The 144,179-nt window shown below is 38.1% G+C and overlaps 7 protein-coding genes and 1 long non-coding RNA gene across 9 annotated transcripts; 5 read left to right on the forward strand and 3 right to left on the reverse strand.

Annotated features, from left to right (window-relative positions):
- Positions 1–19,317: 19,317 nt before the first annotated feature.
- On the forward strand, positions 19,318–20,653 carry LOC138403866 (uncharacterized). The gene is made up of 3 exons (XM_069505966.1): positions 19,318–19,488; positions 19,918–20,071; positions 20,496–20,653. Exons 1-3 carry the CDS (start codon positions 19,318–19,320, stop codon positions 20,651–20,653), a joined length of 483 nt encoding a protein of 160 aa, XP_069362067.1.
- A 4,573-nt stretch (positions 20,654–25,226) lies between these two features.
- Positions 25,227–27,265, forward strand: LOC138403867 (uncharacterized). Its single transcript, XM_069505967.1, has 4 exons — positions 25,227–25,298; positions 25,860–25,940; positions 26,345–26,492; positions 27,096–27,265. The coding sequence occupies exons 1-4, from the start codon at positions 25,227–25,229 to the stop codon at positions 27,263–27,265; spliced, it is 471 nt and encodes a 156-aa protein (XP_069362068.1).
- Positions 27,266–65,773: 38,508 nt separating this feature from the next.
- On the reverse strand, positions 65,774–74,944 carry LOC117992348 (serine/threonine-protein kinase 40-like). Its single transcript, XM_034980027.2, has 7 exons — positions 74,297–74,944; positions 73,569–73,802; positions 72,535–72,667; positions 71,576–71,756; positions 70,895–70,988; positions 69,869–70,066; positions 65,774–69,491 (listed from the first exon to the last, which is right to left on the reverse strand). The coding sequence occupies exons 1-7, from the start codon at positions 74,774–74,776 to the stop codon at positions 68,931–68,933; spliced, it is 1,881 nt and encodes a 626-aa protein (XP_034835918.1). The 5' UTR covers positions 74,777–74,944; the 3' UTR covers positions 65,774–68,930.
- Positions 74,945–75,265: 321 nt separating this feature from the next.
- Afg3l2 (AFG3 like matrix AAA peptidase subunit 2) lies at positions 75,266–79,495 on the forward strand. Its single transcript, XM_034979914.2, is given in 4 exon segments — positions 75,266–76,600; positions 76,603–76,644; positions 76,647–76,862; positions 78,572–79,495. Coding segments are annotated over 4 exon segments (2,307 nt in total). The 5' UTR covers positions 75,266–75,411; the 3' UTR covers positions 79,432–79,495.
- A 2,910-nt stretch (positions 79,496–82,405) lies between these two features.
- Positions 82,406–86,524, reverse strand: Taf3 (TBP-associated factor 3). Its single transcript, XM_034979946.2, is given in 30 exon segments — positions 82,406–82,643; positions 82,645–82,740; positions 82,742–82,841; positions 82,843–82,943; positions 82,945–83,084; positions 83,087–83,261; positions 83,263–83,331; positions 83,333–83,656; positions 83,658–83,818; positions 83,821–83,886; positions 83,889–83,985; positions 83,987–84,182; positions 84,184–84,506; positions 84,508–84,613; positions 84,615–84,697; positions 84,699–84,749; positions 84,751–84,848; positions 84,851–84,937; positions 84,940–85,012; positions 85,015–85,263; positions 85,265–85,491; positions 85,494–85,556; positions 85,559–85,619; positions 85,621–85,663; positions 85,665–85,786; positions 85,788–85,820; positions 85,822–85,878; positions 85,880–86,017; positions 86,019–86,148; positions 86,305–86,524. Coding segments are annotated over 29 exon segments (3,495 nt in total). The 5' UTR covers positions 86,130–86,148; positions 86,305–86,524; the 3' UTR covers positions 82,406–82,598.
- A 512-nt stretch (positions 86,525–87,036) lies between these two features.
- Positions 87,037–98,062, forward strand: Tfb1 (transcription factor B1). 2 transcript variants are annotated; one of them, XM_069505904.1, is made up of 12 exons: positions 87,037–87,441; positions 89,376–89,577; positions 91,250–91,386; positions 91,814–92,015; positions 93,147–93,252; positions 93,662–93,787; positions 94,271–94,534; positions 95,347–95,445; positions 96,642–96,768; positions 96,928–97,118; positions 97,497–97,649; positions 97,844–98,062. In XM_069505904.1, the coding sequence occupies exons 1-11, from the start codon at positions 87,288–87,290 to the stop codon at positions 97,617–97,619; spliced, it is 1,731 nt and encodes a 576-aa protein (XP_069362005.1). In that variant the 5' UTR covers positions 87,037–87,287; the 3' UTR covers positions 97,620–97,649; positions 97,844–98,062. The 2 variants fall into 2 exon arrangements, with proteins under 2 accessions (XP_069362005.1, XP_034835848.1); XM_034979957.2 differs by lacking the exon at positions 97,844–98,062 and having other exon boundaries at positions 97,497–97,725.
- Positions 98,063–100,794: 2,732 nt separating this feature from the next.
- LOC138403798 (uncharacterized) lies at positions 100,795–103,992 on the forward strand. Its single transcript, XR_011237958.1, has 2 exons — positions 100,795–102,667; positions 102,720–103,992. It is a non-coding gene; the product is annotated as an uncharacterized lncRNA (long non-coding RNA).
- Positions 103,993–104,855: 863 nt separating this feature from the next.
- On the reverse strand, positions 104,856–111,845 carry Syx13 (syntaxin 13). The gene is made up of 6 exons (XM_069505689.1): positions 111,595–111,845; positions 110,622–110,858; positions 109,504–109,669; positions 108,132–108,260; positions 107,154–107,292; positions 104,856–106,051 (listed from the first exon to the last, which is right to left on the reverse strand). Exons 2-6 carry the CDS (start codon positions 110,846–110,848, stop codon positions 105,876–105,878), a joined length of 837 nt encoding a protein of 278 aa, XP_069361790.1. The 5' UTR covers positions 110,849–110,858; positions 111,595–111,845; the 3' UTR covers positions 104,856–105,875.
- Between the last annotated feature and the right edge of the window lie 32,334 nt (positions 111,846–144,179).

The following is a 144,179-nucleotide window of genomic DNA, read 5'->3' on the forward strand; positions in this document are numbered from 1 at the left end:
GACAGTAATAATTATCGATTGGATATCAAGATCTTATCATATTGGTTAGGATCAATAGCACATAAAACTATAGCAACAATTGTTTATTGTTCAATATTCGATGAATGTATAAAACCTACGTGGGTTCAATTATTTTTCTGTTTCCCTTATTTTCCCTTGGATGTTCCCATGATCCTCTTTTTCTTCATATTCTACGCTGCTCGTCAACGATTAGCTGTTTTAAGAAAATTCATTGAAAGCAGCCAATGTGAGGCTTCGTACTTTCAGAGTTTATATAAATCTCTAATTGATGCAACTGAAACAATTAAAGAAGCATTTGTTTCTATTGTAAGTGATACAGTGAAACCTGGTTAAGTGGGACCTGGATAAATGAGAAACCTCTATTATTGAGAGTTGCAATGAGGTCCCGGTTCTTTTTCATTAAATTACCTCTATTAATGGGACTTTTTGAACCTGGTTAAATGAGATTTGAATTCTAAGACTTTTTCGATGTTTACCTCTATAATTGAGACTCTGTAGCTCAATTACCTGTATAAGTGAGACAAATTAATCAGGTTTTAACACGTTTTGACATGTATGTTTACATTTCGCATCGTCTTTCGCAAATGCTTTGTTTGTCAGTACTATCTCAGGTTTTTACATAAAAACAAGGGAATATAAGTGTACAAAATGTCACACAAAACTATAAGCAATCAAGTACAAACAAACATAACCGATTAATTTAAATCATAAACTTTACCGTGTTGTTTTCTTTTTGACGCAATATATTATGTACATCTATGTACATTCATACCTACATTAAATTCATAACACCAAAAAATACGCAATTTTATTAACATTTCCACCTCTAAAAATTGAATAACGGCACATTTCGACCTCTGTAAGCGGGGACCTCTGTAAATGAGACAATTATAATTTTAAACCTGCTTAATTGGAAAACTGGATTATTGGAACCCCTCAACAATTGGTACATATGTCTTGGTCCCTTGAGATCCCAATTAACCAGGTTTCACTGTATTAATAAAAATAGTTCAGTCATTTTCAAACTATTATTTTTACTACACCATAACTTTTTTTTTCAGTTTGTCGTAAGTTTGATTGTCGAAATCCCCTGTTTTCTGGGGGTCATCTACGAAATAATAAAAGAAATCACACATGGATCAGTAAGTATACTAACCCCCAACTGATTCTGATTTAGTTAATACGTGTTTTGAATTCTCACCTTAATAATACCTATTATAAAAAATTATCATTTTTTTAATGGCTTATCACTTTCGCTACAATTTTATTAATTTTTTCCGTGAAATAGTATCCGAAATCAAAATCTACGTATTTTTTATTTTATTTTTAGGGTTCCGTACCTCAAAAGAAAAAACGGAACCCTTATAGGATCACTTTGTGGTCTGTCTGTCTGTCTGTCTGTGTCGGTCTGTCAAGAAACCTACAGGGTACTTACCGTTGACCTAGAATCATGAAATTTGGCAGGTAGGTAAGTCTTATAGCAGATATTAAGGGAAAACCGTGAATTTGTGGTAACATTACACAAAAAAAATTAAATTGTGGTCATGAATTAATAATTAGTATCTATTTTCAATTTTCGAAGTAAGACTACGTATATCAAGTGGGGTATCATATGAAAGGTCATCACCTGTGCATTCTAGAACAGATTTTTATTTATTTTTATGTATCATAGTTTTTGAATTATCGTGCAAAATGTCGAAAAAATACGACTGTACTACGGAACCCTCGTTGCGCGAGCCTGATTCGCACTTGGCCGGTTTTTTAATGGCTTATCACTTTCGCTACAATTTTATTAATTTTTTCCGTGAAATAGTATCCGAAATCAAAATCTTCGTATTTTTTATTTTATTTTTTAACTAGCTTATGCTCTTCGTGCGCGTGGAATACACAAATTTCAAACCCCTATTTCACCCTCTTAGGGATCGAATTTTCAAAAACCTCTTTCTTAGCGGATGCCTACGTCATAAAAGCTATCTGCATGCCAAATTTGAGCCCGATCCGTTCAGTAGTTTGAGCTGTGCGTTGATAGATCAATCAGTCAGTCAGTCAGTCAGTCACCTTTTTCTTTTATATATTTAGAAGTATATTAGCCATGCTAAATCAGAACTAACATACACCTTTCCCCTCCAACTAAGTGTAAAGCTTCTGCTAGGAGTAGGTACGACAAAATAGTGCAACGGGTGGGGTTTGAACCGCCGACTTTTCGGAATTCAGTCCGCTCCCCAACCGTTAAGCTATTATTGACGCTCTAAATAATTAATAAGTAATTAATTTAGTAATTGCATGACTATGTTCTATGTATATGACTATTATAAGCTGTGACAGCCTAGTGGTTAGGACGTCCGCCTTCTAATCGGAGGTCGGGGGTTCGATCCCGGGCATGCACCTCTAACTTTTCGGAGGTATGTGCGTTTTAATTAATTAAATATCATTTGCTTTAACGGTGAAGGAAAACATCGTGAGGAAACCTGCATTCCTGAGAGTTCTCCATAATGTTCTCAAAGGTGTGTGAAGTCTACTAATCCGCACATGGCCAGCGTGGTAGACTATGGCCAAAACCCTTCTCACTCTGAGAGGAGACCCGCGCTCTGTAGTGAGCCGGTGATATGTTGATCATGATGATGATGACTATGTTCACCTAATTATATCGACAATGTCCACAGAAAAACATTACTGGCTACTTGACTGAGTGCTTAGTTGTGACGTCATTATTTATTGTGATGTTCGCGCCTGCCGTGGCAGCAGGCTCTTTATTGACTGAGGTCAATAAGATTAAAATCTACTTACATGACATTCTGCTCGAAGATAAAGGTTTGTATGATCTATTTTTAGGGGTTCCGTACCTCAAAAGGAAAAACGGAACCCTTATAGGATCACTTTGTTGTCTGTCTGTCTGTTTGTCTGTCTGTCCGTCTGTCTGTCAAGAAACCTACAGGGTACTTCCCGTTGACCTAGAATCATGAAATTTGGCAGGTAGGTAGATCTTATAGCTGACATTTGGGGAAAAGTCTGAAAACCGTGAATTTAGGCTTACATCACACAAAAAAAATTAGGCAGAACATTTTGCCCTCAGTAGTACTATCAAAATTTTGAGTTAAACTTAAAAAGTAAAAATGTTTTTGTTTTGAAATAATAATAAAAAAATCATCAACTCGAAAGTGTGAGAAACAATAGTAACTAACTAGACGTATCGTTAATAGTGGGTAGGTACATATCCACTTGAACCGCGCTACCAATAAAGTGAAAAAGTTTGGAGCAAAATAAGATCTCGTGCGTAGCGATACGGCATAAACTAGCCTGCGCGCACGCGAAATTACTATTGGTTCGAGGTCTTATTCGACTTTTTTGAGTTCGAGTTTTTCCCGATTGTAAATTTACTATTTTTGACTCTAATAATTTTTTATATTTATAAATCGATTGTAATACCACGACAAAATCATTTCGCTTCGAGAAAACAACCATGTCAATTTCAGCGTGAATAATTTTGTAAACTACACTAGCGGCACGCTATGATGGCCGGTTTGACACATTACAATAGTGATGTGGAATGTCAATTTATTCTCGAACAAAAAACAATTAAGTTTTGTTTTTGTACCTGATTAAATAGGTTTAATAAAACAAAAATGTATATGTTTATTTAATTTATTTGAACGAACTGAATATTTGAACGAAAATGAATATACATACTTTATATGCACACAAGAAACATATGAATACAAAAGATACCGAAAAAGGTGCCACAAAAGGCCATAATTAATCAGATTCGTCCATACTACTATTTTCACTGTCGTCACTGCTATCATCACATACATTAATAATTATATGTTCGTTTTCTATAATATTATCTATTTTCACATCTCTTTCATAATCTTCCCTTATTAATTTAACAGTTCTATTCACAACCTTTTCCCAGTCTCCTTTAGTCACATGTTCACAAGCTTCTTCTAATAATTTTAGCATTTTTTTTGTGGTAAATGGGGGTTCTGTATTGTGTCTTGCAGCATATCCCTTAATTTGAGCCCACACCAACTCAATCGCATTATACTCACAATGGTAAGGCGGTAACCGTATAACTCTGTGCCCATGTTCTAATGCTATTTCGTCAATGACGTATCGGATCTTGGTTGGTTTGTTTTCTTTTAAAAGACGTACTAATTCCGCTTTTAACATATTCATGTTTGCATCTACGCCATTTTTACGAAGCCATGCGACGATATCAGCTTTCTTTTGGGATTGGGCAGGTGGCTTGTCAATTTGCATCGAGTGGTATGGGGCGTTGTCCATAATTATAATAGATGGTTCAGGGAGGCTACACAACATTGAGGTAAACCATTCAGTAAACTTTTCTCCATTCATGTCTTCATGATAGTCTCCAGTGGTTTTTGACGCAAAAGCCATGAGAGAACCTTCGACAAACCCGTTGATGGTTCCGGCGTGACAAATTATAAGTCGCGATCCTTTTCCTACAGGAACTTTGGAAGTAGATGCTGCTGTGTCATCGTTCCAAGAACGGCCTACAGTATGGTTAGCATTAAGCCATGTTTCATCCAAGAACACAACATTTTGCCAATTTTTGATTTCTTTCACTTGCCGTAAAAAAGTATACCTTGCCATCGCTATATCAAATCTTTCCATCAATATTTTGCGTTTGTTACATTTTTTGTATCGAAATCCAATGGTCTTCAAAATCTTCGTTAAAGAACTTTCCCCACCGAAGAATAATCCAGCTTCCTTCAGTGAATGCACCAACTTTTTTCTTGTTGGATACTCCTTCTGTAAATAGTAGCCGTAAAACATGTCTTCGGATAGCATCGGCATCAAAGCTATCGATGCCTACGACTGGTTTTGCTCGTTTTCTCTTTTTTGGTGTGTGAAGTTTATTTTCTTCTGTGCCAGTCTCGCCATATTTTTTTTTAGTTATCCGTCTAACAGTTCGTTGTCCAATATTAAGCGCATCAGCTACGCGTTCAACCACTGACGTTATAGGTAAAATTGGCCCTCCATTTTGAGCTTCACGATCGAAATAGTTACGAAGGCGTATTAGGAACTCACGTGTCTGACTATTTAGAACAGTTCTCTGCGTACGTTCGGTCATATCGACGAAATCCACAACAAAGGGCTTGAACAGAGTCCAAATTAACGAGCAAGGGTCAACAGTAATGCAGTATCAATATTTGAAATCCAAAGCCAGGTCAAAACTATATCACAATCGCATTGCACTGACAGTTTATACTTTTCGAAGCAACGTCAATTCGAAACTGCTTTGTTTTGCATTGAGCATTGACGCGAGTTTGCCGGAGGTAGTAGTTGTGCTAGCCAGCGATCCTATGTGACGATCGTATTAGATTCCATTTTTAAAAATTTATTGATATTTTTTTGCGATTTCAGAGGTTTGTCCACATAGTGAAAATTGTTCATATTCACAAGTACATTCACCCCTTAAATGGTGCAAACTGATTTTTCTACACTTGTATACATTTAAGAAATCAATTTAATAAATAAATTTTGAGTCCTAAACCTAAAACTACATTCGATAAAATTTATGAATCTCTGCACATCACTATCGTCAATAAAGTAATACAATTATTTCCTTCAAAGTCGTTATCAATTAATACGGAACTTCATGAGCGGACAAACGTCAAACCGGCCATCATAGCGTGCCGCTAGTTTAATACCTAGTTATTTACTTTTTTAGATCCACAACAAGAGCGGGATATACAAAAATTTATCAGTTACATCGATGCTCGTCCATTCAAGTTCACGGTGCTTGGACTCATTCCAATGGATGCTACTTTACCGATGATTGTTCTTAATTTATCTATTACATACATTATTATTTTATTGCAGTTAACACATTTGTATTAAAACTTTATTCTTAAATTAAATACTTAATAAAATATGGAATAGAAAAGCTTTTATCTTTCAAGATGATTTAAATTTGACTAGCGCTTGGCTGCAATCAGATCTACTGACTTGCAGTCTAAGATGCAGCGCGCTTGCCTACAAGATGCCTATTCACTCTCGACTTGAAGGTACCCATATTAAATTGGAGGGGAAAACTGATGCTGGAAGGGCGTCCCATATCCTAGCAGTCCGAATAATTTAAAAAACCAGCCAAGTACGAGTCAGGCTCGCGCAACGACGGTTCCGTAATTCAGTCGTATTTTTTCGACATTTTGCATGATAACTCAAAAACCCATAAAAATAAATAAAAATCAGTTTTAGAATACACAGGTAAAGACCTTTCATGTGATACCCCATTTGTTATCTTACTTCGAAAATTGAAAATACTAATTATTAGTTTGTGACCACAATTTTTTTTTTGTGTGATGTAACCACAAATTCACGATTTTCAGATTTTTTCCCTAATGCCAGCTATAAGACCTACCTACCTGCCAAATTTCATGATTCTAGGTCAACGGGAATTACCCTGTAGGTGTCTTGACAGACAGACAGACAGGCAACAAAGTGATCCTATAAGGGTTCCGTTTTTCTTTTTGAGGTACGGAACCCTAAAAATTATTCAATTAAACTTTTACAAGTACCTACTTTTGAATCGTCAAATGCATCTACCACTAGTTAGTTCTACGCTTATCCGTAATCAAACAGGCTGTATAGCTAACTATGCTAACTAACTATAGCTATAGAAATAATATTGAGTAGTCACGAGTCAACGGACAGGGTAACCAGCCCCAAACTCACGACCGTGTACACCACGCTTCTTAATCCTCTGTATCTGTGCCAAGAGTCAACAAACAGGGTAACCAGTCCCAAACTCACGACCGTGTACACCACGCTTCTTAATCCTCTGTATCTGTGCCAAGAGTCAACAAACAGGGTAACCAGTCCCAAACTCACGACCGTGTACACCACGCTTCTTAATCCTCTGTATCTGTGCCAAGAGTCAACAAACAGGGTAACCAGTCCCAAACTCACGACCGTGTACACCACGCTTCTTAATCCTCTGTATCTGTGCCAAGAGTCAACAAACAGGGTAACCAGTCCCAAACTCACGACCGTGTACACCACGCTTGTTAATCCTCTGTATTTGTGCCAAGAGTCAACAAACAGGGTAACCAGTCCCAAACTCACGACCGTGTACACCACGCTTCTAAATCCTCTGTATCTGTGCCAAGAGTCAACAAACAGGATAACCAGTCCAAAACTCACGACCGTGTACGCCACGCTTCTTAATCCTCTGTATCTGTGCCAAGAGTCAACAAACAGGGTAACCAGTCCCAAACTCACGACCGTGTACACCACGTTTCTTAATCCTCTGTATCTGTGCCAAGAGTCAACAAACAGGGTAACCAGTCCCAAACTCACGACCGTGTACACCACGCTTCTTAATCCTCTGTATCTGTGCCAAGAGGCAACAAACAGGGTAACCAGTCCCAAACTCACGACCGTGTACACCACGTTTCTTAATCCTCTGTATCTGTGCCAAGAGTCAACAAACAGGGTAACCAGTCCCAAACTCACGACCGTGTACACCACGCTTCTTAATCCTCTGTATCTGTGCCAAGAGTCAACAAACAGGGTAACCAGTCCCAAACTCACGACCGTGTACACCACGTTTCTTAATCCTCTGTATCTGTGCCAAGAGTCAACAAACAGGGTAACCAGTCCCAAACTCACGACCGTGTACACCACGCTTCTTAATCCTCTGTATCTGTGCCAAGAGTCAACAAACAGGGTAACCAGTCCCAAACTCACGACCGTGTACACCTTGCTTCTTAATCCTCTGTATCTGTGCCAAGAGTCAACAAACAGGGTAACCAGTCCCAAGCTCACGACCGTGTACACCACGCTTCTTAATCCTCTGTATCTGTGCCAAGCGTCAACAAACAGGGTAACCAGTCCCAATTTCATGACCACGGACAAATTACTAAATCCACTGAATCCATTACTAAATCCGCTGAATCCATTACTAAGTCCACTGAATCCATTACTAAACCCACTGAATCTATATCAAAATCCATTGTATCTTTTCAACGAGCCAACCGACAGGGTAACCAGCCCCAAATGCATGGCCACAAAATAATACCTGCACAATTTCGATGGGTCGCTGATAGCTGCATTTACCTTACTGCCTATCCTAGTATTATTCCAATAAAAATGCTAACTCTACTAATTCCTCTAAAAGCATTATTTCTAAGTCTGCTAATTCTACATAATACCCTTACAGACACATTAGCATTAATGCAATTAATGCAGTTCAAGGTGAGTAGGTACTACAATTTCGAAAATATTATTTAAATTTTTAATATTAATCACCACTATATCATCTTACAAATTAACAATTTTGACTATAAGTAAGCGTAACATGTTACCTATTCGGAACAAATAATTTGACTTTGACTTGAGTGACTTGACTTGAATACGAATTTGGCGTCCTGCAAGGTTAAGGAACCAATTTTATTAATATTCACAATAGTTCGAGAATCATTTTTTTGCAGCATCTGTTTTGCTTCAAAACTCGAATTTCTGCAAGCCAGGTACCTACTACCTACCTACTGAGATTTGTAATAAGTTATTAAGTCAATAAAAAAACTTTTGAAGAAAAGTCCGTCGTAAACTCTTTGAAGCAGGTATTCGTCATCCTTAGTATAAAGTTCTCTTACACCCGTGGGAGCCAATCAGATTTTCGTAAAGTTTGAAAAATTCATGAGCACTACTCATGGCAGTGAATATGCCATTGACACTGTGACACACTGTCTAATACATCGACGAGCTTGTATTCTAGAACATAATAATTTGCAGTAGTGCGTCAACCAACTTCAAAATGTTTGAAACTGCTGATCCAGCTTCGAGATTTCGTTCAAAATTCTTCTGGACCTGAGACATGTTCGCTAACTGTGGGTCTCATATTAAAAAAGTTAAAGTTACTCAGCGGATGATGGAGAATTTATGTTTTTTTTTTTTGAGTTTTTAGAGTGACAAACAGTCTTACAGATATAGGTACGAGCTTATATTGTAAATAAACATGATTGAAGAATGTTTTAAGCTGTTTTTTAAATAAAGAAACATGTTTGAAACAATGCTAATCCTACCAATTTGAGCTGTACGTTCTTCTGTTAGTATTGTTAGTCAGTTTTTCCTTTGATATGCATACTTGCGGCTTCTCCCGTGGGAATTATTTAATTTCCCAAGATAAGAAGTAGCCTATCCTCGGGATGCAATCTCTATACCAAACGTCAAAATCGGTTGAACGGCTGAGCAGTGAAAAGCTAACAGACAGACAGAAAGATAGACAAACACAAATGTTTTTAGTAAAATGCACATTACGTCGTGATTTATCATGATCAACCAGTGACCAGCTCACTACAGAGCACGAGTCTCCTCTCAGATTAAGGGTTTTGGCCACAATCTACCAAGTGTGGATTGGCAGATTTTACACACCTTTGAGAACTCTCAGGCATGCAAATAGCGATTTTTTTGCTTCACCATTAAAGCAAGTGATATTTTATGGGTTAAAACACAGATAAGTCCGAGAAGTTAGAGGCGCATGCGCGGGATCAAACCCTCGACCTCCCGATTAGGCGAACGTCATAACCACTAGGCTATCACGGCTTTCACTGGGACAAAATATCGACAAAAACTAACATTTAATATGTATCTACTCGTATCCGTTTAGTTAATAACAAGCATATTATGCAGCATGCATAAGCAGCTCTATTTCACCCCAGGGGTTGAATTTCCATAAAACCTTTCTTAGCGGATGCCTATGTCATAATATCTATCTGCATGCCAAATTTCAGCCTGATCCGTCCAGTAGTTTCAGCTGTGCGTTGATAGATCAGTCAGTCACCTTTTCCTTTTATATATTTAGACTAGCTTATACTCGCGAATTAGTCCGCGTGAACTACACAAATTTCAAAACCCTATTTCACCCCCTTAGGGATTGCAGTTTCAAAAATCCTTTCTTAACGGATGTCTAAGTCATAATAGCCAGCCCAGTCCATCCAGTAGTTTGTGTTGTGCGTTGATAGATCAGTCAGTCAGTCAGTCAACTTTTCAATGACTTTGTCCGCGTGGAATTAGGTTTTTAAAAATCCCGTGGGAACTTTTTGATTTTTCGGGATAAGAGGTAGCCTATGTCACTCTCCAGATCTTTATCTATACCCATGCAAAAAATCACGTCAATCCGTTGCACCGTTGCGACGTGATTGAAGGACAAACCAACAAACCAATAAGCCAACAAACAAACACACTTTCGCATTTATAATAAGGGTACTGATTGTACGTTTATACCACCAGTATGTCACGTTGCAGCTTTCAGTACCGTTCCTTCGTAGCGCCATTAAAACACGCGGGATCAGTGGAATCTCCGCCATTCGCCATTTTATATCTTGAATACATAATTTATGTCCCGACTCATCTCAAACTGGAACTAGCTCCTTTAGCTTTACATAGGATTCTTTGCTCCATGCAGAGGCGGATTATCCCTAAGGCAAACTAGGCACGTGCCTAGGGGCGCGAAGTTACGAAGGGGCGCCTGTGATCATGTAGAGTTCCATGCCTACCTAATTATCTCTACTAAGTAATATTATCTTGGAGTGACCGAAACTGCCTCTTCTTCAATATAGCAAAGTGTCATGACGTGATGTTCTTCACTCGTTCACATAAATAAATAAAATTGCCAACTACCAGCTATGCAATGAGACGATTCCTCGTACTTTCGAAGTTAGTAATTTTTTTAATATGGCTGTTAGAGGGGCGCCTGTGAGGTGCTTGCTTAGGGCGCTCTCGACATTTAATCCGCCTCTGGCTCCATGTGTTAAAAAGGGAAGTACTTTATTTTATAGGTTTCATGAAACAATTTCAAAGACGGGTAATGTATATAACCTGTATGTATGTAAGTATGTCCGTTCCTACATTTTTCATTTAACCTTAAAAATGGTTGCAAGGAAAAAAATTTTACTCCTTAGAAGAATTTTTCCAACATGATAAAAAGCGTTTTTGACATTCTATTGTTGGACATTATTAAAAAAAAAAACCGACCAAGTGCGAGTCAGGCTCGCGCAATGAGGGTTCCGTACTACAGTCGTATTTTTTCGACATTTTGCACGATAATTCAAAAACTATGATGCATAAAAATAAATAAAAATCTGTTTTAGAATGTACAGGTAAAGACCTTTCATATGATACCCCACTTGATATAGTCACTCACTTCGAAAGTTGAAAATACTAATTATTAGTTCATGACCACAATTTAATTTATTTTGTGTGATCTAACCCTAAGTTCACGGTTTTCAGATTTTTCCCCAAATGTCAGCTATAAGATCTACCTACCTGCCAAACATGATTCTAGGTCAACGGGAAGTACCCTGTAGGTTTCTTGACAAACAGACGGACAGACAGACAGACAGACAAAAAAGTGATCCTATAAGGGTTCCGTTTTTCCTTTTGAGGTACGGAACCCTAAAAAGCTTATTACAGTGCCTATATTCGCTTGGTTTTGACGTTTTATTTATTACTCGTTTTTACTAAGTTTAATTTTATGATTTGCCTGTATTTTATAAAAAAATATTTAGTCACACTCAATAATCTCAACTGTTAACTATACTTGTACGCCGCCATGGCTAATGTGCTGGACTGTTTCTTAGATTTAACATCTTATGTACCACATTATGCAAATAAAGAATTATTCTATTCTATTCTACGCCCGCTCGTAACTGCTCAACGGCATAACCGATTTTGATAAATGGTACGTGATTAGATTCGTCTTTATAGTTAATGGATGAAACGATTTGTTTATTGTCATATTAAATTAAATATCAAATAATATTCAATTTAATATGTCAATAAATAAATTGCATATGGGTTGCCTAAAAAATTTCAGTCATGTATATTATGATTAATTAATTATTAATTTTTTTAAATCATTTCACCGGTTTGCTTAATTGACAAACTCTATACCAATCGAAAGTATGAAGCCCATAGAATATGCAAACGTTTTTTTTTCCCCGGGTAGGCAGGTATAAACAGGTAAATCGATACTAGTAACTTGCACCACGTTAATGAAAAAAAGTTAAATGAAAATAAACATTATTTCATTAACCTAACGTTTGCATATTCTATGGGCTTCATTCTTTCGATTGGTATGAAATTTGTGAAATGATTTAAAAAAAAATTATTATTAATTAATCATCCTGGACTGAAATTTTTTAGGCAACCCATATGCAATATTTATTGACATATTAAATTGAATATAAAATACGTTTCATCCATTAACCAGCTCGGTGAAGGTCGTTCCATAGCGGGATCCTATACTACCGTGTATCCCCGTGCTGATTTGGAATACGTCAAGTTAGTAATCTCTATAAGATCGATGGTTCCATTATTGTAACACAAATGAGAATACAGGACCAGCATACAATTAACGGTGTCATCAAAGTTTATACAAATCAAAAAACTGAAAATTAAACATCACTTGCTTTAACGGCGGAGGAAAATACCTATCGTTTTTGATTTCATGCATAGAAATAATAAGTAGGTACTATTACCTGATGCAATAAGTATAATAAGTCCCGCAAATTGCTAATGTGCGTGGCCGCCATTTTAGTAACGTCAGTACAAGACTGTTCAAGAAACAAGAAGTTTCGAGCTGATGGTACCTATATTTTTACTTAAATCTACGCCAAATGACGTCAAAATGACGTAATTTCGATGTTAATGAGACATGGTTCCAGCGTAATAACAGTTTGCGGGACTTATATTACTTCCTAAATCCATCACATCACCCCTACTAGCCTGATATTTTACAGATATGTTCAAGACACAGACCACCACCTTTAGACGCCTAGTAGCCCAACACCCCTGCTCGCCAAGCTTAAGCACTTGCTTAGTATAAAAGTCCACGCCCGTTTGGTACCCTCATTCCGCATCATCATCACAACAAAGCATTCTCCCCTGTCCCCCGCCAACATTTTACGATTTTGTTTTCATGCAAAACCTTGTATATGCGTACTCTAGGAGTTGAATTCTCTGTGATTCAGGATCAAAACTGAGTTTCTTCACTCTGGTTCACTCTGGCTCTATTAAGGCTGATCGGTATTCGGAGGCCCGTTGAATAATTCATATAATTCCATACAGACATCGTTCGACGCGATGTCACATTATTCACAATTTGCGAGATACCTTAATTCGCGTGTGTCATGTAAATATATTTCTATGCGATTTATTCGATTTATTTTATGGTAATCAGTAGGGTGATTGTCTAAAACCTGCATCAATCATTATTACAATCTCAATGGTTCTGATTGGCTGAATTTGTGCGATTCTTGTTGCAACAATGCATTGTAGCCAATAGTGAGCGAGCGTCAACCAATCAGAGGTGATTACGATCGTGACATTGTAGCTGTCAATCTCCCGCAATCGCGCAGCTGCTTGTGTAGCCGCCATTTTAGTGACGTCAGCACTAGACTGAAGTTTCGAGCAATCACAACAATTCAGCCAATCACAACAATTAAGATTGTAATAATGATTGATGCAGGTTTTAGGCAATCGCCCTACAGTACAATTTGTTTGCTGATGGTATATTTTTATTTCGACTGACGTCAAAATGATATCATTCCGATGTTAATGAGACATGATTCCAGCGCAGTAGCAATTTTCAGGACTTATATTATGATATACCTGTTTTCATTCCGTTAATTCAATGTGATATCAATTTTTAAGCAACACTTGTTTTAATAAGCAATCAATAACTTTAATATAATTATATTTGGAACTACCTTTCTTAATTGTGTATTAGGTAGGTACTACACGGGTATCAACCCGTGACTTCGTTCATGTGGATTTAGGTTTTATTAAAAAATCCGTGGGAACTTTTTGATTTTCCGGGAGAACAAGCAGCGTATGTCCATCCCCAGGATGCAAGCTATCTATGTATTAAAATGTTAAACGGCTGGGCCGTTAAAAGCCAACAGACAGACACAGATAAACGCACTTTTGCATTTATAATATTAGTATGAAAATGATATCCATGACTTCATCCTTGTGAAGATGATTTTTAATTTGAACTCTTTGATTTTCTAGAGTAAAAAGTAGCTTATGTCACTCTCCAAGTCTTTAACTATACCTATCCATGCAAACAATAACGTCAGCCCTTTACTTTGATGTGGTGAGATTAAAGGACAAGCCTACAAACCAACAAACAAACACACTTTCGCTGTGATGTTTACATTTAAGTACATGCAATTAGATGATGCCTGGGTTTTAAAGTTTTGAAGGTAGAGGTAAAATGACAAAGTTATTCTTTCTTTATTTCTCACAAGCTTACCGGCCATAGCTTTCCTCTAGCGGAATTTCTGAAAATTCTTTCTTAGTGGGGGTCTACACTATAGAGAAAACCTACACACAAAATGTTAACTTTCGCCCCGCTACCCGCCCCGTTTCGCACGGGTAGCTTGTTTCAATTTTCGTAGGATCTTTAAATTTTTGAAAATAAAATATAACCTATGTCACTCAGGAGTAATGTAGATTTCTACTGGTGAAAGAATTGTCAAAATCGGTTCAGTAGTTCCAGAAATTGCTTTCTACAAACAAACTTACAAACGTAGTATAATATATCATATATAATAATATGTATAGTATACATGTAGTATATTATAATATTATATTATAGCTATAAAGTAATTACTTTGAGTTATAACTAAAATACAAATAAGTAATTCGTCTTCAGAAATTTTAACAAAATTTAACTAAGTACCTACCGTCAAATATGTGAAAGTTTTATGGTCTAATCACTTTAGTGTTAAGTGATTAAAACGTGATCGAAAACAATGAATTTGAGTTCTTCTAAATTATTTCAATCCAATTTTCATAATAACAAATGGTTCTTTGTAGGAGCAGCAAGTTCTATCAGTTTAGTAAATTTCTCACATATCAGAATCTTGAATAAAAACAGCATGATGATTGAAGTGAAATCTACGTCCAGAAAAAAAGATCACAAGCTGAAACCTAAACCTATTTCTAAACTCCTAAAAATATTATTCTTTTTCGCTTTAGTTTTATTTTCCATGGATTTTGGATTAATTAAATACAAATCGTTTCGAAAAAAAATTACTATAAAATTGTGTTTTTTATCAGTTGCAACATTTGTTGTAACCAGTTTCTATATCATAGCACCTTATGTAGGAGTTCAATACGTATATATTATCTATTATTCAAGATATATAATTCAGTATTATGCTCATGTGTTAATACTCCTATGCATGCCAGAGAATAAAACATTTTGTACATTCCTTGAGAATTTAAACTCTATTGACGTAAAACTTGGTGTCAACAGTAATTCTTATCGAATAGACTTCAAGCTTTTAACCTATTATGTTGCGACGATCATGTACAAAGCTGTAGCCAATATCATTTATTGTTCAGGCTCACAATTTTACGACGAATGTATAAAACCTGCTTGGTTTGCCAATATATATTCCATACCATTCTCTGCGATTGATTTTCCCCTTGTTGTGCTTTTCTTCATATTCTACTCTGCCCGTAGTCGATTAGCTGTTTTAAGAAAAGTTATCGAAAGAAGAAATTGTGAACCAATATACATTCAACATGTATATAAATCTCTTATTGATTCAACTGAAAATGTTAAAAAGACATTCGATTCTACGGTAACTACCTAATCTATATACATATATAAAAGGAAAAGGTGACTGACTGACTGATCTATTAACTCACAGCTCAAACCACTGAACGGATTGGGCTGCAAATTTCAGCATGCAGATAGCTATTATGACGTAGACATCCGCTAAAAAGGATTTTTGAACCCCTAAGGGCGTAAAATAGGGGTATGAAATTTGTATAGTCTAGAAATTATTTAATTCGTGTAGGTTATAATATTTGTGTAGGTTTTGATATAAAATCTCACTTAAAAGAATAATGAGTAAGTTTTTTTTTCAGTTTATCGTAACACTATTTTTTGAAGTTCCTACTTTAATGGTAGTTATTTATCAAATAATAAAAGAGATCACAATTCAATTGGTAAGTTCAAATACAAACAATTTTAAATTGTGGCTTTTCTTAACAATTAATGTTTTGAAGATTGGGTCATTTTTCTTTAGGACACTAACCTAAACCTACGGCTAAATTGTCTGCATTGTAACCTTTCATTTGTGTTTCTGTGGTGCAATAAAGTATATACATACATACATACATACATCCCACATTCAGGCGACCTCCTCTATGGCGGGTGCAGCGGTCATCAGCGCCGAACACGCCAAGAGGCGCAAATATGAAAACCTTGATGGGAGCTTCATATTATTCGTGCATTTTGGTGTGGAGACCTTGGGGTCGTGGGGCCCGGGCGCTCGAGCTCTTTTTAAGGATATTTCGAAAAGGGTTATCGAGTCAACCGGGGACCCGAGAGCTGGCAGCTACCTTGGTCAAAGAAATAGTTGGGGCATCCAAAGGGGTAATGATGCCAGCATATTGGGTACAATGCCTCACCGCGGTGGTCAATTTAATTTATTTTAGTTTTAATTTAATTTTGTTTTATTATACTTTTAATTTAGATTTAAGTTTTTATATTATAATTGTGTATCCCTTTTAAATCTAAAAGCATAAATAAAAAGCTTATAATGGGGCTGATTCTTTGGTACATAATCTCTAAACTAAAATAAATTAACGGGTCTAAATCTAGTGCTATCCTTTTCCGCAAGCAACATTATGAAAGGGATAGCAATAGATTTAGACGTGCCATTTTAGTTTAGTTTAAAGATTGTGTACAAAAGAATCGGCCCCATTGTTAATATTATTTATTTTTATGTTTACAGAAAAATCCCGTCGGGTATTCCACGGAAATTTTGACGGTTTTCTCTTCATGCGTCACAATTTTTGCGCCAGCAGTGATAGCCGGTTCTATATCGAGTGAAATTAATAATATTAAAATTAATTTACATAACATGATTCTTGAAACAAACGGTTTGTATAAATTACCACTCAATCAACTTTACTCTTGATTTGCTATGAAATCATTGAATAATGTTCGCCCCTACTTTTTTTTTCTATGTAGGTATATTGTCAGAAAAATTTCATTCAGTTCAGATCAGTCAGTCAGTCAGTCACCTTTTCTTTTTATATATATAGATTTACGGTTGTAACTGTGGCGTCACCCGGGTCACAGCTGAAAATCAGCGACCTGCATCTTATGTGTGCTAACGCATATTATGCACGACATTATGCTGAGCTGTACAGTGTACACCCACTTGGGGTGATGTCACAGATGAAAAGTTACATTTGTACTTTGTTTTTATCTGTGATACCAACAACAAATAAATGCATTTTCTTTCTTTCTTATTTTATACTTACTTATTTACTTATGACATATTTTTCAGATCCACAAAAAGTGCAAGAAATTCAGAAATTGATCAGTTATATTGAAGCTCGCCCATTTAAGTTCAGAGTGCTCGGAATCATTCCCATGGATGCTACTTTTCCAATGACTGTTCTCAATTTATATATCACATACATCATTGTTTTATTGCAACTGACACACTTGTATTAAAATCACTATAATTGGCATGATTAGGTGTTTTCTTTAATAAACCATCTATAGTACGCGACATGTTGAGATGGCAATCGGGGTATGAGGCGGGGGGACGCCCCGCACACCTGCACGTCACCCGCGCTCGCCCACACTGGGTTAGCGCGGGGGCTGTGCAGATGTGCGGGGCGTTCCCTCCTCGATTGCTGTCTGGATCTGTCGCGTACTATAAGTATTTTAATCGGCTTTGCAGCTTCACGATTAGGGTCCCAACGCATTTGAGATGCGCTGCGCGACGCGACGCGGCATATTATAGTTTATATGAGGTCGTATGGTGACTGTCGCGTCGCGCAGCGCAGCGCAAATGCGTCTGGACCTTAAAATGGTGCTAAGTAATACCTGCACAAATCTGATCCTAAACTTCAGTAGAACTATAACAATAAATGATTCATAATATATTTACTCTAATATTATAAATGCGAAAGTGTGCCTGTCTGTTTGTCTATCTGCTACGTTTTCACGGCTGAAAGGAAATGAAGTTGGCCCCATACAAGCTTGGGCCCAGCGCTGAAGAAAGATCGAAATAATACCTTAATTTTCTACTTATGCACAAAACACAAATTTTTGGAGGACCTGGCATTTTGTTTTTATTAAATAAAAACAAAATGCCAGGTCCTGCAAAAATTTTTTACGGACTATGACTTTCATAAATTTTATGAAAGTCATAGTCCGTAAAAAATGACAGTTAACCCAACTCAGTTGGCGCCAGTGGCGCATGGCCATTTTAACCATAGAGATATAAAGAGTTGCCCATGATTTGCCCTAATGTCCTATAGAAAATAGCAGATCTGAAACTACCTCAAGCTTATCAAAATTTTCATAAGTGTGTAAGTGACAACACTACATCTAAAATGTATAAAAGAAAATAGTGACTGACTGACTGATCTATCAACGCACAGTTCAAACTACTGGACGGATCAGGCTGAAATTTTACATGCAGATAGCTATTATGACGTAGGCATCCGTTAAGAAAGGATTTTTGAAAATTCAACCGCTAAGGGGGTGAAATAGGGGTTTGAAATTTGTGTAGTCCACGCGGACGAAGTCGCGAGCATAAGGTGGTAAATAATAAATTCTTAGAAATATTAAGGCACTTAGCTGATTACAAAAGTATCGAACGCTTTACTTAGTTACCTTCTGTAATACTAAAGTTACTGTCGAATAGTACATTGGTGTAAGAAGATACGAAGTGGTCGTATAAAAGCAAAAATATAATGATTGAAGTTCAATCTATAGACATGAAGAAAAATTACCCAATACATAAACCAATTTCAAAACTACTCAAAGCAATACTCATTGTAGCTTTATTTTTGTTTTCAATGGATTTTGGGCTCGTCAAAGGCAAATCATTTGCTCAAAAAATTACTATTAAAATAACTTCTTTTGCAATTACATCAGTACTTGGAATCATTTCCTTCACAAGGGCTTTATATGCGTATAACACATTGTCAAATATAATTTGGTATTCAAGATATGGCATAGAAGCTTATTCTTCGATTATCATCTTAATATTTACGCCGGAGAATAAAACATTTTGTTCATTTATAAGCAAGTTGCATTCTATTGATACAAAGATCGGGGTAGATAGTAACTCCTTTCGATTAGATGTAAAGATTTTAGTATACCTAGTCACATCGATTACATTCAAATGGGTTTTAAATTTTATGTATTGTATCAATATCAATGAATGTTTCAATTATATTTGGACAGAATTAATATTGTTCATTCCATACTTGTCAATGGATGTCCCTCTTATTTTTTTTTTCTTCATATTCTATGCCGTTAGGTGCCGATTGATTGCTTTAAGAAAATTTATTGAAAATAGAGACTGTGAGCCGAAATATATTCAGTCTTTATATAAATCATCAATAGATTCAACTGAAACTATTAAAAAAGCTTTCGATCCAATTGTAAGTAGTCGTGAAATAGCAAAAGTAAATTAATTTGTTTAAATTTAATTTGGAAGGAGGAAGAAAACAATTACCTTTTATATTAATTCTTTTTACTAATTTACCTAATGCGGGCGTAGAAGGCCGCATCGACAAAACTCGGTGGAGTCAACTGGTTACTAGATAGGCGAGTCGAGATGCTCGCAGATATAACAAGCACTTCATTATTCATTAATCACTTCATTTTCAGTTTTACGTAACAACATTTGCTGACGTCCCTTGTATCGTGGTAATAATTTATCAAATTATAAAAGAAATTACAGTTGCGTCCTCGGTAAGTTGATAAAAATGATAACATTTAGCGAAACCCGTGTTTTCCCTTCATTCAATTTATTTTATTTTATTAGATTCTTTTCTCGGCTAATATTTCCAATTTTATTGCATTTACAGGCTTTAAACAATCTCACGGGACATGCAACTGAGAGTGCCATGTTATTATCATCATTAATGGTGATTTTCGCACCTGCGATAGCAGCGGGCACATTGTCGAATGAAGTTAATAAAATCAAAGTACATTTTCATAATGTGCTTCTTGAAGAAAAAGGTTTGTATGACAGGTTTGCATCACTTTTTCATTCACTGCAGATTGAACAGAATACACCTACTTACCCTATTAAATTATTTTAATAGGGAAATTAATTTTCTGCTAGCACCTAAATTCCCCTGGCCCACTACTAAGAACAGGTAGAGAATTCTTAGGTCTTAGAATGAGGAGGGCTTAGAATATAGTCCACCATAATGGAGTGAAGACATAGAACAAGTGCGTATTGGCAAACTTCACACCTTTGAGAACTCTCAGACAGAAGGTTTCTTCACAATAGCTTATATGACATTAAATTGCTTAAAACACACATAACTCGGAAAAGTTAGAGGATCAATCCTTGGATATACTGAATGAGAACCACTAGGCTGTCGCCGCATCAAACTAAATTGTTATCATTGATATATTTTTTTAGATCTACAGAAAGAGAAAGATATTCAAAAATTGATCAGTTACATCGAAGCTCGTCCATTCAAGTTCACAGTGCTAGGAGTCATCCCATTGGATGCTACGTTACCGATGATTGTTCTCAACCTATGTGTAACATACATCATTGTTGTATTACAATTAACTCATTTGTATTAAAACTTCAAAGGTTTTATGGAGAGTTATTTTTTTAGCGTTTAAACTACCGTGAGTGATTTCTATACTAAATAATATCTGTCCCGGCTTTACTCACCGCGGCACGTGCGCGAACGGACTCCCTTGAAAAAGTACCCCGTATGGGTTCGAAACTAGTCGGGCTAACGTCGACTACACACATGAGTAAAGCCGGAACAGATATTATTTAGAGTTATTTTTTATTTTTAGACCTATACAGAGTCAGAGAACTGTTTACAAGTTATAACGTAGGCAAACGCATTGAGGGTCAAACCTCTGTGGTTTTTTACAATGCGATGCTACCTATTTTATGTACTTTTTTCTCTTGTATGTTAATAATAAAAAAATAAAAAAATACTAATCTTGTAAGGCACGATGGAGCCTTCAGCGCATGCTGAACAGCAGAATGCTTGAGCAATTCTCATAGATAAATTGATAATGAACTAAATCATAAATAAAATAGAGTTCGAAATAGAGTAGAGTCAAGTAGAATAGATTTAATAGTAAAGAGCGTGTAAGAGAAACTCAACAAAAAATAATCTCTTACAAGGAATCACCATAAACTGGTAACGCCACCTGTCATCTGCGTAAAGTACAGAAAGCCTTGGTGGGGTTGAGTATTGGATTTTATAATAATAATTATGGTTCCGAAAAATTGTTTAATTTACCAGTACACAAATTTAAAGTATCGTGTTATTATTACGCACTTATTAAGTCTAGCTTTTTATGATTTGAAAAGAGCAACTGCGCCTCTTCTGAGTAGAATCTGCATTTCAAACCGGTGATAGAGTCCCAGAAGTATCATAAGAGACACTAGACCTCTTACAATTTATATGAAATAAATAAGTTTTGTTTTAAATTGCGGTTCCAATGGAATTTGCTTACGCATTTTGTTTCTCAGTATACGCTAACCCAGTGAAGCACGATTGCCTAGATAATTTTTAAAAACTTAATTTAGATAAACATTCAAATTTAATCATTTCGGAAACATTCTAGACGCATTAGTGAATTAATTTCATGTTCAATAACAGTGTCATCTGAAATGGTAAGTAAACATTGACAAAATTAATAGAAAGCGCTTAACTGATTACAAACCAATATTTATTTGACTTTAAATTAAAATGTCGAGTGGCGACGAAGATGGCAACAGTAGGTAATTTAACTTCGGAAACTATTAATTCTCAAAGTGTAATAGACGATTTGCTCCCAGAAACTTCTAAATACAGATAGGTAGGTAACTATTTAAGCATATTATGAAGATTTTGAATTTATTTTCACACTTTGCGAGACGCAATGAAATGTGTGTATCCATAGATAGACGCAAAAACAGAGTAACACATATTTTCGCATGTATATTTGCATAGATACTCGTATATGATTGATAAGATTTTGAAAAAATATAATTACAGTTCATATTTTTAGTGTAGTATCCAAGAGTCATTAATTTAGATGAACATTCAACTTTTACAATTTCTAAACCCATAAATGCACAAACACTAAATTCTTAAAAGTATTAAAGTACTTAGCTGATTATAAACCTGTCGAACGTTTGACTCAGTTACGTTCTGCAATACTAAAGCTACTGTCGTTTGAAAGCACAACAATGACTCGAGTTCAGATACAGGAAAATTATCTAAAACCTAAACCAATATCAAAACTTCTCAAAGCAATACTCACTGTAACTTTATTTTTGTTTTCAATGGATTTTGGACTCATCAAATCCAAATCATTTGCCCAAAAAATAACTATTAAAATAACTTCTTTTGCAATCACATCAGTGTTTGGAATCACTTTCTTCTTAAGTACTTTATATGTATATAACACATTGCAAAATATAATTTGGTATTCAAGATATATTATAGAAGTGTATTCTTCTATTGTCATTTTAATATTTACGCCGGAGAATAAAACATTTTGTTCATTTATGAGCAAGTTACATTCTATTGATACAAAGATTGGAGTAGACAGTAACTCTTTTCGTTTAGATATTAAGATTTTGATATACTTTGTCACATCGATGATTTACAAATGGGTTTTAAGTGTTATGTATTGTACGGATTTCAATGAATGTTTCAAGCCTATTTGGTTGCAATTACTATTTTTCACCCCATACTTATCAATGGATATTCCTCTTATTATTTTTTTCTTCATATTCTACGCCGTTCGGTGCCGATTGATAGCTTTAAGAAAATTTATTGAAAATGGACATATTGAGCCGAAATATATTCAATGTTTATATAAATCCTTAATAGATTCAACTGAAACTATTAAAAAAGCTTTCGATCCAATAGTAAGTAGCCGTTAAATAGCAAAAGTAATGAATTATATTTGTTTAATTTTAAACAATAACTAGCTAGTTACTGGTTCGCCATCAGTTTGAAAGGAGGAAAGAAACAATAACCATTAATATTTATAATGTGGCGTAGAAGGCGGCGTCGACAAAACTCGGAAATATATCGAACGTTTAATTATGCATTTATTACTTTATTTTCAGTTTTACGTAACAATATTTGCCGACGTTCCTTGCATCGTGGTAATAATTTATCAAATTATAAAAGAAATTACAGTTTCATCGTCAGTAAGTTCATTACATTTAGCGATGACCGTGTTTTATCTTTACTCAATTTATTTCATTTTATTGTATTCATTTCCCAGCTAATATTTTCAATTATATTTATAGGCTTTTAAAAATCTTGTGGGATATGCAACTGAGAGTGTCATGTTATTATCATCATTAATGGTGATTTTCGCACCTGCGGTAGCAGCGGGCACATTGTTGAATGAAGTTAACAAAATCAAAATTTATTTTCATAATGTCCTTCTTGAAGAAAAAGGTTTGTATTACAGGTTTGGATCACTCTTTCATTCACTGCAGATTGTGCAGAAGATGATTACTCCATCAAATTATTTATTCAAAGTACTAGATACTATTTTAGGTACTTACAATCTCTGGCTAACTACTGAGAACGGGTGGAGGATTTTTGTCTTGGATGAGGAAGGCTTAGAACATAGTCCACCATGCTGGAGTGAAGACATAGACCAAGTGCGGATCGGTAAACTTTACACTTTTGAGAACCATAATACGGAGATCTCTCATGCCAACAAGGTTTCTTCACAATATCATAAGTGACATTAAATTGCTTAAAACACACATAACTCTGAAAAGTAAGAGGTCCATGCCCGGGATCAATCCTTGGATCAACCGAATCTGAACCACTAGTGACTATGCTATCACCGTTTCAAACTAAATAGTTATCCTTGATTTTTTCAGATCTACAGAAAGAGAAAGACATTCAAAAATTGATCAGTTACATCGAAGCTCGTCCATTCAAGTTCACAATACTCGGAGTCATCCCATTGGATGCTACTTTACCGATGATTATTCTTAACCTATGTGTGACATACATCATTGTTGTATTACAATTAACTCATTTGTATTAAAACTTTAAAGTTTTTTTGGCTTTTTTATTAATTTTTAGATCCTTGCCTGCTGTCAGAGAAAATTACAAGTAATAACTAATCTCTGCTGCTTTTAAGGCATGGTGTAGCCCTCAGTGCAAGCTGAACAGCAGAATACTTGAGCATGTTTATTGATAAATTGATAGTGAACTTAATCACAACTAAAATCGAGTTCAAAATAGCTTGCAAAGAATCTCTTACTAGACACTAACATAAACTGGTTACACCGCTATGATGTGACGTCTGCATTATTTACAGAAATCTATTGTGGGGCTATGTCAAATACTTATCAAATAGTTTATAATAATATGGTTCTGAAATAATTTTTAAATTTGCAATTACACAAAACATCGCGTAAAAAGTGAAAAATGACACTTGTTAAGTCGAGGCTAATATTATACAATTGATGAATTCCTTAGTGAAAAAGTTTTGTGCAAGCAACCAACTGATCTTTTAGTTGGCCATTAGATTAAATGGTGTAATATATTGTTACAATTAACTTTTTATGATTTGAAAAGAGCGATTGCCTCTTCCGAGTACAATCTGCATCTCAAACTAGTGATAGAGTTCCAGACGTGATGTATCATAAAAAACACTTTAGATCACCTACAATTAATATGAAGTAATATGAAATAAATACATTTTATTTTGAATTTTGGTTCCAATGGAATTTGTTTACGCATTTTGTTTCTCAGTATACGCTGACTCGGTGAAGCGTGCTTGCCCAGATACCTACCTGGAGCTTTCACTAAAATAAAAACTTAATTTAGATAAGCAATCAACTTTTATCATTTCGGAAATGTTCTAGAAGCATTAGTGACGAACCAATTATTTTCATGTTCAATAACAGTGTCATCTGAAATGGTAAGTAAACATTCACAAAATTAGTAGGAAGCACTTAACTGATTGCAAAACTATCGATTTTATGTTATATCATGTAGGATTTTTGAAATTATCGAAAACAAACAAAATAATATCTTAGTGACAACTGACCAACGTAGCGTACTTTTGATGATTAGAATATTTTGTCGTTAGAAATTTTAACTCAGTTACATTTTGTCATTCAAAAGGTGTTGACGTACTTATGTAAAAGAGCATAATGGTTAAAATAAAATCTGAACTTGTAAACGAAGATTATCCAAAACCTAAACCAATTTCGAAACTTCTCAAGGCAATACTTACTGTAGCTTTACTTTTATTTTCAATGGATTTTGGATTGATCCAATATAAATCATTAAAACAAAAAATAGCTATTAAAATAGCTTCTCTTACAGTAATAACGCTATTCGCAGTCAGTTTTCTCGTACAATTTATTTTTTTGTATAAATTGAGGAATTATGTGTGGTACATTAGATACATCATTGAAATTTACGCTCATGTTCTCATACTATTGGTGACACCAGAGGCTAAAACATTTTGTTCATTTCTAAACCGCTTGCATTACATCGATGCTAAGATAGGCGTCGATAGTGATTCTTTTCGATTGGATGTAAAGATTTTGAGTTACTGTGTTGCATCAATAACATACAAAACGGTTGCAACCATTATTTACTGTACAGATTTCAATGAATGTTTGAGACCTATTTGGATTCAAGTATTATATTTTGTACCTTACTTGTCTATGGATGTCCCCTTTATTTTTCTTTTCTTCATATTCTACGCCACTCGGTGCCGATTGATCGTTTTACGAAAACTCATTGAAAAGAGAGGCTGTGAGCCAATACATTTTCAGTATCTGTATAAATCTTTAATTGATTCAACTGAAACAGTCAAAAAAACGTTTGATCCTATAGTAAGTAGTTCTGCAACAAACGTTATATGTTTATCGATTTATCGAATTTCAAACAACAATCATTATTGATTTCTTAACTATTTAACTATTATGTATTTATTATTATCACTCGGTTTCAGTTTTACGTAACACTATTCATTGACGTTCCTTGTCTTATGGGAGTAATTTATGTGATTATAAAAGAGATTACAGTCGGTTCGGTAAGATGATCTTTTATTAATACATATTATAACATTAGGTACTTACTATAGTTAATTTAAAAATCAAAAAATTAGCCACTTTTATTTCATAGTGTCACAGTTATACATAGGTACTACAGTTAATTTTAAAATTCAAAAAAATCTATTGTTATTTTAACAGTATTCACTTCTATCGACAGTTCCCACTAACTGCCAATTTTGTGTTCTAATTAAATTCAATTACAGAAAGGTCTGTCGGGTTATGCATCAGAGAGTGCTGTGGTGTTATCTACGCTTATTGTAATATTTGCACCTGTAGTAGCAGCTGGTACATTATCCAACGAAGTCAACCAAATCAAAGTCTGTCTTCATAATATGATTCTAGAAGAAAACGGTTTGTATAATTCCGGGACTTTTTTATTTTTATACGTACTATAAACAAGTGGTGGTTTAAGTGTCTTAAACAAGAAAGCAAGTTATTGTCGCATTGTGATCCAGTACCAAACTATGTTTAAGATTTCAAGCTTGTAACTCACCGAGAAGTTAGTTAAAATCGATTAAGTAGAAGGTTTTATTATTATTCATGTTTATTAACTCGCTCGTTCAAAACAACATACTAAGGACAATAACTAGTGCGCCCTGGTTTACACGCAACGATGAATTGCACCAGTACCTGGAAATGCCAACTGTTTCCGAGGAAATAAACAAGTACTCCAAAAAACACAAAGTTTGCCTTGCCAAGCATCCAAACCCACTCGCCAACTCACTTCTAGCTGCCCCTAGAGTAAAAAGACTGAAACGAGCTGATGTGCTCGATATCTGATGGACGTGGGAGCAGTGGCCAATGGCTCCCTCGTTTCTCAATACCAAATTCAGCACAAAAAAATCTGCTTATAGTCCCCCGACTGATTGCAGATAATGACAAGGAAAAAAAAAAAACATGCGTTAATAGTTAAAAATGAAGATTTGATTAAAAATAAACTATTGTTATTTTCAGATCCACAGAAAGAGCAACAAATTCAAAAGTTGATTAATTACATGGATGCACGTCCATTTAAGTTCAACGTGCTTGGAGTAGTTCCAATGGATGCCTCTTTACCGATGTCTGTTTTGAATCTGTATATCACATACGTCATTGTTTTATTGCAACTGACTCATTTGTATTAAAATCACTATTTTCATAACTTGAGATGTTTTTTTTTTAAATAAACTATATAAGTATCTCAATACTTGCCTAATACGTGATGTCGTGCTATTACATACTAAAACACAAATCTGATCCTAAACTTCAGCTTAAATATAATAATAAATAATTCATAATATATCCATACTAATATTATAAATGCGAAAGTGTACCTCTCTGTTTGACTATCTGCAGCTATGTTATGCCCTGCATCCCAGGGACAGTCTACTTTTTGTCACGGAAAATCAAAGAGTCCTCTCAGGATTTTTAAAAAAATACTTGAAATAAAATTCTAACACTGATACTGTCTGACAAGGTACCATTTTATCTATCAGTATTAAAATGGTATTAAATGATACATAAGGCTGGCCTTACACAGACGGAATGTCTCTCTGAATTCATAATCTGAATTCATATTATAATTTACAAAGCCCGGAATTCCTTACAATGTCAGTATGCTCCACACACATTCTGATTTTTTCAGATTATGAATTTCTCAGATCGATCTGTATGTGTGACATACATCATTGTTGTATTACAATTAACTCATTTGTATTAAAACTTTAAAGTTTTTATGTTTTTTTTTTTAATTTTTAGATCCTTAGCTGCTGTCAGAGATAATTACAAGTAATAACTAATCTCTGCTGCTTTTAAGACATGGTGTAGCCCTCAGCGCAATATGAACAGCAGAATGCTTGAGCATTTTTATTGATAAATTGATAGTGAACTTAATCACAACTAAAATCGAGTTCAAAATAGCTTGCTAAAAAATCCACAAAGAATCTCTTACTAGACACCAACATAAACTGGTAACACCGCTATGATGTGACGTCTGCATAAATTACAGAAATCCTTTGTGAGGCTAAGTATTTGAGTTTATAAAATACTAGCTGACCCTGCGAACTTCGTTTCGCCTAACAGTCGATTCAAATTTTTTAATTTTTTTAAAAATATCAATTCACTATCAGAAATTCTAAAATCCCCACGATTTAGGACTTCAGTACTTTGCAGCATCAGGATTGAGGAGTTAGGATCCGAAGTTCAGTGATGTAGCCTATGCTTGGTACCTAAAATAATTTTGCATCATCCGCAGTTCCTGAAACATTATAGTTTAGGAGTGCTGTACCCTACATGATCAGGGTTGAGGAGTTGAGACTTGAAGTCTGAGAATAAAGTCGTTGCTTGGTACCTACAATATGAATTCACTATGAACACTTCCTGAATCTTGATAACCCAGGCGGGCAGTAACCCTGCAGCATCAGGATTAAGGAGTTGAATCCAGAATTTTTTATGTGACCACGACGTAAACTTTTTTTGTTGATTTAAAAAAAAATTTGCAAATCGGGCCAGAAACCTCGAAAAAATCATGTAGAAAAAAGAACCACCTCCTTTTTGACAGTCGGTTAAAAACCGATGACCTTGAAATATTTACGGAACAATTTTTAAAATATCCCCCGTCTAACAAAAAAAGAATGAATGAAATCGGACTACGCGTTAATGAATTACAACTCAGTATACATTTTAACTTTCGTCCCCTCTCCTACGGGAACCATGCTGAATTTCGGGATAAAAAGTATCCTATATTCTTCCTCATAGTATGACCTCAAATCGTACCAAGTTTCATTGGAATCCATTCAGTAGTTTCAGCGTGATGCGCGGCCGTGATACAGACAGACAGACAGACAGACAGACAGACAGACAGACAGACAGACAGACAAAAATGAAAAAAATTACAGTTTTGGGTTCAGTATCGATTATAGAGTGCCCTCGAAAAAAAATTTTCAAAATATCTTCAATGTACAGAATTTGACCTGTTACAGTTTTATTATAAGTATTGATGATTGATGATGATTGATGATTATTATGGTTCTGAAATAATTTTTAGATTTGCAATTACACAAAACATCGTGTAAAAAGTGAAAAATGACACTTATTAAGTCGAGGCTATTATTATACAATTGATGAATTCCTTAGTGACAAAGTTTTGTGCAAGCAACCAACTGAGCTTTCAGTTGGCCATAAGATTAAATGGTGTAATGTATTGTTACAATTAACTTTTTATGATTTGAAAAGAGCGATTGCCTCTTCCGAGTACAATCTGCATCTCAAATTAGTGATAGAGTTCCAGACGTGATGTATCATAAAAGATACTAGATCACCTACAATGAAATAAATAAATATTTTGAATTTTAGTTCCAAAGGAATTTGCTTACGCATTTTGTTTCTCAGTATACGCTGACTCGGTGAAGCGTGCTTGCCTAGATACCTACCTGGAGCTTTCACTAAAATAAAAACTTAATTTAGATAAGCATTCAACTTTTATCTTTTCGAAAACATTCTAGAAGCCATTAGTGACAAATCAATTAATTTCATGTTCAATAACAGTATCATCTGAAATGGTAAGTGAACATTCACAAAATTAATAGGAAGCACTTAACTGATTGCAAAACTATCGATTTTATGTTATATCATGTAGGATTTTAAAATTATTGAAAACAAACAAAATAATATCTTAGTGACAACTGACCAACAACGTAGCGTACTTTGATGATTAGAATATCTTGTCGTTAGAAATTTTAACCCAGTTACATTTTGTCATTCAAACGGTGTTGACGTATAAAAGACCATAATGGTTAAAATAATAAATAAATCTGAACTCAAAAAGGAAGATTATCCAAAACCTAAACCAATATCGAAACTTCTCAAGGCAATACTTACTGCAGCTTTACTTGTATTTTCAATGGATTTTGGATTGATCAAATACAAATCATTAAAACAAAAAATAATTATTAAAGTAGCTTCTCTTACAGCAATAACGCTATTCGGAGTCAGTTTCCTCGTAAAGTCTCTTTTATTGTATAAAACGGAAAATTTTGTGTGGTATACTAGATACATCATTGAAATTTACTCTCATGTTCTCATATTAATCGTGACACCAGAGGGTAAAACATTTTGTTCATTTTTAAACCACTTGCATTCTATAGATGCAAAGATAGGTGTAGATAGTGATTCTTTTCGATTGGATGTAAAGATTTTGACTTACTGTGTTGCATCAATAACGTACAAAATGGTTGCAACCATTATTTACTGTACAGATTTCAATGAATGTATGAGACCTATTTGGATTCAAATATTATATTTTGTACCTGCCTCGTCTATGGATGTCCCGCTTATTTTTCTTTTCTTCATATTCTACGCTACTCGGAGCCGATTGATCGTTTTACGAAAACTCATTGAAAAGAGAGGCTGTGAGCCAATACTTTTTCAGTATCTGTATAAATCTTTAATCGATTCAACTGAAACAGTCAAAAAAACGTTTGATCCTATAGTAAGTCGTTCTGCAACAAAAGTTATATGTTTATCGATTTATCGAATTGCAAACAATAATCATTATTAATCAGTTAACTATTTAACTATTATTTATTATTATCACTCTGTTTCAGTTTTATGTTACACTATTCATTGACGTTCCTTGTCTTATGGGAGTAATTTATGTGATTATAAAAGAGATTACAGTCGGTTCGGTAAGATGATCTTTAATTAATATACATTTATAACATTAGGTACTTACTACAGTTAATTTAAAAATCCAAAAATTAGCCACTTTTATTTCAATGTCACAGTTATACTTAGGTACTTTACTTAATTTAAAAATCCAAAAATTAGCCATTGTTATTTTAACAGTATTCACTTCTATCGACAGTTCCCACTAACTGCCAATTTTGTGTTCTAATTACAGAAAGGTCTTTCGGGTTATGCATCAGAGAGTGCTGTGGTGTTATCTACGCTTATTGTTATATTCGCGCCTGCAGTAGCAGCTGGTACATTATCCAACGAAGTCAACCAAATCAAAGTTTGTCTTCATAACATGATTCTAGAAGAAAACGGTTTGTATGATTTCTGATTGTTTTTGAAAATGTACCTACGGTGGTTAAAGACGCTAGATACGCGTTGTCGTTGGCATAGAGCGACAACAGAATGTCTTCTTCCCCCTCGCGCCAATCTTCGGCGAGGGTAGGGATGACACGGGGACAGGCAGCTGCCTTGTGGTACTCCTGCCCGTATCGGGCGCGGCTGGGAGTTCGCACCTTCAACAGACACTCGGAAGGACCTGCCCTCCAGAAACGATGCTACCAGCCGCACAATCGCGGGTGGTAGGTTGGTCGATAGGAGTTTCGCCAGGAGGCCGGCATGCCACACACGGTCGAAGGCCTTCTTGATATCGAGGGAGGGAGGGAAACCCCAACGGTGCAGTATCCTCTGTTCTTTTCACTGGCGATGAAGTTTAGTCCTCTCGCTAGCTAGAATGTCGTTGAGTGCTTGCTGCGAAAGCCGAACTGTTCAGCCCGCAGGCGTACGTGCGGGGCGAACCCTTCGCAGCAATAGACGCTCGAACAGCTTAGCTTATATTATTTCAAGCGTCTACCTATTTCCGTTATCAATATCGAGCAAAAACGAGCAAAAGAATCACTTTCATTGTATGGGAGCCCCCTTAAATATTTATTTTATTCTGTTTATTAGTATTTGTTGTTATAGCGGCAACATCGGAGTTTTACGCCCTTTAACTGTACTAACTGTCAAGTTCGTCCTCTTTTCTTCATCCGTCATCGCCTGACTGTATAATCGTCCAAGATGAACTATTATTGATTTTTCAGATCCACAGAAGGAGCAAGATATTCAAAAGTTGATCAATTACATCGATGCTCGTCCGTTTAAGTTCAATGTGCTTGGAGTAGTTCCAATGGATGCCTCTTTACCTATGTCTGTTCTTAGTCTGTATATCACATACGTCATTGTTTTATTGCAACTGACACACTTGTATTAAAATTCTACAAATAAATGTTTTAACAGTGCGCCTAGTAGGTATAAGATTTTACATCTCACCAACGTTGCTAGAATTCGAGAGTCGAAACACAATAAATGTCAAAGTAAAATATACCTAAAATACCTTGAGTTGAAGTCAAAAATTCAATCCCACTGATTTTAATTTTGCAACGTTTCCGCTTGGAGCGTTGCCTGTAGATGTGTAGACAACTTGAACTTTAAAACAAGACAGTTAAGATCCACTTTACTATAACGTGGAAGTCTTTCGACACTCGAATACTATCAACGTTAGTGAGACATAAAATCTCGTACGAAGCGAATTATTACAATAATGACGGAATTGAGGCTTTATTTTTTTATGATTTATGTACAGCATGCGGTAGAAAATAATGAACCTCGACCTTTGGAAAGAGATAGCGGTTTCGTAGAGCATTGTCTTTGTAGTTGAGACCCACAAAACGTCACATAGGTATCAGTTATTTTCTTCATTTTATTTTCTGCCGCGTACTGTAAGGCCTTTGATTATGACAAGCACATAGTTATTATTATTATTCTTGTGATAAATAAGGATTTTTGCTTTAAATTGGGTCACTTCAATGCGAAGAAGAAAATTTGAATTTGATAAATATTATTACTTTATCATAAACTAGGATAAAAATAATGACGTACGCTGATAAAAATATTAAAATCCAACAAAGATTTACAAAGTTACAGGCATTTTAATTTTGGAGTGGGAGGGTCTTCTATCCTTTTCTCGCAAAACGAAAATTTGTATGACACCGCACGAAGCTACTAAGACATTAGTAAGGTGTGACGTCAAAATTCTATATCGCTATCTCTGTCTAATCAGAAATATTTAAATGCTTATAACTTTTTTGTTATTTGATCGATTTAATTAGTTTTTTTCAGTTTACGTCATTACTTATATCCTAGTTTATAATAAAGTACTTAATAAAAAAATTGGAGTCAAATACCCAATTGTTCAAAAATGATAATATAACTTAGGAATATAAACCTGATCCTAGATGAGCTCATAACTTAAGCGATCGCCCAAACTTCCTAAATAGGATGGACGATAAAATTTCCAAAGAACAATAACTCAAATTGTATAAACAAATAAAATAACGTAAGTCGCCATTAAAATATTTTATCTGTTATGAATATAATCCAGGTTTTATGGGCCATCTTAAATTTGAACAGTTTTAAGGGAAACATAAAGAAGGCATAAAATCGGGAGCAGCCCTCAGGAAGGATTATCTTTCGCCCCTACCTTTTTTTATTATTTTTAAGGGGTGCTACTTCAAAACCCTTTTGCTTGTAAAGTGAGATCTGGGTTATTAATCGAATTAAGTGCGAATTTAGGAGAAAGCTCGCAAATTAACATAGATGCTGTACAAATGGATGTCTCACACTCGGCTTTACTCACATGTTTAGTTGACGTTAGTGTAACTAGCCACGGCCGAAGTCTCCCACCAGACCAGACCAGAAATTTAGAAATTATAAAATTCCAAACCCCTGCCAGGAATCGAACCCGGGACCTGCCACTAATAAGACCACAGTGCTTACCACTGCGCCAGGGAGGTCGTCAAAACATCAAAAACATTCCAGAGGACTAAAATACAAATTTTCTTTAACAACACTCCAGGAACTGAACAATTGGATATTTGACTCCAATTTTTTTATTACTTTATTATAAACTAGGATAAAAATAATGACGTAAACTGGAAAAACTAATTAAACCGATCAAATAACAAAAAAGTTATAAGCATTTAAATATTTGTGATTAGACAGAGATAGCGATATAGAATTTTGACGTCACACCTTACTAATGCCATAGTAGCTTCGTGCGGTTTCATACAAATTTTCCTTTTGCGAGAAAGGGATAGAAGACCCTCCCACTCCAAAATTAAAATGCCTGTAACATTGTAAATCTTTGTTGGATTTTAATATTTTTTCCAGCGTAGGTACGTCATTATTTTTATCCTAGTCTAAATATATGTATAAAAGGAAAAGGTGACTGACTGACTGATCTATCAACGCACAGCTCAAACTACTGGCCGGATCAGGCTGAAATTTGGCATGCAGATAGCTATAATGACGTAAGCATCCACTAAGAAAGGATTTTTGAAAATTCTACCCCTGAGGGGGTGAAATAGGGTTTTGAAATTTGTGTAGTCCACGCGGACGAAGCCGCGGGGATAAGCTTGTTTATAATAAAGTAATAATATTTATCTAATTCAAAAGTAGGAAAATACCCAATTATGGTCCATGCATCAAAGTTTGCGTCCCACAGGCGACAACCAGATGAATTCCGCACCATCCATCATCTTTGTACCGTCCCCAGAGTCCAGCGGTTCAAAAGTTAAATTGACTGCACTTTATAGTCTCCCATAATACGTACTTGTTAATATCGCTCTTATTGCGTTAATAATAGTGATGAAAATCGAAAAACATTATTCTTATTTTGCAACTCTGCACAGTACAGTACCTACGGGTTCCTTAATATAAAGGCGACAAATCGAAAAGTTTATTATTAAGACACACTTGAAATTAAATTTGGTACTTATACAAATTGAAGAATATTCACTTGAGACTTCAGAATCATGTTGATATTCTAGCAAAAGACGAAAATAAAAATAACAAATATTGGCACGAAAACAGTTAACTTTGCAGCTCGTCGCTTAAAGGCTTCCTAAATAAGACGTCCTAAATGCTATCAATGATACTTTGCCCAAAAAGCAATTTATAAGCAAATTCGCGGCCAAAGACATTTTTTATTTAAGAGCCCTGGCCCACTCCCCGTCTATTTCCATACAGACATACTAGCAGTTTGGTTCGCATTTAAGTTTTGAATTTTAACCAAAAAACTGAAAGAAATTTTGTAGAAACGTAGAAACAATTATCCGTTTCTATTTCAAACCCCTATTTCACCCCCTTAGGAGTTTAATTTCCAAAAATCCTTGCCTGCGACTTCGTGTGCGTGGATTTAGGTTTTAAAATCCCATGAGAACTCTTTGGTTTTCCGAGATAAAAAGTAGCCTATGTCCTTCTCCGGGAGGCAAGCTAACGCTGTACCAAATTTTGTCAAAATCGATTTAACTGTTGGGCTGTGAAAATCTAGCAGATAGACAGACAGACAGACACACTTTGACATTTATAATATTAAGTATGTATTACTTTAAATTACACGAAACGAATAATACACCTATCGTATAAATAAATGTCATGCAATAACTTTAAATTAGCTCAATTAGGTGCATTTAGCGATCGGTACAGTCGCGACAAACAATTATTAATACGAAATTAGTCAACGTTAAATTCTACGTACGCAATAAATTAATATCGAGTCTACAAATAATACCACTAGACAAGACCGCAACGTCGATTTGGTGAACATGGCGCTACGAAAGCTTACAAACTGTAGGATATTTCATTCTATACTTACTCTAACCATAGAAATAAGTTAGTAACTAAGTATAGCGTTTTCTCTGTTATATAATCCTCTACAAATGATAGAGTTAACATTGAGCCTTAACTATTTTGAGACCCCAACCAAACTAAATATGTTTTCAAATGATAACCGGTGTACTAAGGTTAGCATAATTAGTTTTAATCCTATTGTGGTGTATAGAATTATAAAATATGAAGTTGGTAAGTTTGAAAGGGGCGTCTTAGCCTGCCAAACTATGTTAAATTTATAATTTTTGTGTTTATCCTAGGTTACTAGGACAGAAACTATGTATATATTTTTATTGTTCATTATTAATTAATAAAGACATTTTTCAAACAAACAAACAAACAAAAAACTGTAGGATATTTCATTCTATACTTACTCTAACTACAGAAATAAGTTAGTTTAGCGTTTCCTCTGTTATGTAATCCCATACAAACGACAGAGTCAAAAATTTCATTGGGCGTTAACCATTTTGAGTCACCGACCAATCACAAACGAAACTACAGTACGCGGCCGAAAGTAATGTACATCGAGCTTTAGAAGGAAACAGCAGATTTGTAGAGCATTATCCCAGCAACAAAACGTCATATATAAGTATGAGTGACAGAGACAGCGCTCTACAAAGCCGAAATGTCGTTCTAAAGGCCGATGTACATTATTTTTTGCCGCGTACTGTACGTGATTGCATGCAGTAGAGTTTAAAAAAAATAAAACAACAGCACCTAGAAAGCTGTAGGGCAATATCGTAAAACCTGCATCAATCATTATTACAATCTCAATTGTTGTGATTGGCTGTATTTGTGCTATTCTTGTTGCAACAATGCATTGTAGCGAGCGTCAACCAATCAGAGGTGATTGCAATCGTGACCTTGTAGCTGTCATTCTACCGCAATCGAGCAGCTAAAGCCCATGAAAAACAAAATTACCAGCCTCCTCCATCACATTGGACCTCTGATCGGATATTAATAAAGAGCTTAAAATCGACACTGATATATCGACAAGCGATTCGTACACAAATCTCCGAATGGGTTCACCGGCTCTGACTTGCATACGATCTGACAAAATATAAGCAAAAATATGGTCTCCTGCATTCGCTTTTGTGTCACTTCGTAATTAATATTCGTAATTATATTCGTATTAATAAAATCGTGTAACCATCTACATCATCGTAATCACGATCAACCCATTACTTAGCACGGATCTCATCTCAAATGAGTCTCTCAAAAGGTTTAAGCCATAGTCTGCCACGCTGGCCTAGCCTATCATCATCATCAACCGATAGATGTCCACACGCCACGGTGTTGCGCCGCCTGAATCCAGCGGCTCCCTGCGACTCATCTGATGTCATCCGTCCACCTATTGGGGGGTCTTCCAACGCTGCGTTTCCGGTGTGAGGTCGCTATTCCACCACCTTGGGACCCCAACATCTATCGGTCCTCGCCCATACATCTTTAAAACCATTATGGACACCATGGACCTCCCGGATAGGAGGCCGACGTCTTAACTACTTATCATCGCTTCGTCACATCTACCTCATGATGTATTAATATTAACTGTAAGCACAGTACATGTACACGTGAACATCACAGTGGGTAACTAATGAAGTGTAGTCGTAAATCACAACTCCCATATATTAGCATAGTCCACAATTGACAGCGGACACCGCACATTTATCACTCACTGTCCGAGCATGCACTGCAGTGTGTCCTAACACCTTACTGTTAGTATTTAAATTAACCAGCAACACTTAAATTAAATAAGACACCAAGTGTTGCTGGGTTTCATGTATGATGTATGATTAAAAGCTCATGAAAACAAAACCATTTTTTTAACGCTGGAAAATGCATTTACGCATCCCCCCTCCTGGAAGCCAGCCAGCTAACCAGCCAGCCAACCAACTGGAGGGAACGTATGTGGACTCACCGGCCGAGAGGCGACCGGAATACCCACTAAAACCCAGCGGCACTCCTGCGCGTCGCCTGGCGACTGGGTCACGGGAACGCCGAAGCAAACCACCGCGACCCAGTCAGCGACATCCGCCGAGGCGGACCCTCCATCGGGGACCCCGCTCACGAGGTCCCCACACCGCACGTCCGAGGCGCACCGACGAAGCGCGTGCGCCTCCCGACCCGGGGACCCAACGGGCGACAACTGCAGGCTCCGCGCACGTCGCCCGCGTCCCATCCTCCGCTTCGTCCACTGTGCCCTCTGCTAGTCAGAGGGACACGCGGAGAAACATCCCCCCTGCCAGGTCATTAGCCATGGCCAACAATATCGCCGAAGATAGATTATTATCCATGTTACCGGGGTGCACCAGCCCGAATACTGCTCTTCCCCTTGGATGCCTGATGTATCCAAAAGGCACCAGCAGCACCCAGGCACACTGGGAGGTTACCTGGCTGGCACCCCGATGAAAACAAAACCAGAGTCAACTATATAACTTAACTCTATTAAATAGGTACTCCCTAATATATTCTTAAAAACACGCCGTTTTCTTTGTCGCTAGCAAGTCTAATAAAATTAAATTAGCCAATTAAATACTTACAGGAATTGTTTGTTATGTTACAAAAAAAATCTTGTCAACCACTATTCAAATGCCTGTTTCTATAATAACAACCAGAAATGGTTTAAACATCATACAAAAAATGACCCGAAGATTCCTTCACTAAAGCATCCATCCAATTTGTTGGCGTTACGTAGATACGCGTACAATTGTATTCGTATTCGTATTCAAACATCGCTATTTACATAAGATACCCTATTTGCTTTCTATTTTCGTGAAATGATCTTTTCAATTGAAGGAAAGTGAATTGATAACGCACCTATGCTGAAATAAATTTGGATGGAATTGGGTCTTATTGCAAGTGAAATAGAGGTTATAATATTAAAGATTCAGTTAGTGCTTAAGGTAAGGGTGTTATTCAATTGGGATGCGATGGCGATAGAAAATTCAGTGAAAGAAGAAAAGAAAAGAAATTTAATATACTTCAAAAAATTACTGTAAAACAAACTTTACACTTCATTCAGTCATTTAAAATTATTCTTCAAAATCTTTATTTAAGTTTTTAAAGTTTTCAGTATGAAACGTTAAAGTTACGTCCATTTGTTAACTAATCAATTAAGTATTGATTCCAAAATTAGATGTAGATTCCAAGATAAGATGTTCACGAAGCTGGCCTTGCAATTTTGTAGTTATTTTTAAAATACTAGTTACAAAAAAATAACTTCAAAGCTGTCCACCAAACCAGACTAAAGAAAAACTACCTTCGATAATTTCGATAGTATTTTAATCGATTACATAATATTTACTTCATCAACATTACTACAAAGCTACGGCATTATAATAATAACACTATTTAATTTCTAAATGACAAGGTGCTTGGTTAACTTAGTAATTTTTATGCCATTTTTAACTAGTATTATCTAGATTCTGTGGCATATTTTGTACTCTTATTTTATTACTGTATTGTACCATGCCGAAAGTCAGATACTTTCGTAGCGTTTTTATAAGTCTAAATCGAAAAAATAAATAAATTCAAATACAAATACAAATGGCATAGCTCTTTTCTCATTGGAGCTGCATCCTTATAAACCCGTGGCATGATAGGCGTAGGTTATTAAAATACAAATATTTTTATTTGTGATACTTCTACCGTACCGAATGTTTGGATTTACTTTGGTCGTCTAGTTAAGTTTTCCCTTTGAACACTCTACCTTTGGGTTTTATCGATGTTGATTTTGCTACTACCAATCCTTTTCTAATAGTTTGCCAAATAAAATGGGGTTTTTCCTCTATTGATGATATTACTAGTACCAATCAGATATCTTCCTCAGGGAAAATATATTTTGAAATTGTTTTGGTTTTTTCTCTATAACTGATTCGTTTTTGGGAGTTGGTCTTCCAAGCATTGCATTGATTTCTTGGACTAACAGATCGATGTCATTAGCCATATTATATAGGAGTTTGACTGGTTTGATTTTAGTTTGCTTTTATTCTTTGGCATTGACTTATTATTTGGTTTACTAATTCTGTGCTAATCCATATCCATATTAATCCATACTAAGTAATATGGGTTGTGATTGTGTTAACACTAAAATATTGGTAATAAGTATAAACTATAATCTCTATCCCTATCGACAAAATGTCAAACAAACGTTTATAACGTGAACAAATTTGCATAGAAATGGCAATATATACCGTCGGAAATAGCCGGTGGAAAAATTTAAAAATGAATATTTACTGGTCACTTGCAATAACCTTCCGCTGCCGTGGTACAATGGACCATTGGGCTGCAAGCTGTTTATTGGTCTGTGGTACAAACTACATAGTGACAGCGGGCTTGAATCCTTAAGAATTTGAATGATTCTTTTCCGAGACGGTCAAGCGACTTGACGTCAATCACGTAGTTTTGTTTTGCTTGATCAAGCTGCTTGACGGTCGCATCAACTCGTTTACGCGTACAAATTTTAAAACTACCTACATTATGTTCATAATATGTACATACCTACCTAGAATATTAGACTACCAACGACAGAGGAATGTGCAGTGCTCAGACATAAGCCACCAAGCGCTTACGAGCACGAAGAAACCAATATTGTAGTTTTTGTGGAAATAAATTTAAAAAAAAAGCAGCTTGATCAATCATGCGGCTCGCTGCAACTCGTATTATGTCCGTCGACAAATTAGTGTGTTAGTAAACAAATACAAAATTCTAAAGCAAAATTGTACGTGGTTTTTAGTTAGGTTTTAGTTTGATCCTTAGAAACATCCATTTTTGTTCCCCAATGCTACTTCAGCTTCGCAACCAATTGAGTTACAAGTATGTGGGTTACTTTGGTTCTTCTACAGATCCCTCATTTCTGATTTGATAACGTAGAGCAACTCCAAACACAGCTCTCTCCATCGCCCGCTAAGTGACTCTAACATAGAATCTGCTATCACTTGTCCCTTAACCCGTCTTCCTCCACATCGCCGGTACGCACTAACTGTACATCAAACGGACATTCGTGCGGACCGCGTCGCATACTAGTTGTTAATTTTGCACGAAACGCCTCCACGCTACTGGTTTATTCCTACGGCTATGGCCTCCGAGGGGGTGATTTAGACCCGGAGCTTGACAATGGAAGACTCCGTCCCGAATTTAAGGGTTAAATGTGGTGACAGCAAGCGTATTTCAGAACGTCCGTTTCGTGTAATTGTTTTGATGATTAAATGGACTTGGACTTACCTATTGCTATAGTGAATTGTTTAAAGCCTTAATTTTGAAATGGAATCCAATACCTACGACTGCATTACGCACACGTGGTCATGGCAACATCACACAGAGATCTTAAATAATCTATGGTGGTGGTGTAATATGTACGAATTGTCAGTTTAAACGTAGCATGTTCATATTAGCTGTAACATAAAAATGCAACTCCTCAATATATCGAAGTAGGTTGCCTGCACATCGGATTGAATGAGAGGTGATGCAAAATTATGTAGGTTACGTAGTTAGGCAATACGATTAAGACAATAGTATGTAAGATTACTTTATTGGTATTGTTAGTCCATAAGCAGGAGTAGATCATAAGCCGGCTCTCAATAAACATCTTTCACCCTTGCCGCATTTAATTATTACCATACTGCCACAACATATCTCAGTGGTGCTTATTACTTGCTTTTCCTGCATTAGTAGTAACGGGAGGGCAGGAGGCAGCCTAGCTCATGTTGCATCATCATCATCATCATCATCAACCGATAAACGTCCACTGCTAGACATAGGTCTTTTGTAGGGACTTCCACATGCCACGGTCTTGCGCGCCTGTATTGCATAATTATAGCGAAATGGGTTTATTTTTGGAGTTAGCCGCTTTTTAGGAAAAGAACGGCAGCGAAATACTCTGTGCTCTACCTCGGTACCTCGCTCATTCATAATATTTGTAAACCAGCCTAACGTATGCGTATAAGTGTCGTGTTCATTCGTTTCACAAAACTCCCATTAAGAAACTTTGCTTCAGAAACATTTGTGTTTTAATATAAGTCCAAATTAAATACCTACATATTTTCATTAATACAAATATGAAGAGCCATAAACTATGGACACGCAATAGCAATCAAGCGAGTGGTCATACAGACCGGCGGCAGCTGCAGTGACGGGTTAATTTCGTATGCTAATACACGGGATGTGTCGCCTATTAAAATATTGGACATTACTATTGTAGATACTCACTATTATCTCACGCCTGGCCAGAGATAGGTGTACATCAGTGGCGTGCAGCTTATAGAGGCATAAACGCACTGCTTACCCTCATTGTAATAAATCAATGCTTATTTTTCATTATAACCTGCCGTAAAATAAGTTCATACCTAAATGCATACCCTGGCTTAAACTCCTGTGCACGCCACTGGTGTACATGGAGTAAAATGGAGGAGGCTTTTACCGCCACTGGCGGCCCTTACTTAAGTAAAAAAGTGCAATATATAACTTTTATTGTAGAGATTAGATTATTTAAATTGTTTAGTGTAAATATTAAGTAAGTTGGGAAGAGTAAAAATAAGAATATCTAGTTAAATAAACTATAGATAAAAATGTAAAATTAATTAGTAAGGGATAAAAATAAAGCCTTTTATTTTTATTTATTTATTTATCTCACGCCTGCAATACTATAAAGTTTTTAATTTTTTCGCAGCAACCATCACGAGTATAAAATGCGTATAAAATCATGATATATAGCCGTGATCAATAATTTGCTGAAAAAAGTTTAACCTAACTGACCTAACCTAGGACGAATTCCAACATAAGGTCTGTAAACGGAAATAAAAATTCTACCAAAATCAAACAGCTAGACCAGAAGTGAATTATTTTCAGGATTTCCGCCACTAATTTTGAAAATCTGTGAATCTGTATTCTATACAATGCACCAAAAGCTTAATTTGCTGTAATCCGCTGAAATAGGTCGAATCTGTATGATTTAAACACACAAATCCTAAAACACACTCGACGCACGTTTCACCCCGACACCGGAGCATCCTCAGGAGCTGTAGACCTTACAATTACTTTGCAATTGTGCGTTGTAAGGTCTACATCTCCTGAGGATCCCCTGAGGTGTGTTTTAGGATTTGTGTGTTTAAATCTATATTGTGTTATAGCAGTTTTTTCTTCAAAAAAGTCTTCTATTTACGATACTTACGCTAACTAACTACGCTACTTGAATCTGGAAAATGGTCTCAATGGTCTTCTAATTTGAAATGCGGTCCGTTAGAGGCGATACTCATTTCCCTAGAATCGAATGAACTAGTTTTTATGCAAGCATTTTGTTAGACTTCAAACTCTGAAACTAACAGTACTATACAGTACACGGCAGAAAGTAATGTACATCGACCTTTAGAAAGAGATAGCGGTTTTGTAGAGCACTGTCTCTCTCGTTGAAACCGACAAAACGTCACATAGATAGGTATGAGTGACAGGGACAACGCTCTACAAAGCAGAAATCTTGTTCCGAAAGTCGATGTACCTACATTATTTTCTGCCGCGTATTCTACCATAGTAGTGGTAAACACCTACATGTGTATTTATAAACGGACAACACATTTTTACATTTGTTTCACGAGGACTCTCATTTCCATGATTTCGAATGGAAATTGTATTTTTTTAATAAATTTACATCAATATGGATGCACTCAGCACTGGTGCAAAATTGTGTGATATTTTAAAGTAACAATTCTGTTTCGTGTGAACTGCACAAATTTCAAACCCCTATTTTACCCCCCTAGGCGATGAATTTTCAATAATCCTTTCTTAGCGGATGTCTACGTCATAGCTATCTGCAAGCCAAATTTCAGCCCGATCCGTCCAGTAGTTTGAGCTGTGCGTCGATAGATCAGTCAGTCAGCTTTTCCTTTTATAAATACAGACTTTAATTTAATTCTTGATGACACAAGTATCATAGTGTTGAGTGGGGGTAACAATTTACAAGTTACTGTATTAGAGGTTAATGAATAAGTGCGGAGTTTTCCTGAGGGATAAGATATACAGAATACCAATATCACTGGCATACCCAAACCATTAGGAAGCTGAAGTGGCAGTGGGTAGGCCATGCTTGTCAAATGGGCGATGGCCGTTGCAGCCGGAAAGTCCTAGAGTGGAGACCGTGAATAAGCAAGCGTAGTGTGGGATGCCCTCCAGCACGATGGACTGACGATATAAAGAGGCTGGCGGGAAGTGGCTGGATGAGGAAGGCTGAGGACCAGGAGTAGTGGCGCTTATTAGAGAAGGATTATACCTATGTCCAACAATGGACGTCTACAGACTGATTATGATAAAGTTTAATTAACTAAAAAACTAAAAAAGCGGTAATAGCCAAGTGATTAAAATGTCTGCCTTCTTTTCGGGAGCTCGGGGGTTCGCTCTCGAGCACGCATCTCTAACTTTTCACAGTTTCAGCGATTTAAGCAATTAAATATTACTTATTATATCGGTGAAGGAAACCAGCATGCCTGAGAGTTCTCCATAATGTTCTCAAAGGTGTGTAGGTAAAGTCTGCCAATCCTTGGGCCAGTATGGCAGTTTATGGCCTGAGCCTTCACATTCGGACACGAGACCTGTGCTCAGTAGTAGGCTGGTAATTGATGGTGGATGGTGATGATGCCTCAAAAACTTTATTTGTAACACAGATAAAACAACTTTTTTTAATTAGGTAAAAAGCCTCACTTTGATTAAATATCTTAAAATTCCGCACCATTATCCAAGAACAAAGACTCTCTCCATTAATCTACAATCTCGACAACAATACTCGTTAACTCGTTTCATAGTTGGTATCATTAATCATGCCTTATAAAATAAAACGATTCGGACTTTGATCGGAATATCGCATTAGGAAAGCTTCCAAAATCGTCTACTGACTTTGTTGATGCGAATCTGTGTTATCTTGAAATTTTAAGATCCTTTCCTCATTTTCAATTATCTATACTACTTACTTACATATAATAAAACTATGTTTTATGACTAATACTAGCTGATGCGACTAGCGACTTCGTACGCGTTGATATAGGCGCGTATTTGTATGGTTAATCCAGAAATAGCGAGTGGCATTCTACAAAACACTGTTTCTCGGCTAATACAATGTAGCTAAAAGCATTGACAAATCCAGTGCAATGCATCAGGATCGGGATAGACCGGGACACAGTAATTACGCGTCAAACAAAGGGACGTATGTAAATATACGCGATATTACGTTATAGACAGACGTATGTGAAAATTATACCAGACCACTAGCTGGAGTTACACCAGTTGATGACAAAGAATTTGATCCTTGATTAAAATGTTCCGCCACTAAATTTTTGAGATGTCCTTTTTTAAAATTTTCTTCAACCGAACAATAAGGAAGATACGTAAAAAGTAACATGAAATCTTTTGGTAAGAAAATTTGAGTCTGTCCGCCCGTCCGTCCGCCCATCCGTCCATCTGTCAGCGGGCTGTATCACTTAAAACATACAGAGACAGACGTAGACAGTTGAAATTTTCACAGAATATGTATATTTCTGTTGGCGCTATAACAACAAACAATAAAAATTTCAAAATGGCCGCCATGAAAGTTTGAAAATTAAAAGGTGTTATTTCTTGTACGATGGCACGAAACCCTTCGTGTGCAAGTGTGACTCGCACTTGAGCGGTTTTTTTTAAATATCGGGTATCGAATACATCGACAGTACCTCCAAACCACTGTCAGGGCTGGTCATTAAACAGGGATTTGAAGGGTCGAATGGACCGAAATAAAGTTAGTCTCGGCACTATTGAGGAGGTATAGTGCCCAGGTGATTAACAGCGCTTTAGGGTTGATAATCTTCCCTCACGAGACACCGGGTAACGGTTTATTGCCTCACTTAAACAGAGTTTCTAATGGATAACATCAAATTAGAGTAGGATCCGGATTAACTACTTCATTACTTCATAATATTATACAGGGTGTAACCAGAACGCTTGCGAAAATGTTATTGTTATACTACCTAAACACAATCCAATGCCAATAACCATTTGACTCATTTTGTAGTTTTAGTGATGTACTATTTTTCAAACCCGCAATGTATAGCGTGCAAAACTCGGGTCAATGCCTACTTACGCATCGTTCGTTGAGCTCTATCGTAAACTTTTACAAAATTATAGGATTTTTTTATATATATTATTCACTGTTTTTGGTGGTATCATATCAGTAATCATCAGTACCTATTATCACCTGTATCAACAATACTTAAATATAATATTGTAGGTACTTTAACGTACTCGTAGCTACGTGCTACGTGCGTAGTTGAAATATGCCTTATCGTTCACTAAGAAGAAATACTTATCCCACCGCTGCCACCATGTTGTGTTAATGAAACGCGTATCGGATGACAACTCACTTTATTGTTGAATACCCACAACACCTACATTTATTTTTATTGTTAGATAGGTACTATATTGATCACGCTAAGTTAGTCCTGACTTACTAAATGCCTAACATTAGGCTCCAGCTATACAGAATCACCGACGATATATCTCAACTAATCTGTTCCCTTCAAACGCCTCTCGTCCTATCGCGCTACGCCACCTTTAGGTTCATAAATCATCATTTGAAGCTCTGAGCTTCACTTCATGTAAGCATAATATCTTGATTTAACTTCAAACTCAAACTATAAGTACTAAACTATAGGGACGTTATTATATTTTTCTGAAAGACTTGCCAATCCCTGCGACTTCGTCCGCGTGGACTATACAAATTTCAAACCCCTATTTAACCCCCTTAGGGATTGCATATTCTTTGTGCAATGAATATTTTGTCTTACTACGAAACCGTTCGTACCGTACGTTCAAATAAATACTTTTTATTCTTTTTACGATACCAATTAACATGTGCTACGTCACCAGTCTCGTACTTATAATTTTTTTCTGACTACGTAGGTACCTATACTACCTACCTAACCAGCAAAACTACAATCGGGTCAACAGAATTCTGCAAACAATTTTACGTTCAGAGTTAAATTAATTTATTTGTTCAGAGAATGTATTAGCGAGCAGGATTTGCCAGTGTGTGTTTGTCTTTGTTCCCGTTCTTTTAATTTGAGATGGATTTATTACCAAAAAGTATTTGTATTTTCGGAGCAGTGCGAGCAAGTTTAAACTGATTTATTATCGCTTTTCACTAATGGAACATCGCGTGAATTGGAACGGAATTTAATCTTGGAAATACAAACTCTATTTTCGTTTTAGCAACTTACTTGTTGCAAAAAAAAATCTTGTTCTATTCGTTTCATTTCCTATAGATATTCACAATTTTATCCGTCCAGGTTAGATCGTCTAAACAGTAGTAGTTACACCTATACAATCTAAATTCAATCCATACTATCATTATACATGGGACAGCGTGTCTGTCTGTCAGTTACCTTTTCCTGATCCATCCACTCAATCGATTTTGACAACATTTGGTAGGTACTTCAGAAAGTGTGTTTTTTGATTTTCTTTTTCTAAAATGCAGCGATGTGAGTGTTCTCGCTCGTGCGCTCTTTAGCGTCTTAGCTCGGGTTGATGATCGTGTACTTACGATATACTTACCTACTAGAACTCCACTCAAATATCAAAAACGTCCCATACAGATAACAATTTCACGGTCAACTAGACGCAGATTCTTTTATAACGGGAGGCCCTTTCTGTGATTTTCGTGTTCATCTCCAACAATAATTGTTAACTTGCTAAGCGATGTGGTAAATTGATTGAGAGAAATCTAAGGATAATAATCCTTAAATACCTATGGTATAGGACATAGGTAATACTGATATAAACTGGGGAGCTAGTCAGGTTACTGAACCACAGAGTAAGATGACTAATCTATAAACGCACAGCTCAAACTACTGGACGGATCTGAAACCCGCGGGTTCTCATGCGTTGTGATATAGGTTTTAAAAAAATCCTGAGGGAATTTGATTTTCCCGGATAAAAAGAAACCTATGTCCATATCCGGCACGCAACTATCTCTGGTCAAAATTGGTTAAGCAGATGGGCTATGAAAAGGCAGTGGCGTGCAGGTCATAGAGGCATAAATGCACTGCTTACCCCAGTTGAATTGCTCAATGCATATTTTTCATAATGACCTGCCAGTAAACAGGCTCTTACTTAACTAGTGCCTACCCTGGCTTCAAACCATGTGCACGCCACTGTGAAAAGGTAACATACACAGACACACTTTCGCATTATAATGTGTATCACTACCTATATTATAAATGTGAAAGTGTATTAGTTTGTTGGTTTGTCCTTCAATCACGTCGCAACGGAGCAACGGATTGACGTGATTTTTTCATAGGTATAGTTAAAGACCTGTAAAGTGACATAGGCTATTTTTTATCCCAGAAAATCAAAAAGTTCCCACAGGATTAGTATAAACCTAAATCCACGCGGACGAAGTCGCGGGCATCAGCTAGTGGATTACAATAATATTAGTATGGATATTTACTTAAACTCTGCTGTGCAGAATCGCACATAGGTATATTTATAATTAATTAATTAAGGTAATCATAGTTCGTACAAAATAAGAACTCACTCGTCATCTTTACTTTATGTGTCACAACCAACTATCATGTCAAAAGTACGGTTCGCCTTTAAAATAGGGACTAAAATCGTACTTATAACATGACAATTGACACATAAAGTTAAAATGGCGAGAGAGATTTCATTTTGTACGCATTATATAGTCCGTAAAAAATGACTCCTCACGCGCCATTTTAACTCTATGGGTCAACTATCATGTCAAAAGTACGGTTCGCCTTTAAAATAGGGACTAAAATCGTACTTTTGACATGACAATTGACACAAAGTTAAAATGGCGAATGAGATCTCACCTACCATTATTCCAATCACAACAGTGTGCATCATAGTAATGGACAAGAACGGAAATCGGGCGTAGGGATATGTATTGTCACCTGTGCAACTTGATTATGGCTGCGAGGCATTTGAACGTAGACAGTTGCTAGTTTAATTAACCAGTATTGGCTAGCTTAAGGGAGTGGGTACTTTGATTACATCCATCCACACTTAATATTATAAATGCGAAAGTGTCTGTCTGTGTGTCTGCTAGCCTTTCACGGCCCATCCATTCAACCAATTTTGGTGAAAATCGGTACAGAGATAGCTTGCATCCCGGGGAAGGACATAGGCTACTTTCCCAGAATGAAAGAGTTCCCACGGGATTTTAAAAAACCTAAATCCACGCGGATGAAGTCGCGGACATCATCTAGTGGCATCATTTAGTGACCTTTATGTCAGAGGCGGTGAAAGTAAGAGATTGTAAGCTCTATTTTTAAAAACATTTAGGAAAATTTCTGCGTTCCAGAAATTACTCAGGGTTATGAGGCGATTAGCGTCCCAAAAGATACATTTCGGATGATCAAAGAATTGAGTTTTGGCCTCAAAAACCACAATTTGTTTATTTATTATTCAATATTATAAAAATTAAAGATATTCTTTAGTGAATTACGAGAGCCAAAACTCGATTGGCACAATTTGGCTCGATACAAAAAATCGCGAAGTTTCCCCAAAATACGCAATTTTTACATCTTGAGACCCCAACGTCTATCGGTTTTACGAACTATGTGCCCTGCCCATGGCCACTTCAGCTTCGCAACCCGTTGAGCTATGTCAGTTACTCTAGTTCTACTACGGATCTCCTCATTTCTGATTGGGTCACGTAGAGAAACTCCAAGCATAGCTCTCTTCATCGCCCGCTGAGTGACTCTGAGCTTTCTTATGAGGCCCATAGTTAGCGACCATGTCTCGGATCCATATGTCATCACTGGCAACACGCACTGTTCGAAGACTTCGGTCTTCAAGCACTGAGGAATTTCGGACAAGAAGACATCTCGAAGCTTCCTGAAACGCTGCCCAACCGAGTTAGATTCGGCGGCTGACTTCTTCCTCGAAATTGGACCTACCCAACTGGATTGTGTACATAGCCCATAGTCAAAGGCAATTCAGGCCACAAAGGTAATTAAACTAGCAGCTCTAGTCATACGCCGCGGGGCATAATCACGTACAAAGTCCGTCAATCTAGTCAATTCCTAACAATGGACATTGAAGTTAGTATCAGTAGAACGACCCAAATGTAGCAGTGGCCATACCATTTGAATGATTTATCTGCATAACTTGGCATTATAATTGAATTTTTAATTAAACATGTTTTGTCATTGACTATTTGTCAAATCGTAAAATAATGAGACCTGGTGATGTATGTGGTTCAGTTGTGACTTGTGTCAAGTGAATGAGTCAATGAACCAGTTCCTGCTTCTTTATATATATGCCAGTCCCATCGCTACAAATTAAATTAAAATCAAACTACTTAGTTAAACCTAAAACTAACAATTTGAGAGATTCACAAAAAAAATATGTACTCTCATTGCCGGCTTCTCATGTTGAGAGGAGACCCGTGCTCTGTAGTGAGCACGGCAACGGACTGATGATGATGATGATGAATCATAGAGTTTCAACGGGATTTTAAAAACCTAAATCCAAGTAAAAGAAGTTTTAGTTTTTTACAGGGTTTAGTTTATAATATCGTATAATATTTCAAAATCAAAAATGTTCATGAAACAAAAGATAATTCAAAACTTTACTCAACCTCGAGCCTCGGGCTTGCGCTATGAAATCGAGAAACGGTTTAGCCCGATAACTCGGTGTTTCAGCCAGCAATGTTGCCGCTAGATATCTTTGTTCTGTAATCCTAGATATCCTTACTACGAGCTTTCATTATTGCAACTCGACGCGAAGACAGGTTATCGGCCTACCTACTCGATAGAGTATCGCCCTAGATAATTTTGAGCCTCAATAGCTCAACAGGTAAAGTAGTGGACTGAAAACCGAAAGGTCGACGGTTCAAACCACGCCCGTTGCACTATTGTCGTACCCACTTCTAGCACAAACTTGACGCTTAGTTGGAGAGGAAAGGGATATAATAGTCATTTAACATGGCTAATATTCTTTTTTTATAGTTTTTATAGAGCGTTGTTTCTGTCACGCATACCTATATGACGTTTTGTCGGTCTCAACGACAGAGACAATGCTCTACAAATCCGCTTTCTCCTTCTAAAGGTCGATGTACATTATTCTCTGCCGCGTACTATACCTACCTTTAGGGTGAAAATCTTAAAACACTAGGTACCTGTTATAAACAAATAGTCTAAACGCTAAGAAATACTATTAACTAGCTTATTCTCGCGACTTCGTCCGCATGGACTACATAAATTTCAACCCCCTATTTTACTCCCTTAGGGGTTGAATTTTCAAAAATCCCTTCTTAGCGGATACCTACGTCAGGATAGCTATCTGCACGCCAAATTTCAGCCCAATGCGTCCAGTAGTTTGAGCTGTGCGTTGATAGATCAGTCAATTGTCAGTCAGTCACCTTTTCCTTTTATATACCTATTTAGAAGGGCACTTTAAACTTTGGTTGAAAAATGACTCATTCTCAGATTTCAAAAAAATTGTTACATTGAAAGCCAGAAGAACAAAAAACTCACATTGAGCCGCAAAGTTTATTTGAGCACCTCAAAGTAAGTTAGTTAAAAATTAATTGATTAATTTAAGCAAGTTTCGGCGAAAAGTTTTTTTAAGCAACACAAAGTACCTACCTATCTAAAACTAATTTCTGGTTTTCTATTTTATTTTATTCATATTGCACTTATTTCTCTTTTATTTATGAATGAAATTTTAAATAATTCCTACATTTATCAAAATTATTCAAGTCTGAATTTAAAAAATGTTGTTTTTATTAGCTTGAAATTTATTTAAACTCATAGTAGTTCCTCGCAAGCCAGCTGCAGGCGAGGTATGCATTATGTATAACTTTTTATAAGACGCTCCAGAAAATGCAATTCGAAACAAAGTATCAAGTTTAATGTGATCTCAGATTAAAAATGGCGAGAAAACACTGACTCGGAAGCGTATAAAATGATTTACTTCCTTCTACTGCATTAATGTATTACCTATTTTATACTTTGCTTTTGTTTTTCAGACAAAGATCATGAAGAGACGATACCGTAAGAAATGAATCGGGTATCTTGGTTCCTACTATTAAAATACAGTAACAAAAACATTACACTAATATTATAGAGGCGAGAGCTTGTGTATGTCTGCGTGTGTAAGTTTATTACTCTTTCACGCAAAAACTATTGGACGGATTTGGCTTAAATTTAGAATAGAGATAGATTATACCCTAGATTAACACATAGGCTACTTTTTATCCCGGCAAATCATAGAGTTTCCATGGTGTTTTAAAAAACTTATATCCACGCGAACAACAGTTCAAACAGAACAAAAGTCGCGGGCATCCACGGTTTTTTTCTGTTTCGTGCGGACATTAGTCAAAAAAACATGAATTTTGGTTTTTCAAAAGGTTATTTCGATTTCTTTTTTTTCGTTCAATCCTCCGACATGACAATCGTGATCTTATTGCTACAACTAGCTTATGCTCGCGACTTCGTCCGCGTGGACTACACAAATTTCAAACTCCTGTTTCACCCCCTTAGGAGTTGAATTTTCAAAAATCTTTATTTTTTAGCAGATGCCTACGTCATTAGCTATCTGCATGCCAAATTTCAGCCCGATCTATCCAGTAGTTTGAGCTGTGCGTTAATAGATCAGTCAGCAGTCAGTCACCTTTTCTGTTATATTATATTTAGATAAACCGTCTGGTTGTGTGAAGAATCTTCTGAGTGTAGATTGAGTTCAAGTCATTTTTCCATTAACTCACGTCATGCTATCGGATCTTTCAGTCAAATATTACGTTTTTTCTTCAGCTGGAGGACTGCTGAAGCATTCGGTTGCCTTAATTCACGAGGCTATAGTACGTTAGTACTATTACATATTCTGTGGCTATAGTTTGAACTGCAACTTGAATTTTATACATACCTATTCCCATCTACTATTACATTACTGTTAAAATAAATTCACATCAAGTCTCTAGCATTCTGAAATACGTACTTGTTCCAAATTAATTCGACAGGTACTGGCAAAACAACAACATTGTAAATGTATCCAAGCTCCACCCGCTAGGGTAGAGCAATAAAAATTCACAAAGAACAACAGAAGCTCTAATTAAAGTATAATCCCGTTCTTTATAATTGCATCCATTAGCTAATAAGTCTTACAACAATTTTGCTCTGGAGCGAGATATTTTATTACGTCCTAAATTAAAATCCGCTAGAGGTAATCCGTCAACAAACGCCCGCAAACAAGATGGTAGGAAAAGGATGAACAAAATGGCGGACTCAGGTGCAATTTTAAATGCGGAATTTTTAAAAACGGTTTACGTTTTCTTTCAGTTTTATTGTTGAATAGGAGAAAGGATTTAGCGCTGGTAAATATGTAAACAAGTTGTAGATACCTAGGTAGGAACCCACTTGGTTATTTATTAGATGCCCGCGATTTTCATTTAGTCCAACTGGATTTTGGCTTGATAATAATCCCGTGGGAACAATTTGATTAGTTTATCTACACCCATGCTTTAAATCCTCTAACAGAAACAGTTAGCTTTCTGCCAAAATAAATGAGCGATTCAAGTTTTGGACAGCATGCCGCCAGATATTTTAAACGCTGCAAAGGAAACTTCCAACAAACTAGTTTATCCCTGCGACATCGTCCGCGTGGACTACACAAAATTCTAACCCCTATTTTACCCCTTTATGGGTTAAAAAAAAGCCTTTCTTAGCGCATGTCTTCATCATAATATCTATGCATGCCAAATTTCAGCCTTCGTCCGCGTGGAAAACCCCCGTTTAACCCACTTAGGGGTGGAATTTCGGAAAATCCTTTCATATCTCTAAGACCAGCGGTTTAGGCTGTGCGTTGATATAATATAAGTCAGTCAGTCAACACTTTGAAGTTTCTATATACCTACAGATTATATAGATATCTACTAAAGTTACGATATCTTTATTTTAGAAATAAATACGTTTCTACCGAGGATTAACTATAAACTATAAAAGCTATCGAGTGTTCCAATCGTAAAGCGGGAATTTCGCGCTCGCTCGCACATCGCGATCTATTCATGAGGTTTTATGACCTTTATGACAGTTAAACTGAAGGAACGGTAAACTCTTGTTCTAGCCTTTTATTGATCTTGAACTATGGCTATGATATCCTGGTGGTTAGATGGATATTCTATTTGATATTATACCTGAAAAATTAATTTGAGGCTTTGACAGTTTTTGTATAAGAAATCTGTCAAAACGTCGAATTTATCCCTCAGACAAAGGTTATTTGATGATTGAACAATCGCCAGTGGTGTAGCTACCTAGGGGCTAGGCGGGGCAGTGCCCCGGAGCCCTCAAGCTCAAGGGGCCCTCGAATCCTTGCTAGAAAATTTCGATGAAACTAAACTTTTGAAAATTACTCCGATTTTCAAAATAAATGTGACAGGTTGCAACCCTCTGTAGTGAGCCGGTGATGGGTTGATCATGATGATAGTCAAATACCCAATTGCTCGCGGATGATTAAATTTCCAATATTTAAAAGCGATATAAACTGCATCGGCACTAAAACAATCATAAAAACCGATTCCGATCGTAAATTTAAAAATTCCCGCCCGATTGGACTAGGTAGGTACGTGCCTTATTCTTTTGTATTCAAGGGAGCTTTATGGGTCCCGTGTAGAAGCTATCGTCTTGTTTATTTTATACTTTTCTTTAAAAATACCTAAGCAAAAAGTTGTCTAAGAAAACTTCGAAAAAGAAACCTTAAAAGAACTGGAAAATAAATTGTTTTAAAATACCTATTTAACAAGGTAGGTATCATTCGTGGGGGTAAACCAAAATTTTCTTTCGAATCATTTTTCATGTTCAGGTGGTCTAAAAAAAATTTTTTTGTATGCCTTTTGTCTTTAGGCATTGAGACAGAAACTGGCAAGTTTTTATATTATATAGCTCCATTAGTTTCTACCATAAATAAACAATATCTAAGCCTCTTCCAAGCCAATCAGATTGAACAAAACCTTTCAATAAGGATGATGCCCCGCGGATATGTCTGTCGGTGCCGCATAAACGCAATCACGCGGATTATTTTTTATTTACCGTGTATTAGATATCTATATGGCGATCCTTATGGGTGCGCTGTTATTCGGATTCCATCGTTAGGGCGCCATAGACGGGACTTGTTATAGAATGTAATTTGTTACGTAGTGCATGTTTTCTAGTTGATTCCCCCGACGTCGTACGCGTGGATTTAAGTTTTAAAAATCCCCTGGGAACTCCTTAATTTGCCGGGATAAAAAGTAGCTTATGTCACTCTCCAGGTCTTCATCTATACCCATGCAAAAAATCACATTAATCCGTTGCACCGTTGCGACGTGATTGAAGGACAAACCAACAAACAAACACACTTTCGCATTTATAATAAAGCTACTGATTTACCGTGTATTAGATATCTATATGGATCCTATGGGTGCGCTGTTATTCGTATTCCATCGTTAGGGTGCTTCCGCGTCCCAATAGACGGGACTTGTTGTAGAATGTAATTTGTTACGTACTTAGTGCATATTTTAATTCTTCTTGATTAATAACTGGGTAGGGGTAGAATTGCATTGTAATACGTTATTATATACTAGCAAATGCCCACGACTTCGTACGCGTTCAGATCTCTAACTATGCTCATGCAAAAAATTACGTCAAATTACGATCTGAAGAGTGAGTGGCATATGCTACTTTTTATCCCGGGAAATCCAAGAGTTCCCACGGGATTTTTGAAAATCTAAATCCACCCGTACGAAGTCGCGGGCATCAACTAATAGGATAATAATAAATGCATTTTTTTTTATTTATTCAGATACAAGTTAGCCCTTGACTGCAATCTCACCTGATGGTAAGTGACGATGCTGTCTAAGGTGGGAGCGGGCTAACCTGGAAGGAGTATGGCAGTTTTTATTTAACCCATACGCCTTTGGTTTCTACACGGCATCGTACCGAAACGCTAAATCGCTTGGCGGCACGGCTTTGCCGGTAGGGTGGTAAATAGCCACGGCCGAGGCCTCCCACCAGACCAGACCAGAAATTTAGAAATTATAAAATTCCAAATCCCTGCCAGGAATCGAACCCGGGACCTCCTACTAATAAGACCACCGCGCTTACCACTGCGCCAGGGAGGTCGTCAAAGCTTTGCGCAACAATTTACGTTCTATCGCCGAGCCCGGGTTATTTGGGCACGTATTAGCATTTTAGGCGGCGCCCAAGGCGACAGATCCGCTTCATACACTCGGCTTTTGTCAGCAAAATCGTTCCATGCACAGGGCGAGCCGCGTTCTCTTCCTTTTTTATTACCTTTGTTTTTCTATCAGAAAAAATCTGTGGTGGATATCCAGAGGCGTCTTTACCTATGGTGCAGTGTGTGTGCAGGGCGCTCGGCGCCCCCTTGGACCCGGCGCACACGGACGCCGGGTCCAAGGGGGCGCCGAGCGCCCTCTAATGCGACACCTCCAAATATGCGTCCAAGCCGGCGCTCTCAAAGACCCTGCGCTCGTGTTATGGCCGACGCCGTCATCATTTAAAATTGCACCATTTGCATCCGAATTTCCATTTGAAAATATAACTGTTAGTATTCCATTTTGACCCTGCTCCTACTAGACTAGAGGGCGCCAGGGTACTGGTTGCACACGGGCGCCACAAGGGCTAGAGACGCCTCTGTGGATATCTCCTGTGTGATATTAACAAGGGTTACATTAAATAGGGTTATATGAAATAATCCTAATCAGCTCAAACTACAGGACAGATCGGGCCGAAATTGGACATGCATGATAGCTATTATAACGCAGACATCCGCTAAGAAAGGATTTATTTTTAATTCAACCCCAAGGGGGTAAAATAGGGGTTTGAAATTTGTGTAGTCCACGCGGGCGAAGTTGCGGGGAAAAGCTAGTACTATATAAAATTTGCTGAAAATTGTGATAGCCTAGTGTTTAGGACGTCCGCCTTCTAATTGGAGGTCGGGGGTTCGATCCCGGGCACGAACCCCTAACTTTTCGGAGTTATGTGCGTTTTAAGTACCTACTTACCTAATTGAATATCACTTGCTTTAACGGTGAAGAAAAATATCGTGAGGAAACCTGTATGACTAAGAGTTCTCCATAATGTTCTCTAAGGTGTGTGAAGTCTACCAATCCGCACATGGCCAGCATTATAGCCTATGGCCAAAACCCTTCTCACTCTGAGAGGAGACCCGTGCTCTGTAGTGACCGGACGATGGGTTGATCATGATGATGATATAAAAATAAAGGAACACCCTCTACACATTTCGCGTATGAAAGATTACGCCTCGAAGCTCGCGCAAGGCGGAGCAAAATGGCAAATATATCATTTGATGTCATCAAGCCATAAATTATTTACGCTGTTTTTATTCTACCTGCTTTCGAGCATTACGTGCACCGTGGAGCCGAATCTGAATGCAACGTCGTCAAATTCTGCTTCCAAATAAATAAAACCGGCCAAGTGCGAGTCAGGCTCGCGCACCGAGAGTTCCGTACTACAAGTCGTATTTTTTCAACATCTTGCACGATAATTCAAAAACTATGATGCATAAAAATAAATAAAAATCTGTTTTAGAATGCACAGGTAAAGCCCTTTCATATGATACCCCACTTGATATAGTTATCTTACTTCGAAAATTGAAAACACTAATTATTAGTTCATGACCACAGTTAAATTTTTTTGTGTGATGTAACCCTAAATTCACGGTTTTCAGATTTTTCCCCTTATGTCTGCTATAAGACCTACCTACCTGCCAAATTTCATGATTCTAGGTCAACGGGAAGTACCCTGTAGGTTTCTTGACAGACATACAGAAAGACAGACAACAAAGTGATCCTATAAGGGTTCCTTTTTCCTTTTGAGATACGGAACCCTAAAAAGCGGCCAAGGACACTCGCAACTCGAAGGGTTCCGTACCATCGTACTTGTAGAGAGCGAACCAGCGAGGGCCAGACCTTCGTTATTTGATAAAAGCTGAAAGTTTCTCTGCGTATTGTCCCCAACACAGAAAGGAGTGATCAGCCAATATGAAGTTTGGGACATGATTTACAGGTAAGTACAAAGGCGTAAAAAATCTAACGTCAAAGTATAAAGTCTACATTTTTATATTTTCTTCGGGATAGTATTAGAATTTAGAAATCACGTCATGCATTGCCCAAACACTTAGTATGGTGGCAACCCCCCGCCAGACATCCTTAAACTTTAACAATTTAAGGGCGTCTGGCAAGTGGCAGGGGGTTTCTTTCTTCTTTCAGCTTTTATAAAATAACGAAGATCTATTAGACCTGGCATTATCCTTTCATGATTCCAGATCATCGGGAAGTACCCTACAGGTTTTTCTTCACAGACACGACAAACAAATAGACAGGCAACGAAGTGATAATAAAAGCGTGTCTTGTCTAAAAAGAGAGAAAAATGATAATTTTGATATGGCAGAAAATAAAAATACCAGTGAAAAATGTGAAAAATATTGGCACGGTGAAAATGAAAAAATGTACCTACCTAATTTGAAAGGATGCAGTTTTTGAAATATCGGCTGTCATTTGTTTGGCGCAAATACGTAGTGTTGTACTGTACGCGATGAGAAAAACAACATGGAGTGATGTTGGGTGTTGGATGAGGTATACAGACCACCACCTATAGACACCTAATAGCCGGACACCCCCGATAGCCAAGCTTAGGCAGTTGCTTATAGCATAAAAGTCGGCCCACGCCCATTTGGTACCCTCATTCCGCACATTGACTACGTGACTTTTGAGTCCACCAATCATAACAAAGCATTCTCCCCTGTCGGTCCCCCCCCCCCTCCCCAACAATTTACGATTTTGGTTTTCATGCAAAACCTTGTATATGCGTACTCTTGACGTTGAATTATCTGTGGGTATAACAGACCCTACGGGATACCAGTGTGCTTGAGTTTTGCAGATCCCTTTCAGATACCTTCGAGGGGAAGAGCAGCGCTTGGGCCGGTGTACTCCGGTAGCATGGTTATCAATTTTTCTTCATGGAATATTATTCTTCTTCTCAATTGTGTGTCCGAGTGGTCGTGGCTACGGATTCTTCAGCGCTGCTCGTGCGATCTCCCTCCAGCGATTTATGTTGGTGGCATTATGTGCACACGCGGATACAGGTGTGTTTGTTGCAGGCCTAATCAAGCCGGTTGTCCAACACCACGCACGGCCAGGTCATCTACACAAGAGCAACAAAGGGGGCGTCCACAAATTACGTCGAGTCAAATCTCATCTAATCTTACGTTGGAGAGAGGGGGGGTCTCGGCAAATATCACGCCATTTTTTCTGATTGAATTAAAAAATAACTATACTATTTTGGTTCAGTTAATTTTGAATCCAGATTGTACAAGCTTAAGATTTAATCTTAAGCGTAATCGTAATACGATTAAGATCATTCACTAATTCGTTCGAAAGAAAATAATTTCATAGTCTTAACTAGTCGTACCTAAATAAAAGCACGAAGCAAATTTTTTCCTCTTTTTACAATAACAATCCAACGCGTTTACGTAAGAAACCCACATATTGAAAAATCTCACGTGAGATTGGGGGATGGGGGAGGGGGTTGAATAAAATCAAATCACGACATCTCACCAGCGGGGGAGGGAGGGACAGAAAATTCAAAAAAACACCTCACGTAATAATTTATGGACGCCCCCAAAGGTTGACGACCCGTATGTCGCTTGGAATGATGTCTTAAAATAAACAAAAACCCTGTCTTCCTTTATTGAACCATATTTAAATAACAACATTAAATAATAAGTCCGTCCACCTAGTTATGGAACGCCCACGTGGACGTGTGCCCTCTTGTACCAAGAGGTGTTCGATGGTGCCCCTCTTCCTTGTAATGTGCCCAAAGAATTTGAGGATTTTTGAAAATAAAATACAGGTCCATGATCGTCGTCAACACCCCATTGCCGGCGCACTTCTGAGAACAGTACCCGTAGTACAAGATTTTACGTCTCACCAAACCAAACCAAATTCGAGAGTCGAAATACTTCCGCGTTACAGTAAAATGGACCTAAACAGCCTTGAATTGAAGTCAAATATTCAATGCCACTGATTTTAATTTCGCAATGTTTCCGCTTGGAGCGCTGGCTGTAGAAGTGTAGACAAACTTGAGCTTTAAAACAAGGCTCTTAAGATCCAGTTTACTGTAACGCGGAAGTATTTCGACTCTCGAATTTGGTTTGGTTTGGTGAGACGTAAAATCTTGTACTACGGGTACTGTAGGGCGATTGTCTAAAACCTGCATCAATCATTATTACAATCTAAATTGTTCTGATTGGCTGAATTTGTGCTATTCTTGTTGCAAGTTGCAACACGTTCAACAGCAGGGCGATTGTCTAAAACCTGCATCAATCATTATTACAATCTCAATTGTTCTGATTGGCTGAATTTGTGCGATTCTTGTTGCAACAATGCATTGTAGCCAATAGTAAGCGAGCGTCAACCAATCGGAGGTGATTGCGATCTTCACACTGGAGCTGTCAAACTACCGCGGTAGGCCTGCTGGTTGAGATGGCAATCGGCTGGGGGACGCCCCACGCTAACCCGGTACGGGATACTAGCGCAGGTGGTCACCCCGCCTCATACCCCGATGCGATAGTCGATACTATTGATACCAAAGAGTATCAATTCCAAAAATTGAGAGTTGTTTGTTAATATGTTGTACCGAGTGGCGGTTATATACGTACCTACATTAAAATTACTGATTAATATCGAGATGTTAATATCTTACAACGCCACCTATTGGCAGCTTTGTGTAGTGGGGTATGGCTATGTAATATGTATATCTATACTAATTAAGTAGTTTTGACAGATAGACAGACATTTTAGGCATTTATAATATTAGTATGGATAGTATGGAAGTATGGACTACTAGCTGATGCCCGCGACTTCGTCCGCGTGCAATTAGGTTTTTAAAAATCCCGTGGGAACTCTTTGATTTTCCGGGATAAAAATTAGCCTATGTCACTCGCCAGGTCTTTATCTATACCCATGCAAAAAATCACGTCAATCCGTTGCACCGTTGCGACGTGATTGAAGGACAAACCAACAAACCATCAAACAAACACACTTTAGCATTTATAATAAGGGTACAATAGCAAAAAATAAAAATGTTGATTTAAGTATCATATTTTGTATTTTTGTAGCTCCCAGTTGCATGAATAGAATTGAATCGTGTGTGCAAATGTGATGACGCACATTAGGCCTTCATTCGCTCGCGGGGGATGGATGCCCGCCATTTGTCTCGGCTCTGGCTGCGACGATGACTCTATTATTTATATTATCAGCTACCCCTTTATACATCTCTGCGATAATATGATGTGTATTGAATTTTTTACGGGGGAAATGAATTGGTTTGAATTTGTGCTGTTTTTTGAAGCTGAACTACTAAGCATACTAAGAAATATAAGTATAGTACGCGACAAGTCGAGATAGCAATCGGAGTGTGAGGCTGGGGAACGCCCCGCACACCCGCACGTCACCCGCGCTATCCCGCACTGGGTTAGCGTGGGGATTGTGCGGGTGTGCGGGCGACTTTCAAAATGATAATGAAGATTAGTTTGAAATTTTAATTGTTAAAATTTATTAGAGTGTATGTTTATGTATGCCTATATATCTATTTATATATATATATTTATAACTACATTGCGACTCCCCGTCTTACAGTTCTATAAGTTCTTAAGTATGGGTTGCCTGGAAGAGATCACTTTAGTGATAAGGTCGCCCTTTGTTTTTTAAGTGTATCCTGTATTCTTACTCTCTGTAATTTTAGTAACAATAAAGTTGTTTTAAATTAAATTAAATTAAATTAAAATTAAACAGACAGACAGACGGACGGACGGGCGGCGCTCTTAATCACTAGAAACGTTTTGATAAACGTACCTAACAAGGTAAGTACATCAACTATAATACACGTCTTAATAAAATATTATATTCCCTAAAGGATAGTTGGCAACTTGATACACAAGTCAGAACGGTAGTATAACAAGCATTAGGCAAATTGTAGCCGCGAGCGATAGCTTTGTACCACTTTGAACTACATATTCAGTAAGTGGTAGGTAGTTTGCTGAAAGGGCTTTAAGAAAAATATCAGTACAGTATCAGCTATGTATCATCTATGTATCATGTATCATATCCATAGAGCAGAAACAAAGAGGAGATGTTGTATTAAGATTTCCCTATGAAATATCGAGTGACATTTTGCGGGGTGAGGGGTTGTGGAACGCCGCCCACTTCTCAATTTTCCATCTGCGGGTTAGTAGCAAAACTACTCGCTTAGCGACCTAACATCGATATATTGATGTCACTACATAGTTCAGCTATCTCACACTAGATGTCAATAATCTAGAACTATTTTAATAATTACGTATAAAATTACTTACAAATGAAATGTGATACCATTCATAGCATCAGAACGTCTGTCTGAATAACTTTGACACGATAAAACACAACACTTCATCCTTTTGTTCTTAAAAACGCGAAAACACACCGATAATACGAGTCTCAATATATGTGAACCTGACGAACGCAGACAGCATACTAACTAAGGCCCCGCCCACAGTGATGACGTCAGGACCTAGTTGAAAATCACAGTGCACAGTTGCTTAGGCCAACTCCTCTTTGTTTCTGCTCTATGATCATATCATCATCGACAGACGTCCCCTGCTGGTATTAGGTCTCTTGTAGGCAAGGCAAGGTCTTGCACCTGAACCCAGCGGCTCACTGCCACTCGCTTGATGTCGTCTGGCCATCTAGTGAGGGATCTGCTAACGTTTTACGCTTTCTGGTACTATTCTAGCCTAGCACCTTGAGACTCGTTGGTCTATCGGTTTTTCAAAGTCAAACTATGTGCCCTGCCCATTGACACTTGAACTTTGCAATCCGTGGTCGGTTACTATGGTCAGATCTACGGATAATTTCTGATTTGAACATGTAGAGAAACTCCGTCCCCCGCTCAGTATTCTTATAATATAACATCGAAGTACCTACTTATAATAAGTAGGTACTAGGTACCCTTATTATAAATGCGAAATTGTGTTTGTTTGTTGATTTATTGGTTTGTTGGTTTGTTGGCTTGTCCTTCAATCAAGTCGCAACGGTGCAACGGATTGACGTAATTTTTTGCATGGGTATAGATAAAGACCTGGCGAGTGACATAGGCTAATTTTTATCCCGGAAAATCAAAGAGTTCCCACGGGATTTTTAAAAACCTAATTGCACGCGGACGAAGTCGCGGGCATTAGCTAGTAGTCCATACTTCCATACTATCCATACTAATATTATAAATGCCTAAAATGTCTGTCTATCTGTCAAAACTACTTCATTAGTATAGAATCTGATATGCATAATATATATAGCTATACCCCACTATACAAAGCTGCCAATAGGTGGCGTTCTAAGATATTAACATCTCGATATTAATCAGTAGTTTTAATGTACGTATATAACCGCCACTCTGTCAGTTTTCTTATGTTTTTGACAACATATAATAACAACTCTCAATTTTTGGAATTGATACTCTTTAGTATCAATAGTATCGCATCGGGGATGAGCCTATGAGGCGGGGGGACCACCTGCGCTAGCATCTCGCACAGGGTGAGAGTGAGACATACTTGCTAAATTCAATACCAGGGCTTCCAAGTAAGAGTACGTAAAAATACCAGGGTCTAAAACCAGGTTTTAAAATACTTTGGTTTTAAAGTATTTGGCAGTAAAGCTCGAAGTAATTTTATAGCATAGGAAATTTATCCGTGTTATAAAATAAAATAAAAATCTTTTTTATTCAATTAAACTTTTAAAGGTCGCGGGCATCAGCTAGTATAACATAATTTATTTATTTTATTAGATAAACAAACCCCATATCCCACGAATAATCTAACATTTCAACCTCAAATTGACACAGCATTTGATCCCTTTACCTCTTAATTGGGGGAAGCTTCACCCACTGAACTAGACCCTGAGGCGAGGTTTTAACGAGGTTTATCAAATTACCTAATGGATGGTATTGTTTTAATAATTTATGGTAGGATTACTTACAATTTGCATATCATACGTCCCTGCCTAACTACGTAGGTACCTAATGGGTAGCTTATATTATGTTTGTATCTATCTTTAATATATCCATCCATACTATTACCCATAGTAGTATTATATACTTTATTTGTAACCACTTCATAACAAACTAACTTATTATAATTTAATTTAATGTAATTACTAACCTAACTAACTCCCGCACAAAATTAAATAGATATAATGTAAATGAGTGAACACTTAATAGGCATATGTACAAACTAGAAATAAGTAGCTAAGTAAAAATGTAAAAGCTGTTTGTGTTCCATAATAAAAAAAAAAAAAATAAAAAAAAAATAAAAAAAAAATGCGAAAATGTGTCAGTCAGACCGTTAGCTTTTGATTTTTAGCACAGCCGATCTGTCCAATTTCAATGGTAGGTACAGAATTGTCTTAAAACCCGAGGACGGACGTACCTACCTACCTACTTATAGGTTACTTTTGTTCTCGAAAATATAATAATATAATCGATATTTACAATATAAGTTAATGCTGTATGTAGGTACGTCGGCATCTTGATGTGATTTAGTAAACTAATTATTTCGGAAACACATATTAGTTGCTTATCTTTAATTTTTTTGACTTTGAAAACTACGGTTACGAATTTTTTTCATTTGGGTACTTGTGCTATAAGAAAAGGTTACCTGCCAAATTTCATGATTCTAGGTCAACGAAGTACCTACCACAGACACGACAGACAGACAATAAAGTTATCCTATAAAGGTTCCTTTTTTCCTTTTGATGTACGGAACCCTGAAAACAATTTAACTTTGTTATTTCACAACGTAGATTAATACTCGTAGTTCTTGCCAGTATAAAACGAAGCATTAATATTAAAATTAGTTCTCATTTAAATGAAGGCTAGGTCTGACGTGCGGACCCGGGGCGGGGCGGACGCTGAAAAATGGCGGCGCCTCGCCTTGGGAGTTTAGTTTTATGAATTTCTTTTACTTACGTTTTAAAGCTTTTGTGAAATAATAATCCATACTTTAATATTATAAATGCGAAAGTGTGTCTGTCTGTCTGTCTGCTAGCCTTTCACGGCCAAACCATTTAACCGATTTTGACGAAATTTAGTACAGAGATAGCTTGCATCCCGGGGAAGGACATAGGCTACTTTTTATCCCGGAAAATAAAAGAGTTCCCATGGGATTTTTAAAAACCTAAATCCATGCGGACGAAGTCGCGGGCATCATCTAGTTATCTATACGTATAATCCGCGACAGGTCGAGATGGCAATCGGGGCATGAGGCGGAGGGACAGACGCCTCGCACATTTACTCGTGTACCCGCACGTCACCCGCGTTTGCCCGAACCGGGTTAGCGCAGGTGACGTGCGGGTGAGCCCCCCGCCTCATACTCCAATTGCCATCTCGACCTGTCGCGGACTATGTACGAGACCTTGGCGCATCCACCACTCGAGCATTTGTACAGAGTAGAAGCGCCAGGATAACATTCCTTGTAATAATATGTGGCCCAACCCGAAGAAAGGATCTAGCTCAATCGACATACTTAATGCTATATGCACAGACTATTGACTTACATTACGCGGCAGAAAATAATGTACATCGACCTTTGGAAAGAGATAGCGGTTTTGTAGAGTATTGTCTGTCGTTGAGACCGACAAAACGTCTCACATAGGTATGAATGACAGAGACAAAGTAATGTACATCGACCTTTAGAAAGAGGTTTCGACTTCGTAGAGTGTTGTCTAAGTGTCTAAGAGTTCCAGATACCTACAAGTCGCGAATTTATTTTTGAGATTTCTCATAATCATCGTTTTCATCATCATCGTCAACCGATAGACGTCCATTACTGGACATAGGTCTCTTATAGGGACTACCAAACACCATGGTCTTGCGCCGCGTGAATCCAGCTTGTACTCATATACCAAGCTTAAAATAGAGGGGTGGGCCAAAGAGTATTTTTTTTAATAAAAATAGCTAAAAAACGAGCAGGCGGGTCATCTGATGTTAAGTGATTACCGCCACCCATGAACATTTGCAGCACCAGAGGAACCGCCAAAGCGTTGCCGAGATTCCAGGAATTTCTTGGTCCGCCCTTTAAATAGTACCTAGTACCTACTACCTACCCCAGAAAAGAAAAGTCGAAACTGTTTTTAAAATACATCTTTATTAGTCTACATACTCTTTTCATTAGTATGCATCTAACAAATAACAAAATTGTCTACTTATTATACAATATCTTTACACTAGTATCGAAATACATAACAAAAAATATCAATTAAAATAAAAAATATCTAAAATTTAAAAGAGTACAAAACCATGTATTTCTGTCAAGTGCGAGTCAGACTCGCACACGAAGGGTTCCATTCCATCATACAAGACACAACGCTTTCTAATTTTGTTTAATTTTCATGGCGGCAATTTTGAATTTATTATTATTTTTTGCTATAACTGCAATAGAAATACACATTCTGTTAAAATGTCAACTCTCTTTCCACAGTGCGACAAGCCTCTCTTGGCACTTGACTGACATTGACAGGAGGGCGCTGTTGGAGAACAAAGGCTTAGAATATTCAAACAAGAACAAAGGGGACATTTGACGGCAACGTTAGTTCCAATTTTCACCACGCGCCAAGATAGCCTTGTCGCACTGTATTACGGTTCACGAGATACATCCCGCTGACAGACGGACGGACAGAGAGTGAAGTCTTAGTAATAGGGTCCCGTTAGCACCCTTTGGGTACGGAACCCTAAAAAGGAGCGCCCCTAACGACCATTTTAGTTTTGATTATACAAATTAAATGTATAGATTTGTAGAAGCAAAATGTAGAGAAAACTACACTTTTATATTTCACTAGTAGCTGTGCGTTGATAGATCAGTCAGTCAGTCAGTCAGCTTTTCCTTTTATATATATAGATTCGGAGACTAAAATGTATTTGATTCACTATTTAAAAGTAAAAGAGGTTTTGTTTCTTATAATTAAATACACCTAATAATATAAATTCCTTATTAAGTTACCTACTAATATTTACAATACAGAATATTATTAATAAATTTTAAAAAATTTGGCGATGTAAAAATTAAAATCAACTTTTCTCTTACAATTAAACTAAAAACGCACTTAATAAAATCGATTTGAAATGCTATCAATTATTACAATAAGTACCTACATTAATAGCCAACTGTTAAAAATATTTATGTTTATGTTATAATAATATGAGAATTTTATCAATTTCATTAAAACATATCATAACAGAAAAATTCAAATAGTTCTGTCGAAAGGGATAACAAATTATATTTTGTCATAACTCATAATATAGGTACAACGTTTCTAGATAATAATCAATTTAATATTATTTATTGGTATCCAAAAAAGTTTAGGGAATTGTTTTAATTAAAATTATTTTTATAAAAAAAAATCATAAAATAATTCTTCGGCAAAAAAACACGGTCCAAATATAAACTTTAAAAACATATTTATAGGAAAAAACATTTTTTTATCAATGAACAGTCATTTTTTCTAAAATCTATCCGTACCTTACGTACCAAAATACCTACAGTTTAAAAAAATCTTAATTATCAATTAATTCCTTCCGTCGTTTAATACATAAAACAGCTACCAATAGTGATTTTTTTAAAACTTATTGTCTAATTCCCCAAAAAATATACAATCCCTTGGTACCATTTTTTTCCCCCGTTACATTATTGTCTTACCCTCTTCCAGGTTCCTAACAAAAGTTTCAAAATAATCATTTAAAATTAAAAAAGTACTTGGTTTTTAATTTAAATTTAAAATTCTTATTTTTTTTACTTATATCAAAACAGAAATAAGTATGTTAACCTAATATAAATAAAGAAACTGATTAAAAATATCGACGGTATTCGCTTATTTCTTCTCTCGTAACAGAGAAAGAGATAAAAGATCGTAAGAGAAAAGAGTGTTTCTGCAATGGAAAGAGAGTTTATTAAATTTTAGGCCGCAGCATTGGGACGAGCTTAATTGCACTTTATTTCGTCGTAACTAGTCGTTATTTACTTAAACGTATTTGAGGAGTGGTCATTCTGCACCTGGAAGGTAGTATAAGGCCCGCAAATTGCTAAAGCGCGTGGCCGCCATTTTAGTGACGTCAGCACTAGACTGAGGTTTCGAGCTGATGGTATATTTTTATTTCGGCTGACGTCGAAATGACGTCATTTCGATGTTATGAGACATGGTTCCAGCGCTATATCAAATTGCGGGACTTATATTAAGTATTCTGTGATAGTGCCTATAATAGAGATTATTTTCCGTGGCCTAATAAGCAATAAGCATACACTTTTGACATCGATGGATTAATTGACAATTATTGTACTGACCCGTAGATAGAATAATAGGTAGATTTAAGTACTGTGTAACCGCATATGAGATAGCGATAGCACGACGTAACGATGAATAACACGACAATTATTACCATTGTTTAGTAGTCAATATTTGTATTAACCGATCAACAATATTTGTATTAAACGTTTTTTATGTGAAAACAAGTAAATAACTCATAAGAAATACAATTGCGCCACGAATTCTCAAAGTTTGTTTTGCAACTTCTTGTATGTAAGTTGTATGTATTCCTGCAAAAACCAGTTACACGATAAGGGACAAAAAATAGGTTAGCTGCGTCTCTGTTTATCACATTAGTAACTTTATCTGTGCTCTCTTTTTAGTGCGAATGAGAAAGCAAACGTTCCTGCATCTACCTTTATTACTCTATCTACGTACTGATCACACATGTATCGATTTCTTTTGTTGTTTTGTCCCTTTCAGGTATACGCGTCTGACAAGTCCGCCTTGATCCTTTCACTGAGGATTCAACAAAACAAAACAAAAAATGTTGTATTTGACATTGACATTGGCCGGACTTCTTGTGGCGCCCTCTGAGATCATTTTGTCTGTGGATCCTCATAGCATAGTTAGTGCAATTATTGTGAACTAAGCCATGATGGCTTCATCGACATAATATACCTATCAATCGCACCGATTCCGTTGTCTTTCTCTAAACTAAATTTAGAGTATTTGCATCCTTTTCTTTTTAACAATGCTAAAAAGGGACAGAACATGAACTTTTACATTTAAAGACTCTAAATTTTAGTGCACGCTACAAATTTAAACGGTAGGCTCGCGACTGTGCGCCAAAATCACGGGTTTTACCAGCTAAAAATTAAATTTAAAACTGTCAAACTGCGTCTGTCCTTTTCATATTACATTAGTAAGAAGAGGATGCGAATACTCTAAAATTAGGTTGTGCTCAGAATCAGTACCATTGTTTATTAATTATACTCCAAATCGGAATTATCAATAGCTGGCCGTGGATTATTAACCACAGACTCCGCGTTAACCGTATGCGTCGGCGCTGGATTCATAATCCTATTATTATTGGATATTCTAGAAACATCTAGAACGGGCAACTGTAAAACGTAATTCTGATCCAGTCTATCCATTTGCAAACGCGATCTTTCTGACCAAGGGATCGGTACTATGGGATTGGATAAACGGGGGATTCTTTGAGCTAAAGCGCGGAGTCGAGAATTTTCTGGTCGATCTGATCGGCTTTCCGATACGAAATTCTGTACGTCAGTCGGTCGTTCTGTCCTTCTAGAGCTTTCCGAACGTTGGTTAGTAAACATATGTTGGTACCGAGCTATTTCCCAAGAATGCAAAGGTCTTGCGTCCCTACCTATGCGCTGGACGGTGATTTGCCGTTGGTTTTGGTTGGTGTCTGCGGGGGTGGTTGGGTGAACTAAAATACTGTTCTGGGTCACTCTAGTCGGCGATGGGAAGTTTAATGCTAGGAAATCTGGTAGAGGTACGCAGAACACGCCTAGTTCCTCCTGTAAAGAGAAAAATAATCCGATGAAACCATAAAAAATCTACTTTTTACTAAGATGATCGCCACGGACTTGGTGTTACCCGTTAAGGAGTTCCGTTCTTCTTCTCCAACAACTATTCATCAGATCTTCACTATATTTACATGGAACCTGACAGTGCAATCTTTAGAATAGAAAAAAAAATTACGAAATCGGTTAAGATTTCGCGGAGTTATTGAGTAACATCGACAAAAAATTTCATTCCCTATCCCAAAGGAATCCCGAAACACTTCTCCCTACTATCAGGAAGGACTTTCTCTTTATCTCACTCTCATTTGATTTCTCTTTTTTTCTCATCATCTGTAGGTATAAATAACATGTATAATGTATATTATACTCACATTGGCGTTGGGCGTCCTCTCCCCACTATCAGGAATGGTGAGGAAGGGTTTTCTTTCTATCTCGCTCGAACCGTTGGTGGCAGGTTTCTCCTTCTCTTTCTCTTCGTCGAGCGCAATGTCAGGAACCACTTGCAAATCCTCGGGAGGGTTGGGAACTATGACGTAGCTTGCTATGATGCTGGATAGCTGGTCTAGAACCTAAAAATAAAGTATCCATACTAATATTATAGACAAGCCTTAGATTAATTAAGACTGTCTAACGTCATTAACTATATCCATAAAAAATCACGTCAATCCATTGGTTCCGTACCGCAAATTGAAAAAAGGAACCCTTATATAGCATCACTTTGTGGTCTGTCTTTCTTTCTGTCATGTTTGTCAATTCAAGGGAATCCAAAGCTTATGGTCCGTAAAAAATGACTCCTCACGCGCCATTTTTAATTTTTTTGACAAATTTCATGTCAAAAGTACCGTTCTAGTCCTAAAAATATTACTCAATTTTCTTAAAAGACTGATTGCTGATACCTATTATGTTTATATACGTTTTACAGAATATTGTTAATGAATTATTAATATTCAACACTCAAACCAACCAAGTGCGAGTCAGGCTCGCGCCACAAGGGTTCCGTACTACAGTCGTATTTTTTCGACATTTTGCACGATAATTCAAAAACTATGATGCATAACAATTTAATTTTTTTGTGTGATCTAAGCCTAAATTCACGGTTTTCAGATTTTTCCCCAAAAGTCAGCTATAAGATCTACCTACCTGCCAAATTTCATAATTCTAGGTCAACGGGAAGTACCCTGTAGGTTTCTTGACAGATCAACAGACAGACAGATAACAAAGTGATCCTATAAGGGTTCCGTTTTTCCTTTTGAGGTACGGAAACGTAAAAATAACATATTAATCTTACTTAAAGGTTGGAATTGGGTTGGGTTGTAATTTTTATATTATGAAAATTATTCTCAGAAAGATCTGGCGGCACTGGGATCTTTGACGAATACCAAAATTGGTGAAATTACCTGGTCAGCAAGCAATCTGTGCTTAGGATCCTTAACCAGCAGCCTCTGTATCAGGAACACCGTGTTGTCCGTCACTTGAACTGAATTCCCATCCCTGAAAGTAAAATTTTCGAATCAAATGAACAGTTCCCACTTCATAAATCTAAGAGACCGAATAGATTTTATGATAATGTGCTTTCTATCTTAAAATCTTCTAAATATATAAAAGGAAAAACTGACTGATTAACTGAACTATCAACGCACAGCTCAAACTACTGGATGGATCGGGCTGTTTAACATTGCATTTCTATACTTTGAAATATCCTATACTTTGTCTGGTGAAAAGAAAAAGGTACAAGTGGTACGAGCGCAGTGAGCGCAAATCCGACAAAGTACTTACGGCGGTATATTATAGTTGGCAGCCTGTATACGACTGAACAGCTGCGCTAGACTCGTGTCACAGAACGGGAATTGCAGCATTGTGTATAGAACTACTGAACTAAACACTAGTACGAGCGCAGTGAGCGCAAATCCGACAAAGTACTTACGGCGGTATATTATAGTTGGCAGCCTGTATACGACTGAACAGCTGCGCTAGACTCGTGTCACAGAACGGGAATTGCCCGTACAGCATTGTGTATAGAACTACTGAACTAAACACTAGTACGAGCGCAGTGAGCGCAAATCCGACAAAGTACTTACGGCGGTATATTATAGTTGGCAGCCTGTATACGACTGAACAGCTGCGCTAGACTCGTGTCACAAAACGGGAATTGCCCATACAGCATTGTGTATAGCACTACACCTAAAGCCCACATGTCTGAGGGCTTGCCGAGGTAGGGCTTACATAATAACACGTCAGGCGAGATGTAGGCTGGCGAACCTGCAAAATAAGAATGGTCATCATCATGATCAATCCATCGTCCACTCCATGGTCCACTACACAATCCTTAAAGTCTTCTGCCCAGGTGGGGCACCACACAGGCGCCGCACCGCCAACGCAATGCTTCGTGTGGACAACAAAGTGATCCTATAACAGCCCTTTCACACTGCATCCAGTTTTCTGCAGGATCCCGTTTGATGGCGAATGTGTTTGTATGCTAGCGTTCACACGAGCATCCCGCATGCGGGCTGCTCGCTAGCATATAAACACATTCGCCATCAAACGGGATCCTGCAAAAAACTGGACGCAGCAGTCTAAAAGGGCTGTAAGGGTTCCTTTTTCCTTTTGAGTTATGGAAGCCAAAAACCGGCCAAGTGCGAGTCAGACTCGCGCACCGAGGGTTCCGTGTTTGGGTATTTTTTTCGACATTTCTCACGATAAATCAAAAACTATTATCCATGAAAATAAATATAAATCTGTTTTAGAATATACAGATAAAGCTCTTTTATATGATGTTGTTCATTGTGATGTAATCACAAATCTACGGTTTTCGGATTTAGTCCTATACTTGTATGTAAGACCTACTTACCTGCAAAATTTCATGATTCTAGGTCAAAGGTACCCCATAGGTTTTTTGACAGACACAACAGACAGACAGCAAAGTGATTCTATTAGGATTCCTTGTTTGTTTTTGAGGTACGGAACCCTAAAAATGATCCTAGCTGGGTTGAAATATCTGCTATTTACCGTATTTTATAAGTAGACTAGTTATTCTTACCTCTCTGATCCTTCAGCAGATCTCTATCGCTACCTAAATGTGTTCCAAGACAGAAATTAGTTAAGATAACCCTTCCTGTCCTTTGATTTAATACTATGTTGCCCAACTTCAGATCTCTGTGTACTATGTTGGTCTGTAATTTAAAAAATATTTAATTAATTCCCAGATATCAGCTTTAAGGTGTGTCAATTGGGCAATATGATAAAACGGCTTTTCTCACGTTTTTCGTCGACCTTAGCCCGACTAGTTTCGAACCCATCCATGGTCCTTTTTCACAGGGACTCAGTTCGAGCACGCCGAACCCCAGATGGGTTCGAAACTAGTCGGGCTGACGCCGATCGAAATACGTGAGTAAAGCCGTTTTATCACACATGGAAATCACTCACGTTAGTTTAAAAGATATACTTTACTTTACTTACTTTACTTTAAAAATTATTATAGTATAATGATTTTTAAAATAATTAAAAAAAGGTCATATTATTAATGCAAAGTACTTAATATTATTAAGTACTTAATATTATTAAGTACTTTGCATTAATAATATGACCTTTTTTAAACTTAAACTGGATCAACTACACAGATAAGATAAATGGACCTTTATCAAAATTTTAAAAAAATTCTAAGTGTAAAAAAGGGTTGCTCCTCAAATAAAAATTATTACACAATCAAAGACTATGTAAATTATCTATTGTAAATGGGCTAACCTGGAAGGGGTATGGCAGTTTTTTTTTATAAAACCCACACCCCTTTGGTTTCTACACAGCATCGTACCGGAACGCTAAATTGCTTGGCGGCACGGCCTTGCCGGTAGGGTGGTAACTAGCCTCGGCTGAAGCTACCCACCAGACCAGACCAGAAATTTAGAAATTATAAAATTCCAAATCACTGCCAGAAATCGAACCCGGGACCTCCCATTAATAAGATCACAGCGCTTACCACTGTGCCAGGGAGGTCGTCGCTTCTTTTTTTTTGAGATATGGAAGTTGGAACCCTAAAAATAGCTTAATCAATATGAACATCTCATAGTTACTTACTTTATGCAAATTAGCGACAACCCTAACAATATCATAGAATATCAGTACAGCCTCTTTCTCCGGAACCTTCTTCACTTTAGTGACATACTGCTGCAGGTTTATGAGCTCACTGCCCTTGTCACTGAACTGGTGGGCGGTGACACTGTCTAGAACTAGGAACAGTCTTTGTCTCACTCGGCCAGTGTAAATGTACCCTGGCCCGTTGGGGTTTGGCACTTCTTCTAATGCATGGTCCTGGAAAAGTAAAAAATACTGTAAAACACTGACCCCTACACAACATAGAAGTTTTAATAATTAATGGGATATAATAATTTGGTGACTGCTAATGGCATAGGTTTATTAATATGATGGTATATGCATCTGACGATTCAAAAATACTTGTAAAAGTTTAATTAAATAAAAAATATTTTTATTTTATTTTATTGAAGCGACTTTTAAAAAATACCTTTTGGGATACTTTTTTGTGCTGCGGTAATAATATTGTAAGGTATTGTAATATTATTTGAGATTTTTTTTCTATTTTAGGATATTACTCTGTGAGGACACCTTCTCAGAAGACATTTAAAGCTGAGATCTATAGAGTGTACTCTGACTTTGCTCAGACTAAAGTTTCCTTTAAAGCAAGACCGACTTATGTGAGCGACATAATGCTGTCTCATTTTAATAATGTGTTAAGTCTTAGCAAAGTTAATGTGGTCTATAGATCTCAGCCGAAGACTATTACATACCTTAAACAGTCCATGATGATGAATAACACCATCCTGGTCTTTCAACAGGGACAGAAGTGAATACTCAGTGTGTAAAAGCATCTTCCCCTGCCTGTCATCCTGAGTTTCCACCTGCCCTTCATTCCGCAAAGTCAATATCTTTATTTGGTAAAAGTCATCAGTCTTTTCCTTCCTTGCTAAACATTGGACAATACTTTTCACAGGACTAGGCCCTAGTTTAGGCCCTAGTAGGTAAGGTCCCGCCTTACGAACTAGTTTTTCTGGCACAGGTGTGCCTGGCGCAGGTACATCGCTTTTATTGTACGTTACTTGCGTTTTCTTAGGTGAATTTGGACTTAACTTTTTGGAGTTCTTTAGGACCGAGCTGGACGTTGAACTCACGTAAGCGGCCACTCTAGGGATCTTCGGTCTGGGTTGCAGTAACAAAGGTCGGGTACGTTTACCATGGTTCACACTACACCCAGGCTTTTCTTGATCCATAACTTTAGTATACAAATGAATTTGTCAATGTTAAACTATGAAATAAAAAGCCACACTCTCACGTTTTAAGATTTAGTAGACTTTTGAACACTACAACATGCTGTTTGAACTCCGAAAACGGTACAAAAGTGAAAATCGAAATCTTTTTATTTACTGTGGCCAAATGTCGTCCAGGTCGTCCTGAAAAAAACTACTATAATTTTATGACACTTATGAGTATGACAGTTCCACAGATTGCGAAAATCTATTCACCTGTGAATAGACTTTCATTGTGTGATAAAAAAAAATTTTTTGATTTCTAAGATCAGTTTTAGCAATTTACTAGTTAATTTGTACGAAAAATACAAAATAACAGCAACATAATATTACTAACAAGACCATTCTCAAAAGTGCTCGTGTGACTACGCTTGTGAAATAATTGTGAAACCGTGGGCAACACTCACGCAACACTATTCTAATTTTTATGATTATCAATCATCTTTGACTTTTGATTTTGACTTTTGACAGATATTTTTAACCATGTTTTTGGGAAAGCCTGTGTAGTTCGGAAGATATTTTTGTGACATAATAAATAATTTTATTGCGAAATACGAGATTGGCAGAGATACTGTAAATAAAAGAGACCATAAAACAGTATGTGGAAGGGCCTCAGATTAACGCAGTCCCAACTGTTGAAATTAAACTTCAATGGACATAAACTCCAACCTCTCGGAGTGCCAGCGTTGGATACTGTGTTGAACCAGTGGTACGAGTTCTGTAAGAAGCCTCCTAAAGGATTCGAGAAGTATTTCCAACCGGGTGGTGGTCAGAAACAGGAGAAAAAGCCTGAGAAAGATGATTCGCCAGCGCCGTCAAAAAGTACGCCGCCTCCTCCAAAATCGAGCTCGTCACAAGATAAATGGAACATCAATATGTTTTCGAACACCCCCGGAGGCGGCCGAGGCCCCGGCCGTGGCGGTTACGAGGGCCAGGACCGAGAAAAGTGGATGATGTTCGGCGCAATGGGTGTCGTAACGTTAATAGCTTCAATAGCATACTTCGAGCTTAGATATAGAGAGATAAGCTGGAGAGACTTCGTTAATTTATATTTAAATAAAGGATCAGTCGATAAACTAGAAGTTATAAACAAAAAATGGGTAAGAGTCAAGTTACAGTCGGGTGCATTTGAGAATAAAATTATATGGTTTGCGATTGGCAGTGTAGATTCCTTTGAGAGAAATTTAGAGAATGCACAGATTGAAATGAATGTAGACCCACCGAATTTCGTTCCCGTCATATACAAGACAGAGGTAGAAGCTGCTAGCTTGACAGGTATGCTGCCTACTTTATTAATAATTGGATTTTTAATCTACATGATGAGAAGATCAGCTGATATGATGGGTAGAGGAGGTCGTAAAGGTGGTGGCCTATTTGGTGGAGTAATGGAGTCAACCGCCAAACTTATAAACCCAACGGACATCGGTGTAAAGTTCCAAGACGTAGCAGGTTGTGAGGAAGCTAAAATTGAGATAATGGAGTTTGTAAACTTCCTGAAAAATCCACAGCAGTATATAGATTTGGGCGCTAAGATACCCAAAGGAGCTCTATTAACTGGGCCTCCAGGTACTGGTAAGACATTGCTCGCTAAAGCAACCGCTGGAGAAGCAAATGTGCCATTTCTAACTGTATCAGGCTCTGAATTTCTAGAGATGTTTGTTGGAGTCGGTCCGTCTAGAGTAAGAGACATGTTTTCTATGGCCCGTAAACATGCACCATGTATCTTATTCATTGATGAAATTGATGCTGTCGGTAGAAAGAGGGGCGGACGTAGCTTTGGGGGTCATTCGGACAGGAAAATACCCTGAATCAACTTCTAGTAGAGATGGATGGATTAATACGACGACAAATGTTGTAGTTCTTGCAGCAACAAATAGAGTGGATATCTTGGATAAAGCGTTGCTAAGACCTGGTAGATTCGACAGGCAGATCTTTGTGCCTGCTCCGGATATAAAGGGAAGAGCCTCCATTTTCAAAGTTCATCTGGCACCTCTCAAGACGACAATTAATAGAGACAATTTGGCGCGCAAAATGGCTGCATTGACTCCAGGTATGTGCAGTTGTTAGCAAGTGTAGAATCTATATTTTTACTACATTAGTACAGAAAAAAAATCTGCAATCAAGTTCTTCAGGAAAGGTAACCGACGACTCAGAGACTGATCTATCAACTTTAAAAAATTCAGTAGGAACTTTGTTTTTCTGGGATAAATAATAAATATATAAAAATATTTTTATTCAATTACACTTTTAGAAGTATTTTTGAATCGTTAAATGCATCTACCACTGGTTCGGAATGCCTTTCCTACCGAGAAGAACCAGCAAGAAACTCGGCGGTTGCTCTTTTCAAAGATTTGATATACAATATTATGCCATGTATAAAAAGCATTTGCAGTCCTGCGCGTTTGCTGGAACGAGCTGCAGGTCAAATCAACGCTCTTTTATCGTTTAGATAATTTTCAATTGTGTAATATGCTTTCTTCAGGAGCATACTATTAATAGATTTTTTATTTAGAGATAGAAAAGTAACTTATGTCACCCTCCAGGTGTTAAACTATATTCGTGCGATAAAACACGTCGATCCATTGCGGCGTGATTGAAGGACAAATCAACAAACTTTCGCATTTATAATATGGCTAGTGATTCAGATTTCAGTCTGCTGACGCACGAAAGTCCTTGCATCGCATCGGCAACTGCACCTATCTTCTTTTAATATATAAAACAAAAATGTTTCTAACATTTTTTGTGTTTTATATTATGATGACTTTAAAACTATCCAACCGATGTTCTCCAAACCGGTTTAATTTGAAAGATAATAATGCGAAGATTTTTTATGAAGATCACTTTATTGTCTGTCTGCCAAAAACCTAGAGGGTAATTTGGCAGGTAGGTAGGTCTTATAGCACACGTAAGGGAAAAAAGCCAACAGATTTTTATTTATTTTTATGCATTATAGTTTTTGATTTTTCGTGCAAAATGTCGAAAAAATACGACTGTAGTACGAAACCGTCGGCGCGTGAGTCTGACTCGCACATGGCAGGTTTTTCTTTGATTCTATATCCAGTCATTTCTATGTAGGATAACGCACTGGTACCACTCAGTTGCCAGACGCAACACGTTCCGTGGCTTCACTCTAACAGCGATTACGCACTGCACTTCCGTCATCCCTGAGAATACCACTTACCAGCGATTATCTACGACATTATGTCATAAACTCCCATACGAAACAAAAAATGAACATATTTTCACGAACGAGGATCGGATGAGGGCGTAACCGCCGTAACTCGGGAAATCTAGGTTACAAAGCTGACATTCACGGCATCAGTTTCCACTATAATTTTAATATGGGTACCTTCAAGTCAAGAGCGAATAGCCATCTTCTAGACAAGCGTGCTACATCTTAGGCTGCATCATCACTGGCCAGCAAGGCTGATTGCTGCCAAGCGCTAGTCTTTAATTAATTAAAGACTCGCAAACTACTCAGTTCCAACCTAAATATTGAGACACTTACAACTGCCCCGAATCTTCCGAATTTTTCAATACCTAATCTTTGTTATTGTAAACCAATAGGTATCCACTGCTGGACATTCATTACTCGTATGTCTTTTGGGGTTCATTGTCCCTAATGGGGGTTTGCCAATGCTAAGTTTTCCATTGTGAAGCTGCCATTCCAGCATCTTTGAACCTGTTTGTCTGTTCTTCGAACTATGCGCCCCATTGTCACTTCAATAATATCTAATTTCGACATATTTTCTTTTCCAGGTTTCACTGGCGCGGACATAGCCAACGTATGCAACGAAGCAGCTCTAATCGCAGCAAGAGAGCTAGCCAACAACATCACAATGAAAAACTTCGAACAAGCCATCGAGAGGGTTGTAGCTGGCATGGAAAAGAAATCGAAGTACTTCCAACCTGATGAGAGAAAGATTGTGGCTTACCACGAAGCTGGGCATGCCGTCGCAGGCTGGTTCTTACAACACGCGGATCCGTTACTAAAAGTCTCGATCATACCAAGAGGCAAAGGGCTAGGATACGCCCAGTATTTACCAAAAGAACAGTATTTGTATAGCAAAGAACAGCTCTTTGACAGAATGTGTATGACATTAGGAGGCCGAGTAAGCGAAGAGCTTTTCTTCGGCAGAATAACAACAGGAGCACAAGACGACTTGAAAAAGATAACCCAAAGCGCTTACGCCCAAATAGTACATTACGGAATGAATGCTAAAGTTGGCAATGTTTCCTTTGAAATGCCGCAACCAGGAGAAATGGTTATAGATAAACCGTACTCGGAAAAAACTGCGGAGTTAATCGATTCCGAAGTGAGAGAATTAATAAATTCCGCGCACAAACATACAACGGAATTATTGACAAATCATAAGGAAAATATCGAAAAAGTGGCTGAGAGACTTTTGAAACAAGAAATTTTGAGTAGAGATGACATGATCGAGCTTTTAGGACCAAGACCCTTCCCTGAAAAGAGTACTTACGAAGAATTCGTTGAAGGTACAGGTTCTTTAGACGAGGATACCACACTACCCGAAGGTCTCAAAGATTGGAACAAAGAAAAGCAGACCACGCCAAAGTCTGAAAGTATACCATCCCCCGCAAGTCCCAGTAAATAAGCCATTGTTATAAATAGATTGTTGAGTTTTTAGTCAGTTTATGCGAAATAAATAGATTACAATTTAAGAATTAAATTGCTTTTTTTTTTGTTTTGTGTTATGCTCTATTATTCTGGTGGTTATGTTTTGAGATAATACGGGTGTTGCAGTCACAATTTTATTTATTTATGTATACCTACTAATGTACCTATATAAATATGTATTAAAATATGCAAAAATACAGGTGGTCAATAATAATCTACTGGGCACAGACCTTAACACAATTGTACAGGTGATAAGTGGCTTACGATTAGCCTAGGTTTTGCATTGAAGGAGTTTTGTATTGAGGTGAATTTAGGAACAACGACAGCACCCACGAGTCACAATCTTAATGCTGAAGAAAGACTGCAGAATGCAGATACGGTACCTTAGCAAGTCGTCCCATTCGCAACTCGTGCAATTCGCAGCTCGTCCCATTCGCATTTTGTCCCAATCGCAGCTCGTCCCATTCGCATTTTGTCCCATTCGCAGCTCGTCCCATTCGCAAGTGGTCCCATTCACTATTTATGTTCGCAACTCGTCCTGTTCTGTGCTCTAGGCTAGGCAAGGTTTACTAACTATAATGTTAATTTGAAAAAACTATTGAGGGGGGGGGGGGGGGGGGGGTATTAGGTTTTGTAAGGTGTGACAGGAGTTACGACATTTGCGTTGCGAGTTGTGAAACGAGTCACGAGTCACGACATGAGTAGATATCACAGGAGATCGAAGTCGTAGGTACCTACCTACATATTATATAGGAATCCGTGAATCTCCTTGCATTAATTTGCATCACCATGGCGACGCGTCGCACTATTGTCCGTTCATCGTAATTGGTGGGGTGCTTCGGCCGTGGCTAGTTACTATCCTAGCCGTGCCGCCAAGCGATTTAGCGTTGCGGTATCCGGTACGATGCCCGCTTCCATCTTTGACTGCATCATCACATAACCCTTACCACCACCCCATTTGGGTGTCCGGGTAGCGGGGAGGGTAACTGCGCACGCCGTCGCAACTTCACGCAGACGCATTTAAGTTTAAATCGTACTGTACTAAGGTGTGACTAAGGTAAAGTCAAAGTCAAATGATTTATTCAAAATAGGTAATTAATAACGCTTTTTGATGGTCAGATGTTGGATTTCTAAGATATAATAGTGGTGGTATAAAGAACTAACTTACTCACGCGTCAAGTTACGATGAACTGGACCAGTGTGGACTTAACTTCATTTTTCTGGAGCTTTTAGAGCGGCCTACGGTCACATACGGTCGCAATCCGCTAACGTAATTTTGAATTCGCACTAAAACTAGGTACGCTTAGGCGCAACACACACCTGCAGAACGTGAAGTCGAAGCCCGAGCCGCAATGTCTTTTGATAATAATATTCAAAACTATGCGTTATTTACCATAGTAGTATATAACGGCGGCGTCGGCGGCGGTTCAATTCCCGGGCAAAGTAATATATAACATAATCTATGATCCCGGGCACGCCTCTTTCGCAGTTGTGTTTTACTTTAAAGCAATTAAAAAAATCACTTGCTTTAACGGATGAAGGAAAACATCGTCAAGAAACCTGCATGTATGAGAGTAACTCTCCGTGATGTGTTCAAAGGTGTCTTAAAAGTCTGAATTTCAACCTATGTGTCAAAGTTCTTAAATCTGAGTTTAATTCGTGATTAAATAATAATCGACTCCATTTCACGCCATAAATGTGTTCATAACAAAATAATTCTAATTTAAAGGTTTCCAAGATGGCGGGTAATGGTGGATGGTAGTACGATTAGACCTTGTTTAAGACTACCGGAGTGATGTTTAGAAAAATCGCAAAATGGCCAAAATGATCTTGAGATCGATTCATAGGTAATGAAAAGACTAAACCAACGTAGTTAATAAGTGGGCCTCTTAAATTTTATAACAGTCCCATATTTTATATATACCTACTTAGTTTAATTTATATTATGCTTAATAGTTTGGTTCAATTCAATTCAGAGTTATTGGCTATTGGATAGTTTGGTTTATTTTACTAATTCCAATAATCCTAACGATATTGGCATTTTGCGTAGGTGGGTATAATAAATAGATCGAAATTGACATTCTGTGAACCGTTAGTTTAGTATTTAGCATGTATGCCGTTGTACATCTAAACCGTTACAATTCCCGAAATTGAACGTTTGCCCAGTCGCAATATTACAGTGATTAACTGAAAATAAAAAGCAAAATACGAAAGTTAGTAAAATAATTTAATTCAAAATTGATTCCTATAATTCAGCTTGTTGAATATTCGACATTAAATAATTAATATGTTTCGGCTTAAATTGTGTTTATGTAGTTATTATAAAATAAATAAATTCTGGCAAATGACTTTTTTTTCATTCCGAATAGTAATTATTAAGACAGGATTTAAATAATTTATACATTTAGAGTACCACTATATTTAATTGGCCACTAGGGCTGAAATCAAACCTTTTACATTTACCTCCCCTCCATGTATGAACGTTAGGGCCGTAGCACCTCCGCGCCACTGTGTAAGTTACTGTGGATAATTCACACACAGAGAGAGAAATGCGAGATTGTGCTAGCCTGTACATAGATAAGGAACAACTTCAACAAAAAATTAAAAACAAGGTTATATTAAAATTATAATATGAAAATATTCAATATTGGGCTGAATATACACTCCCAGCCTTCTTTCTGTTTATTTAAATATTTCCACTACATTACGTAGTTACTTTATACATCACCAATTCTGTAAGTAATTCAGTTTTTTTTGTTACACATATAAAAGAATCTACATTAAACCTCTATGTTAACCGCGCGTCGCTGCACAACACCGCCCCGCATTCCTTCATTTAAAAACCTTGATCTAACCGCAGCGCGAACGATTAAATAAGAAATTTAACAAAAAGCATTAAATTATGCCGTAATTAATTAATATTACATGATATTACATATACTACAGTTTTTATGTTCAACATTTTATGTCAATATTAAATCATTATCTATACTTAGTCTAGCCTATGATATAACATTATAAATGATGAAACGTATCCGCGCGATATCATTCAACAACAAATCATTAACAAATCGGCATCCATTCACTCGCCACTATCGAACGGTAAATTAAATCTAATCTCAGTAACAACGAAAAGTCCGACAGTCAATGACAGTCTCTGATTTTTTCTGCTTTCGGCCTTCGCGGCCGCGTTTTTTTTGCCGGAAGTCACGCCGGCCAACACCATGGCGGCTCGCTTGGCCAAGCACGACTTGCAGAACCAATCCTCCGTCGCGCCAGGCTCCTCGGGTGATCCCCACGCCCACCCAGTGGTACCAGCCGTCGCAGCCGTCACAAACGATCATGGGCGAGCCGTTGTCGGGCCGCCCGCATGCGGGGCACACCAGATCTGTTCCCCTGCTCGTCCACGTAGTACGGGGTCGGCAGCGGGCCGCTAGGTTTGTCCACCGCTACGGGAGTAGGCGCAGGGGCCGCGACCGGCACGGATTCCCCTCCGAAACGAAACCGACTCGTCGTCTAAATCGTCTACTTGAGTCTTCTTCGACATTCGGCTTAAACAAGATCTTCTTAACTTCGAATGACTCGACGGCGGACGATTCTTCCTCGACGGAGATGCGGGGGGCGGCGACAGCGGCGTTCCGCATCTGCTATGTGATTATGCTTTGAATGCTTCTGCTTGGGCGGTCTCGTCACTAAAGCGGAAATCTGAGCCAACTCCGGCGAACGACTGTGCTCCCGCGACATCCGGCTCTTCCTTCACGACGAAGCGTCGTCCTCCTCCTTTTTAACAACAGGCTTTATATTCAATGTTAAAAATATCGGGTGAACTCGGAGGCATTGGAGAATTAGAGTTAGAGGAACTTAATTTAAGCGTCAGCCTTAGGTACTAAGCCGTCGGCGACCTTTTCTTTCTTTTTTTCCTTCTTTTCCTTTTTGATTTTATCTTTAAGCTCGTGTCGCTCCTCCTTATCTTTCTTCTTTTCCGCCTTATCCTTGTTTTTGTCTTTCTTATCTTTTTTCTTCTTGACTTTCAAACCGTCTTTGTCCCTCTTTTCTTTTTTGTGGGATTTGTCCTTTTTACTTTTCCAAATTATCGGGTTCTTTTTCTTGTGATCATCTGGGATCGCGACTTTTTCTGGCTCAGGTTTGGGAACGGGTGTCGGTACGGGTATCGGCGCGGGCTCTTCTATTTTCGGCGAAGGTAGCCGAACGGGCGGCGGGGGGCACCCTCGGCGGCTCCGGTCGAACGGGCTCCGTCTTGGGAGGATTCAGTTCGATCGTTATATCAGGCTGTACAGGAGGCATTTTATACAAGCTAGCTTTATGATCTTTATTTTTCAATTTTTGTTTCTGTAAAATATTTGAATGGTCGGCGATTTGTGCTTGTCGTGACGGTCCTTATCACGTCCTATCATGGGCGACTTATGCATTATCTTTCCTCTTCGTTGTCGACGGGTATTACCTCCAAACTAGGGCGACGGAGCATTTGCGGGAACTTTACAGATGACGATCGAGACGTGTGAGGAAAGTTTGCCCATTTGCATGAGGTGGTTGGGAATACCTGGTCCCAGACCGCCTGGCAGGAAGCTCGGCCCCGGTATCAGACCAGGTCCTGCTGATCCTAATGCAAACGGATTGGTAAGTAAGTTTGGAGGCGGCAGACCTCTGAGAGCTGGGTTGTTAGCCAAGTTAGCAAATAAGTCGCTAGGTATCAAACCTGGGTCCGGACATCAATCCCTCGACCGTGCGGCATGGCTGGAAGAAGGGGAAACCTGGATGCATTTGTGATAGGTTCGGTTCTTTCTTTGGCCTATTTGGTTTTGGTGGCTTTTCATTACCCAGTTTCATTTTCTTTTTCTCAGCCATTTGCACCATTTGGAAGGCTTGCAATTGCTGTTGCTGCTTCTTAAGCTTCGATTCAATCTTAGATGCTTTGTCCTTCTTCTCTCTATGTTTCTTTCCTTCTTTGCTTGGACTCACACCCGGCCAAGTCTTTGGAGAAGGGTATGCAGGGATTTGTTGATCGATAGAATACTGTGGGTCGGGGTTCAGGCTGTAAAGGTCTAAACTGTGGCATGGGGTGCATGTCTAATGAATCATCGTCAATACTAATGACTTCATGGGATCTTATATCTATTTCTCGGGACAAATTTACAGGGACTATTGTTATTGTTCATAATAGACTCTACACTTTTAACTCTAATATTTTCACTTTTTGATTCAGGTGCAGAATTCTGTATTCTGTGAGATCATAGCATCAGAGAGTGGATGCAATTTTTCTGGGACAACCTCTGGTAGTGTTTTTGTCTTCTTTTGATTTGGTTCGATATTCTTTTAAAATATTGCTTTTTGATCTGTCGGGTTGGGAGGCCAGTTTTTCCTCTTCCTCAATCACTCCTTTTTAATTTCTACTTCTGGGATGAGAGAATTGGTGGCCGGCTGTGGCTTATGTAAAGGTAAGGAGTTTGATGCGAGTGGCGATTTTGAATTGGTATTTTTCTTGGTACCGGAATTGCATCTTCGGCAAACTCTAGGTGGCGGGTTCTACGTATTGGTGGTGGAAGAGGAGGAGGAAGAGTTCTATGGGCTCCTGCTTGATGACAGGCCTCAGAGGCTCCGGCATGGGCACGACTGGTGGTGGTAATGGTGCAGGAGCTGCTGGAGGGGCAATAGGGGCCTTCACAGGAGGCATCATCCTCGGCGCAGGCATAGTTACATGATTGTGAAGGGTCGGATGTACATCTTTACTCTTTATCGAGTATCCTGGTGGATGCTTGTTCAATTTATTACTATCCCTAGATTTACTACTTTTCGCCTTTATGACTCTTATCTTTCCTTTTACTCTTCATTATCTTGCCGTTTAATAACTTATTTTTCTTAGATTTCTTATCACTTTTGTCTAACAACGGTACTTTCATTGCATTCGAATGGTGCGAGTTTGCTCTGTGTTTGTCATGTCTGTCTGAAACTATTGTGGGTGGTCTTGCTTCTGGTAGTTTACCTTCTCGGGCGGGCGACAAGAAACCAGACATAGTCTCATGACGCTGCTAATTTCCCTAGTTCTTTCCTCCTCGTCGAGTCGTAACCTTGGCTTTTTGCTATTGGTAATGACACTGGATCGATTGGTCTTTTAAATATGTCTTTAGATTTCTCGGGACTGTCGCTGGACTGATATTTCAGGGCTCGTACATGTGGCATTGGTCTCTATGGCTATCAATACCATTTTGACGGATCTCAACAGTGCCAGCGACGGCTGGTGTGTCTCTTTCTTTCTCTGGATACATGGGAGGTAAATGCTCATGTACGTGCATGGGCCTCGTGACGACCTCATAAACTGCCAGGTTTAAGGAAATTCAAGTTAGACTCCCTTCGGTTTGGGGAACTTTTCAGTTCTAACGGGTGGTGGCACGGTGGCACACTGTGTGGTACTCCGCTAGCTCGGGAAGTTGTATATGTAAATCACGAAACACTAATCCTAAGTCATGTAAATTTGGTTCAGTCCTATTGAATTGTTCAGCATATCTGTTAGCTTGTGTGCCCAGTGTACATATGTACTTTCCAAAAAACGTGTACCAAAATGTCGAGTGGAGTCGAGTTTATACCATTCCACCCTATAGTTTGGCATATTTGCGCAACATTCCTCCGTAGTATCTCACGGGCGTACGCCTCTGACATTATGACACCAACAAGTTATCTGGAACAAACGAGTATAACGCATACGTACGGGCGAAACAACGGTCAAATAACATGAGTGGAATTTGCTGACCACAACAACCAGGTTCACTTTACACCTCGATAGCTTGTACGTACGATAGCAGAGCTAAAACGCATATCTCGATGGTTTTCATACCTGCAAGTGTCTAGTAGTACAGAGACGGTAACGCAAATAGGTGGAAACCTCGAGTTTGGAACACACATGTATGCTTCGCTACGATCTTCAGAATCTACGATCAATTTATCATAACACATTTATGGATTACAATGCAAATTAACGAAGTGTTTACGTAAAAACTTCTCAGCATTCTACAAACACAGAACCCCGTGCGCCATGATTGCATTTTGGTTGTCAATGTTTGGTGTTGCAAGGTAATAATAAAAAAAATGGCGGTCAATTACGGATGCGTTCAGAGAGTGACCTAATTTAGGTTTGCCATCAAGACCTTTTTTATTCGACTAACGAAATTAATGTTCTGTTTCTTTGTAAGCTACGCATCAAACAAACAACTTTTCAGTCAACCTCAGTCAGACTATTTTAAAAAATACTCTGAAGTGTCTGAATCTTGAAAACTACCTATGACGTGCTATGACGAAGTTGAACGATTCGGTATTCATATCACGGATATCTAAGAAAAAAAGGGTCACCCGTCTTTTAAATATTATTTGGCTAGCTTTAAGTTTTATTGTAAACCTAACAGTGTACAATATTAATTTCATTCGACTTCAATGGCACTCTAGTTGAATCTATAGACAATTTATGGCACAGATTAAAAAACTTTTCTGTGGCCTCTACAAAGAAGTACCTTTATCAGTTAAAATTCTATAGTTTATGGTAGCAATTGAATTTGACATGAAATGTCAAATATAACCCGCAAGTGGTTTTTGGCGATGCGTTTTTCGTGGATGTAAATTTCGTAAATAATTTACCTTTTTTATACGCGTTACAACGCTTCCTAATATGTGACACCCAATAATTTAACTATGAGCTCCAAGAAAAGTACACTTAGTGCAGATGGTTGATTTGGGAGGTCTTAGGAATTCGGTTTCATAGTCGAATGACCAGACTTTTTGTATAGTGAAGTAAAAAGTCCCTGTTGATATTTTTAAGAGTTTAAAATGACTACATCGTCGGAGGACGTTCTGTTGAGCGTGGGACATGTTAGGTATAAGAAGGGCGATGGGACTTTGTATGTGATGAACCAAAGACTAGCATGGATGTTGGAGAATCGGGATACAGTTGCTGTGTCCCACAAGTACGCTGATATTAAAAGTAAGTAGAGGAACTATTTATATTTTATGTAGTAGATATTCACTGCTCGAAATGATTTCAAGGTCTACCGCTGTACTATAGAACTGAGACAATTTATTTGTTCTAGACGTTCTAGCTATAGATGTCCTTGTAGCAAGGCCAGCTCTCCAGTCTTACATTTTACTTTTGCTCCATCTGCTAAGGCTAAGGCTGATATCTATAGAATACTTTTGACTGCTCTTACTGAGACTTTACTGAGTTATAAACAAAACTGGCTAAACTGAGCCCATAACTGCCCTCCTTTTTGGAAGTCAGTTAAAAATGAGACAGATTTATGTCAGTTATCAAGTTTCAGATAAGACATGCGCTGACATAAATCTGTCTTAACTGAAACTTGAGTCTGAGCAAAGTCAAGTAATTATAGATCAGCCTTAAAACCATCATACAGCTAGAGTTTGATTGATCCCAAAAGGATACTCAAGAAAGTAATTCCAGAACCAATAAACAATTATCACATTGTTTTCTCCACTAAATTGACATTGGTGGTATTATTGCAGACCACAAAACTGCAATACAAGTCCAGAGAAGAGGAACCATAATTTTAATAGTTTTCTATTTAATCTAATTAAATGTTAATATTTAAGTAATAACTTTGCGCTATAAGTCTTGCTCGCCTAAGTAATAAAATCAGTAATAAATTTAAACTCTCGAGCAATCAACAATAAGGCCACACATAAGTCTTGTGGTATTTTACAAGAAAATAATACGTAATACGAAAATAATAATAAGTAGATTTTGGTCTTGTTGCAACATTGTAGATTCCAGGCTGCTTTCAGTATAGAAAAAGTACCTATATTTTTATTTTATTTTATTATTTTTAATAGACTAAGCAGCTTTCGCTGATTTGATCAGAAGTACTTCGAGTTTTCCAAATGTTTCTCTAATCTATTCTTGAACTGGTTAACAGAACTTGACATCACCACATCCTTAGGCAACTTATTCCATATGTGAACAACTCTGTTGGTCAGAAAGTGTTTTAATGGATTTGACGATGGCAATTGATATTGTAGCTTCATATCATGTCCTCTAAATCTAGGATTGCTCCTTCTCGAATACATGCTCTGAAAATTTGGGAGATTATAATAATTTATTTAGTATTTTGTAAGTTTCAATTAGATCACCTGTTTCTCACCTGCTTTTGAGGGTGGTGAGATTTTGTTTATAATTTTTATGATAGTATTTTTATCTACACTTCAAGGTGCTTTCGAAAAGGATAACATTACATTTAGACCTGTCAATTTAGTTTTGAAATTGTGCAAAACAGAATCAGCCACAATAGCTATATCAAAGTAACAAATTTTTATATTTGGACAGCTGAAGGCCAATCCAACTGGTTGAGTAAGTTAGTCATTAAGTAATTAATCAATAACCTTGACTTAACAAATGTTTTCACACCGCAGTACATAGAGCCATAGACAAGAAAAGAAGAAGAAGAAATGTTTTCACACATCCTAGACTAAGAAGGGGACATGATATGAAGCTACAATATCAACTGACATTGTTAACTCCATTAAAACACTTTCTGACCAACAAAGTTGTTTATGTATGGAACTAGCTTATGCTCGCGATTTCATCCGCGTGGACTACACAAATTTCAAACGCCTATTTCACCCCATTAGGGGTTGAATTTTCAAAAATCCTTTCTTAGCGGATGCCTACGTCATAATAGCTATCTGCATGCCAAATTTCAGCCCGATCCGTCCAGTAGTTTGAGCTGTGCGTTGATAGATCAGTCAGTCAGTCAGCCAGTCATTTTTTCCTTTTATATATTTAGATAGAAGATAGTTTACCTTAATCCAAATCATCTGTGTGATTTAGCACAGATTTTAGCCACACTATGCGTATCAGAGTCTCCACAGACTTCTGGCATGTCTAATCTTACATAATCTTTCCAGCACAAAAAATCTCTCCCATCGGCAAACCAAAAGTGCAGCTACAAGTGGTCCTCCACGATGGCACGTGTTCCACGTTCCAGTTCGTTAACCCGGCAGGCGCGGAGGCTCAGGCCAAAGACCGCGACCAGGTCAAGATGCTACTGCAGGACCTATTGCCTAAGTTCAAGCGGCAGATTGATGGGGAGTTGGAAATGAAATCTAGGTATGCATACTCCATTTTCATCATCATCATCATGATCAACCCATCGCCGGCTCACTACAGAGCATGGGTCTCCTCTCAGAAGGGTTATGGCCATAGTCTACCATGCCATGGCCGTGGCCTGGCATGTGGCCATGTGCAGATTGGTAGACTTCACACACCTTTGAGAACATTATGGAAACCTCTCAGGCATGCAGGTTTCCCCACGATGTTTTCCTTTACCGTTAAAGCGAGTGATATTTAATTACTTAAAACGCACATAACTCCGAAAAGATAGAGGTGCATGCTCGGGATCAAACCCCCAACCTCCGATTAGAAGGCGGACATCCTAACCATTAGGCTATCACAGCTTCATTTTACCTCTACTTAATTATTTGGTCATTTTGAGTATACTCTATCCACGGAGAGCAGTTAGTATAGGGCTCTCTCTGTTAAGTAATCCCATACAAATGACAAAGATAAAAGACTCAGTAAACTTATTGAACAATCCTATTACAATGTAAAGGATAAAGGAATGATAAGGAAGCTTGGGAATGAGTTGCTTGACAGCTTTATGATAATTCTAATAAGTTTAAGTGATTTTGTAAAGTGGTGATGATAAAAAGAATACCCGGCTGAGTTTGTTGTAGGCTCTTCTCAGAACCGGGCGAGTTTTGAACCCTCGTTGCTTTAGTTTTCTAAAGCTATGAGACTACTACTCTTAATCCAACAACGGACCATCAAAAAAGTGTAACTTATTGTATTACCTACTAGTTGATGCCCGCGACTTCGTCTGTGTAGGTTTTCAAAAATCCCGTGGAATAAAAGTAGTATGTCACTCTCCAGGTCTTAAACTATAGCAATGCAAAAAATCACGTCGATCCATTTTCACGTCGACTCTTTCGCATTTATAATAAGTAGAGACCGGATTATATGCATTTGCATATTCGCATATGCATTGGCATATTTTAGACATTCTCAGCGATAATTGCATATTTTACCTAAGATCTAGTAATGATGCATATTGTCGGCACATTTACAATATTTTTCACTCGCCCTGCGTTCCGAAATGCGACCAAATTTACTAACAGTCACAAAATATAAGGGCTTAGATATTGATAAAATACGCTAAATGAATGCGCGTTGCCAAATGCATTGTCGCATAAACTTAAAGAAAAGTTTGAAAACATATTGAACAATAACCCAGGTTTTAAAAGTTTGTGTCAAATTGATTTTCATTAATGGGACTGCAGAACTTTTGCCAGAAACTATAAGTGCTAACATAGCACCCAAGTTCAAATTCTGCCCAGTTCAGTGGATGTGGAGCTAACCTTTTCCACTTACAAAAATATTCTAAATGATCGTAGACACAATCTTACCACTGAACATTGAGAAAAATATTTGATTGCTTACGTTTACAAAAATTTTAATAATTTTAATGTCACATAATGTTACTGTACCTATTATCGCCTATCAAACATAATTTACTAATTGTATGCTAATTTTGAAATCTTTTTTTGGGGATTCCTGAAATTTATCATTTAATTTCGCATATTCTGCCAATTTTCGTGCATATTTCAAGCATTTTTCATGCATATTTGCATGCATATAACTTTTTATGTTGCATATGATCCGGTCTCTAAATAAGGGTATACTGATTATGATAAAAGTGAACTTGGAATTTTTTTGAACACAGGTTATTATCGTTACATCCAACACTAAAGCATTTATATGAAGACTTGGTGATATCAAAGGTGATCAACAGTGAGGAATACTGGAACACCCCCACTTTGAAGCACTACACAGAATCTACCAGCATGAAACAAGAGGCTGGTAAGTTGTTTTTTTTAGGGTTACATACCTCAAAAGGAAAAACGGAACTCTTATAGGATCACTTTGTTGTCTGTCTGTCAAGAAACCTACAGGGTACTTCCCGTTGACCTAGAATCATGAAATTTGGCAGGTAGGTGGGTCTTATAGCTGGCTTTAGGGTAAAAATCTGAAAACCGTGAATTTGTGGATACATCACACAAAAAAAATTAAATTGTGGTCATAAATTAATAATTAGTATTTTCAATTTTCGAAGTAAGATAACTATATCAAGAAAGGGCTTCACCTGTGCATTCTAAAACAGATATTTATTTATTTTTATCATAGTTTTTGAGTTATATTACAAAATGTCGACCCACGTTGCGCGAGCCTGATTCGCACTGGGCCGGTTTTTTTTAAATACATATCAAAATCGGATTCTTTTCCCCAGGTGTATCGGGAGCGTTCCTGGCAGACATCCAACCACAGACAGACGGCTGCAACGGACTGAAATACAACCTGACCCAGGACATTATAGATGCGATATTCAAGACATACCCCGCTGTGAGGAAGAAACATGTGGACTATGTGCCTAATAAGATGACCGAAGCTGAGTTTTGGACCAAATTCTTTCAATCACATTATTTTCACAGGTACTTTTTATTTGTACTAGTTTCCTCTTCTAAACAACCTGACACAGGACATTATAGACGAGATATCCAAGACATACCCCGCTGTCAGGAAGAGACATGTGGACTATGTCCCTAACAAGATGGCCGAAGCTGAGTTTTGGACCAAATTCTTTCAGTCACATTATTTTCACAGGTACTTTTTTTTTGTACTAGTTTCCTCTTCTAAACAACCTGACACAGGACATTATAGACGAGATATCCAAGACATACTCCGCTGTGAGGAAGAGACATGTGGACTATGTCCCTAACAAGATGGCCGAAGCTGAGTTTTGGACCAAATTCTTTCAGTCACCTTATTTTCACAGGTACTTTTCATTTCTACAATCAAAGTTTCTTCTAGAGCTCTTCCAGAGGCCCAAAACCAAGAACCAGCCCACAATGGCCAAAATCTGGTGTATCAACAATGAGATACAGTACGCGGCAGAAAGTAATGTACATCGGCCATTAGAATGACATTTCGGCTTTGTAGGGCGTTGTCTCTGTCACTCATACCTATATTACGTTTTGTCGGTCTCAACAACAGAGACAATGCTCTACAATTTTGTTTGTTTTAGCGTTTAAGCTACCGTGAGTGATTTCCTTATATACTTAATATCTGTCCCGGCTTTACTCACGTGTTTAGTCGACGTTAGCCCGACTAGTTTCGAACCCATCCGGGGTCCTTTTTCAAGGGAGTCACAACCGCGACGCGTGCGCGAAATGACTCCCTTGAAAAAAGACCCTGGATGGGTTCAAAACTAGTCGGGCTAACGTCGACTAAACACCTGAGTAAAGCCGAGACAGATATCCATACTAATATTATAAATGCGAAAGTGTGTCTGTCTGTCTGTCTGCTAGCTTTTCACGGCTTAACCGTTCAACCGCTTTTGACGAAATTTGGTGCAGAGGTAGCTTGCAACCCGGGGAAAGACATAGGCTACTTTTTATCCCGGAAAATTTAAATTTAAGAGTTCCCACAGGATTTTTAATAACCTAAATCCACGCGGGCGAAGTCGCGGGCATCTGCTAGTTATATATGATTTTGTTTGTACATTAACAAATTCATCGATTGGCAAAAGTTTCGTGTTTTATTATTTTTGGGTAATTTTGCAGAGACCGCATAGCATCGTCGTCCAGCAAGGACCTGTTCGGCGAATGCGCCAAACAAGACGACCAGGCTATCGCGTCCGCCATGAGACACACCACAGTGGATCTCACCGTGAGTTCTTATTCTTTGGGGCTATGCAGGTTCTGAAATGAGGAGAACCAGAAATGAGATCCGTAGTAGAATTAGTGAGAACCAGAGTAACCGACATTATTATAAGCAGACTAAGCAGCTTTCGCTGATGCGTCTATATCAGAAGTGCTTCGAGTTTTCCAAATATTTGGTTAATCTATTCTTGAACTGGTTAACAGAACTTGACATAACCACATCCTTAGGCAATTTATTACATTTGTGAACAACTCTGTTGGTCAGAAAGTGTTTTAATGGATTTGATGATGGCAATTGATAATGTAGCTTCATATCGTATCCCCTAAATCTTGGATTGCTCCTTCTCGAAGTTTACCTCAAAAATGTACCATAAATCTTGTGTTTATTAAAATAATATATCGTCGTTTATGTTTAGGTGGATTTACCTCAATTCACGGAGTCTGTCCCGTTCTTACCAGAAGACGATTCGGGTGAGAAGGAAAAAGACGGCACCTCCATACATCGCAGCATGATCAAACGATTCAACCAACACTCCATTATGGTATGTCATTTTGATAAATGTAACTTAACTGATATCAAATCCGAATAGATCGATAATATCGCACACAGAACACTCGCAACACAAACGCGCAACACGCAACAGACGCGCCACACATGCGCAACAGACGCGACACACATGCGTTACAAAAGCGCTACACACGCCTCAGACGCGCAAAACTTGCGCTACACACGTGCAACAGACGCACCACACATGCGCAACACGCGCCACACACGTGCAACATACGCACAACACATGAGCTACATACGCGCAACAGACGCGCCACACGCGTATATCCATATGTCTATAACGTTGTGTTTGTTATGCAAAATCAGCATGAAAAAGTCGAATCTATAATCATTTCAAAAATTTCTTGACAGTTGTAAGAAAATTGACTTTTCCTTGAAATTGAATTGACAAACGAAGCCTTTCCAGCTCCGTAAGGCTCTCTTTGTATGAGATGTAAAAATATTATATTCCCCGCAGGTGCTCAAAGCTAGTCATAAATCAAACAGCAGTACCAATAGCAATAACACGAGTAGTAATAGCAATAGCAAAACAACGAATAACAACAACAAAGTGGTCGAGAACGGTGTGAAAGATACGAACGGAGTAGAGAAAAGGACAGCGCAAGACAAAGATCCGAGCGAGCCCGTGGATAAGAAGAAAAGGATTTTGGAAAAGTTACATTACGAAGATCTAGATAGTGTTCAAATTGGTGAGGAGGCGCAGGAGTTGAAATTATCGAAGGTAAGTACAGTTTCTAAATAAAATACATATCAAAAATTGTGAACCGGCAGGATTCGAACCCGCGTCTAGTTTTCGACTAATATTCCCCTTTCCCCTCCAATGAGGAGGTTTCCAGGCAACTGACATTCGGGGAAAAATCTGAAAACCGTAAATTTGTGGTTACATCACACAAAAAAAATTAAATTGTGGTCATGAACTAATAATTAGTATTTTCAATTTTGAAGTAAGATAACAGTTACATCAAGTGGGGTATTTTTTTTTTTATTCACATACAAGTTAGCCCTTGACTGCAATCTCACCTGGTGGTAAGTGATGATGCAGTCTAAGATGATAGCGGGCTAACCTGGAAGGGGTATGGCAGTTTTTAGTAAACCCATACCCCTTTGGTTTCTACACGGTATCATATGAAAGGTCTTCAATTTCAATTTATTTATTATTAAATCGGACAACAATTGATCCATTATGTGTTAGTAACAATAAATACTTAATAACTATGTTAATACTTAAACACTAAGGAGTTAGTAACAAAATACTTAATCACTATGTTAGTACTTAATAACTAAAAGGGATTTAATCCTCTGCCCGAGTTTCCCCATCAGAGGACTATCCATTTTGTCCGCTATCATGCGCAGGATCCCGTTACTGTCTTCGCCTGTGCATTCTAAAACAGATTTTTATTTATTTTTATGCATCATAGTTTTTGGATTATCGTGCAAAATGTCGAAAAAATACGACTGTAGTACGGAACCCACGTTGCGCGAGCCTGATTCGCACTTGGCCGGTTTTTCTCATATTGTTATTTTATTTTGCAGGTGGAAAGGTATTTGTTAGGTCCATCGTCACAAGTCAGTCAGTCCAGTACAAGTACCACCAACCCACCGCCGCTGTCGGCGCTAGCGTCTATATGTCAAGTAAGTGCTACAAACACACATTCTTCTTCTTCTTCTTCTTCTTCTTCTTCACTCTGGGCTGGTTTCCGCACTCAAACGTTTTCCGTCTGTTGTGCGTGCATTTTTTTTTTTTTTTTTTTTTTTTTTTTTCCCCTCGTCCCGCCGAAGTCTTCACTCCAGCCATCCAAGCTTGCACCAGAAACCAAGTAGACCGCTCAGGTTGCCAAGGGCTTCATGGAGTGAGGCCGGGGAACCCAAATGGCGTTCGCGTTGTTCTGTCACGCCCGTGCACTCTAGGAGCACGTGCGTCAGCCTTTCCTTTTACATATTTAGATAACCTGTAGGGGTTCTTATCTAGGAACAGATAAGAACCCCTACAGAGGAAAGAAACCAAGCGACTCACTGACAAGTTTCGTTTAATCACGACACACAGATGCACTACAGTAAAGCGAAGGCGAAAAAGCAGTAGACAGTAGGTATAGGCGGAAAGCTAATTACAAATAGGAACTAAGACGATAACAATAACACACGAATACAAGCCAAAATGCGTAGCACTTAGAGCCCTCGCCCACGGCGACTTTTTCTAGCGATGCTGTCGCGCGTTTACTAAACGCACGCCAGCATCACTACTAACGCGTGTTAGTCGCATTTGCAACGTGCTACTGCATTGCGACTGTATCGATGCAAACGCGCGACTTTGTCGGATGACATCGGGGGAAGAACGGAGGGAGGGTGGCGCGTGAATAGAGAACCGAGCATCAGTGCAACATTTTTTCTCGTTTGCATCGACACAGAAGCGCGACAATATCGCGTTTGCATCGCGACTGAATCTGAGACCGTGGGCGAGGGCACACAGCTAGCGACCGCTTCGCGACTGTATCGATGCGGACGCGCGACAGCATCGCTACTGTATCGCTACAAAAAGTCGCCGTGGGCGAGGGCTCTTAAAGTAACATCAATGCGCAGTGGCGCGCCGGTTGTGACTGACTCGCGTACCAAGTCGGTGTCGGCGCGGGCGCATAACGGCATCTGTGCGCCCCGTACTGCGTTCGCATTGTACACGACGACGCGCGGCGCCCGGCGTGTTTATCGGACGTTATTAATTCGTGTGTTGGTATATCTGTATTTATGTCTGTATGTCTAATTTGTGTGTTAATGCATATGTATGTATGTATGGATGTGTGTGCATGTGTCAACCACAAACCTGTTAATTTCAGGCGTGGTCAAGCGGACAACAGTGTCAAAGGCCGTTCAGAGTGAGCGCGTCAGCGGCCGTGGGTGCTTTGGGCGAGTTGAGTCCAGGAGGCGCGTTGATGAGGCAACACCAAGCCGCGTGTATGGCGCGTGAGTCTTATTATAAGTTGTACTAGTAACTTCAGGCGTGGTCTGAAGCTGGGTTAGCGTGTTTTAAAAATATAAAATAAATATAAACATATTATATAGCTTAATATTGTTTAAATTAGTTGTGCTCAGAATCAGTACCGATTTCTGTTTCCATTTCAGAACTAATACCACCGGACGTGAAAAACGAGTTACACCGCATTTACCTATCTGGGGGGGAACTACTCCGCGAGTTGTGGCGGTGTTTTCCGCAGCCGGGCGCCAGCGCGGAGTCCGAGGACGCGCCCGTGCGCGCGGAAAAGTTCTACGACGCGCTGCTTAGGTTTAGAAACGTCAAGCTAAGGCCCTTCGAGGTGAGTCAACGAACAAATCTAGCGGAATTCCGCTCACTGCAATGTCATCATCATCAACCCATCGTCGGCTCACTACCGAGCACGGGTGTCCTCTCAAAATAAGCATCAGCTCCTTTTGAATAGTCTGTTCTAATGAGGGGTTTACCTACACTGTGTTGTCTGGTGCGGGTCGCTAATTCAGCAACGTTCATCAACTTTTATTTTATATTCATTTTTATTTTTCAACCCATTACCGGCCCACTACTGACCACGGGTCTCCTCTCAGAGTAAGAAGTTTTTATTTCTAATGCATTTTTTCGATGACAAGTTAACCCTTGACTGAATCACTTACGTCGTAGATAAGTGCTTTTTAAACATACTTTTCATTTTATTTTACAGGAAAAAATGCTCCGTGAGCTGACGCCGTTAGCGACATCGCTAACAAAACATATGAACCAAATGATCGACGTGGCGTGCGCTAAGTACGCGATGTGGCAACAGAGACAGGCCAAGTTGCGGTAGTATACGCCGTACTACAATGTCCTACCACAAATATAGGATGTGTGTGCTAAAAACCAATTAAAGTGACATTATAAACCAATTAAAGTGACATTATTCAGTGATAAATTGACTTGTCAGTTATGCGTCAAATATGCGATAAACTGCGCCAAGTATGCAAATGTGGCAACAGAGACAGGCCAAGTTGCGGTAGTTTACGCCTTACTATAATGTCCTACCGCAAATACATATAGGATTTGTGTGCTAAAAACCAATTAAAGTGACATTATAAACCAATTAAAGTGACATTATTCAGTAATAAATTGACTTATGCGTCAAATATGCGATAAACTGCGACTAGTATGCGATGTGGCAACAGACACAGGCCAAGTTGCGGTAATATACGCCGTACTACAATGTCCTACCACAAATATAGGATGTGTGTGCTAAAAACCAATTAAAGTGACATTATTCAGTGATAAATTGTATTATAATGCGCGAAGACAACTGAGATGGTCAAGCTACGATAGTATACGCCTAACTACAACATCGTATCGCAAATATCGTGTTAGTGCGCTAAAAACCAATTAAAGGACATTATTCAGTGATAAATTGACTTATTATAATGCGCCAAGTATGCGCCGTGGCAACTGAGACGGTCAAGCTACGATAGTATTCGCCTAACTACAACATCTTATCGCAAATATAGTGTTGGTACACTAAAACCAATTAAAGGACATTATTCAGTGATACATTGACTATTATTATTATGCACCAAGTATGCGATAAACTGCGCCAAGTATGCGCCGTGGCAACTGAGACGACCAAGCTACGATAGTATACGCCTAATTACAACATTGTATCGCAAATATAGTGTTGGTGCGCTAAAAACTTATTAAAGTGACTTTAATCGGTGATAGAGTGCGCTAATTATGCTCTGTGGCATTATTATTCAGTGATAATTTGGTTATTATGCGCCAAGTATGGAAAAAACAGGCCAACTTGCGGTAATATACGCTTACTAATGAATTAAAGCGACTTTATTCAGTGGTAAACTGTGCCAATTATGCAAAAAATCAGGCCAAGTTGCGGTAATATACGCTTACTAATGAATTAAAGCGACTTTATTCAGTGGTAAACTGCGCCAATTATGCAAAAAATCAGGCCAAGTTGCGGTAATATACGCTTACTAATGAATTAAAGCGACTTTATTCAGTGGTAAACTGCGCCAAGTATGTAAAAATCAGGCTAAGTTGTGGTAATACACTCTTACTAATGAATTAAGGCGACTTTGATCAATAATAAATTGATTATTACAATTGAAGTCTGGCCAAGTATGCACTGTCAGTGGTTACAGAGATGGCCCAAGTTGTTAGTTGCGGTAGTATACCTCAGATAGAGACCTAAGTCTCGTCAGAACCAAGTTTTCCAAAAAACATTTTAACTGACGGTTCAGAAACAAAAATCACGATGTATTTCACGTTAATAGTAAAAACAAAACGATAACTTTCTCTATCACGCTTATAAGCTTAGCCGCGTGTGAGAGAGATAGACTTTGACACTCCTATTCATAGACACGACACAAGTGCAATGTGTGAATGTGTTGCACATACTAGCTCTAGTTAAGAGTGAAGTAACACGATGCGTTGCGTTGGCGGTGCGTCATTCTACATAGAAATCGCTGTACTATGCCACACGATGCGTTACGACGTCGTGCGGCGCCGCACCGCACGCGCATCGGACTTGGGACCAGAGAGACGAGGCGGGGAGAGGTGGTGCGTTGCGACGCCATATTTTTAGCCGGTGCGGCAACGCAGTGCCCGTGTGGTACCCAATACTCAAATCTACAACGGTCTGGCTGTAAGCTGTGATAACCTACTGGTTAGGACGTCCGCCTAATCGGAGGTCGGGGGTTCGATCCCGGGCACGCACCTCTAACTTTTCGGAGTTATGTGCGTTTTAATTAATAAAATATCACTTGCTTTAACGGTGAAGGAAAACATTCAACAAAAACATGGGGAAACCTGAATGCCTAAGAGTTCTCCATAATGTTCTCAAAGGTGTGTGAAGTCTACCAATCCGCACATGGCCAGCGTGGTAGACTATGGCCAAAACCCTTCTCACGGTGAGAGGAGACCCGTGCTCTGTAGTGAGCCGGCGATGGGTTGATCATGATGATGATGACAGCAACGTGCGGCACCGCACCGCACCGGAAACGCATCGTGTCGCATCAGTCTAACACGACTGTATATCCGACTGAAATAATATTTAACAATAATTCTAGAGTAATAGACACAATAAATTCTCATAAAATTGCATTGTTATATCAAAAAAATGTTCAGATGTATTATGGCTGTATAAAAATTAATAGCAAATGATATAAGAATGTTATATGCAAAAAAATGGGTTTAAATTAGATATGTTTTACATTTAAAGCTGTTATTTGTATATGTAAGATGATATTGTATGATATAATTTAGAAATAAAAATATATAAATTATTATCTTTTGGTTTTGGTTATCTACATAATATTATAAAATGCGATAAAATGTTTAGAAGTCTGCAGCCTTTTTTATTACACTGTAATATATATCTAGAGAAGATATTTATTTGTTATTATTTTAGTTGTGTTAGAAAAAAGACTGCAAGTCTGCAACACATTTTATTTTTTATACTAACGTAAAACATATTTGATTTATAACCTCTAGGTATAATATAAAATTCCAAAAAAATGTTCATAACTCGAATTATAAAATAATAACGGTCGAATGACCTGAAAATATTTAAATAATGCTTGAAAAAAATTAACTAAAAAAATGTAAAAAAATATTGTACATAACCTTTTTGTATTGTATAGATCTTGATTAACTGTTAAATTAAATGTAACACAAAATAAAATAAGTAGGTACAGGCTGCGCCAAACTTCTAGAATGCCGCATATCGTAGAAAGAGATAAACTTGTTCAAAATGCAAGTATTGAAAAGAGATAGCATAACATTTTAAACTTTTCATCTAAAGACACCGCTGTAAAAGTTGTTCGCATTTACACTTGATTTGACTTTTCCTCCTAAAATTATGCGATCAACAAATTCGAAAATATCGTATGAGTCCTGCAAATTGCTATTGCGCTGGAACCATGTCTCATTAACATCGAAATGACGTCATTTGACGACAGCTGAAATAAAAATATACTATCAGATCGAAACTTCAGTCTAGTGCTGACGTCACTAAAATGGCGGTCATGCGCATTAGCAGTTTGCGGGACTTATAACTAGGCAAACTGAAACTCAACCAATAGAGATGTTGCCGTCTAATCAAATCAGCAACTCTTAATCAAACTTCAAAATGTTTTTCAAGTTAACGTTAACTGTGAGTAATGATATTTAGTAAATGACATGTCAAATGTTGGCTTGTTTGAGATGTTAAATCATGAATTTCTTTCTTGAAATGAATTGACGAGCAGTCAACGTTAACATGAAAAGTTAATGTTAACTGAGAGTTCTAGAAGTTTGGCGCGGCCGATAGATAATACTGAATGAAGGCATTTCTATAAAACCAAATGACTGTTTATGTTTTGTATATTTTTTAGCTATCACAATAAAATATAAATACTGTGTAAAATAAACATTCTGTTGTACACAATCTCTAAATTAAACTAAAATGACAGGTTTTAATATTATATTGCTATCCCTTTCGTAATGCACTCTGTGGAAAAGGATAGCAATAGATTTAGACATGTCAATTTAGTTTAGAGTTTATGTACAATAGAATTAGCCGCAATTCTTAGTGTGATTCTAAAACAGAAATGTTAGGTACTATGCGTTTGAAATAAGTTGATTATAGAGATTTAAAAAACGATTCATAGTGGTACCGTTAGCAATTAAAAAAAATTGTTTTTCTATCAAATATAGTGCAAAAACGAGCACAATACATACAGTGCGACAAGGCTATCTTGGCGCGTGACGAAAATCGGAACTAACGTTGCCGTCAAGTGTCCCCTTTGTTCTGGGTTTGAATATTCTAAGCTTTTGTTCTCCAACAGCGCCCCCCTGTCAATGTCATTCAAGTGCCTTGTGGCACTGTAGATTGAATGGATGGTCTTTTATCGAAAGGCACGAGGTTCGATTTTATGTGACGCTATAAACTTGACTTTATTGTGACATCATAATTCCACCAAAGTTTAAAAGGTACCTACAATGCAATCACCTTTGATTTGGCGCACTCTCTCACTTAAATTGACAATTGTAGCAAGTCATAAATTGACCGAATCACAGCAATCGAAATTAATTTTTGTTATGATACAATCCGAACGTTCGTGCTAGCCCCATTGTAAATGTCGTGTGATATTTAGAATATTTAACTTTGTATATATCTCTCATACGGCTATACTCACGTATTTAGTCGACGCTAGCCCGACTAGTTTCGAACCCATCCGAGGCCTTTTTTTTTTAAAGGAAGTCAGTTCGCGCACGCCTTGCGGTTAAGACTAGTCGGGCTAACGTCGACTAAACACGTGAGTATAGCCGGATGAGAGATATTATATACAATGGAAATCACTCACGATAGTTTAAACGCTAAACTAATTAACTTATTTGAAACGCTAAGTAATAAATTTTTGTCATTTTTTGTACTGTAGGTACTAATCTGCCATGATTAGTACTTGAAAAGTTGATTACTTTCTCTTTTTTTTTAATTTTGGGGGGAGTCGGGGTATTTCCTATGTATTAAGTACTCAAGTAAGATTTGTTTGCTAAAAAACAAAACTGGTCAACTGTTCACTATCGTTCCTTTTAATGCATAAGTTAAACAACAAAAATAAGTTGTAATAATTTATCGACAATAATAAATAATCTGTTAGTAATAATAAATGTTAAGTGGAAGTCAAAATTTTACGTTACCACATCGTCGGTTAGGTTTTACTATACCTATGATTACTGTTTCGGTTAAGTACATTAAGTTTATTTTCCAAAAAAAAGTGCTGCTTTACACACTGTTGTCGGTTCGGCATAGCGCTTAACACCTGATTCTTTATTCCTCGCAAAACAAGTAGTCCAATCTGAAGTTGCAACACGGTGCTTTGCACAGGATTATATACACAAGCCCGTCTGAGATTATAAGTATGAGTCCCTATGAAAAAGGACCCCCGATGGGTTCGAAACTAATCGGCCTTACGTCGACTAAATACGTGAGCTTAGCCGTAACAATCTATACTTATAATGGAAATCACTCACGATAGTTAAAAAACTAAAATACTCTGAGATCTTTTTTTTGTACAATGCTCAGTGATACGCCCCATGTTTAGATTGAACTAAAGTCCTTTTCATGAAAGTCCTGCGGTGATTTTTGGAACTATAATGTCGGCGGACTATGTTGGCGGTGATTGTCGGCCATGTTGTCGTTCGTCGATGTTATCGAGTTCGTTTGTTGTGGTAGATTTTTGTGAGTTTTTAACTAGCTTAGTGCATTTTAAAGATTGTTTTCAATGCCATTATGTCACGCGAGTACAGCGCTGCGTCTGGGGGACTTTTTCATGAAAAGGACTTTACTTGTTTAGCGCGCACTATACGTGCGGGTAAAGTTGTCCGACACCTTCGACCTCGTTGTAAATGACCCTTCAACATAGGGCCCTAAACTATGTAGGCCAATTCGGGTCGCTCCTTCGTCCCGCATTTAACGCACGATCGCTTTGTCCAATAGACAGCTTCGTCAAAGCCTCCAGACAGACTCCAGACTCCAGAGAGACAGATGATCCTGTATGTCTCAGAATAAGGACTGTTAGAAGTAGCCCTATTGTGACACTTACTGTTAGAGCGAGATAGCTAAATGCATTTAAGATCTTGTTAGAACGTGACGAAATTATTATGTTTTGTCCTTATCACCGTGGCCACTTTTTTTTGTTTGTCAAAATGTATTTGTACGTGAGTATTTGACAAACAACGTGAAGTGTAGAAGGAATGACATTTCACAAGTAAGAAAATCTGCTTGAGCGAGAGGGACTGAGGGGGCCACAATAGTTGCAAATCTGGACATATCTGTGCTGTATGTAATATATCCTTACTCTATGGTGCGGGTAAGCCAAGCGGCCTTTTTAATTGACGACTTAACGATAAAAAGCAATAATTTTTGTACCTAACGCTTATTGTAAAACCAACCAGAATATTGATAAAACTGCAAAAAATATATTGATTAAGTAGATATTATGACAACTTTGCAATATAAATATCAAGCGAAATATTCTTGTATACTTTGCATAGTTTAAAATTAAATGTATTGGAGCTTCCTATGTTTAAAACAAACTTTATTTAAGTATCTTTCTTTGCAACAAAGAGAATATTGCAAAGTGTACTTAGCAAAGCATGAAATAAATTATTTATTTTTCTTAATAATTTGGTTGGTTGGTTCAAAAAAATGTTATGTTTATTTATAACAACACTGTCAATGTTCTTATTTATAAGGCACGTTTGACGCTCAACTCTCAAATTGAATAAAAATTGTAAATAAATAAACAGTATTTTCAATTAAAATTTTATTTCCTACCCTCCTATCTAAATATTTCTAGGATTTTTTACCAATGCATAAGCTTTTCCATCAACGCAATCAAATACCCTGGAAGGAGCTTTTAAGGAAAACCCCGTCTTAAATATGCATTCGTGATCAGGCCTAATAAACATACCTACATTTTGAAATGGTAACCCTAAAAGTTTCTGGGCAGGGCACATAGTTCGTAAAACCGATAGACGTTGGGGTTTCGATGTGCTGGAATGGCGACCTCGCACCGGAAGACGCAGCGTTGGAAAACCTTCCACTAGGTGGACGGACGACTTCAAACTAGTCGGTGGATTCAGGTGGCGCAACTAAGTCCAAGAGACCTAGGTATGTCCAGCAGTGGACGTCTCAATAGACGTCTACTGCTGAACATAGTTCGTCTGACAAACGACGAACGAGGATGTTTCATCGTTCGGATGATGAACCCTACAAGGGCGGCTTGTAGGGTTCATCAAGGAGACATTTTCCAAACTGAATCAGGAATCGAACCTCAGAGACTGCAACTAAATCAAACAATGCATTTTTTTATAAAATATCTTTAATGACAACTATAATAAAGCGAAAATATTTATAAAACAATAAAGTAAAGTGGTTTTTTTTGTTCTCCATGAGCTTATGACAAATTATAAATTATAATAACATTTATGATACATTTTGACAGTCTTAAATACCTTAAATATTATACAAATTGCGTTACATAATAAATAACTACTAATACATACGATGTTATAAGTAGATCAAACATTAGCCCATTTTGCAAAAGTAGACTATTACCGCACTTGGGCGACAAATATATTATCGCGGAAGTAGGTTAATGTTACCCTATTCAAATGGTAACAGGCACAGTTTGTTTGACACTATCATCACATTATACTTCATTGACAAAATATGCAATGTTAATAATGAAGTTATGAGCGAAGCAAGCAGCGCAAACGGCGCATTTAGGGTGTAATCTCCGGAACTAGAAAATTCTTTCACTAATAGACATTATTCTCGAGACTATAAATTATATTACGCAGACTAAGTCGCGGGGAAAAGCTAGTAGGGTTATTTTTTATATGTACTAGTATGTGACCAATATGGCCACAATACAAAACAGTTTTAAGGCCGCCACTATTTAAGAAGATTGAAATAAAACAAGCCATTATATCCGAGACGTTTAAATACGACTTAAATACCTGCCCTCGCCTTCGGCTCGGGTAGATATTTAAGTCGAGGATAACTAGAGCACTTCAAAGATATTTTAAAACGCTCAAGTTCGTTTCTCATGGCAAAAACAATGTTTATACACTTAAGTAGGAATGAAATAAGTAACTGTGAAAAAAAATATCACCCTTTTTCGACTATTTAGTGAAAATTTAAAAATTCTATAAATAAGTTAGAAATTATAATATTTTTTTTAAATGACTTTTTATACATTTCAATCATTTCGCAAAAAGTATGATAAGTGATTATATTAATTTACAACGATAAAACGTTATTTATTGTACAAACACACAATTATTTTTTGAAAAGTAACTACACATTTTCGATCATAACGTGAAAAGTATGTTAATTTCCAGAAACCCAGTCCATCTGAACGCTATGAAGACTATGAGCATATATGCTTTTTACCCATTTTCGACCATTCCACGAAAAGTATGACAACTTCCAATGATAACACTCAAGTTTTCGACCATTACGTGAAAAGTATGATTATTTTAATTTTTGCACAAACAAACCCAAGTAAACTGCCTATCTGAACGCTTTAACGAGCCACACGATCAATATAATGGCCAGTATGATGCCTATGAGCGAGAAGAAGAACATCTTCCGCCTATAGCGGCGTTGGTACTCGGCGGCTTTCGCGAGCTCGTCCACGCCGGCCTCTACGCCCGCGCTCGCGGCTGTGATGTGGCTCTCTACTGTATCTGTGGATACAAAAATAACAATTACAGTGCGACAAGGCTATCTTGGCGTGTGGCGAAAATCGGAACTAACGTTGCCGTCAAGTATCCCCTTTGCTCTTGTTTGAATATTCTAAACCTTTGTTCTCCAACAGCGCCCCCCTGTCAATGTCATTCAAGTGCCAAGAGAGCCTTGTCGCACTGTACTCAATTCATAGAGATATAAGAGTGTCCCTAATGTCCTATAGAAAATGGCAGATCGGAAACTAGCTCAAGCTTATTGAAATTTTCATAAGTGTGTAAGAGACAACACCGTCCGCCATTTGCTGTGCCAGCGTAAGTACTTGTTTTTCTTGTAAATAAATAACCTAATCTTTTGTTGACAGCTGATTAGCTGATACTATGAACAGGCGCCGCCATTTTCTGTGCCAAAAAATACACGGCAAAACCGTAGGTATTTTCTCTCTATTAGTTTAAATACTCTAAGACATTAGTGCGACATCTTTTGGCGCGTGGCCATAATCGGAACTAACGCCGCCATATTGTGAAGTGTCACGCTGTCCCCTTACATGCGGTGTTGCTAAGTAAAAAAATTTAAATTCACTGTTTTTTCCAAATATTAAAGCCATAGCACATAACATCACGATATATCCTGATACATGATACAGCATAAATGTGTCGACATCTTATAGCTACATTTCATCATGATCAACCCATTGCCGGCTCACTACAGAGCACGGGTCTCCTCTCAGAGTGAGAAGGGTTTTGGCCATAGCCTACCACGCTGGCCATGTGCGGATTGGTAGACTTCACACACCTTTGAGAACATTATGGAGAACTCTCAGGCATGCAGGTTCCCTCACGATGTTTTCCTTCACCGCACATAACTCCGAAAAGTTAGAGGTGCGTGCCCGGGATCGAACCGCCAACCTCCGATTAGAAGGCGGACGTCCTAACCACCAGGCTATCACAGCTTGCTACATTTAGTACTAGGTAAATATAGTATTTGAGCAGGTAAACATGAGACCTAAATTGCATTGGTCCTTTACCAGATCTCTCTCCAGTCGTGTCGGATTGCCGTCCCATCGGAATGTAAAAGTGAGGGGATAATATAAGGAACTCTTACCGACGGTCTGCGCCTGCGCGCTGACCATGTCGGCCAACTCCTGCATGATCTGGTTGACGTCCAACACGTCGGCTTCGATCTTGTTGATGTACGCCTCTTTCTCTATCAGCATGCTTGTCTCGAATTGGACGAGCCGCGCCTGAAATAAATGTTTTTTAGGGTACCTCAAAAGGAAAAACGGAACCCTTATAGGATCACTTTGTTGTCTGTCTGTCTGTCGGTCTGTCAAGAAACCTACAGGGTACTTCCCGTTGACCTAGAATCATGAAATTTGGCAGGTAGGTAGGTCTTATAGCAGACATTCGGGGAAAAATCTGAAAACCGTGAATTTGTGGTTACATCACACAAAAAAAATTGTGGTCATGAACTAATAATTAGTATTTTCAATTTTCGAAGTAAGATAACTATATCAAGTGGGGTATCATATGAAAGGTCTTCACCTGTGCATTCTAAAACAGATTTTTATTTATTTTTATGCATCATAGTTTTTGAATTATCGTGCAAAATGACGAAAAAATACGACTGTAGTACGGACCGAGCCAAATTTTTATTCTGATACAAGTCAGCCCTTGACTGCAATCTCACCTGGTGGTAAGTGACAATGCAGTCTACGATGGAAGTGGGCTCACCCGGAAGGGGTATGGCAGTTTCTAATAAACCCATGCCTCTTTCGTTTCTACAAGGCATCGTACTGGAACGCAAATGGCGGCAAGGCTTTGCGGGTAGGGTGGTAACTAGCCACGGCCGAAGCCTTCCACTACACCAGACCAGAAATTTAGAAATTATAAAACTCCTAACCCCTGCCGGGAATCAAACTCGGGACCTCCCACTAACAAGACCACAGCGCTTACCACTGCGCCACGGGGGTCGTCAAAACGTTAGAGGTACATGCCCGGAATCGAACCTCGGATCCCCTGTCTAAGAGGACGACGTACTTCTCTGTGGCTGGAAGGTCCTATTAATTTTCTCTCTACTCACCTGTGCCTGTTGGTTGGCCAGCAAAGCCGCCTCCTCGTCATCTGCAATGGCCTGCTCCTCCAGCGCTCGAGGATCGTTCCTAGCTCGGCCCTGGGTCGGCATATGGGCCGCCATCTTTTCTGACACTTGCTGCAAATAAATTTTTTTAATAGAGGTCACCTGATGTTAAGTGATTACCGCCGCCCACGAACATTTGTAGCACCAGAGGAACCGCCGATGCGTTGCCGGCCTTTTAGGAATTTGTTGGTCCGCCCCTTGAATAACCCCATGAATGAGTGTAATATTTTATAATAAAATACCACAAACAATTTTAGACTTGCCTTTACACAAGTTTAAAAAATGTGTTAAAGTATGCTCCTAAAAAAAGCATATTATACAATCGAAGACTATGTAAATGATAAAAAGCTTGGATTTGACTCGCTCCAGCAATACACGGGGCTGCAATGGCTTGTATAGTAACATTGTAAATTGAAAAATTAAAAAGAGCAACCGCCGAGTTTCTTGCTGGTTCTTCTCGGTAGGAACGGCATTCCGAACCAGTGGTAAATTAAAACTACCCGATTATTCAAAAGCACTTGTAAAAGTTTACTTGAATAAAACATATTCTATTCTATTCTATTCCATGTTGTAATCTAGTGGGAACACCGCCGATTCCACAGTTTTCATGTGCGTGGAAAGAAGGATCTGGAGAATTTAAAACTTACACTAAATAATAAAGATTACACTTTTTAGACAATGTGGCTAATTCTCTTGTACACAATCTCTAAACTAAACTAAAATTACACGTCTAAATCTATTGCTATCCCTTTCATAATGTTGTTTGCGGAAAAGAATGGCACTAGATTTAGACCTGTTAATTTAGTTTAGTTTAGAGATTGTGTACAAGAGAATCGGCCCCAGTATAATATACATGCATGTATTGATGTAATAGAGAGAGCCAGCGCGTGCCAGACCTTCCATATTTTATAAAAGCTGAAAGTTTCTCTGTGTATTGTCCCCAACACTGGGAGGAACGTTTGATTGGATCATAGTGGCTTTGGGAGATAACAGGTAATAAGGTGTAAAAAATCTTACGTCAAAGTATAAAGGCTAATCACTACCCCTATTATAAATGTGTGTTTGTTTGTTGTTTTATCCTTCAATCACGTCGCAACGGAGCAACGGATCGACATGATTTTTTGCATGGGTATAATTTAAGACCTGGAGAGTGACATCCTACTTTTGATCCCGGAAAATCAAAGAGTTCCCACAGGATTTTTAAAAACCTAAATCCACGCGGATGAAGTCATGGGCATCAGCTAGTATTTTTATCCAGTGGAGTCATTGACAAAACATGATATGAAAAGTGCAAATTAAAGTGGTTTTCACTGACCTTTTGCACAGAAGAATACTTGGCGAGTGCATCTCTAAACGCCTGCGTGAGCCTTTCAACTTGCAGTTTCTGTGGCTTGTCCCCTCGCCGCACCACCACGCCCAGCCTCTGTATATCCCGCGCCGTCGCCGACACAGAACTGTTCACGTTCTGTTGTGTGTCGTGACTAGAAAATAGGTAAGGGGCACGTTAAAATGTGTGTTGTGGTCAGAAAATACATTAGGGGCATGTTAAATTATGAGTCGTGGTCAGAAAACTGAATAGTGAATAGCGATGTGGATGTGGAGGGCCATATGTGGTAACGCACTCTCGGTAAGGCCTATGTCCAGTAGTGGACGCAAACGGGCTGATTCATTGATCTCTAAATCCCTTTCAACTTGCAGTTTCTGTGGCTTGTCTCCTCGCCGCACCACCACGCCCAGCCTCTGTATATCCCGCCCCGTCGCCGGCACAGAACTGTTCACGTTCTGTTGCGTGTCGTGATTAGAAAATAGATTAAGGGCGTGACAAGTGTATCGTGGTCAGAAAATATCTTAGGGGCATGTTAAAATGTGTGTCGTATTCAGAAAACTGAATAGGCACATTTTGTTCACTTGATGTGTATCAAGACTAGAAAACAGATTAGGGGCACTTTAATGTTTCTCGTGACTAGGAAATGGTTTAGGCACATTAAAATATGTTGTGGTCAGAAAACACATTAGCGGCATGTTAAAATGTGTGTCAGTCGTGACACACATTTTAACATGATAGAAATGTCGTGTCGTCAGATATTACATTTATGTCTATCTGTTAAAATATGTGTCACACATTAGTTAATTAAATCAATTTCTACCTTTTGCAACATAACTTCGTTAGCATATAAGGTTTCATTATATTTGTTGAATAGTAATGAATATCATCTATAGAAGGCCATATAGATTGTTTTTTAACCTAGATTCAGAAACAATTTCTATATTACTCATACTTGACAGAGCTATTCTGTCTCGTTTTAACTGAATCTTAAGTAACGATTAGCGACTCTGAGTGCGGCTGCTAGTGATGCAAACAACTGTAATATAACTAAAAAAATTGTACACTCTGAAATAAAGGCTTATTTTTATTTTATGAATAACACTTACATTTTGTCTCTAAGCTGCACACTGTCATTGGGTCCTCCGATCTGTCTCATCATCTTCTCGAGAGCACGTAGGCCTGTGTTGACAGTATTGATGTTGTCCGCAATGCCCTCACTCAGGTTGTACAGCTCTGTAGGGCTGAAGTCTGCAAAGGCGACCGTAGGTGGCGCTGCCACAGCGCCATAATCACGGCTAGAACCGCTTATCGGCTCTCGTTCCCGTTCAGACATATTTACTACTCTGAAATAAGTCAGAAAACATGTACACTAGCAAAGACTTAGGGTGAGATTTATAGAGCCGCACTCTGACTTTGCTTAGACTTAAGACACACAAACTTCAAACCTCTATTTCACCCCCTTAGGAGTTGAATTTTTAAAAATTCTTTCTTAGCGGGTGCCTACGTCATAATAGCTATCTGCATGCCAAGTTTCACCCCGATCCATCCAGTAGCTTGAGCTGTGCGTTGATAGATCAGTCAGTCAGTCAGTCAGTCGGTCAATCAGTCAGTTAGTCACCTTTTCCTTTTAAAATATAATATTTAGAAGACTAGTAACCCGTCACCCGCCCCAGCTTCGCACGGATAGCTCATTACAAATTTCGTAGGAATCTCTAATTTTTATTAAATAAAATATAGCCTGTGTCACTCAAGAATAATATAGCTTTCTACTGGTGAACGAATTTTCAAAATCGGTTGAGTAGTTCCAGAGATTACCACCTACAAACAAACTTACAAACTTTATCCTATAATATTAGTATAGAAATATAGATTAGCTCTGTTCAAGTAATCTGCTACTGTTTTAGATTCTCCACAAATACCTGATGCAAAACGACAAATGACGTACAAAACCAACATAAACGGATTATGTTGTGATTAAGCTATGAATCATTTAAACTTAATACGTACTAATATAATATCTAAAAACGCAACAACAAACCTAAGTATGTGGAAATAATAAAGGAGGAATGTAACACTTACGTTTGAGCAGTTTGATGTAAGAAAACCGGTTTGGAGAATTTATTTTACTTTATAAACCTATTAGTTTCCAGTTTTGTGATAAATTAGGTAATTAATTTGAATTTCGGAGTACAGGATCACAGATTTCTATAATAAGTAGGTACCTAATTTTTTTGCCAATTATTTATGGTAAAAAACAAAACGTCATTCGTAAATCGTAAACTAGTGTTGCTGACTGCTGTACTTGCTGTTGCCCATAAAACGTACCTAGTGATTATATAGGTAGGTACTCTTTGATTGAATTATTATGTACGTGGTGTTGCCCCTATTACAGTGCGACAGCGACAAGGCTCTCTTGGCAGTTGGCACTTGAATGCTACCAAAGAGTATATTATAATCAATACCAAAAAGTTCGACTGTTTAGAGTTCAAATTGAATATTTTGGAACTAAAATGTTTATTTACAGAGCGTGTGTGTAATATCATCAACCTCCCAATCCCGGGTTCCCTGATTGTGACCCGATCCGAGGCCTCATGATCCGCCGCCGAATATCCACTGCTTTTTTTCTGATCGGTGATCCACTCAACCAAGGCAGAATTACTTAGTTTTTATTTCGATGACCATAGCCGATGTCAGCCCTTGACTGCGATCATACCCTGGTATAGTTTTTGCATTTCACGAAGACGAGTGGCTCATGCTTGTGTTTAAGTCGTATCGGTATAAGTAAGGTCCACTAAATGTGTGCGTTTGCTCGCGACCGATTGGTCCGACATGCACGCACACTTACGCAATGCCCATGTAAACGACGTAACCACAAGTAAAGTTCACTTGTCTTCGTCAATTGCAAGAAATATAAGCAATAGTCTAAAGATGGAAGCGCACTGAACAGTTTTAATAAGACTGTCTCCTTGTAAGTTGTTTATTCGTTGTATAGAAGCAGGCGTTACTTTGCGGAAGTCCATGATACACAATGCAAATGCAAAGAAATTTTGCAATTGTGCGTTGTAAGGTCTACATCTCCTGAGGATGCTCTGGTGTCAGGGCGAAACGTGCGTCGAGTGTGTTTTAGGATTTGTGTGTTTAAATCATACTGATTCGACCTGTTTTAGCGGATTACAGTAAATTAAGCTTTTGGTTCATTGTAGTTGTTTATTCGTTTTTTGATACACTTACCCCTAATAGATTTCCACATGGCATCGCAACGGAAAACGACGTCGCTTAGCCGCACGGCTTTGACAGGGTTCCAACTAGGCACGGCCAAAGTCTTCCACCAGAACAGACCCGAGGGCTGAGAAAATTCGAAATTCTCTAATTGCCCCTGCTGGGACAAACACTGCGCGATTCCATTAATATCTTTTTTATACCTACAATTAAACTTTTACAAGTACTTTTGAATCGGCTTACGCATAGTACTATCAGTACTACTGGTTCAGGATGCCTTTCGTACCGAGAAGAAACAGCAAGAAACTCGGCACTTGCTCTTTTTAAAGATTTCATATGCACTAATGACTGCATGAAGAAGGTCGTCGTTGTGGAGCAGTGCTGGCAACTACTTATTTTAATATGATTTTAATAAATATGGTTGAATTGAATTACCTAACCTTTTTCTTCAGTGCACACCATATATCAATGTACTCTGTGGTGCACACCGGATTACTGGTCTGTGGTGCACACTGCACAGACATTACTGGTCTGTGGCACAGACCACGGATCACTATAATATACTAGAGTAATCCCGTAGATAGAATAATAGGTAGATGTAAGTACTGTGTAACCGCGTTTGGGATAGTAATAGCACGACGTAACGCTGAATAAAACGACAATTATTACCATTGTTTAGTAGTCAATATTTGTATTAACCGATCAACAATCTTCTTCTTTCTCAATTCTTCAATCTTCACTGTTACAGCAATCAGGCTATGGAACGCCCTTCCTCAGCAGGTACGACAAGCTCCGTCTCTTAACGTTTTCAAGACTCGTGTATATAAACACTATCTAAAATGTCAGAACCCTTCTATGTAATTACACATTATTAAATATATTATCCTACAATTAAAACATCAATAATATTACTCATATTATTATTGTTGTATATTTATTATTCATCTATCATTATATTATATATAAATATATGTATATATATTATATATTATATATGTACCTGTGAATATCTTTATCTATATATTATTATTAAGGCATTTCTGTGCCTATTAATATACATATTACTTATACTATAATTATTATCTTTATGTTCCCTAAAAACTTACGTAGTACACCTTAAACCCAGTCTCACTAGCCTTTAAATCCTCTTCAACCTAACTAGTTGTAGAGATCGCTTCACAGCGATAAGGCCGCTGATTGTATGTTCTTCTTTTACATGTTTCTTTTTGTGTCTTTTCTTTTTGGTGTACAATAAAGAATATTAAACTAAACTAAAAACAATATTTGTACTAAACGTATTTTATGTGAAAACAAGTAAATAACTAATGAGAAATACAATGCCGCCATGAAATCTCAAAGTTTGTTTCGCAACTAAAGTTGCATGCCTTGTATATAAGTTGTATGTAATCTTGAAAAAAACCAGTTACACGATAAGGGACAAAAAAATAGGTTAGCTGCGTCTCTGTTTATCACATTAGTAACTTTATCTGTGCTCTCTTTTTAGTGTGAATGAGAAAGCAAACGTTCCTGTATCCTTGTACCTTTATTACTCTATCTACGACAAAAATGCACGACATTTCGCCAACTAACCTAACAAACCAAACTAGGTACTAAAATAAAAAATCTAAATATTAATACTTAGGTACTATTAGCTTAACCAACAACCAACCCGGGGCAGATCCAATCTATTTGATTTATGTGTGACTAGCTGATGCCCGCGACTTCGTCCGCGTGAGTTTACGTTTTTCAAAATCCCGCGGGAACTCTTTGATTTTCCGGAATAAAAAGTAACCTATGTGTTAATCCAGGGTATTACCTATCTTCATTCCAAATTTCAGCCAAATCCGTCCAGTAGTTTTTGCGTGAAGGAGTAACAAACATACACACACACAAATACATACTTTCGCCTTTATAATATTAGTCGTATTGCAAGGTAAATTTTTCAAGTAGGTGCTTTAAATGTACAAGCCTTGGCCTATCCTGCAATTTTACTTAGAAAGTGTAAATAAACATTTAAGCCATTTAACTAATGCGTGCACAATAAATAACGAAAAATCCACAATAAATCGGCACAATTCCAGCAAAGCGATTACATATTCAACAAATCAACATTCCTATTCTTTAGTCCATAAAGTTTGCAAGTAAAAATCTCACAAGCCATCAGGATACATAAACCAATCCGCACCTGTTGTGCGATTAAAAATAAGGCCAGTCGTTTAAAACATCAGTCAAGTGCGAGTCGGAGTCGCACACGCAGGATCCCGTATAATCGTGAAAGCTCAGGGAGATATTTCCTTGTAATAATACTCGAGAATCACACCAAACTCATTTATTCGTTCTATACTTGTATATAGACCTTGTCAATATACCTACGTCTTGTCATGAAACGTATATTGACAAAGATATAATTACATGTTCAATAAGGTGTATTGACGTGGCTACACTGTTGTTTCATGACGTTGTATACTGGCAAGCGATAAGAATAATAATTATAATCGAAATTACTAACAATCGTACAAGAAATAACACTTTAATTTTTTTTATTATTTGTTCCGTCATCGATATAATTATCTGGAATCCATATTGAATCCATGTTGAGTTTAGCGTTTATTTAGTTTATTTCGATTTAGCGATACCCTCGCTTCCGGTCCCACCACAATTTCCGTTTCCGCTTTTGATCGAGTAATGGCGTCGCGGCGTGGTTGAAGGTGTGAGCACTTTTTTTCTCATTATACCCTCGTTTTTCGTTAGCGGCAAATAGGTCCCTACTTATTTGCATATATTCTGTAAAAATTTCAATCAGTAGGTAGGTATTATACATACGAATGTGTGTTTGTTTGTTGGTTTGTCCTTCAATCACGTCGCAACGGTGCAACGGATTGACGTGTTTTTTGGTATGGGTATAGATAAGGACCTGGAGAGTGACATAGGCTACTTTTTATCCCGGAAAATCAAAAAGATCCCACAGGATTTTTAAAAACTTAATTCCACGCCGACGAAGTCGCGGGCATACGCTATAGTTACCTATACGGAAGACGGACGGACGGACGGGCAGCGGAGACTTACTAATAGAGTCCCGTTGACACCCTTCGGATACGGAACCCTAAAAAGCTTGGAAATTAAAACGAAGTGTCAGAACGGATCCAAAGAGTTGCGTGCGGAATTTAAAACTTTATAATATCTGTGTTGTATAGACCTCCCGTTGTTTTATTTTTAATCTGGGCGATTATGTTGAGCCCATGGCTAAGCTAAGCCTATGTGTGGTTATTAGAGTTCCGTACTTCAAAAGGAAAAAAAGGGGCCCTTATAGGATCACTTCGGCCTCGTTGTCTGTCAACACCCGTCAGGGAATCGAAACCTACAGGGTACCTACCTACGTACCGTTGATCTAAAATCATGAAAGGCTGCAGGTAGCAATGTCTTATAGCACAAGTATCTAAAGGGAAAGATGCGAAAACTGTAAATTTGTGGTGACATCGCAAAACAACTGATGCAACTTATATCTGTAGGTTCCAAATCAAAATCGGTTAATCAGATGGGCCGTGATAAGCTAGCAAACAGAGAGACAGACAGCCACATTTTCTCATTTAAGTATTAGCATGGACTTATTTCTGCCTGTTTAATTATTCCTTTAAAATTTTATTCAATCAACATCTACCTACTTAATATTTTATATTTCGAACACTTCTTTCTTTAGTGGCAAGTGCTTTCTATAAACTACCTATAGTCCGTACAAAATGACTCTTCTTCTGAATGAAAATAAGGACTACAATCGTACTTTCGACATGAAATTTGACACAAAAAGTTAAAATGGCGCGTGTGAAGTTAAATCTAACGCGTCATAGGTAGGTACTTATACTCACTATTACACAAATAGAATTAAAAAATAAAGCACTAATGGCGCGGGCAGCTTTAATAATGTAGGTAAGTACCTGTGCAGGTACTTATATTATTCGCGCCATTTGAAAATAGGTACCTAGGTACTATCTTTTAGCCGTCCATTAACTCAACTGCATTTGTGCGGTGAGATCTTAGGGCTTTCTGAGACCACTTAAAATACCTAGCGATGTCGATTCTAGGCATAAAATGCTCAATTCCTGCGTGATACGGACGTCTGAGTTCTTCCAGACATAATCGATGTAAGGTTTATGCACTTAGAAATGTCCAAATACTTTAAAATATTGGCAGTCAGTGGGAACTGCTGCGGCCGACAGAAGTGAAAACTTAGAACTATGAAATAACAGTGTTTTTATTTTATTTTCAGAAGCATTATAGTCGGTAGGTACCTACCTACTGTTTAAAAATTGTTATTAAAAGTAGGTACTCGCCACATGCCATACTTATGCATAGCTGATACCTAGGTACTATTAGGATTTACATAGACAACGCCTCTCTTTCTAGCATGTGAAAGTAATCTCTTACTATCTCTCGCTCTCTCTCTCCCTCTTTCCCCTCTCTTTTTAGGAAATAAGACACGCGGGAGCCGTCAAACAAACACGCCGCCCGCCGGTAGGAATATTTTTCGAGTCTCGTGACAAAGTGAGCCCGTTACACAGATCTAATAGATAAGCAACTAGCGTGGTCACTATAGTCCCTCTCACTCAAGCAGAGCTACTTACTCATATTTTGTGAAATATTATTATTCTTTCTATTTTACGTTCGCTTCGGCTATACCTAGTATACTGCAAAGCACCATTGCACAATAACTTCAAAAAGAAAAATTGTATACAGTTTTCATAACAAATACATTATTTCTTTAAAATACTTGAGTCTAAATAGCCTCACTTCACGTTGTTTGTCAAAATCTCAAATAACTTTTTGACTTTTTGATAAAAAAAAGTTTTCACGGTTATAAGGACAAAAAATAATCATTCGTCACGTTCTAATAAGAGCTTAAATGCATTTAGCTATCTCGCTTTATCAGTAAGAGTCATAATACCCTATTGGCCCTTCCACAGGTATTTGTTTGTTTTGTCTTTATGCCAAAAATCATAAGTAGGCACCTAAAAGTAACTTTTACGTTTACGAGCGAAAAATTTGACCAAAAATTGGTGTTACATACATTTAAAAAAAAGGTCGAACTGAGAACCACCTCCTTTTTCAAAGTCGGTTAAAAAGTCGGCGATTTCTGAACATACACAATGGAATTTTCTAAGTATACAGGCTTTATTAGATAACAAGTTAGAACTTTACCATTGATATAGGTACCTACGTAGGTAACTGACAGGCCGTATAAGCTCTGTCGATTAGTACTGGAGAAGTGGATACCAATTACTCTGATAGGTATTTCTTGCATTTCACAAATTTTGTTTTTATAGAAAGCAACAATAATTAGTCTGCAATTAGAAATTAAATAGTTATGACTAATCGTTCTAAGTACCTACCTACTGAACTGAACGAAATAATCCCACAAACCATTTTAGACTTGCCTTTACACAAGTTTAAAGAATCTATTAAAAGTATGCTCTTAAAAAAAGCATATTATACAGTGGAAGACTATGTAAATGATAAGAAAGCTTGGATTTGACTCGCTCCAGCAATGCACCAGTATGGTATAATAATATTGTAAGTTATTGATCACTTGAAAAGAGCAACCGCTGAGTTTCTTGCTGGTTCTTCTCGGTAGGAACGGCATTCTGAACCAGTGGTAAATTAAACTAGTTAACAATTCATAAGAACTTGTAATAAGTCTACTTGAATAAAAATAAATTCTATTGTATTCTATTCTATAAAGGCATCGATATAAATGACAAGATATGGTCAAGCAAACAAAATTTTTCACGGTTTTGGAACCAAATAAATCACCTCTTAGATACTAATGAACGACCCGTTTGAAATCCAGACGTCAATGAGGTTGCATTGGTGCTAAAGCACCACTGAGTCGGTGCCATTTTGTTTGTTCAATGGCCCCGTCCATACGAAGTAATATAATTATAAGTCAATGAATAAAGGTGATTATTTTACGCTAAGGGCTTATTCCACCTTCCTAGATAAGACGTCCTAAATGGTATAGTTACCATCAAACTAGCCAACTTTGCCACCCAATGATACTTTGCCCAAAAAGCAATTTATAAGCAAATTCGCTATGTAATTTTTAAGATAAATTAACATTTAAATCAAAATTTGTTCGATTTTGATGGCGGGAAAGTAAAAATGTATATTGTAACTAGATTTTTTTTTGTAAGGCGCGTTTTTGCTACTTATTATAAATATTTGTTTTATTGTAAAAATGTACCTATAGCTGTCTAAAATAAAGTATTTTAATAATGTTTTTTCTTTTTGTTTACATCACTGGTTGTTTAGTACTTTTTTTTGTCGTGAAGCGGTTTTCATTTAGTATTACTCACACAGAAACCAAGTGAGTATGTGTTGACAAAATCTTCCAATAGATGTCGCTATTAGTACTATACTGCGCGTTATAGTCAGACGACTTTCAGAACTGTAAATACTCACGGCAATGTTTCTCAAGCATAGTTATAAGCCTATACATCGATCTATGAGATCGATGGGCGTAGGGGACACCGTGATCATGAAGGCGGGGGTCCCCCAGAGCGAGGCCCTTCCATTGCATTGCGGCTGGGTTGACCTCTGCGAATTGTGGATATATCGGACGCGTAATTTTTGGAGTAAAAAAGAAACAAGTTCTTTTCTTGTTTCTTTGAGATATCAATGAAATTTGAGATACAAGTTAGTCCTTGACTGCAATCTCACCTGTTGGTAAGTTGGATGCGGGCTAACCTGAAAGGGGTATGGTAGTTTTATTTAACCCATACCCACCCCTAGATTTCTATACGGCTTCGTACCGGAACGCTAAATAGCTTGGCGGCACGGCTTTGCCGGTAGGGTGGTAACTAGCCACGGCCGAAGCCTCCCACCAGACCAGACCAGACATTTAGAAATTACAAAATTCCAAATTCCCGCCAGGAATCGAATCCAGGACCTCCCGCTAATAAGACCACAGCGCTTACCACTGCGCCAGGGAGGTCGTCGAGAACTAAGTAAAAGGAGTTTTTAAAGTACAAGGTAATAAATTAAAGTTTGAACTATTGACCTTACAAGTCGCATGAGCTAATGATGTGGCGAACATCTACAGGTGTTGTGTGTGTGACAATGTTACAGGTAAAATACTGAACTGCGTAAAAATATAAAAATAAGTACTAATTTTTACTGACCTGAAGCTCGTTCCAGCAACGCACAGGACTGCAAATACTTTTTTATACATGGCATAATCTTGTACATATTATATCAAATAGTTGAATAGAGCAACCGCCGAGTTTCTTGCTGGTTCTTCTCGGTAGGAAGGGCATTCCGAACCAGTGGTAGATGCATCCGACTATTCGAAAGCACTTGTGAAAGTTTACTTGAATAAAAAAGAAGAACAATTCTTTAAAAAATCAAAATGGCGGATTTTATACGCTTTAATTGCGGACTGAAAAAGATTCAATGCACGCAATCGGTTGGGGTTTTTCTGAAAACTATTTAGTCTGCGACAGGTTAAGATGGCTATCTGGGTATGATGCGGGGGACCCGCGCTCGCCCGCACCTGGTTACCGCGGGGGCTGTGCGGGTGCGCGCCCCGCATTTTTCCTCCCCCATTGCCATTTCAACCTATCGCGTAGTAGGATACATGTTAGTTAAGCTTGTTAGTGTATTCTTACTTTTAGCATGGATATTTAAATAAATGTCTGATTTCTTATACTCCAGTAGCACCTTTAAATGTTTTAATTATGTAGGTAGGTATATGTGAGAACATGCATTCTAGCACCGTATTAGCGTTTTCCCCGCTAATGAGTAACCACAGATAACTCCTAGCGATTACTTTTCACTAAGTATATTTTACTTATCTATTTGTAGAGGAGCCAAAACATTTTATCGATACGGTACTGGGTAATATAGAAGTTATTTTTAATCCGCTTAAAATAACGTTTCAAGTAGGTTTAGCTTATTATAATTTTGTGCTATGTAGCACCACAGAATAATATAATAGCAATCATAACAATAATAATTTAGTACTTATTTATTCACAAAAGATAATAGGTAATAGGTCGATTGTTGCTTTCTTTAACAATGAAAACGACTTTATGCTTTAATTCACGAAGTATGGATACGGTATTTCGTACTTTGCCACTTTGCCCCCCAATTGTATAAGAAACGTAATCGTCAAACAAATTATGCCCTTTGATTGGTTGTGAAAAAATGTAAACAGCGAATCAACCAATCAAAGGGCAGAATTTATTGACGATAACGATGAATACGTTTCTCTTACACAATAGGAGGGCTGGTTACTGGTAGAATATTATGACTGCCTTAAGTTCTGATTTTTTACTTAGCAACACCAAATACAAACAAGGGGACAGCGTGACATTTCACAAGATGGCGGCGTTAGTTGCGATTTTCGCCACGCGCCAAAAGAGCCTTGTCGCACTGTAACTATAGCCTGCGTATTTTGTACTCTAATAGAAGAACTGGAATAACTGACATTGCTCAACGGGTCGTGAAGCTGAAGTGGTAACGTGTGGGGCACATAATTCGAAAAACAGATAGTGTTTCAAGGTGCTTGATGGGCGCCCTATTGAAAGCGCAGGGTTGGGAGACTTTAATTTTCTGTGACGATCCTTGCAAGAAAACTATGTCCAACAGTGGACGTTTATCAGTTAAATTACCATGTCCATACAGCTTTGTTTGCCCGCCTGGGTCTCACGTGTCGAGTGGCAGGAAGTGTGCCCGGCACGCGCGTCGTTTCCTCGCTGCCAGGATGTTTTGCGCTGCCAGTTGCTATTTGCGTTACTAGGTTCCGTTTCGTCTAGCAATGCCTAGAGCTGGATTATAAGACAGTAATAGTTTTCAGCAAATGGTGCGATTTATCGATATCGTCATTTTCTTCAATTCAATTCAATTCGATTTTGGGTTAGTTTACAGATTATAGAGATAGGTACATCTTATTATTACTGTTTTACCAGATTCTACCTTACGTCATGCAATACATAATACAATAGGAATAAGTCCCACAAATTGCTAATGCGCGTGGCTGCCATTTTAGTGACGTCAGCACTAGACTGAAGTTTCGAGCTGATGGTAGGATATTTTTATTTCGGCTGACGTCAAATTGACGTCATTCGATGTTAATGAGACATGGTTCTAGCGCAATAGCAATTTGCGGGACTTATAGTAGGTACCTACAGTCATGAAAACAATCCGAATGTCACTTGGATGATACCTACTATCTCTATGGAATGTCATTAAAATAACTAAAGTAAAGTAACAATCAAATAGATAGATAGATTCGGATATAAGTATACCTAGTAAATATTTTTTCAACTATATTTGACCCAGCTATAAGAATAATAGCTGTGATAGCCTAGTGATTAGGACGTCCGCCTTCTAATCACTTGCTTTAACGGTGAAGGAAAACATCGTGAGGAAACCTGCATGCCTGAGAGTTCTCCATAATGTTCTCAAAGGTGTGTGAAGTCTACCAATCCGCACATGGCCAGCGTGGTAGACTATGGCCAAACCCTTCTCACTCTGAGAGGAGACCCGTGCTCTGTAGTGAGCCGGCGATGGGTTGATCATGATAAGAATAATATTAATAAATACAGTACACGGCAGAAAGTAATGTACCTGTAGACTGACATTTCGGCTTTGTAGAGCATTGTCTCTGTCACTCATACACCTATAATATGACGTTTTGTCGGTCTCAACGACAAATACAACGTTCTACAAATCTGCTATCTCCTCCTAAAGGTCGATGTACATTACTTTCGGCCGCGTACTGTAGGTAGGTAGGTACCTATCCTACAAAATCCAAATCATACCTGTTTTCTCTACAAACAACTAGGTACTTTGCAGAAGACAGCTTGCAACGCACATCTCGAACACGAAGGTCATTGTTGCATTCAGTCCTGTAAATAGATTCCAATACTATAAATAATGCAATTAATTTGCCTTGTTTGCGTACATCTGTAAATGCAGGATGAACTTCTGGCAGAGTTGCAATGTGCAAATAGTTGCAACTAGAATGACCATTCTAATTCCATGATTACAAATACTATACTAACTCCAGCTCTACAGTGAAATTGATAGCCTAGCGAGCGGTTAAGAGTCTTAACTTAAGACGTTCGGTCTCCAAATCGGGAGGTCGAGGGCTCGATCCCGAGCATGCATCTCTAACCCTGCAGAGTTACGTGCGTTTTTAAGCATACAATTAATATAATTTGCTTTATTGGTGAAGGAAAAGATCGTGAGGAAACTTGCATGCCTGAGAGTTCTCCATAATGTTCTGAAATGTCCCCGAAGTCTGCCAATCTGTAGGTACTTGGCCAGTACGTGGCAGGTACCCTCACAAAGTTTTCCTTCACTGTTAAACCAAGTGCGTCTTCCGGTGCGAGGTCGCCATTCTAGCACCTTGGGACCCCAACGTCTATCGGTTTTATGAACTATATGTGCCCTGCCCATTGCCACTTCAGCTTCGCAACCCGTTGAGTTATGTCAGTTACTCTAGTTCTCCTACGGATCTCCTCATTTCTGATATGACCACTTAGAGAAACTCCAAGCATAGCTCTCTCCGTCGCCCGCTGAGTGACTGAGTTTTCTTATAAGGCCTATAGTTAGCGACCATGTCTCGGATCCATGTGTCGTCAGTTAATCCTTTTATGAATAGATCAATAGGTAATCAGGACTTTCCTAGCCGAGTATTTTATAGTTCGCAAGAAAGATGGCCGACACAGGCGAGTCTTGATCATTTGTGCATCATTATGGAGCGGATATGAGGAACAATTGATGCCCGTCCGCATGGGGATGGTCATTTGTCTAATCAATATTAACAAGTAAAAATCAAACGTCCGTTTGCCGGACGCTTGGGTGTAGGACGAGCATGCGATTTAATTTTGCAGGTTAAATTCTGTCCTGCGGGTCTTCGCCAACTCAATGATCATTGTGACTGGCTGAATCTATGGTACTTATTCTTATTCCAACAATGCACTGTAACCAACAGCGAGCGATCGTCAACCGATCAACCGATCCCGGGCACGCACCTCTTAACTTTTCGAAGTTATGTGCGTTTTAAGTAATTTAATATCACTCGCTTTAACGGTGAAGGAAAACATCGTGAGGAAACCTGCATGCCTGAGATTTCTCCATAATTTTCTCAAAGGTGTGTGAAGTCTGCCAATTCGCACTTGGCCAGCGTGGTAAGACATGGCTAAAACCCTTTTCACTCTGAGAGGAAACCCGTGTTCTGTAGTGAACCGGCGATGGGGTGATCATGAATTGATGATAATTGCTTACGTAGAAGGACTTTCAGGAGTTCCACTCACGTTGCTGGTGATCAGAAAGTAGGTAGATAATTAAATGTACTTACTACTCTATCAATTGAAAAAATCAATTGAAATAAAAACCAGTTATATAAATGGTCTATTTTTCGTCCCGTGCCTTTATGGGCACCCTACTAGCGCGGTGAAAGTTCTGGATAAGCTTTTATTATTAGCTTCTGGCTTCCCTTGTGGAATTAACTAAGCTATCTTTTGCTATTTGAGTACATATTTTGAATGAATGAATGAATATACTTTTATTGTTCTTACATCACAAAATTAGTACAGAAAAAACACATACAAAGCAAAACTAAAATATAGAGGCAGGTACAATTTGGTGGCCTTATCGCTACCTAGTACATTTTTATTTTTATTTTTATTTTTTTATTTATTCGGATCAACAAACAGTAGCACGCAGTGCTTGGATAAAAAACAGTAATAAAATAACTTAGTAATAATATTATACGTGCTACCCACTACGTCAACCACATAATTATTATTATTAATTAATATACTTACATGTGTAAAAATATATAAATGTAGTATAAAATATAAATAAAGAATATATTAGTACCATACCATCTATCTAAATTCTAATTATCCTACAGGCTTAGTGTAATATAGCAATATTATTCCTAAGATAATTCATGACCAGCTTCTTGAAAGAGCCCACTCGAGAGGAAAAAATGTCAATATTTCCGAAGCATGCATTGTATGACTGTGTCATTCTGTATAGTGGTGATCTCTCACCAGAATTTGTACGGCATCTTGAAGTAGCAAAAAGTTTGTGTGTTAGAGTGCTGCGTACATGACTTCTGGCAGGAATTCTATAACAAAGTTTACGAGTCAAAGGAATACAATCATATTTATTATGACACAGATCATACAATAGCATAGCTTCAAGTTGTTTGCGCCTCGACTGCAAGTCAAGTATATTGTATTTTTCAAGAAGCTGGTCATAAGGAAGGTAGCTTCTCGTACATTTATAATGCATCCTCCGTAGAAATTTTCTCTGTACATTTTCTAATCTCCTAACATATTTATTATAATAGGGATTCCAGATACAAACAGCATATTCAAGTTGTGAGCGAACCAGTGATTTATACAAATGTAGATTGTAGATGATTGTAGATGTAGAATGTATTTATACAAATATAAGTCATTGCTACCTAGCGAACTTTTTCAGGCAACCAATTTTTGTTTTTGTTAGGTTATATTGTTTGTACATAATTATTTTATTACTTACTATAGCTTATACTTACGACTTCGTCCGTGTGGCCTACACAAATCCGTGATTTGACGGATCCGTGAAAAAAATACGAATCGAATGTACGTATTTGTCTGACGGCCACTTCGAAGAATCACGGATACGAACCAAATACGGATATATGCACAAAGGCCTTTAGGGGTTGAATTTTCAAAAATCCTTTCTTAGCGGCTGTCTACGACTTAGCTATCTGCTAATATTTCAAACCGATCCGTCCAGTAGTTTGAGCTGTACTTTGATACTCTATTATTTTTGCATTTAGACTAATTGTATAGTTACAACCTGTTTTGTATGCCTTTACAATATAAAGTAAAATAAAAGCTTACTTACATAAATTAATTATTGGTTTCACTACGCTCTTAAATAAAAATGAATCACTAAATGTGTTGCTCATCGCACATCTCGAGAACAGCTGAACCGATTTCGCTAATTCTTTTTTTTATAATATTTCTTGAGTACGAGGATGGTTTTTACGGAGAGAAAAATTTAAAAAATTTGAATCGACTGTTAGGCGGAACGAAGTTCGCCAGGGCAGCTAGTTAGTTAAAAAAATTTGAAAGTGCAAACTTCCGGTTCATTGACCCTGCACTGTCAAACTAGCTATCATCGTAAATTAGTAAACAATGGGGATGCATATTCTGAAAAGAATTATAATTTTGGGCACGGAGGAGTTGAAACTTGAAAGGACGTTGCTAAGATCACCTCTGCTCTGTACAAAAAATCCGGCCAAGTGCGAGTCAGGCTCGCGCAATGAGGGTTCCGTGCTACAGTCGTATTTTTTCGACATTTTGCAGGATAATTCAAAAAATATGATACATAAAAATAAATAAAAATCTGTTTTAGAATGCACAGGTGAAGACCTTTCACATGATACCCCACTTGATATAGTTATCTTACTTAGAAAATTGAAAATACTAATTATTATTAGTTCATGACCACATTTTAATTTTTTTTGTGTGATGTAACTACAAATTCACGGTTTTCAGATTTTTCCCCGAATGTCAGCTATAAGATCTACTTACCTGCCAAATTTCATGATTCTAGGTCAACGGGAAGTACCCTGTAGGTTTCTTGACAGACCGACAGATAGACAGACAGACAGACAGACAACAAAGTGATCCTATATTTCCCAAAGTGATCTTATATTTGTTTAAACCTTGGATTAGTTGTTTGCGTATTTTATTTTTGGTCACACGTACTCGTATATATATAGTATATTTTTATTATTATTATATTTTACTTATCAGTTTAATTATGTAGATTGACTTAATTAGCTTTTAGGGTTTATTGTAGTATAGTGATCAAATAAAAGTTTTCTTTCTTACTTCTTCTTTCTATAAGGGTTCCGTTTTTCCTTTTGAGGTACGGAACCCTAAAAAGCTGAGCGATAGCTTTGCTGTCTGTCTGTTTTAGGGTTCCGTACCCGAAGAAAAACGCCGTGATAGCCTAGTGCTTACGACGTCCGCCTCTTATTTGGGAGGTCGGGGGTTCGATTGGGCACGCACCTCTAACTTTTCGGAGTTATGTGCGTTTTAAGAAATCAAAATATCACTCGCTTTAACGGTGAAGGAAAACATCATGAGGAAACCTGCATGCTTGAGAGTTCTCCATAATGTTCTCAAAGATGTGTGAAGTCTGCTAATCCGCACTTGGTCAGCGTGGTAGACTATGGCCAAAACCCTTCTCACTCTGAGAAGAGACCCGTGCTCTGTAGTGAGTCGGCGATAGGTTGCTCATGGATCATAATATCATGATGACCCGAAGGATGCGAATGAGACCGCATCCGCTATCTGTCCGTCCGTCCGTTGTCTGTCAGCGGGCTGTAAGTCATGAACCGTAATAAGTAGAGAGCTGAAATTTAAATAAATTTAAATAAATAATGGGGCCGCTTCTCTAGTACATAATCTCTAAACTAAACTAAATTAACAGGTCTAAATCTAGTGCTTTCCTTTTCCGCAAGCAACATTATGAAAGGGATAGCAATAGATTTAGACGTGATATTTTAGTTTATTTTAGAGATTGTGTACAAAGGAATTAGCCACAATGTTAAAGTAAGAGATATAACGCACATAGCTCCGTGAAGTTAGAGGTGCGTGCCCGGAATCAAACCCCCGACCCCCCGAATAGGACTGGCGCCTTAACTAATAGGCTACAACTGCTTTTACACGTTCAACGCACGTTGTGCAAGTGATCACAAAATACATAAGTACCTATATATAGTCCGCGACAAATCGAAATAGCAATCGGGGTGTGAGGCGGGGGGATAAATACAAAACATACTTACCTATAGTACGCGACAGGTCAAGATGGCAATCGATGGGAACGCCCCGCACACCCACACCGTCCCCGCACTAACCTGGTGCAGGCGAGTGCGTGTGACGTGCGGGTGTGCGGGCGGTTCCCTCCCCGATTGCCATCTCGATCTGTCGCGTAGGTTTTTGCAGTCTACGTCTATTATGTAAAGTTGTTTGAATAGGTTCAAGTACCTAAGAGTATTATTATAATAAAGTCTAATAATAATAATATGCAGATTAACCGGAAAAGATTGTAAACGAATCATAGATGCAAGATGCGACTCAGTAACATCTAACATAATTTATACTTAATAAGCTACTCAGGCAGAGAGTTGTCATGATATTATCTACTATAGAGTAGCAATAAACACACAAATTGTCTCTGGTCTTTGGCCATGGCTACTGGCTAGTTACCATCCTACTGATAGAAATGTACGGCCTAAAGAAACTTATAAGGGGTATGGGGTAGCTCAATTTTTTTTTATTACTTCGAAATGCGTTTATGCATCCCCCTCCCCCTCCTGGAAGCCATTCAGACAGCCAACTGGAGAGGACTCGCCGGCCAAAAGGCGACCAGAATACCCTCTTAAACCCAGCGTTGCTCCTGCGCGTCGCCTGGTGAAGCAATCAACCGCAACCCAACCAGCGACGTCCGACGAGGCAGACCCCCCATCGGGGACCCACTCACGAGGTATGGGGTAACTCACTCAATGACATCAACGTACGAGATTTGCTCCTCCATGGCCTGAAAAATCGAACTTACAGCCCTCTTGTTTACTAAGTACAGCGAGTGGACGTCTATCGATTGATGACTAACAAGGTTTTTTTTATTCAGATACAAATTAGCCCTTAACTGCAATCTCACCTGGTGGTAAGTGACGATGCAGTCTAAGATGGAAGCGGGCTAACCTGGAAGGGGTATGGCAGTTTTTAATAAACCCATGCCCCTTTGGATTCTACACGGCATCGTTTGCTCCTCCACGAATCACGATCTACTCTACTCAATGCATTCAGGCATCAAGCAGATTTACAACGAGGCGTCTAAAATTATCATGTCTAATGTAGATACAAGTAATTGTAATGTACGTAATGCAATAGAGACATTAGCATAATTTATTCGCCATAAATCCTAAGCGTTATCAACGTGCGCAGCAATTATGCGGACCCCTTTATCATGGTGTGGTTTATTTCGCTTAGGACCGCTAGTCTGGCTAACTGGCTGAAAGAAGACGCTGGAAAAGTGCTGCAAATTTAAAAAATATCAGTAGGTATGGCGGCCTCAAAATTAGTATGACAGACCTGGAATGACCAAATTAAAATGTGATACTTTAAAATTACTTACTTATTTTTATTTATTTTATTTTAATATTACAAATGCAACAAACCATCAAAAAATTATTAGGTACCTATTTTGAATTAAACTTTTGACTTTGACTTTGACTTTATTTATTTTCTATTAAATTAGGTTATTCAGGTATGTCGTACTAATTTCAGAGCTGCCATACAGATTTTTTTAATTTGCCGCGCTTTTCCAGTCTCTTCTTTCGTTAGCTAGATTCTAGATGCTCTTATTTTAATCCAACATTACTGTCAAACCTCTGAACTGGATGATTCAGATGATGATGTTATCATCGTGTTATCATCATCTGAATCAGCAACATCAACTCACTTTAGGACGTAGGTCTCGTCAAAGGATATCCACATCCCGTCGCTTTGGTTCAACCTGTGGGTTCAACGATTCGCAATCACCTATTGAAGGGTCTGCCAACGTTACATCTTCAATTATGGTCTGTTGCCATTGGAGAATCTGTCAGCCCGAGTAAACTCAGCGCATTAGGCGAATGACTGGCATGGAATGGACCTCTGGAAATCAATTCGCAACAAAATAAAACACAATCTGAGGATCGAGGGATAATTAGACGCAGAGGGGGATTCCAACATCAATAGACATTACGCTAGGAGTACTCGATGTTTTGTATAGACGCCATTGATAAAAACTATGTTATGCTGCCCACACTCAAAGGCAGGCTGGATCAGTTTTGTAGGTACCTGCGAAGCGAAGCGAGCGCATTTTTTTAATGTTACCCAATGTACAGTCAGTAGTCACACTTGCCAAGTCACCGCCCCTCCGAATTCGACCGATCTAGCCCATAGCTTAGTTTATTTATACCTATGGCACTTGGTTAACTAAAATGGGACCAAGTGGCATAACCAATTCGTATTTCACTGAGCGATATGTACATGGCAATTAACCAGCTCTCTGCTAATAAATCTACAGCACAGATACAGCCCACAGCGATAGTAATTGAATTGTTAGGGGCTTCACATTATAATATACCTATGTCTACATAAAATATAGGGAGATCCACCGATTACACCTTGGATGAATGTTTTGTACTATCTCTATGGATTATACCGACTTGTCTAGGTCGATTTTTAGGGTTCTGTACCTAAAAAGAACCCTTACTTATGTGATCATTTCGTTATCTGTCTGTCTGTCTGTCTGAGAGTAAAGGTAATCAAAACCAAGAACGAAGTGGATCTAGAATCATGAATTTTGGCAGGTAGGTAGCACAAGTACTTAACTAAAGGAAAAAATCTGAACACCATGAATTATGTGGTTACATCACAACAAAAATTAAAAGTGGTTACGAAGAAATAATTAATTTATTAAATCACATATAGATGGCGCTGTCCGTCATTAACTTGCAGTGTTGCACATACAAGTGTTATATCTTCGTAGCATCGTACAAGATATTATCTTGTACGATGCTACGGAACCCATCGTGTGAGGACAGACTGGCAGTTGGCCGGTCCTTTTTTTATTTGACACCAGTTAACCCGTCTTGACTTCGCTCTACATGCAAAATTTTGCATGTAAATTTTCTTTGTAATTAATAGCTGACCCCGATGGGGTCATGATAAGCTAAGCTGATTCCTAGTTCCATCAATTCATGCCTGAAAATTAGCGCTATTTTTTTTTTTTTAAAGAATATTAGCCATATTAAATGACTAATATTCCCCTTTCCTCTCCAATTAAGCGTCAGGCTTATGCTAGGAGTAGGTACGACAATAGTGCAACGGGCGGGATTTGAGCCGTCGACCTTTCGGTTTTCAGTCCACTCCTATACCGGTTGAGCTATTGAGGCTCTCAAATAGCTATAGTTGACAGACAAGCATTAAAGCTAAGGCAGCGCCCTATTCAGCCATGTCGAATAGTTTCAAAATTTGTAAGAATCATGTAAAAACTAAAAATAAATAAAGATTTATCTACTTTAAAAAAGAATTGATGATTGATGGGGTGGGTGCCTGAGGGTTTCAAAGAACCGAGAGATATCATTATTTCTGGGGTGGCTCTCTTGCGCGACGCCCATAGGTTCATCTTGGAGGATGTACCTATCTACTCCCCGGCCTCATGCAACTTGCATGTAGGCACGACGGTATATCCAACGTGCCTACGTCTTAGGTAGATAATTCCTTGACCTCTCGCATCAGGAAATTAAACGTGCTTCTAGCGTATAATTACAATATTATACACTTGAAATGCATCGTTGGGCAAAACTAAATTAGTCTATTTGACGGTTAATCCCATCTCTTTTAATTACCTATCAGTAAACAATTTTACTCTCCCAGTTTAAAATAAGCCAACGTTTGCCCGAGCCGAGCAATTATCGCGTTAGTTAAGTAATAAACTTTCACGACTTGATTGGATATTCCACGTGTTTATCTTGTACCTATAGATACCTAATACTTACCTTTAAAAGCTGTGATAGCCTAGTGCTTAGGAGGTCCGCCTTCTAATCGGAGGTCGGAGTTCGATCCTGGGCACGCACCATTTCCCATTTCCCAACGATTAAAAAAATGTTGGGTTTAATGCTCAGATGGAGGAAGGGCCGGGATAACTAACCCTTTATTAGATGTGACGTGTAGTACAATTCAAGAAATAAATGTTTTTCTTACTTTCTTTCTTTTTGTTGTATTTGTGTTAGAAGTGAGAAATTGTAGAATAATACTTGCCACCTTCAACCAATGTCTTCAATGCAGACTGATTAAATTCATTCGTATTTTCAATAGGTAAAAACCCCCTTTTGAAACCTTTTGAAAAATGCGTTGCGATGCATGCAGCGCGTTTTGCACGTGCTTACGACCCCAATCAATCTCAAAAGAAATCACACAAATGTTTATAAAAGCGTTTAGAAGTAGTTTTAAACAGTAGAATGGTATTTAGCAATGCGTGTAGGAGAAGACTTGGATATTTATGAAACTATGGAGAAAACATACCGAGCGCTCTCACACGATAAAAAAATACGCACTGAATTCAAAGCCTGATTCCTTTTGGAAACTGGTTAGCAATATTCAGTTTATAATAATGCATTCAGAGGGAACCACACATACACACACATCTCAAAGATTAATTTAAGATTTTATATAAAAATATTTTGTGAAATAGATCTGCGTCATCAATAGTTCTCCTGTTTTATATTACGTTTATTAACTACTAGCTGATGCCCGCGACTTCGTCCGCGTGGATTTAGGTTTTTGAAATCCCGTGGGAACTCTTTGATTTTCCGGGATAAAAAGTAGCCTATGTCCTTCCCCGGGATGCAAGATGCAAGCTATCGCTGTACCAAATTTCGTCAAAATCGGTTGAACGGATAGCCCGTAAAAGGCTAACAGACAGACAGACACACTTTCGCATTTATAATATTAGTATGGATCGTTTTACGTAGAGGCAATTTACTTGATTCTAATTGATGCTTTTCAAAGACATTTTTAACAATGGATACTGAAGATTGTTTTTTAGAATAGATATTTCTTTAGAATTATAATGTTGTTCAAATTAACCGCGTTTTACGTAGAGGCAATTTACTTAATTCGAATTGATGCTTTCTTTTCAAGGATAATTTTAAGAATGTATACTGAAGATTATTATCTTGAATTTTTTTTTTAGAATAGGTATTGTTATTCAAATAAACTGTTATAAGTATTTTTGGATTTGAAATATTTTTGGATTTAAAACCTATTTATATCTACCCATAATTTAAATATAATTATATTTAAAACCTATTTATACCCAAATCACGCTACGCCTGGGCTTTAGACTAAGTAGGTACATCTTTATATGACCCAGTGGTCATTTACTACGACAGCAACGAACGATGGATAAAGCTAATATTGTGTTGCTTTTTGTTCTAAACCAGTGTTCCAAACAGTAGCAAGTAGGTAAACCGAATCAAAGGAAATGTTAAAACAACATCAAAGTCCCAACGTTCCGGGCGATCAAGGACTCATTAGGTGTTAAAGCTTTCCGCTTGTTGATAACGGAAGCCAATGAAAAGTTTGCTTTTTTATGTTCGATGCTAGTCAGAGTGATTGACATGAGGGAATTTGTGCTAGTTTTGGAGTAGGTAAACTTAGCAAGATAGTGCAAGATAGTGCAATGTGTCGCTACTAGATGGCATTAAACAGTCGCTTCAGTACTGAGAGAACATACGTATCACAAATTTCGTCACTGGCGGTAAGCGAAACCGTGGCCGAGTTGGTCAAGGCATCGGACGCAAACCCAGAAGATGCAGGTTCGATTCCTGCCGGTTACGCAATTTTCGATATGTATTTAAAATTATTATAAGTATAGATTATTTAGCAAGATAGGTCCTCCAATTTCAGAACTTTCGAGATACAGTATCCGAATTATTGCGGCTTTTTAGATATTCATTTTAGTTTTACTATCTACCTTGGTATCTTCATTTACTATCTACTTAGATACTTAGAACAAGGGGTGCCAGCCAGGTAGCCTCCCAGTGTGCCTGGGTGCTGGGTCCATTTTGGATACGTCCAAGGGGAAGAGCAGTACTCGGTCCGGTGCACCCTGGTAATATAGGTAATATTTTCTCTTCGGGCATATTATTGTTGGTTATGGCTAATGACCTGGCAGGGGGAGGTTTCTCCCCGCGTGTCCCTCTGACTAACAGAGGGTACAGTGGACGAGGCGTAGGATGGGACTTGCGCGAAGGTACTTACAGCATTAACTTTGATAAATAGTTTATCATACTCATCATCATCATCATCATCATCATCATCATCACAACACATAGATGGCACTATAAGCACGGGTCTTATGTGCGTTTTAAGCAATTAATTATCACTTCTTTAACGGTGAAGGTAAACATTATGAGGAAACCTGCATGCCTGAGAGTTCTCCATAATATTCTAAAAAGGTGTGTGAATTCTGCCAATTCCCACTGGGCCAGCGTGAGAGACTATGGTCTAAGACCTTCTCATTTTGAGAGAACCCGTGTTAAACGGCCATGATACCTATACAATGAACCAAAAGCTTAATTTGCTTCTAATGCTGAAACATGTCGAATCTGTATGGTGCAACATGCAGCATGCGAAATGCACCGCCCGCCCTCCCACTGCTAAACATGCAGTAAGAAGCAGCCACCAGGCAAGCAATACGCACCACCACGCAGCACCACACAAATCCCAAACACACTCGACGCACGTTTCGCCCCGACACCGGAGCATCCTCAGGAGAGGAGAGGACCTTACAATGCACAATTATTGCAAAGTGACAATCTTGACATGGACTTCCGCAAAGTAACGCCTGCTTCTATACAACATTTAGAACGGCGCGGAGTTAATCATGATGATCATGATAATGAACTAGGTCATCCTATAGAGTAATTAAACACCCATGTTTACATACTGTTTATATCTATTTCGGATAGGATAGGAAGTAACGGAGTCAATTCACACCTTTCTATAGAAACTGGTTCAGTAGTTACTCACTGCACTGCTAAACGTCTAATTAATTTCCGTTTATCACGTTTTACAGCTTGACCTGATGTACATTCATAAAAGACTCACTTTTACGTTTGAACTAACTGGTAAACCTACAAAATTGTATAGTAATATGTTTTTTTTGCATTGAAAAGTATACTTTATTTATAAACTTAAATCTAAAAAAAAAAACTTAATCTCTTTGTCTTAAAATGAGAGTTTAAATTAAGATCATACCGCAAGGGATGTCACTATAAGGCCGTTCAATTGATTAGTGCGAGAAAATGTTGCAATCTCAGCTCGCGGGTCCTTTATTAAGGACCATCATTGGTCTACAATACGAGAGGTACAATTGAATAACGATTTTAATGTCCACGGTGTACTGGGGTTTGAGTTTAGTGATGGAACATTTTTATTTTTGCTAGGTATCGAGTTTTTTAACGTTGATCGCTCTCATTTCTGTTTTATTTTCTATCCGTTTTTAGCTCTCCATATATACAAAAGGAAACGCTAACTGACTGACTGTTTGACTGACTGACTGACTGACTGAATGACTGACTGATCTATCAACGCACAGCTTAAACTACATGACGGATGGGGTTGAAATTTGGCATGCAGATAGCTATTATAACGTAGACATCCGCTAAGAAAGGATTTTTGAAAATTCAACCCCTAAAGGGATGAAACAGGGGGTTAAAAATCGTGTAGTCAACGCAGACGAAGTCGCGGGCATATGCTAGTAGCTCTTTATGCACTACATCCAATCCGAATCCGAGAATTTTTGATCCGAAGTAGCCGTAGTATTGAAAAGTTACTCGCACGATTTGAAAGAGCCTTGGGAACAGTTTGTTTATGATAATTTTTATAATGAGAAATTTTGATAATCCATACTATCCATACTAATATTATAAATGCGAAAGTGTGTCTGTCTGTCCGTCTGCTAGCTTTTCACGGCCCAACAGCTTAACCGATTTCGATGAAATTTGGTACACAGTTAGGTTCTTGCGGAATGAAATAGGCTAATTATCCCGGAAAATTGAAGAGTGCCCACGGGATTTAAAAAAAACCTGAATCCACGCGGATGAAGTCGCGGGCATCATCTAGTGAGAAATGAATCTTTAAAGGTAGGTACCTATGTTTTCCTCTTTAATAATAATTTTATTGGTCATTACTTAGTGTGTTTTTGCTTTGTATAAATAATTATGTTCTACCAATTAACCTTCGATCCTTGATATTATCATAGCTTTCTATCATGCAAGAATGTGGTCAAGCAAACAGGATGGTGTTCAATAGGATTATCAAACATTAATTTAATACAATATATTGTTATTAAAACGATAAAACGAAGTAAACAAGAGAGTAATTAGTAATAACTAGCTGATGCCCGCGACTACGTCCGCGTGGAATTAGGTTTTTTAAAAATCCCGTGGGAACTCTTTGATTTTCCGGGATAAAAAGTAGCCTATGTCACTCTCCAGGTCTTTATCTTTCACCCATGCAAATCACGTCAATCCGTTGCACCGTTGCAACGTCATTGAAGGACAAACCAACAAACAAACACACTTTCACATTTACAATAAGGGTCATCATCATCACGATCAACCCATAACCGGCTCACTACAGAGCGCGGGTCTCCTCTCAGAGTGTGAAGGGTTTTGGCCATAGTCCACCACGCTGGCCATGTGCGGATTGGGAGACTTCACACACCTTTGAGAACATTATGGAGAACTCTCAGGCATGCCGGTTTCCTCACGATGTTTTCCTTCACCGTTAAAGCATGTGATATTTAATTACTAAAGGGTACTGATAAGTAAATAAGGTACGCGTTACTATTTACTGTATAACAATTATTATATCGATATCTGTAACCATAAAGGGACATCACTAGTATAGTAGAACACTTACCAATGACGCACATGATTCATGTAGCGACCACTAAGTGGATACGGGAGTCTATTTGACATAGTACCTGTTTGTACTATAATATAATCTGCTGGTAATCTTCTAACTAGTTCACGAGATTTTTGACGACCTCCCTGGCGCAGTGGTGAGCGCTGTGGTCTTATTAGTGGGAGGTCCCGGGTTCGATTCCTGGCAGGGGTTTGGAATTTTATAATTTCTAAATTTCTGGTCTGGTCTGGTGGGAGGCTTCGGCCGTGGCTAGTTACCACCCTACCGGCAAAGCCGTGCCGCCAAGCGATTTAGCGTTCCGGTACGATGCCGTGTAGAAACCAAAGGGGTATGGGTTTAATAAAAACTGCCATACGCCTTCCAGGTTAGCCCGCTATCATCTTAGACTGCATCATCACTTACCATCAGGTGAGATTGCAGTCAAGGGCTAACTTGTATCTAATTTAAAAAAAAAAAAAATGATGATGCGGTCCCAGTCCACCCACAGACGCACCTAAGTACGTAAGTGTATTATATGTATGACTAGCTTATGCCCGCGACTTCGTCCACATGGACTACACAAATTTCAAACCCCTAAGGAGGTAAAACCTCCTTAGGGGAGGGGATAGGTAAAACCTCCAATCCCTAAGGAGGTAAAACCTCCTTAGGGATTGAATTGTCAAAAATTCTTCCTTAGCTGATGTCTACGTCATGATAGCTATCTGCATGCCAAATTTCAGCCCGATCCGTCCAGAAGTTCGAGCTGTGCGTTGATAGATCAGACAGTCACCTTTTCCTTTTATATAGACAGAAGATTATTAACGAAAAATGCATCTGGCCTTAAAAACGTTAATTAGGTAAGTTACTGTTTCGAGATTCGTACTAGCATGGGTGTTAAAAAGAAAAAGAAATTAAGTAGAATTTTTATCGATATCGGTAACCATAAAGGGGCATCACTAGTATAGTAGAACACTTACCAATGACGCACATGATTCATGTAGCGACCACTAAGTGGATACGTGAGTCTATTTGGCATTGTACTTGTACTATATCACCTGCTGGTAAGTGGTAATCTTCTAATTAGTTCACGGAGATTTGATGATGCTGTCCCAGTACGTAAGTGTACCTACTTACGCGGCCGAAAGTAATGTACATCGGCCTTTAGAACGAGTACCCTTATTATAAATGCGAAAGTGTGTTTGTCGGTTTATTGGTTTGTTGGTTTGTTGATTGATTGATTAAAGGATTTTTGAAAATTTAACCCCTAAGTGGGCAAAATAGGGGTTTGAAATTTATGTAGTCCACGCGGACGAAGTCGCGATCATAGGCTAGTAAAAGATAAGATACTACTACTTAAGTATTTTTAAGATTAATTTTTCATCATTCATTCATAATCAACCCATGACCGGCTCACTACAGAGCACGGGTCTCCTCTCAGAGTGAGAAGGGGTTTGGCCATAGTCTACCACGCTGGCCATGTGCGGATTAGTAGACTTCACACACCTTTGAGAACATTATGGAGAACTCTCAGGCATGCAGGTTTCCTCACGATGTTTTCCTTCACCGTTAAAGCAAGTGATATTTAATTAATTAAAACGCACATAACTCCGAAAAGTTGGAGGTGCGTGCCCAGGATTGAACCCCCGACCTCCGACTAGAAGGCGGACGTCCTAACCACTAGGCTATCACAGATTATAAGTATAAAATTTAATGTGTAGTAAAGTTCGATGGCTTAAAGCTCATCAATTGGCTTGTGATCGTCTTAATCGAAGGCAATTGGTCTTGCTTCTGAGAACGGTTATTGATGGCCCTTGACATCTCGAGCATCGTGGTGCGCTGCAAACTGCGAATATTGCATGCGAATTCATAAATACTTACAGACAGACATACAGAGAACGAAGTGATCCTATAAGGATATCCGTTTTTTCTTTTGAGGTACGGAACCCTAAAAATATATTTTTGTCTGTCTGTCGGTCTGTCAAGAAACCTACAGGGTACTTCCCATAGATCTAGAATCATGGGCAGGTAGGTCTTATTGCTGACATTCGGGGAAAAATCTGAAAACCGTGAATTTGTGGTTACATTACGCATACACACACACATACAATCATACACACACTGTTGTAATTTTATTTTATTATTGTATATACCTACATTTATTCTAACTCTATTCTGTTAAAATAGTTTAATTATAATTTTAAGTAATCTCTTTTGGCCTTCTGTTATACCTAGATTTAAATTTAAATAATAATTATGTATTTACGCTGTTGATTACTTTCAAATAAACAAAAATAAAAAATAAAAATACATCACACAAAAAATAATTAAATTGTGTTCATGAACTAATATCAATTTTCGAAGTAAGATAACTATATCAAGTGATGGGGTATCATATGAAAGGTCTTCATCCGTGCATTTATGCATCGTAGTTCTTGAATTAAGTATCGTGCAAAATGTCGATAAAATACGACTGTAGTTCGGAACCCTCGTTGCGCGAGTTTGACACGCACTTGGCCGGTTTTTTTTGTTTTAAGGTACGGAACACTAAAACTATTTTTTTCGTATGTTTTTAGTCACGCGATCGAGAATCACCGTCACCCAATATGTAGCAGCCATTAAGTTCACAACAGATAACAAATGTTTTATGTGCCATCTAAATAGAGTCCATATAAAATTCACCTCCCTAACGACATCGTATAGCTTTCTCGTACAAATTATGTTTTCCTTGCAACGCCGGACGTAAAAAATAATGGCCCGTGACACCGCAGAGAACTATAAAATTTGAGAAGTGTTACTGTTTTTGTTTGGGTTATTTAGGAAGTGTTTTCCAAATATATAAAAGGAAAAGGTGACTGGCTGACTGACTGACTGACTCACTGACAAACTACTGGGCGGATCGAGCTCGAGCTATCTGCTTGCCTAATTAGGCATGCAGATAGCTATTATGACGTAGGCATCCGCTAAGAAAGGATTTTTGGAAATTCAACCCCTAAGGGGGCGAAATAGGGGTTTGATATTTGTGTAGCCCACGCGGACGAAGTCGCGAGCATAAGCTTGTTGTTATATATAACAAAAACATTTCATATATAACCCAATCAATTTTAGATATAATATATGTCCAGTTAACTCATCCCGATCTCGCACGGTTTTCTTTTTTCGTGAGGAAAATCCATCATGGATACCATCTAGGAACATATCTCAATCTAGCTAAATTGAAAATGTTCTTAGTGTATCCAAGGTTAGTTTAATGATAATTAGGCTGACTTGCCCTAGTTAAAATAGATTAATGGATGCCCTATAAATACCTAGTAGTTAGCCCTGTTTTATACTGAGTAATTTGTTCCAATATTTTATTACAGTTGACTGGCAATAGGTTGGCATCTCAACCTACCTATGGAGCATCAGTCTCCTCGCAGGATGACAAGGGCTTAGACGATATAATCCACCACGCTGGCCACTATCAGAAACTTTTATAATTTTGATAAGTAGGTACCTTTTTTTGGGAGTAGGCAAAACCTTATGGACACCTCGGTGTGTCCGACATCATGCCCGACTCCAATGGGGTTGCTGCCCAACGGCCTACGGACTAAAAATCTCCTACCCTACTTCGCTCTATCTTTCAGGTAATACCTCTGCATTTAGCCGCTAGCAAAGTGCCTCAATAGCTTAACGGTTAAGGAGCGGACTGAAATCCGAAAGGTCGGCAGTTCAAACCCTACCCGTTGCACTATTGTCGTACCTACTCCTAGCACAAGCTTTACGCTTAGTTGGAGGGGAACCGGGAATATTATTCATGATTAGCATGGCTAATATTCTTTAAAAAAAATCGTCTGAAAGATGTCTGTCTTTAGCTTAGGCGTTATTTTGCTTCTGCCTATCCCATTCGTCCTGGATTCTTCTTTTCACTATAGCACGCAGCATTTCAGCGCATGCATTCCACTGCAATTTACTCATAAGCATGCGAGGAATAAGATTTGTCATTTGTAGGGGTTATAGGTTCACCTTCTCCCTGGGCTTCTTTTCTTTTGTTCTCGAAGTAGTAGGTACCTTATAGAACCCATAAAATATCTTCTGTGAAAACAATAATTGCGAACAGACAACAATGAACTATAAATTTATTAAAATCTCCGGTTGTAAAACTGTTCCGGTGTCCAAAAATCTTTTAGAGGTCTTTGAAACATCGATTCGCTATTGTTATCGATTTTAGTATTCAATCGATTCGCGAAACGTCGGGAAATCGAGATGCGAATTTCAGATAAAACCTTAATAATGTACTCGAATTGAATTTGAATCGGTAATTCTGAGGAGTTCCAATGGTTGCGGCGGATAGGACTGGTAAAGGTTAGTACGTAAAGGCGATTTAATTAGGTCTAGGTCGAACAGAAAGCGTACCTATTATTACTACAGCATTACGCTGAGGCAATCGGTTTTTAGATTACACTTTTGTGCCGTTTGCCGTGGAGACCCTGGGGCCATGGAGTCTTAGTGCTAAAAATTTTTTACGAGACATTTCACCGCGATTAATAGCCTCAACTGGTGACAGAAGGGCTGGCTCATTTTTTGCGCAACGGATCAGCCTGGCTGTCCAGCGCGGAAATGCAGCCAGTATTCTTGGCACCATTCCACGCGGTCATGATTTATATAGTAATTAGATAAGGCTAGCTTTAAGTTTTATTGTATTAAAAAAAAAAAAAAAAATGATTACACTATAACTTTTTTTTTTTTTTTTAAATAAAGAACATCAGCCATGTTAAATGACTAATATTCCCCTTTTTCCTCTCCAACTAAGCGTGATACTTGTGCTAGGAGTAGGTACGACAATAGTGCAACGGGCGGGGTTTGAACCGTCGACCTTTCGGTTTTCAGTCCACTCCTTTACCAGTTGAGCTATTGAGGCTTTTATGGCTCCGTATTACAAAAGGAAAAAGGGAACCCTTAAAGGATCACTCCGTTGCATGTCTGTCTGTCTAACCAAAGATATCTTTGGTGTAAGCAAAATAAGTAAAATATTTGAAAAAATACATAGCCTGCTAAAATCATAACCCTTCCTTGTTTTTAGCTTTGCCGGAATCGGGTCAAAATGTTTTTATAAAATAAATGATGATCTAAGTAGGGTTCCCCGCGTTTTGATTGACCAATTCTTTACTTAGTCGGTCACATCAGTGCTATTGCAATGTACCTATTTACATGAGAGATGTTTTCTCATTAACCATGGGTGGAATACCAATATAGACAAGAAATACCTACAGATCTTTTTATTTATCACTAACTGATGCCCTGATTAGCTGTGATAGCCTAGTGGTTAGGACGTCCGCCTTCTAATCGGAGGTCGGGGGTTCGATCCCGGGCACGCACCTCTGACTTTTCAGAGTTATGTGCGTTTTAATTAATTAAATATCACTTGCTTTAACGGTGAAGGAAAACATCGTGAGGAAACCTGCATGCCTGCGAGTTCCCCATAATGTTCTCAAAGGTGTGTGAAGTCTACCAATCCGCACATGGCCAGCGTGGTAGACTATGCCCAAAACCCTTCTCACTCTGAGAGGAGACCCGTGCTCTGTAGTGAGCCGGCGATGGGTTGATCATGATGATGATGCCCTGCTGATCGCATTTAGAATAAGGGTACTGATTAGTTAAAAATCTTTGAAAGTGCAAACTTCCGGTTTATTGACCCTGCACTGTCAAAATTAGCTATCATTGTATCTTTGTATCATTTATAGCTCAAAAAAAAATGTATAAAAAGCCGCGATAGCCTAGTGGATAAGACGTCCGCCTTCTTATCGTGAGGTCGGGGGTTTGATCCCGGACAGTGGACACGCACCTCTAACTTTTTAGAGGTATGTGCGTAATTAAATATGCTTTAGCGGTGAAGGAAAACATCGTGAGGGAACCTGCAATCTGCATGCCTGAGAGTTCTCAAAGGCGTGTGAAGTCTGCCAATCGGCACTTGGCCTGAGTAGTAGACTATGGCACAAACCCTTCTCACTCTGAGACCCGTGCTCTGTAGTGAGCCGGCGATGGGTTGATAATGATAATTTTGCGATTTTTGAAGAATTGCCAACACTGCATTTGCCCGTGCGAGGTCGCCATTTTAGCACCTGGGACCCCATAATGTCTACAAATTTTTCGAGCCAGTCTTGAATGAGGTAATTCACCGCGGTTAGTAAAACGACTCCTAAGATTTTTAAGCACTATGACTCCGTAGCACCTGGGTCTCCACGGCAAACGGAATAAAAATATAGCTCTTGATAAGAGAGGCATACTTATTCGTACTTAAATAAATACCTACTTATATAAAAAACCAAATGATGCCCACGGCTTCGTCTGTGTAGATTTAGGTTTTTTAAAAATCTCGTGGGAACTCTTTAATTTTCCGGGATCAAAAGTAGCCTATGTCCTCCCCAGGATGCAAGCTACCTCTGTACCAAATTTCGTGGCCGTGGAGACACACTTTCGCATTTATAAAGTTTAAAAAATCTATTAAAAATATGCTCCTGAAAAAAGCATATTACACAATTGAAGATTATCTAAATGATAAAAGAGCGTGGATTTGACCTGCAGCTCGTTCCGGCAACGCACAAGACTGCAAATACTATTTTATACATGGCATAATTTTGTACCTATATCAAATACTAGCTTATGCTCGCGACTTCGTCCGCGTGGACTACAAAATTTCAAAACCCTATTTCACCCCCTTAGGAGTTGAATTTTCAAAAATCCTTTCTTAGCGGATGCCTACGTCATAATAGCTATCTGCATGCCAAATTTCAGCCCGATCCGTCCAGTAGTTTGAGCTGTGCGTTGATAGATCAGTCAGTCAGTCAGTCAGTCACCTTTTCCTTTTATATATATAGATTTGAAAAGAGCAACCGCCGAGTTTCTTGCTGGTTCTTCTCGGCAGGAAAGGCATTCCGAACCAGTGGTAGATGCATCCGACTATTCGTAAGCACTTGTAAAAGTTTATAGGTACGAATAAAAAAGATTTTCATTTCATTTCATTTTCATTTCATTTCATATAGCATGAGTCTCTCTCTCTCCGGTCGTTCCTTCATTGCTGAAGATCGTGGTCCTGGCAACCTGCCCTCGAATGGATTATATGTTTCCATCGGCTTCTGTCGGTGGCCATTTTCGCAATGTGATAAAATCTACACCTGCTGGACTCCTTTAGCTGGTCGGACCACATAGTTGTAACATGAGTATGGACATGGATTTTGATTTTCCCGGAATAAACCAGGCAATCATTAACGTTGTCAGTATGTAGTATAGTACGACATCTTGCAAGATGCTCTAATAACCCACTTCCGCTTCCTCGTGCTCAGAAATAACATGCGACAGATTCGCGAGACATTTTCTCCAATTTTCCGAGGATACATTACCTAAGTATCTACATATGTTATTGCTAAGCTCTCCTTAGCTATCGGTAAGGTCTTTTAACGATTCAAAAGCACTTTTATTTGACTAAAAAATCTTTCTATTTCATAGTATAAAATTGTTTCATCATGAGCTATAAAGCTCTACATCCTGCTAAGCATAGTTTTTTGCGATGATATGCCAATTAATTATGCCAGAGTTAATCGTACCCATTGATAGATAAAATAAATAGGATGTTACTGTGGTATGGCACTCGCTAGGTGTCAACAGACAATGCATCGCGTCGAAGGTCACTCCTTATACTGATAACGATGCGCACGCGCAGCATATCAACGCGTTAGTCACGGTTATGCAATGTGCACGGCTTGCCGAGAACATGCTGGATAATCGGTGATCCATTATTGATCGTTCATTGATTGACAGTAGGTACTTAATTACGTCCGCGTGGACTACACAAATTTCAAACCCCTGTTTAACCCCTTTAGAGTCCCCGCAGACCACAAACTTTTTATCGGCCGGTACATACCACGA

Source organism: Maniola hyperantus, chromosome 21 (genome assembly GCF_902806685.2).
Source record: "Maniola hyperantus chromosome 21, iAphHyp1.2, whole genome shotgun sequence".
Lineage (NCBI taxonomy): Eukaryota > Metazoa > Arthropoda > Insecta > Lepidoptera > Nymphalidae > Maniola > Maniola hyperantus.

Excerpts from the sequence above, each read along its gene's own strand:
- Syx13 (XM_069505689.1), bottom strand. The coding sequence starts at position 110,848 with ATGTCTGAACGGGAACGAGAGCCGATAAGCGGTTCTAGCCGTGATTAT. Across the intron at positions 109,670-110,621 it reads GTGCAGCTTAGAGACAAAAT|TCACGACACACAACAGAACG; the intron begins GTAAGTGTTATT and ends CCTATTTTCTAG. Across the intron at positions 106,052-107,153 it reads CGCGCAGGCGCAGACCGTCG|ATACAGTAGAGAGCCACATC; the intron begins GTAAGAGTTCCT and ends TTGTATCCACAG.
- LOC117992348 (XM_034980027.2), bottom strand. The coding sequence starts at position 74,776 with ATGGATCAAGAAAAGCCTGGGTGTAGTGTGAACCATGGTAAACGTACC. Across the intron at positions 71,757-72,534 it reads TCTGCTGAAGGATCAGAGAG|GTTCGCCAGCCTACATCTCG; the intron begins GTAAGAATAACT and ends CTTATTTTGCAG. Across the intron at positions 70,989-71,575 it reads GCCAACTATAATATACCGCC|GGATGGGAATTCAGTTCAAG; the intron begins GTAAGTACTTTG and ends TTTTACTTTCAG.
- LOC138403867 (XM_069505967.1), top strand. The coding sequence starts at position 25,227 with ATGGTTAAAATAAAATCTGAACTTGTAAACGAAGATTATCCAAAACCT. Across the intron at positions 25,299-25,859 it reads CAATTTCGAAACTTCTCAAG|TATCTGTATAAATCTTTAAT; the intron begins GCAATACTTACT and ends ATACATTTTCAG. Across the intron at positions 25,941-26,344 it reads TAAGTAGTTCTGCAACAAAC|AAAGGTCTGTCGGGTTATGC; the intron begins GTTATATGTTTA and ends ATTCAATTACAG.
- Tfb1 (XM_069505904.1), top strand. The coding sequence starts at position 87,288 with ATGACTACATCGTCGGAGGACGTTCTGTTGAGCGTGGGACATGTTAGG. Across the intron at positions 91,387-91,813 it reads CAGCATGAAACAAGAGGCTG|GTGTATCGGGAGCGTTCCTG; the intron begins GTAAGTTGTTTT and ends TCTTTTCCCCAG. Across the intron at positions 93,788-94,270 it reads TCAACCAACACTCCATTATG|GTGCTCAAAGCTAGTCATAA; the intron begins GTATGTCATTTT and ends TATTCCCCGCAG.
- LOC138403866 (XM_069505966.1), top strand. The coding sequence starts at position 19,318 with ATGGATGTCCCTCTTATTTTTTTTTTCTTCATATTCTATGCCGTTAGG. Across the intron at positions 19,489-19,917 it reads AAAAAGCTTTCGATCCAATT|GCTTTAAACAATCTCACGGG; the intron begins GTAAGTAGTCGT and ends TTGCATTTACAG. Across the intron at positions 20,072-20,495 it reads TGTGCTTCTTGAAGAAAAAG|AGAAAGATATTCAAAAATTG; the intron begins GTTTGTATGACA and ends ATCTACAGAAAG.